This window comes from Phyllobates terribilis, unplaced genomic scaffold (genome assembly GCF_046119375.1).
Source record: "Phyllobates terribilis strain yellow unplaced genomic scaffold, ASM4611937v1 Scaffold_12__6_contigs__length_324123572, whole genome shotgun sequence".
Lineage (NCBI taxonomy): Eukaryota > Metazoa > Chordata > Amphibia > Anura > Dendrobatidae > Phyllobates > Phyllobates terribilis.
The window spans coordinates 32,844,745-32,988,923 of NW_027362772.1; the positions used below are offsets into that span (position 1 = coordinate 32,844,745).

The 144,179-nt window shown below is 44.4% G+C and overlaps 1 protein-coding gene across 1 annotated transcript; it reads right to left on the reverse strand.

The window, feature by feature from the left end:
- Positions 1–1,732: 1,732 nt before the first annotated feature.
- On the reverse strand, positions 1,733–103,853 carry LOC141172994 (Schwann cell myelin protein-like). The gene is made up of 9 exons (XM_073657610.1): positions 103,804–103,853; positions 89,111–89,169; positions 88,663–89,028; positions 65,574–65,816; positions 58,837–58,924; positions 53,969–53,999; positions 49,250–49,312; positions 48,868–48,930; positions 1,733–3,321 (listed from the first exon to the last, which is right to left on the reverse strand). The coding sequence occupies exons 2-9, from the start codon at positions 89,151–89,153 to the stop codon at positions 3,193–3,195; spliced, it is 1,026 nt and encodes a 341-aa protein (XP_073513711.1). The 5' UTR covers positions 89,154–89,169; positions 103,804–103,853; the 3' UTR covers positions 1,733–3,192.
- Between the last annotated feature and the right edge of the window lie 40,326 nt (positions 103,854–144,179).

A 144,179-nucleotide genomic window follows, 5' to 3' on the forward strand; every position in this document is an offset into this window, starting at 1 on the left:
AGATGCTGAGGGAGTACCTTGCCAACCATACCAACGTCCTCCGTGATTCCTCTGTGCCTCATAATTATTGGGTATCCCAGCTGGACACGTGTCAGGAACTGGCTCTCTATGCCTTGGAGGTCATGTCCTGCCCTGCTGGTAGCATTTCGTTAGAGCAGGTGTTTAGTGCCGCGGTGGAATTTGTCATTACTGTGGCCATGTTCTATGTCTCTTTAATTTCTTAGTGGGGTTTTTCCTAAATTTGGTCAGCTGTTGGACTCCCTGCATACCTTATAATTGTACAGCAGACCCTCTCCTTTCTAAATGGAATTTGTCGTTAATGTGGCCCTGCTCTACGTGTCTTTAAATTCTTAGTGTTATTTTTCCTAAAATTGGTCAGCCGTTGGACTCACTGCATACCCTATAACTGTATAGCAGACCTTCTCCTTTCTAATGGGAACATGTCGTACTTGTTACTGTGGCCCTGCTCTATATGTCTTTAAATTCTTAGTGGGGTTCTTCCTAAAATTGGTCAGCCGTTGGACTCACTGCAGACCCTATATCTGTGTAGCAGACCCTCTCATTTCTAATGGGTACTTGTCGTACTTGTTACTGTGGCCCTGCTCTATGTGTCTTTAAATATTTACTGGCGTTTTTCCTAAAATTGGTCAGCCGTTGGACTCAATGCACACCCTATAACTGTACAGCAGACCCTCTCCTTTTTAAATTAAATTTGTCATTACTGTGGCCCTGCTCTACGTGTCTTTAAATTCTTAGTGTGGTTTTTCCTAAAATTGGTCAGCCGTTGGACTCACTGCATACCCTATTACTGTACAGCAGACTCTCTCCTTTCTAATGGGAACATGTTGTACCTTGTTTCTGTGGCTCTGCTCTGTGTGTCTTTAAATTCTTAGTGGGGTTTTTCCTAAAATTGGTCAGCCGTTGAACTCACTGCATACCCTATAACTGTATAGCGGACTCTTTCCTTTCTAATGGGATTTTGACGTTACTGTGGCCCTGCTCTATGTGTCTCTAATTTCTTTTTGGGGTTTATCCTAAATTTGGTCAGCTGTTGGACTCACTGCATACCCTATAACTGTATAGCAGACCCTCTCTTTTCTAATGGGAACATGTCGTACCTTGTTACTGTCGCCCTGCTCTATGTGTATTTAAATTCTTAGTGGGGTTTTTCCTAAAATTGGTCAGCAGTTGGATTCACTGCATACCCTATAACTGTATAGCAGACTCTCTCCTTTCTAATGGGAACATGTCATACCTTGTTACTGTGGCCCTGCTCTATGTGTCTTTAAATTCTTAGTGGGGTTTTCTTAAAATTGGTAAGCCGTTGGACTCACTGCATACCCTATAACTGTATAGCGGACTCTTTCCTTTCTAATGGGATTTTGACGTTACTGTGGCCCTGCTCTATGTGTCTCTAATTTCTTTTTGGGGTTTATCCTAAATTTGGTCAGCTGTTGGACTCACTGCATACCCTATAACTAGTGAGAGACAGAAACTCAGATGCAAACAACACAGTAAAGATAAATCTAATCCCAATGGACCCATGTTATTGCATATAGGACTAATAAAGAGAACGGGCCATCATCTTGTAACAATAAAGATAAGGGGGGATTGTTCCTCTGTGAAGCAGAGAAACAAAAAGATGGCCACACAAGTTCAAAATTGTAAAGAAGTAAGAAAATTCCTTTATTAACACATGTAGTAAACACAAATTACAAAGATAAATGCGGACGACAGAGTAGACACAGAGTGCTGGATCCACATGAATAAAACAATGTTAAAAACTGTGACACAGCGCCCGAAAGGTCAGCCTATATAGCAAGTGGAAATATAAGGGGGGGACAGCGACAGGGTCACATGTATTAATAAATATATATCACCCATCATGAATACCTTTTACAAATAGTACCCCCAAAGCAATAATATCCCATCACAATCAAAATACCCAGAAACAAAAGGGTTAAAACCCTTATACAGATGGAAGTAATGCAACCAATTGGTCATAAATAAGCTAAAATAGCTATGTACCTGGGTAAGGCCACCAGACAGGCTCTGCTACCGTCACCCCGACGCACGTTTCGGTAGGAAAACCTTTTTCAAGGGGTAATACTGCACACCAACTATCCACCTTTTACACCCCCACATCCATATCTGCAGTGTGCACATGTTGCACAGTAAAGCGGAAGTGCCATGTAACTGACTTCCTGTTTCACTCACTGCATGTAACTGACTTCCTGCCTCACTCACAGCGTCTCCATGGAGAGGCGTCAACAGCCCTGTCATGTGGCTCCAGGCTCCACCCCCTCGCTTCACATGATCAAGCCCAAGTAACTGACTTCCTGTCTCACTCACTGCTTGTAACTGACATCCTGCCACATTCACTACGTCTCCATGGCGAGGCATAAACAGCCCTATCATGTGGCTCCAAGTTCCACCCCCTCACTTCACATGATCAAGCCCGAGTAACTGGCTTCCTGTCTCACTCACTGCATGTGACTAACTTCCTGCCACATTCACTGCGTATCCATTGAGAGGCATCAACAGCCCTGTCATGTGGCTCCAAGTTCCGCCCCCTCGCTTCACATGCTCAAGCCCAAGGTGCCACCCCCATGATCATGGGATATAAACACCACTGCTGCCCGGCCAAAAATGACGCGGAAACTCTGCCGCACCACAGGCGCACAGCGGCGTCGGCATCACAAGGACGTCGAGAGCCACTGGGCGCATGCGCGAAGCGGAGGGACCGCGTACCGGCCAGACAGCGATGGCGTACACCGGAGCCACCACCAAGGCACCTGACAGCTGGCAGAAGACAAAGAAAGGGAACGAAAGAAGAAAGATTTAAAGGAGAAGGAGGAGAGGACAAAATTGACTCAGGTGGAACATAGGAGGCAGACAAGAAAGGGAGCAAATAAGAAATGTGTATACAAATAAGTACTGCAATCAAAAGTATTACCATAATAGGTGGAAGACATATGTATATCCAAAACTGTTAACCTATATCCATATCAGTACATACAATATAGAGTACATAAATATCAATCCCATTAGAGCATTGTGCAATACAATCTTCTGCAGATTCATCTCATTAGAAAAAATAATACATTCATGTAACAGCAAAAACCACATATATCTCTCAATATATGCTATATCGATGAATTATGCAATCATCTTCTCATGGTGTCTGCAAGACTACATCATCACCATCCTCCATGGAATCCAGGTAGATAGCTGCATGATGTCAAACAATGGAGAACCGGGAGGTAAGGGCAACTCACTCATCACTGGCAACAGGGCAGACAATATGTCACGGTCAACAATCTAGTGGAAAGTCAATGTGCAGCATTAAAATAATAACAATGATAAAATCTGAAATGCAAAAAAGAATATAAAAACAACTGAGGACTAGAGATGAGCGGTGTTCGACTAGAACTGTTCGCCAATCTCAAATTCGAGCTGTTTTGGGCGGTGTTCGAGTTGTTCGACGAACCCGAACGATTTGCAAAAAATTCGGCTGTTCGAGGTTATGTTCGATAACTGTTCGTGCACCAAAAGCGTGTCCTGCATGTCTGGCGCTATTTAGAGCACCAATCATGCAGGGATTGTCTGCCACTCACTGTAATGCCACAGCCATGGTGGTTGTGGCATTACAGTGATTGCCCAAATCGATGGGAACAGTGCCAACAGTGAAACATGAAAAGCCGGCAATTCAGCAGCGGCATACACCTGTACCCGACAATTTAGAACCGAAAGAATAGAGCTTCACACATAGATTAGATAGATAGAAACATGTCAGCCACATATATACGAAGTACAGTGAAAGTGCTGCTTACTGTACTTGTCATTTAGCGTAAAGGATTTATCAAAAAAAATAATAGTGTTTTCATGCACCGTCTCTTTAAAAAAGCCGGCCGGCAATTCAACAGCGGTACCCGACAATTTATAACAGACAGAATAGAGCTTCACACATAGATTAGATAGATAGAAACATGTCAGTCACATATATATGAAGTACAGTGATAGTGTTGGTTACTGTACTTGTCATTTAGTATTAAAATAAAGGATTTATTATTAAAAAAATTGGCGTGGGGTTCCCCTTAATTTTAGGCTCTAGCGGAGGTTAAGCAGACAGCTGGGGCAGATGTTTGAAGCCTGGGAAGGGGATAATACCCACGGAGCTTCCCAGGCTACTAATATCAGCCCCCAGCTGAATACATAGCCTTTACTAGCTATTAAAATGGGGGACCCCCCCAAAAAAATGACGTGGGGTCCCCCCTAATTTAATAGCTAGCAAAGGCTAGGCAGACAGCTGGGGGCTGATATTAATAGCCCAGGAAGGGAGCCATGAATATTGGCCCCCTCCCAGGCTAGAAACACCAGCCGTCAGCCGCCCCAGAAATGGCGCATTCATAGGATGCGCCAATTCTGGCACTTAGCCTCGCTCTTCCACGCTGCCCTGGTGCGGTGGCAGGGGGTAATAGGGTTGGGGTTGATGTCAGCTTATAATGCCAGCTGACATCAAGCCCAGGTTAGTAATGGAGAGGCGTCTATAAGACACCCCCATTACTAACCCCATAGTCAAAGTTAAAAAAAACACAAACACCCAGAATAAAGTCCTTTAATTGAAATAAAGACACAATCCTTTATTGTTCTAAATTAAACCATACTTACCGTCACGCCCATTCCAGCTGAAGCCAACGATCTCCTGCAATAAAAGAAAAATAATAAAGCAACCTCATCCTTACCTTTCCATGGTTCCCACGACAGCTTCAGCTCTGCTACATCGAGATGACAGGCTGGACCGCAGCAGAACGCTGCCATCCAGCCTCTCATCCCGCAGACACTGAGAAGCGCAGGCTTGCTTGCGCTGCTCAGCGTCTCTCTGTGACGACATCCAGATGAGCCGAGTTCATGTCCAATGAACTCGGCTCACCTCATGCACGTCACTGACAGCGTGGGAACATTCTCAAGCTGAAGCGGTGAGTGCAGGAGGATTCTCCCACGCTGTCAGTGACGTGCATAAGGTGAGCTCATGTCCAATGAACTCAGCTCACCTCCTGCACGTCACTGACAGCGTGGGAGAATTCTCCTGCACTCAGCGCTTCAGCGTGAGAATTCTCCCGCTGAAGCGCTGAGTGCAGGAGAATTTTCCCACGCTGTCAGTGACGTGCATAAGGTGAGCTCATGTCCAATGAACTCAGCTCACCTCCTGCACGTCACTGACAGCGTGGGAGAATTCTCCTGCACTCAGCGCTTCAGTGTGAGAATTCTCCCACGCTGAAGCGCTGAGTGCAGGAGAATTTTCCCACGCTGTCAGTGACGTGCATGAGGTGAGCCGAGTTCATTGGACATTAACTCGGCTCATCTGGATGCCCTCACAGAGAGACACTGTGGAGCGCAAGCAAGCCTGCGCTTCTCAGTGTCTGCGGGATGACAGGCTGGATGGCAGCGTTCTGCTGCGGTCCAGCCTGTCATCTCGATGTAGCAGAGCTGAAGCTGTCATGGGAACCATGGAAAGGTAAGGATGATGTTGCTTTATTATTTTTCTTTTATTTCAGGAGATCGTTGGCTTCAGCTGGAATGGGCGTGATGGTAAGTATGGTTTAATTTAGAACAATAAAGAATTGTGTGTTTATTTCAATTAAAGGACTTTTTTCTGGGTGTTGTGTTTTTTTTAAATACTTTACTAGAAATTCATGGTGGTCATGTCTAATATTGGCGTGACCCCATGAATTTCGGGCTTAGGGCCAGCTGATAATGCCAAGCTGGCCCTAACCCCTTTATTACCCAGTGAGCCACCGCATCAGGGCCCTGGATGAGTTGGGTACAGCGCCAGAAGATGGCGCTTCTATGAACGCGCCATTTTCCGGGGTGGCTGCGGACTGCAATTTGCAGCGGGGGTGGCCCAGAAAGCTTGGGGCTCCCTGCGCTGCGGATTCCAGCCCCCAACTGCCTAGTTGTACCTGGCTGGACACAAAAACAGGGCGAAGCCCCATGTCAATTTTCTTTAAATTATTTCATGAAATAATTAAGAAAAAAAGGGCTTCCCTATATTGTTGTGTCCGGCCAGGTACAAATAGGCAGCTGGTGGTTGGGGGCAGCCCGTTCCTGCCTGCTGTACCTGGCTGGACACAAATATAGTGCGAAGCCCCACGTCAATTTTTTTTAAATTATTTCATGAATTTCCTGAAATAATTTAAAAAAATTGAAGTGGGGCTTCGCACTATATTTGTGTCCAGCCAGGTACAGCAGGCAGGAACGGGCTGCCCCCATCCACCAGCTGCCTATTTGTACCTGGCCGGACACAACAATATAGGGAAGCCCTTTTTTTCTTAATTATTTCATGAATTTCATGAAATAATTAAAAAAAATTGAAGTGGGGCTTCGCACTATATTTGTGTCCAGCCAGGTACAGCAGGCAGGAACGGGCTGCCCCCATCCACCAGCTGCCTATTTGTACCTGGCCGGACACAACAATATAGGGAAGCCCTTTTTTTCTTAATTATTTCATGAATTTCATGAAATAATTAAAAAAAATTGAAGTGGGGCTTCGCACTATATTTGTGTCCAGCCAGGTACAGCAGGCAGGAACGGGCTGCCCCCAACCACCAGCTGCCTATTTGTACCTGGCCGGACACAACAATATAGGGAAGGCCTTTTTTTCTTAATTAGTTCATGAATTTCATGAAATAATTAAAAAAAAAGTACGTGGGGCTTCGCCCTATTTTTGTGTCCAGCCAGGTACAACTAGGCAGCTGGGGGCTGGAATCTGCAGCGCAGGGAGGCCCAAGCTTTCTGGACCCCCCCCCGCTACAAATTGCAGTCCGCAGCCACCCCGGAAAATGGCGCGTTCATAGAAGCGCCATCTTCTGGCGCTGTACCCAACTCATCCAGGGCCCTGGTGCGGTGGCTCACTGGGTAATAAAGGGGTTAGGGCCAGCTTGGTATTATCAGCTGGCCCCAAGCCCAAAATTCATGGGGTCACGCCAGTATTAGACATGACCGCCATGAATTTCTAGTAAAGTATTTAAAAAAAACACAACACCCAGAATAAAGTCCTTTAATTGAAATAAAGACACAATTCTTTATTGTTCTAAATTAAACCATACTTACCATCACACCCATTCCAGCTGAAGCCAACGATCTCCTGCAATAAAAGAAAAATAATAAACCAACCTCATCCTTACCTTTCCATGGTTCCCAGGACGGCTCCAGCTCTGCTACATCGAGATGACTGGCTGGACCGCAGCAGAACGCTGCCATCCAGTCTGTCATCCCGCAGACACTGAGAAGCGCAGGCATGCTTGCGCTCCTCACTGTCTCGCTGTGACGGCATCCAGATGAGCCGAGGTCATGTCCAATGAACTCGGCTCACCTCATGCACGTCACTGACAGCGTGGGAAAATTCTCACGCTGAAGTGCTGAGTGCAGGAGAATTCTCCCACGCTGTCAGTGATGTGCATGAGGTGAGCTCATGTCCAATGAACTCAGCTCACCTCCTGCACGTCACTGACAGCGTGGGAAAATTCTCCTGCAATCAGCGCTTCAGCGTGAGAATTTTCCCACGCTGTCAGTGACGTGCATGAGGTGAGCCGAGTTCATTGGACATGAACTCGCCTCATCTGGATGTCGTCACAGAGAGACGCTGAGCAGCGCAAGCAAGCCTGCGCTTCTCAGTGTCTGCGGGATGACAGGCTGGATGGCAGCGTTCTGCTGCGGTCCAGCCTGTCATCTCGATGTAGCAGAGCTGAAGCTGTCGTGGGAACCATGGAAAGGTAAGGATGAGGTTGCTTTATTATTTTTCTTTTATTGCAGGAGATCGTTGGCTTCAGCTGGAATGGGTGTGATGGTAAGTATGGTTTAATTTAGAACAATAAAGGATTGTGTCTTTATTTCAATTAAAGGACTTTATTCTGGGTGTTTGTGTTTTTTTTAACTTTGACTATGGGGTTAGTAATGGGGGTGTCTTATAGACGCCTCTCCATTACTAACCTGGGCTTGATGTCAGCTGGCATTATAAGCTGACATCAACCCCAACCCTATTACCCCCTGCCACCGCACCAGGGCAGCGTGGAAGAGCGAGGCTAAGTGCCAGAATTGGCGCATCCTATGAATGCGCCATTTCTGGGGCGGCTGACGGCTGGTGTTTCTAGCCTGGGAGGGGGCCAATATTCATGGCTCCCTTCCTGGGCTATTAATATCAGCCCCCAGCTGTCTGCCTAGCCTTTGCTAGCTATTAAATTAGGGGGGACCCCACGTCATTTTTTTTGCGGGGTCCCCCATTTTAATAGCTAGTAAAGGCTATGTATTCAGCTGGGGGCTGATATTAGTAGCCTGGGAAGCTCCGTGGGTATTACCCCCTTCCCAGGCTTCAAACATCTGCCCCAGCCATCTGCTTAATCTCCGCTAGAGCCTAAAATTAAGGGGAACCCCACGCCAATTTTTTTAATAATAAATCCTTTATTTTAATACTAAATGACAAGTACAGTAACCAACACTATCACTGTACTTCATATATATGTGACTGACATGTTTCTATCTATCTAATCTATGTGTGATGCTCTATCTTTCTGTTCTAAATTGTCGGGTACCGCTGCTGAATTGCCGGCCGGCTTTTTTAAAGAGACAGTGCATGAAAACACTATTATTTTTTTTAAATAAATCCTTTACACTAAATGACAAGTACAGTAAGCAACACTATCACTGTACTTATTATATATGTGACTGACATGTTTCTATCTATCTAATCTATGTGTGAAGCTCTATTCTTTCTGTTCTAAATTGTCGGGTACAGATGCTGAATTGCCGGCCGGCTTTTTTAAAGAGACGGTGCATGAAAACACTAATATTTTTTTTAATAAATCCTTTACACTAAATGACAAGTGCAGTAACCAACACTGTCACTGTGCTTCTTATATGTGTGACTGACATGTTTCTATCTATCTAATCTATGTGTGATGCTCTATTCCATCTTGTCTAAATTGTCGGGTACCGGTGTATGCCGCTGCTGAATTTGCCGGCCGGCTTTTTTAAAGAGAGTGTCTTCTGAGCAGTTTGTCAGCTTTTGGACACCTTTGCAGGTGTTTTCTATGTGTTTCTATGTGTTTTTGTTTGCCTGCCATTGGTTTTAACGGTGTTCGACGGTGTTCTAAGGTGTTCGACGAACAGTTCGACGAACAGTTCCTCGAACATCCCGGTGTTCGACGAACCGAACCGAACCCGAACACTACGGGGGTGGCTCAACACTACTGAGGACATCACATACAGACCGGAAATTAAAGAAATGGGACGAAGCTAATACTCTCGTTCAACCCCTTCGGTTGCAGGGTTTTAAGTGCCCATATCCATTTAGACTCCAGCTGGGCCAACCTCTGGGTCACTCGACCACCACGGATACCCACAACTATATTGTCTATACCTCTCACACGCAGCCCAGTGGAGTCACATCCATGGTATAATTTGAAGTGGCGTGGGATGGTCTTGAGGGTGGATGCATCAGTGTGGCCAAGTGCCGCCTCTATGCCCAGTACGTGTTCCCTTACCCGTGTTTTAAACTGACGAGTAGTCATGCCCACATAGATGAGACCACACGGACAGGTTGCATGGTATATCACGTACCGTGTTTGGCAGGTGATGTAACTAGTGATCGGAAGTCTATTACCGTCAGAGTCCCAAAATTCATTACTTCGATCAATGTTGGGACAGGCGACACACCGGCCACACGGACTACATCCACGCCGTGCACCACCCACACCACTCAAAAAAGTCTGTCGCGGTACCCCCTCATAATGACTCCGCACGAGATGATCCCCTAAATTTTTAGCGCGTCTGAAAGTTATGCATGGTTTTTCAGACACATATCTCGTTAGAATCGGGTCATTCATGAGCACCGGCCACGCTTTCTCCAGTGCTCTCCTCATAGCCGGTGCTTGAGTGTGGTACTTAGTGATGAACCTAACGATCTCAGTGTTGGTATCATCTCTTGACCCATATAAGAGATCATCTCGTGCAGAGTATTTAGCCCTATTAAAGGCCTATAACTGTATAGCAGACCCTCTCTTTTCTAATGGGAACATGTCGTACCTTGTTACTGTCGCCCTGCTCTATGTGTATTTAAATTCATAGTGGGGTTTTTCCTAAAATTGGTCAGCAGTTGGACTCACTGCATACCCTATAACTGTATAGCAGACTCTCTCCTTTCTAATGGGAACATGTCGTACCTTGGTACTGTGGCCCTGCTCTATGTGTCTTTAAATTCTTAGTGGGGTTTTCCAAAAATTGGTCAGCCGTTGGACTCACTGCATACCCTATAAATGTATAGCAGACTCTCTCCTTTCTAAATGGAATTTGTCGTTACTGTGGTCCTGCTCTATGTGTCTTTAAATTCTTAATGAGGTTTTTCCCAAATTTTGGCAGCCCTTGCAGTCACAGCATGGGCATTACCACTATAGGAGACCCGCTCCTTTATAAAGGGAGCATTTTTTATACTGAGACCCTCCTCTATGTCTTTTCAAAGGGGTATTGGGTTGCGTCCAAATTTTTGGCAGCCCTTGCAGTCACTGGATACACAAAAACAGTATAGGAGATCCACTTGTTAATAATGGGAACAACAAATCATAGCCGGCTGATGGCTCTCCAACAATAGTGAGGGCCGACTGCTGGCCTTTTAAGAATAGTAAGGGCCGTCTGATAGCCCTATAAAAATAGACTTTATGACTTTCAGAGCTCCTCCATCATAAATAAAGCAGGATGTGTCTGATGATGTGTCACACACCACATTGCCAGATAAGGTTGTAAAATGTTAAAATGACATTTCCCGGTGAATGCATTTGTCTTAAAAAATGACGTAAAAAAACCCAAAACAATAGGATCTTTCTTTAGTATAAAAAACAGCGTCACCAATTTAACCTCAATGTAATCACATTGCTCAGTTCCTGCACCTCCTCCTCCATCTCCTAAATGACCACATCAGTCACAAGCTGACAGCACTGCAGCACTGCCTTGGCCAAGCGGCAACAGGCTTTGCTGAAGATTAGAGATGAGCGTTGTTCTACTCGAACTGTTCGCCAATCTCAAATTCGAGCTGTTTTGGGCGGTGTTCGAGCCGTTCGGCGAACACGAACAATTTGAGAAAAATTCGGCTGTTCGAGGTTATGTTCGATAACTGTTCGTGCACCAAAATCATAACTGGATTTTTTCTCAGTAATGATGAAAATTAATGTTAATACGCAGTTTGAGTGTACAGCGGGGTGGGGGGAGGGGCAGGGGATGGATCTCTGCAGGAACAATGAAGATCTCCATTTTTTTTTCTCTATCCCGCATTTGCAGTGGGGAGGTGCAATCTGTCAGCCTATCAGCAGCGCACACACGGAGCGAAGTGCTTTTTTTCACACAAGCAAGGGCATGTGTCATTGGCAGTGTATGTCACATGTCCTTGCCCTATAAGACCAAGCCATTTTCCCCGTCGCCACCATTTTCTCACTGCTGCAGCTGCGTGTTAGACGGCACCGCTGTTGCTGTGTGCGCTATACCTTGTTAATTTCAAGCCAATTTTCGCACAAATATACAGATAGCTTGGGAGTAGGGAATAGTTGTGATTGCAGTCCTTTTAAGGACTAGGTTACAGCATTTCCTACGACTTTTATCAGGGAGGTCTGTGCTCTTAAATAGATAGGTTGTGGGAGTAAAGACTAATTGTAATTGGAGTCCTTTTCAGGACTAGGTTACATCAGTTCCTATCAGTTTTTGCCAGGCAGGTCTGTGCCAGTGCTGTGCAAGTTTTTTTCACAGCATTTGGCTGAATCTAGCAAAGCTAATCCTTTTTGGCCTATTGCAGAGTGTGTTAGTCAGTGGAGTAGCCTATCTGTGTTGCAAGATATACCACCTGTGTATAGAATACCAATTTTTTTACTGCACCTAGTGAAGTAAAATCTTTTGGGCATAGCATCATTCTATTAGTCCATCTATACTGACCTCCATCAGGTTGCAAATTAAAACTAATTTTTATCTGCATCTACAGTACCTCTGAAAAAATATTTGGGCTTCTAGCTGTGTGTGGGACTTGTTGTATTAGTCCATCTATACTGACCTCCATCAGGTTGCAAACTGAATATATTTTTTTCTGCATCTACCTCTGAAAAAATATTGGGCTTCTAGCTGTGTGTGGGTTTTGTTCTATTAATCCATCTATACTGACCTCCATCAGGTTGCAAACTGAATATAATTTTTTCTGCATCTAGCTCTGAAAAAATATTTGGCCTTCTAGCAGTGTGTCGGACTTTCTCTATTAGTCCATCTATACTGACCTCCATCAGGTTGCAAATTAAAACTAATTTTTATCTGCATCTACAGTACCTCTGAAAAAATATTTGGGCTTCTAGCTGTGTGTCGGACTTGTTGTATTAGTCCATCTATACTGACCTCCATCAGGTTGCAAATTAAAACTAATTTTTATCTGCATCTACAGTACCTCTGAAAAAATATTTGGGCTTCTAGCTGTGTGTGGGACTTGTTGTATTAGTCCATCTATACTGACCTCCATCAGGTTGCAAACTGACTATATTTTTTTCTGCATCTACCTCTGAAAAAATATTTGGGCTTCTAGCTGTGTGTGGGACTTGTTGTATTAGTCCATCTATACTGACCTCCATCAGGTTGCAAACTGAATATATTTTTTTCTGCCTCTACCTCTGAAAAAATATTGGGCTTCTAGCTGTGTGTGGGACTTGTTGTATTAGTCCATCTATACTGACCTCCATCAGGTTGCAAACTGAATATATTTTTTTCTGCATCTACTTCTGAAAAAATATTGGGCTTCTAGCTGTGTGTGAGTCTTGTTCTATTAATCCATCTATACTGACCTCCATCAGGTTGCAAACTGAATATAATTTTTTTCCGCATCTAGCTCTGAAAAAATATTTGGCCTTCTAGCAGTGTGTCGGACTTTCTCTATTAGTCCATCTATACTGACCTCCATCAGGTTGCAAATTAAAACTAATTTTTATCTGCATCTACAGTACCTCTGAAAAAATATTTGGGCTTCTAGCTGTGTGTGGGACTTGTTGTATTAGTCCATCTATACTGACCTCCATCAGGCTGCAAATTAAAAATAATTTTTATCTGCATCTACAGTACCTCTGAAAAAATATTTGGGCTTCTAGCTGTGTGTGGGACTTGTTGTATTAGTCCATCTATACTGACCTCCATCAGGTTGCAAACTGAATATATTTTTTCTGCATCTACCTCTGAAAAAATATTGGGCTTCTAGCTGTGAGTGGGACTTGTTGTATTAGTCCATCTATACTGACCTCCATCAGGTTGCAAATTAAAACTAATTTTTATCTGCATCTACAGTACCTCTGAAAAAATATTTGGGCTTCTAGCTGTGTGTGGGACTTGTTGTATTAGTCCATCTATACTGACCTCCATCAGGTTACAAACTGAATATATATTTTTCTGCATCTACCTCTGAAAAAATATTTGGGCTTCTAGCTGTGTGTGGGACTTGTTGTATTAGTCCATCTATACTGACCTCCATCAGGTTGCAAACTGAATATATTTTTTTCTGCATCTACCTCTGAAAAAATATTGGGCTTCTAGCTGTGTGTGGGACTTGTTGTATTAGTCCATCTATACTGACCTCCATCAGGTTGCAAACTGAATATATTTTTTTCTGCATCTACCTCTGAAAAAATATTGGGCTTCTAGCTGTGTGTGGGTCTTGTTCTATTAATCCATCTATACTGACCTCCATCAGGTTGCAAACTGAATATAATTTTTTTCTGCATCTAGAACTGAAAAAATATTTGGCCTTCTAGCAGTGTGTCAGACTTTCTCTATTAGTCCATCTATACTGACCTCCATCAGGTTGCAAATTAAAACTAATTTTTATCTGCATCTACAGTACCTCTGAAAAAAATATTTGGGCTTCTAGCTGTGTGTGGGACTTGTTGTATTAGTCCATCTATACTGACCTCCATCAGGTTGCAAATTAAAAATAATTTTTATCTGCATCTACAGTACCTCTGAAAAAATATTTGGGCTTCTAGCTGTGTGTGGGACTTGTTGTATTAGTCCATCTATACTGACCTCCATCAGGTTGCAAACTGAATATATTTTTTTCTGCATCTACCTCTGAAAAAATATTTGGGCTTCTAGATGTTTGTGGGACTTGTTGTATTAGTCCATCTATACTGACCTCCATCAGGTTGCAAACTGAATATATTTTTTTCTGCATCTACCTCTGAAAAAATATTGGGCTTCTAGCTGTGTGTGGGACTTGTTGTATTAGTCCATCTATACTGACCTCCATCAGGTTGCAAACTGAATATATTTTTTTCTGCATCTACCTCTGAAAAAATTTGGGCTTCTAGCTGTGTGTGGGTCTTGTTCTATTAATCCATCTATACTGACCTCCATCAGGTTGCAAACTGAATATAATTTTTTTCTGCATCTAGCTCTGAAAAAATATTTGGCCTTCTAGCAGTGTGTTGGACTTTCTCTATTAGTCCATCTATACTGACCTCCATCAGGTTGCAAATTAAAACTAATTTTTATCTGCATCTACAGTACCTCTGAAAAAATATTTGGGCTTCTAGCTGTGTGTGGGACTTGTTGTATTAGTCCATCTATACTGACCTCCATCAGGTTGCAAACTGAATATATTTTTTTCTGCATCTACCTCTGAAAAAATATTTGGGCTTCTAGCTGTGTGTGGGACTTGTTGTATTAGTCCATCTATACTGACCTCCATCAGGTTGCAAACTGAATATATTTTTTTCTGCATCTACCTCTGAAAAAATATTGGGCTTCTAGCTGTGTGTGGGACTTGTTGTATTAGTCCATCTATACTGACCTCCATCAGGTTGCAAACTGAATATATTTTTTTCTGCATCTACCTCTGAAAAAATATTGGGCTTCTAGCTGTGTGTGGGTCTTGTTCTATTAATCCATCTATACTGACCTCCATCAGGTTGCAAACTGAATATAATTTTTTTCTGCATCTAGCTCTGAAAAAATATTTGGCCTTCTAGCAGTGTGTCGGACTTTCTCTATTAGTCCATCTATACTGACCTCCATCAGGTTGCAAATTAAAACTAATTTTTATCTGCATCTACAGTACCTCTGAAAAAATATTTGGGCTTCTAGCTGTGTGTGGGACTTGTTGTATTAATCCATCTATACTGACCTCCATCAGGTTGCAAATTAAAAATAATTTTTATCTGCATCTACAGTACCTCTGAAAAAATATTTGGGCTTCTAGCTGTGTGTGGGACTTGTTGTATTAGTCCATCTATACTGACCTCCATCAGGTTGCAAACTGAATATATTTTTTTCTGCATCTACCTCTGAAAAAATATTGGGCTTCTAGCTGTGTGTGGGACTTGTTGTATTAGTCCATCTATACTGACCTCCATCAGGTTGCAAACTGAATATATTTTTTTCTGCATCTACCTCTGAAAAAATATTGGGCTTCTAGCTGTGTGTGGGTCTTGTTCTATTAATCCATCTATACTGACCTCCATCAGGTTGCAAACTGAATATAGTTTTTTTCTGCATCTAGCTCTGAAAAAATATTTGGCCTTCTAGCAGTGTGTCGGACTTTCTCTATTAGTCCATCTATACTGACCTCAATCAGGTTGCAAATTAAAACTAATTTTTATCTGCATCTACAGTACCTCTGAAAAAATATTTGGGCTTCTAGCTGTGTGTGGGACTTGTTGTATTAGTCCATCTATACTGACCTCCATCAGGTTGCAAATTAAAAATAATTTTTATCTGCATCTACAGTACCTCTGAAAAAATATTTGGGCTTCTAGCTGTGTGTGGGACTTGTTGTATTAGTCCATCTATACTGACCTCCATCAGGTTGCAAACTGAATATATTTTTTTCTGCATCTACCTCTGAAAAAATATTTGGGCTTCTAGCTGTGTGTGGGACTTGTTGTATTAGTCCATCTATACTGACCTCCATCAGGTTGCAAATTAAAAATAATTTTTATCTGCATCTACAGTACCTCTGAAAAAATATTTGGGCTTCTAGCTGTGTGTGGGACTTGTTGTATTAGTCCATCTATACTGACCTCCATCAGGTTGCAAACTGAATATATTTTTTTCTGCATCTACCTCTGAAAAAATATTTGGGCTTCTAGCTGTGTGTGGGACTTGTTGTATTAGTCCATCTATACTGACCTCCATCAGGTTGCAAACTGAATATATTTTTTTCTGCATCTACCTCTGAAAAAATATTGGGCTTCTAGCTGTGTGTGGGACTTGTTGTATTAGTCCATCTATACTGACCTCCATCAGGTTGCAAACTGAATATATTTTTTTCTGCATCTACCTCTGAAAAAATATTGGGCTTCTAGCTGTGTGTGGGTCTTGTTCTATTAATCCATCTATACTGACCTCCATCAGGTTGCAAACTGAATATAATTTTTTTCTGCATCTAGCTCTGAAAAAATATTTGGCCTTCTAGCAGTGTGTCGGACTTTCTCTATTAGTCCATCTATACTGACCTCCATCAGGTTGCAAATTAAAACTAATTTTTATCTGCATCTACAGTACCTCTGAAAAAATATTTGGGCTTCTAGCTGTGTGTGGGACTTGTTGTATTAATCCATCTATACTGACCTCCATCAGGTTGCAAATTAAAAATAATTTTTATCTGCATCTACAGTACCTCTGAAAAAATATTTGGGCTTCTAGCTGTGTGTGGGACTTGTTGTATTAGTCCATCTATACTGACCTCCATCAGGTTGCAAACTGAATATATTTTTTTCTGCATCTACCTCTGAAAAAATATTGGGCTTCTAGCTGTGTGTGGGACTTGTTGTATTAGTCCATCTATACTGACCTCCATCAGGTTGCAAACTGAATATATTTTTTTCTGCATCTACCTCTGAAAAAATATTGGGCTTCTAGCTGTGTGTGGGTCTTGTTCTATTAATCCATCTATACTGACCTCCATCAGGTTGCAAACTGAATATAGTTTTTTTCTGCATCTAGCTCTGAAAAAATATTTGGCCTTCTAGCAGTGTGTCGGACTTTCTCTATTAGTCCATCTATACTGACCTCAATCAGGTTGCAAATTAAAACTAATTTTTATCTGCATCTACAGTACCTCTGAAAAAATATTTGGGCTTATAGCTGTGTGTGGGACTTGTTGTATTAGTCCATCTATACTGACCTCCATCAGGTTGCAAATTAAAAATAATTTTTATCTGCATCTACAGTACCTCTGAAAACATATTTGGGCTTCTAGCTGTGTGTGGGACTTGTTGTATTAGTCCATCTATACTGACCTCCATCAGGTTGCAAACTGAATATATTTTTTTCTGCATCTACCTCTGAAAAAATATTTGGGCTTCTAGCTGTGTGTGGGACTTGTTGTATTAGTCCATCTATACTGACCTCCATCAGGTTGCAAATTAAAAATAATTTTTATCTGCATCTACAGTACCTCTGAAAAAATATTTGGGCTTCTAGCTGTGTGTGGGACTTGTTGTATTAGTCCATCTATACTGACCTCCATCAGGTTGCAAACTGAATATATTTTTTTCTGCATCTACCTCTGAAAAAATATTTGGGCTTCTAGCTGTGTGTGGGACTTGTTGTATTAGTCCATCTATACTGACCTCCATCAGGTTGCAAACTGAATATATTTTTTTCTGCATCTACCTCTGAAAAAATATTGGGCTTCTAGCTGTGTGTGGGACTTGTTGTATTAGTCCATCTATACTGACCTCCATCAGGTTGCAAACTGAATATATTTTTTTCTGCATCTACCTCTGAAAAAATATTGGGCTTCTAGCTGTGTGTGGGTCTTGTTCTATTAATCCATCTATACTGACCTCCATCAGGTTGCAAACTGAATATAGTTTTTTTCTGCATCTAGCTCTGAAAAAATATTTGGCCTTCTAGCAGTGTGTCGGACTTTCTCTATTAGTCCATCTATACTGACCTCAATCAGGTTGCAAATTAAAACTAATTTTTATCTGCATCTACAGTACCTCTGAAAAAATATTTGGGCTTCTAGCTGTGTGTGGGACTTGTTGTATTAGTCCATCTATACTGACCTCCATCAGGTTGCAAATTAAAAATAATTTTTATCTGCATCTACAGTACCTCTGAAAAAATATTTGGGCTTCTAGCTGTGTGTGGGACTTGTTGTATTAGTCCATCTATACTGACCTCCATCAGGTTGCAAACTGAATATATTTTTTTCTGCATCTACCTCTGAAAAAATATTTGGGCTTCTAGCTGTGTGTGGGACTTGTTGTATTAGTCCATCTATACTGACCTCCATCAGGTTGCAAATTAAAAATAATTTTTATCTGCATCTACAGTACCTCTGAAAAAATATTTGGGCTTCTAGCTGTGTGTGGGACTTGTTGTATTAGTCCATCTATACTGACCTCCATCAGGTTGCAAACTGAATATATTTTTTTCTGCATCTACCTCTGAAAAAATATTTGGGCTTCTAGCTGTGTGTGGGACTTGTTGTATTAGTCCATCTATACTGACCTCCATCAGGTTGCAAACTGAATATATTTTTTTCTGCATCTACCTCTGAAAAAATATTGGGCTTCTAGCTGTGTGTGGGACTTGTTGTATTAGTCCATCTATACTGACCTCCATCAGGTTGCAAACTGAATATATTTTTTTCTGCATCTACCTCTGAAAAAATATTGGGCTTCTAGCTGTGTGTGGGTCTTGTTCTATTAATCCATCTATACTGACCTCCATCAGGTTGCAAACTGAATATAATTTTTTTCTGCATCTAGCTCTGAAAAAATATTTGGCCTTCTAGCAGTGTGTCGGACTTTCTCTATTAGTCCATCTATACTGACCTCCATCAGGTTGCAAATTAAAACTAATTTTTATCTGCATCTACAGTACCTCTGAAAAAATATTTGGGCTTCTAGCTGTGTGTGGGACTTGTTGTATTAATCCATCTATACTGACCTCCATCAGGTTGCAAATTAAAAATAATTTTTATCTGCATCTACAGTACCTCTGAAAAAATATTTGGGCTTCTAGCTGTGTGTGGGACTTGTTGTATTAGTCCATCTATACTGACCTCCATCAGGTTGCAAACTGAATATATTTTTTTCTGCATCTACCTCTGAAAAAATATTGGGCTTCTAGCTGTGTGTGGGACTTGTTGTATTAGTCCATCTATACTGACCTCCATCAGGTTGCAAACTGAATATATTTTTTTCTGCATCTACCTCTGAAAAAATATTGGGCTTCTAGCTGTGTGTGGGTCTTGTTCTATTAATCCATCTATACTGACCTCCATCAGGTTGCAAACTGAATATAGTTTTTTTCTGCATCTAGCTCTGAAAAAATATTTGGCCTTCTAGCAGTGTGTCGGACTTTCTCTATTAGTCCATCTATACTGACCTCAATCAGGTTGCAAATTAAAACTAATTTTTATCTGCATCTACAGTACCTCTGAAAAAATATTTGGGCTTATAGCTGTGTGTGGGACTTGTTGTATTAGTCCATCTATACTGACCTCCATCAGGTTGCAAATTAAAAATAATTTTTATCTGCATCTACAGTACCTCTGAAAACATATTTGGGCTTCTAGCTGTGTGTGGGACTTGTTGTATTAGTCCATCTATACTGACCTCCATCAGGTTGCAAACTGAATATATTTTTTTCTGCATCTACCTCTGAAAAAATATTTGGGCTTCTAGCTGTGTGTGGGACTTGTTGTATTAGTCCATCTATACTGACCTCCATCAGGTTGCAAATTAAAAATAATTTTTATCTGCATCTACAGTACCTCTGAAAAAATATTTGGGCTTCTAGCTGTGTGTGGGACTTGTTGTATTAGTCCATCTATACTGACCTCCATCAGGTTGCAAACTGAATATATTTTTTTCTGCATCTACCTCTGAAAAAATATTTGGGCTTCTAGCTGTGTGTGGGACTTGTTGTATTAGTCCATCTATACTGACCTCCATCAGGTTGCAAACTGAATATATTTTTTTCTGCATCTACCTCTGAAAAAATATTGGGCTTCTAGCTGTGTGTGGGACTTGTTGTATTAGTCCATCTATACTGACCTCCATCAGGTTGCAAACTGAATATATTTTTTTCTGCATCTACCTCTGAAAAAATATTTGGGCTTCTAGCTGTGTGTGGGACTTGTTGTATTAGTCCATCTATACTGACCTCCATCAGGTTGCAAACTGAATATATTTTTTTCTGCATCTACCTCTGAAAAAATATTGGGCTTCTAGCTGTGTGTGGGACTTGTTGTATTAGTCCATCTATACTGACCTCCATCAGGTTGCAAACTGAATATATTTTTTTCTGCATCTACCTCTGAAAAAATATTGGGCTTCTAGCAGTGTGTGGGACTTGTTGTATTAGTCCATCTATACTGACCTCCATCAGGTTGCAAACTGAATATATTTTTTTCTGCATCTACCTCTGAAAAAATATTTGGGCTTCTAGCTGTGTGTGGGACTTGTTGTATTAGTCCATCTATACTGACCTCCATCAGGTTGCAAACTGAATATATTTTTTTCTGCATCTACCTCTGAAAAAATATTGGGCTTCTAGCTGTGTGTGGGTCTTGTTCTATTAATCCATCTATACTGACCTCCATCAGGTTGCAAACTGAATATAGTTTTTTTCTGCATCTAGCTCTGAAAAAATATTTGGCCTTCTAGCAGTGTGTCGGACTTTCTCTATTAGTCCATCTATACTGACCTCAATCAGGTTGCAAATTAAAACTAATTTTTATCTGCATCTACAGTACCTCTGAAAAAATATTTGGGCTTCTAGCTGTGTGTGGGACTTGTTGTATTAGTCCATCTATACTGACCTCCATCAGGTTGCAAATTAAAAATAATTTTTATCTGCATCTACAGTACCTCTGAAAAAATATTTGGGCTTCTAGCTGTGTGTGGGACTTGTTGTACTAGTCCATCTATACTGACCTCCATCAGGTTGCAAACTGAATATATTTTTTTCTGCATCTACCTCTGAAAAAATATTTGGGCTTCTAGCTGTGTGTGGGACTTGTTGTATTAGTCCATCTATACTGACCTCCATCAGGTTGCAAATTAAAACTAATTTTTATCTGCATCTACAGTACCTCTGAAAAAATATTTGGGCTTCTAGCTGTGTGTGGGACTTGTTGTATTAATCCATCTATACTGACCTCCATCAGGTTGCAAATTAAAAATAATTTTTATCTGCATCTACAGTACCTCTGAAAAAATATTTGGGCTTCTAGCTGTGTGTGGGACTTGTTGTATTAGTCCATCTATACTGACCTCCATCAGGTTGCAAACTGAATATATTTTTTTCTGCATCTACCTCTGAAAAAATATTGGGCTTCTAGCTGTGTGTGGGACTTGTTGTATTAGTCCATCTATACTGACCTCCATCAGGTTGCAAACTGAATATATTTTTTTCTGCATCTACCTCTGAAAAAATATTGGGCTTCTAGCTGTGTGTGGGTCTTGTTCTATTAATCCATCTATACTGACCTCCATCAGGTTGCAAATTAAAAATAATTTTTATCTGCATCTACAGTACCTCTGAAAAAATATTTGGGCTTCTAGCTGTGTGTGGGACTTGTTGTATTAGTCCATCTATACTGACCTCCATCAGGTTGCAAACTGAATATATTTTTTTCTGCATCTACCTCTGAAAAAATATTTGGGCTTCTAGCTGTGTGTGGGACTTGTTGTATTAGTCCATCTATACTGACCTCCATCAGGTTGCAAATTAAAACTAATTTTTATCTGCATCTACAGTACCTCTGAAAAAATATTTGGGCTTCTAGCTGTGTGTGGGACTTGTTGTATTAATCCATCTATACTGACCTCCATCAGGTTGCAAATTAAAAATAATTTTTATCTGCATCTACAGTACCTCTGAAAAAATATTTGGGCTTCTAGCTGTGTGTGGGACTTGTTGTATTAGTCCATCTATACTGACCTCCATCAGGTTGCAAACTGAATATATTTTTTTCTGCATCTACCTCTGAAAAAATATTGGGCTTCTAGCTGTGTGTGGGACTTGTTGTATTAGTCCATCTATACTGACCTCCATCAGGTTGCAAACTGAATATATTTTTTTCTGCATCTACCTCTGAAAAAATATTGGGCTTCTAGCTGTGTGTGGGTCTTGTTCTATTAATCCATCTATACTGACCTCCATCAGGTTGCAAACTGAATATAGTTTTTTTCTGCATCTAGCTCTGAAAAAATATTTGGCCTTCTAGCAGTGTGTCGGACTTTCTCTATTAGTCCATCTATACTGACCTCAATCAGGTTGCAAATTAAAACTAATTTTTATCTGCATCTACAGTACCTCTGAAAAAATATTTGGGCTTCTAGCTGTGTGTGGGACTTGTTGTATTAGTCCATCTATACTGACCTCCATCAGGTTGCAAATTAAAAATAATTTTTATCTGCATCTACAGTACCTCTGAAAAAATATTTGGGCTTCTAGCTGTGTGTGGGACTTGTTGTATTAGTCCATCTATACTGACCTCCATCAGGTTGCAAACTGAATATATTTTTTTCTGCATCTACCTCTGAAAAAATATTTGGGCTTCTAGCTGTGTGTGGGACTTGTTGTATTAGTCCATCTATACTGACCTCCATCAGGTTGCAAATTAAAAATAATTTTTATCTGCATCTACAGTACCTCTGAAAAAATATTTGGGCTTCTAGCTGTGTGTGGGACTTGTTGTATTAGTCCATCTATACTGACCTCCATCAGGTTGCAAACTGAATATATTTTTTTCTGCATCTACCTCTGAAAAAATATTTGGGCTTCTAGCTGTGTGTGGGACTTGTTGTATTAGTCCATCTATACTGACCTCCATCAGGTTGCAAACTGAATATATTTTTTTCTGCATCTACCTCTGAAAAAATATTGGGCTTCTAGCTGTGTGTGGGACTTGTTGTATTAGTCCATCTATACTGACCTCCATCAGGTTGCAAACTGAATATATTTTTTTCTGCATCTACCTCTGAAAAAATATTTGGGCTTCTAGCTGTGTGTGGGACTTGTTGTATTAGTCCATCTATACTGACCTCCATCAGGTTGCAAACTGAATATATTTTTTTCTGCATCTACCTCTGAAAAAATATTGGGCTTCTAGCTGTGTGTGGGACTTGTTGTATTAGTCCATCTATACTGACCTCCATCAGGTTGCAAACTGAATATATTTTTTTCTGCATCTACCTCTGAAAAAATATTGGGCTTCTAGCTGTGTGTGGGACTTGTTGTATTAGTCCATCTATACTGACCTCCATCAGGTTGCAAACTGAATATATTTTTTTCTGCATCTACCTCTGAAAAAATATTTGGGCTTCTAGCTGTGTGTGGGACTTGTTGTATTAGTCCATCTATACTGACCTCCATCAGGTTGCAAACTGAATATATTTTTTTCTGCATCTACCTCTGAAAAAATATTGGGCTTCTAGCTGTGTGTGGGACTTGTTGTATTAGTCCATCTATACTGACCTCCATCAGGTTGCAAACTGAATATATTTTTTTCTGCATCTACCTCTGAAAAAATATTGGGCTTCTAGCTGTGTGTGGGTCTTGTTCTATTAATCCATCTATACTGACCTCCATCAGGTTGCAAACTGAATATAGTTTTTTTCTGCATCTAGCTCTGAAAAAATATTTGGCCTTCTAGCAGTGTGTCGGACTTTCTCTATTAGTCCATCTATACTGACCTCAATCAGGTTGCAAATTAAAACTAATTTTTATCTGCATCTACAGTACCTCTGAAAAAATATTTGGGCTTCTAGCTGTGTGTGGGACTTGTTGTATTAGTCCATCTATACTGACCTCCATCAGGTTGCAAATTAAAAATAATTTTTATCTGCATCTACAGTACCTCTGAAAACATATTTGGGCTTCTAGCTGTGTGTGGGACTTGTTGTATTAGTCCATCTATACTGACCTCCATCAGGTTGCAAACTGAATATATTTTTTTCTGCATCTACCTCTGAAAAAATATTTGGGCTTCTAGCTGTGTGTGGGACTTGTTGTATTAGTCCATCTATACTGACCTCCATCAGGTTGCAAATTAAAAATAATTTTTATCTGCATCTACAGTACCTCTGAAAAAATATTTGGGCTTCTAGCTGTGTGTGGGACTTGTTGTATTAGTCCATCTATACTGACCTCCATCAGGTTGCAAACTGAATATATTTTTTTCTGCATCTACCTCTGAAAAAATATTTGGGCTTCTAGCTGTGTGTGGGACTTGTTGTATTAGTCCATCTATACTGACCTCCATCAGGTTGCAAACTGAATATATTTTTTTCTGCATCTACCTCTGAAAAAATATTGGGCTTCTAGCTGTGTGTGGGACTTGTTGTATTAGTCCATCTATACTGACCTCCATCAGGTTGCAAACTGAATATATTTTTTTCTGCATCTACCTCTGAAAAAATATTTGGGCTTCTAGCTGTGTGTGGGACTTGTTGTATTAGTCCATCTATACTGACCTCCATCAGGTTGCAAACTGAATATATTTTTTTCTGCATCTACCTCTGAAAAAATATTGGGCTTCTAGCTGTGTGTGGGACTTGTTGTATTAGTCCATCTATACTGACCTCCATCAGGTTGCAAACTGAATATATTTTTTTCTGCATCTACCTCTGAAAAAATATTGGGCTTCTAGCAGTGTGTGGGACTTGTTGTATTAGTCCATCTATACTGACCTCCATCAGGTTGCAAACTGAATATATTTTTTTCTGCATCTACCTCTGAAAAAATATTTGGGCTTCTAGCTGTGTGTGGGACTTGTTGTATTAGTCCATCTATACTGACCTCCATCAGGTTGCAAACTGAATATATTTTTTTCTGCATCTACGTCTGAAAAAATATTGGGCTTCTAGCTGTGTGTGGGACTTGTTGTATTAGTCCATCTATACTGACCTCCATCAGGTTGCAAACTGAATATATTTTTTTCTGCATCTACCTCTGAAAAAATATTGGGCTTCTAGCTGTGTGTGGGTCTTGTTCTATTAATCCATCTATACTGACCTCCATCAGGTTGCAAACTGAATATAGTTTTTTTCTGCATCTAGCTCTGAAAAAATATTTGGCCTTCTAGCAGTGTGTCGGACTTTCTCTATTAGTCCATCTATACTGACCTCAATCAGGTTGCAAATTAAAACTAATTTTTATCTGCATCTACAGTACCTCTGAAAAAATATTTGGGCTTCTAGCTGTGTGTGGGACTTGTTGTATTAGTCCATCTATACTGACCTCCATCAGGTTGCAAATTAAAAATAATTTTTATCTGCATCTACAGTACCTCTGAAAAAATATTTGGGCTTCTAGCTGTGTGTGGGACTTGTTGTATTAGTCCATCTATACTGACCTCCATCAGGTTGCAAACTGAATATATTTTTTTCTGCATCTACCTCTGAAAAAATATTTGGGCTTCTAGCTGTGTGTGGGACTTGTTGTATTAGTCCATCTATACTGACCTCCATCAGGTTGCAAATTAAAACTAATTTTTATCTGCATCTACAGTACCTCTGAAAAAATATTTGGGCTTCTAGCTGTGTGTGGGACTTGTTGTATTAATCCATCTATACTGACCTCCATCAGGTTGCAAATTAAAAATAATTTTTATCTGCATCTACAGTACCTCTGAAAAAATATTTGGGCTTCTAGCTGTGTGTGGGACTTGTTGTATTAGTCCATCTATACTGACCTCCATCAGGTTGCAAACTGAATATATTTTTTTCTGCATCTACCTCTGAAAAAATATTGGGCTTCTAGCTGTGTGTGGGACTTGTTGTATTAGTCCATCTATACTGACCTCCATCAGGTTGCAAACTGAATATATTTTTTTCTGCATCTACCTCTGAAAAAATATTGGGCTTCTAGCTGTGTGTGGGTCTTGTTCTATTAATCCATCTATACTGACCTCCATCAGGTTGCAAACTGAATATAGTTTTTTTCTGCATCTAGCTCTGAAAAAATATTTGGCCTTCTAGCAGTGTGTCGGACTTTCTCTATTAGTCCATCTATACTGACCTCAATCAGGTTGCAAATTAAAACTAATTTTTATCTGCATCTACAGTACCTCTGAAAAAATATTTGGGCTTCTAGCTGTGTGTGGGACTTGTTGTATTAGTCCATCTATACTGACCTCCATCAGGTTGCAAATTAAAAATAATTTTTATCTGCATCTACAGTACCTCTGAAAAAATATTTGGGCTTCTAGCTGTGTGTGGGACTTGTTGTATTAGTCCATCTATAATGACCTCCATCAGGTTGCAAACTGAATATATTTTTTTCTGCATCTACCTCTGAAAAAATATTTGGGCTTCTAGCTGTGTGTGGGACTTGTTGTATTAGTCCATCTATACTGACCTCCATCAGGTTGCAAATTAAAAATAATTTTTATCTGCATCTACAGTACCTCTGAAAAAATATTTGGGCTTCTAGCTGTGTGTGGGACTTGTTGTATTAGTCCATCTATACTGACCTCCATCAGGTTGCAAACTGAATATATTTTTTTCTGCATCTACCTCTGAAAAAATATTTGGGCTTCTAGCTGTGTGTTGGACTTGTTGTATTAGTCCATCTATACTGACCTCCATCAGGTTGCAAACTGAATATATTTTTTTCTGCATCTACCTCTGAAAAAATATTGGGCTTCTAGCTGTGTGTGGGACTTGTTGTATTAGTCCATCTATACTGACCTCCATCAGGTTGCAAACTGAATATATTTTTTTCTGCATCTACCTCTGAAAAAATATTTGGGCTTCTAGCTGTGTGTGGGACTTGTTGTATTAGTCCATCTATACTGACCTCCATCAGGTTGCAAACTGAATATATTTTTTTCTGCAACTACCTCTGAAAAAATATTGGGCTTCTAGCTGTGTGTGGGACTTGTTGTATTAGTCCATCTATACTGACCTCCATCAGGTTGCAAACTGAATATATTTTTTTCTGCATCTACCTCTGAAAAAATATTGGGCTTCTAGCTGTGTGTGGGACTTGTTGTATTAGTCCATCTATACTGACCTCCATCAGGTTGCAAACTGAATATATTTTTTTCTGCATCTACCTCTGAAAAAATATTTGGGCTTCTAGCTGTGTGTGGGACTTGTTGTATTAGTCCATCTATACTGACCTCCATCAGGTTGCAAACTGAATATATTTTTTTCTGCATCTACCTCTGAAAAAATATTGGGCTTCTAGCTGTGTGTGGGACTTGTTGTATTAGTCCATCTATACTGACCTCCATCAGGTTGCAAACTGAATATATTTTTTTCTGCATCTACCTCTGAAAAAATATTGGGCTTCTAGCTGTGTGTGGGTCTTGTTCTATTAATCCATCTATACTGACCTCCATCAGGTTGCAAACTGAATATAGTTTTTTTCTGCATCTAGCTCTGAAAAAATATTTGGCCTTCTAGCAGTGTGTCGGACTTTCTCTATTAGTCCATCTATACTGACCTCAATCAGGTTGCAAATTAAAACTAATTTTTATCTGCATCTACAGTACCTCTGAAAAAATATTTGGGCTTCTAGCTGTGTGTGGGACTTGTTGTATTAGTCCATCTATACTGACCTCCATCAGGTTGCAAATTAAAAATAATTTTTATCTGCATCTACAGTACCTCTGAAAAAATATTTGGGCTTCTAGCTGTGTGTGGGACTTGTTGTATTAGTCCATCTATACTGACCTCCATCAGGTTGCAAACTGAATATATTTTTTTCTGCATCTACCTCTGAAAAAATATTTGGGCTTCTAGCTGTGTGTGGGACTTGTTGTATTAGTCCATCTATACTGACCTCCATCAGGTTGCAAATTAAAAATAATTTTTATCTGCATCTACAGTACCTCTGAAAAAATATTTGGGCTTCTAGCTGTGTGTGGGACTTGTTGTATTAGTCCATCTATACTGACCTCCATCAGGTTGCAAACTGAATATATTTTTTTCTGCATCTACCTCTGAAAAAATATTTGGGCTTCTAGCTGTGTGTGGGACTTGTTGTATTAGTCCATCTATACTGACCTCCATCAGGTTGCAAACTGAATATATTTTTTTCTGCATCTACCTCTGAAAAAATATTGGGCTTCTATCTGTGTGTGGGACTTGTTGTATTAGTCCATCTATACTGACCTCCATCAGGTTGCAAACTGAATATATTTTTTTCTGCATCTACCTCTGAAAAAATATTTGGGCTTCTAGCTGTGTGTGGGACTTGTTGTATTAGTCCATCTATACTGACCTCCATCAGGTTGCAAACTGAATATATTTTTTTCTGCATCTACCTCTGAAAAAATATTGGGCTTCTAGCTGTGTGTGGGACTTGTTGTATTAGTCCATCTATACTGACCTCCATCAGGTTGCAAACTGAATATATTTTTTTCTGCATCTACCTCTGAAAAAATATTGGGCTTCTAGCTGTGTGTGGGACTTGTTGTATTAGTCCATCTATACTGACCTCCATCAGGTTGCAAACTGAATATATTTTTTTCTGCATCTACCTCTGAAAAAATTTGGGCTTCTAGCTGTGTGTGGGTCTTGTTCTATTAATCCATCTATACTGACCTCCATCAGGTTGCAAACTGAATATAATTTTTTTCTGCATCTAGCTCTGAAAAAATATTTGGCCTTCTAGCAGTGTGTCGGACTTTCTCTATTAGTCCATCTATACTGACCTCCATCAGGTTGCAAATTAAAACTAATTTTTATCTGCATCTACAGTACATCTGAAAAAATATTTGGGCTTCTAGCTGTGTGTGGGACTTGTTGTATTAGTCCATCTATACTGACCTCCATCAGGTTGCAAACTGAATATATTTTTTTCTGCATCTACCTCTGAAAAAATATTGGGCTTCTAGCTGTGTGTGGGACTTGTTGTATTAGTCCATCTATACTGACCTCCATCAGGTTGCAAACTGAATATATTTTTTTCTGCATCTACCTCTGAAAAAATATTGGGCTTCTAGCTGTGTGTGGGACTTGTTGTATTAGTCCATCTATACTGACCTCCATCAGGTTGCAAACTGAATATATTTTTTTCTGCATCTACCTCTGAAAAAATGTTTGGGCTTCTAGCTGTGTGTGGGACTTGTTGTATTAGTCCATCTATACTGACCTCCATCAGGTTGCAAACTGAATATATTTTTTTCTGCATCTACCTCTGAAAAAATATTGGGCTTCTAGCTGTGTGTGGGACTTGTTGTATTAGTCCATCTATACTGACCTCCATCAGGTTGCAAACTGAATATATTTTTTTCTGCATCTACCTCTGAAAAAATATTGGGCTTCTAGCTGTGTGTGGGTCTTGTTCTATTAATCCATCTATACTGACCTCCATCAGGTTGCAAACTGAATATAATTTTTTTCTGCATCTAGCTCTGAAAAAATATTTGGCCTTCTAGCAGTGTGTCGGACTTTCTCTATTAGTCCATCTATACTGACCTCCATCAGGTTGCAAATTAAAACTAATTTTTATCTGCATCTACAGTACCTCTGAAAAAATATTTGGGCTTCTAGCTGTGTGTGGGACTTGTTGTATTAGTCCATCTATACTGACCTCCATCAGGTTGCAAACTGAATATATTTTTTTCTGCATCTACCTCTGAAAAAATATTTGGGCTTCAAGCTGTGTGCGGGACTTGTTGTATTAGTCCATCTATACTGACCTCCATCAGGTTGCAAACTGAATATATTTTTTTCTGCATCTACCTCTGAAAAAATATTGGGCTTCTAGCTGTGTGTGGGACTTGTTGTATTAGTCCATCTATACTGACCTCCATCAGGTTGCAAACTGAATATATTTTTTTCTGCATCTACCTCTGAAAAAATATTGGGCTTCTAGCTGTGTGTGGGTCTTGTTCTATTAATCCATCTATACTGACCTCCATCAGGTTGCAAACTGAATATATTTTTTTCTGCATCTACCTCTGAAAAAATATTGGGCTTCTAGCTGTGTGTGGGTCTTGTTCTATTAATCCATCTATACTGACCTCCATCAGGTTGCAAACTGAATATATTTTTTTCTGCATCTACCTCTGAAAAAATATTGGGCTTCTAGCTGTGTGTGGGACTTGTTGTATTAGTCCATCTATACTGACCTCCATCAGGTTGCAAACTGAATATATTTTTTTCTGCATCTACCTCTGAAAAAATATTTGGGCTTCTAGCTGTGTGTGGGACTTGTTGTATTAGTCCATCTATACTGACCTCCATCAGGTTGCAAACTGAATATATTTTTTTCTGCATCTACCTCTGAAAAAATATTGGGCTTCTAGCTGTGTGTGGGACTTGTTGTATTAGTCCATCTATACTGACCTCCATCAGGTTGCAAACTGAATATATTTTTTTCTGCATCTACCTCTGAAAAAATATTGGGCTTCTAGCTGTGTGTGGGTCTTGTTCTATTAATCCATCTATACTGACCTCCATCAGGTTGCAAACTGAATATAGTTTTTTTCTGCATCTAGCTCTGAAAAAATATTTGGCCTTCTAGCAGTGTGTCGGACTTTCTCTATTAGTCCATCTATACTGACCTCAATCAGGTTGCAAATTAAAACTAATTTTTATCTGCATCTACAGTACCTCTGAAAAAATATTTGGGCTTCTAGCTGTGTGTGGGACTTGTTGTATTAGTCCATCTATACTGACCTCCATCAGGTTGCAAATTAAAAATAATTTTTATCTGCATCTACAGTACCTCTGAAAAAATATTTGGGCTTCTAGCTGTGTGTGGGACTTGTTGTATTAGTCCATCTATACTGACCTCCATCAGGTTGCAAACTGAATATATTTTTTTCTGCATCTACCTCTGAAAAAATATTTGGGCTTCTAGCTGTGTGTGGGACTTGTTGTATTAGTCCATCTATACTGACCTCCATCAGGTTGCAAATTAAAAATAATTTTTATCTGCATCTACAGTACCTCTGAAAAAATATTTGGGCTTCTAGCTGTGTGTGGGACTTGTTGTATTAGTCCATCTATACTGACCTCCATCAGGTTGCAAACTGAATATATTTTTTTCTGCATCTACCTCTGAAAAAATATTTGGGCTTCTAGCTGTGTGTGGGACTTGTTGTATTAGTCCATCTATACTGACCTCCATCAGGTTGCAAACTGAATATATTTTTTTCTGCATCTACCTCTGAAAAATATTGGGCTTCTATCTGTGTGTGGGACTTGTTGTATTAGTCCATCTATACTGACCTCCATCAGGTTGCAAACTGAATATATTTTTTTCTGCATCTACCTCTGAAAAAATATTTGGGCTTCTAGCTGTGTGTGGGACTTGTTGTATTAGTCCATCTATACTGACCTCCATCAGGTTGCAAACTGAATATATTTTTTTCTGCATCTACCTCTGAAAAAATATTGGGCTTCTAGCTGTGTGTGGGACTTGTTGTATTAGTCCATCTATACTGACCTCCATCAGGTTGCAAACTGAATATATTTTTTTCTGCATCTACCTCTGAAAAAATATTGGGCTTCTAGCTGTGTGTGGGACTTGTTGTATTAGTCCATCTATACTGACCTCCATCAGGTTGCAAACTGAATATATTTTTTTCTGCATCTACCTCTGAAAAAATTTGGGCTTCTAGCTGTGTGTGGGTCTTGTTCTATTAATCCATCTATACTGACCTCCATCAGGTTGCAAACTGAATATAATTTTTTTCTGCATCTAGCTCTGAAAAAATATTTGGCCTTCTAGCAGTGTGTCGGACTTTCTCTATTAGTCCATCTATACTGACCTCCATCAGGTTGCAAATTAAAACTAATTTTTATCTGCATCTACAGTACATCTGAAAAAATATTTGGGCTTCTAGCTGTGTGTGGGACTTGTTGTATTAGTCCATCTATACTGACCTCCATCAGGTTGCAAACTGAATATATTTTTTTCTGCATCTACCTCTGAAAAAATGTTTGGGCTTCTAGCTGTGTGTGGGACTTGTTGTATTAGTCCATCTATACTGACCTCCATCAGGTTGCAAACTGAATATATTTTTTTCTGCATCTACCTCTGAAAAAATATTGGGCTTCTAGCTGTGTGTGGGACTTGTTGTATTAGTCCATCTATACTGACCTCCATCAGGTTGCAAACTGAATATATTTTTTTCTGCATCTACCTCTGAAAAAATATTGGGCTTCTAGCTGTGTGTGGGTCTTGTTCTATTAATCCATCTATACTGACCTCCATCAGGTTGCAAACTGAATATAATTTTTTTCTGCATCTAGAACTGAAAAAATATTTGGCCTTCTAGCAGTGTGTCGGACTTTCTCTATTAGTCCATCTATACTGACCTCCATCAGGTTGCAAATTAAAACTAATTTTTATCTGCATCTACAGTACCTCTGAAAAAAATATTTGGGCTTCTAGCTGTGTGTGGGACTTGTTGTATTAGTCCATCTATACTGACCTCCATCAGGTTGCAAATTAAAAATAATTTTTATCTGCATCTACAGTACCTCTGAAAAAATATTTGGGCTTCTAGCTGTGTGTGGGACTTGTTGTATTAGTCCATCTATACTGACCTCCATCAGGTTGCAAACTGAATATATTTTTTTCTGCATCGACCTCTGAAAAAATATTTGGGCTTCTAGCTGTTTGTGGGACTTGTTGTATTAGTCCATCTATACTGACCTCCATCAGGTTGCAAACTGAATATATTTTTTTCTGCATCTACCTCTGAAAAAATATTGGGCTTCTAGCTGTGTGTGGGACTTGTTGTATTAGTCCATCTATACTGACCTCCATCAGGTTGCAAACTGAATATATTTTTTTCTGCATCTACCTCTGAAAAAATTTGGGCTTCTAGCTGTGTGTGGGTCTTGTTCTATTAATCCATCTATACTGACCTCCATCAGGTTGCAAACTGAATATAATTTTTTTCTGCATCTAGCTCTGAAAAAATATTTGGCCTTCTAGCAGTGTGTCGGACTTTCTCTATTAGTCCATCTATACTGACCTCCATCAGGTTGCAAATTAAAACTAATTTTTATCTGCATCTACAGTACCTCTGAAAAAATATTTGGGCTTCTAGCTGTGTGTGGGACTTGTTGTATTAGTCCATCTATACTGACCTCCATCAGGTTGCAAACTGAATATATTTTTTTCTGCATCTACCTCTGAAAAAATATTTGGGCTTCAAGCTGTGTGTGGGACTTGTTGTATTAGTCCATCTATACTGACCTCCATCAGGTTGCAAACTGAATATATTTTTTTCTGCATCTACCTCTGAAAAAATATTGGGCTTCTAGCTGTGTGTGGGACTTGTTGTATTAGTCCATCTATACTGACCTCCATCAGGTTGCAAACTGAATATATTTTTTTCTGCATCTACCTCTGAAAAAATATTGTGCTTCTAGCTGTGTGTGGGTCTTGTTCTATTAATCCATCAATACTGACCTCCATCAGGTTGCAAACTGAATATAATTTTTTTCTGCATCTAGCTATGAAAAAATATTTGGCCTTCTAGCAGTGTGTCGGACTTTCTCTATTAGTCCATCTATACTGACCTCCATCAGGTTGCAAATTAAAACTAATTTTTATCTGCATCTACAGTACCTCTGAAAAAATATTTGGGCTTCTAGCTGTGTGTGGGACTTGTTGTATTAGTCCATCTATGCTGACCTCCATCAGGTTGCAAACTGAATATATTTTTTTCTGCATCTACCTCTGAAAAAATATTGGGCTTCTAGCTGTGTGTGGTTCTTGTTCTATTAATCCATCTATACTGACCTCCATCAGGTTGCAAACTGAATATAATTTTTTTCTGCATCTAGCTCTGAAAAAATATTTGGCCTTCTAGCAGTGTGTCGGACTTTCTCTATTAGTCCATCTATACTGACCTCAATCAGGTTGCAAATTAAAACTAATTTTTATCTGCATCTACAGTACCTCTGAAAAAATATTTGGGCTTCTAGCTGTGTGTGGAACTTGTTGTATTAGTCCATCTATACTGACCTCCATCAGGTTGCAAATTAAAAATAATTTTTATCTGCATCTACAGTACCTCTGAAAAAATATTTGGGCTTCTAGCTGTGTGTGGGACTTGTTGTATTAGTCCATCTATACTGACCTCCATCAGGTTGCAAACTGAATATATTTTTTTCTGCATCTACCTCTGAAAAAATATTTGGGTTTCTAGCTGTGTGTGGGACTTGTTGTATTAGTCCATCTATACTGACCTCCATCAGGTTGCAAACTGAATATATTTTTTTCTGCATCTACCTCTGAAAAAATATTGGGCTTCTAGCTGTGTGTGGGACTTGTTGTATTAGTCAATCTATACTGACCTCCATCAGGTTGCAAACTGAATATATTTTTTTCTGCATCTACCTCTGAAAAAATATTTGGGCTTCTAGCTGTGTGTGGGACTTGTTGCATTAGTCCATCTATACTGACCTCCATCAGGTTGCAAACTGAATATATTTTTTTCTGCATCTACCTCTGAAAAAATATTGGGCTTCTAGCTGTGTGTGGGACTTGTTGTATTAGTCCATCTATACTGACCTCCATCATGTTGCAAACTGAATATATTTTTTTCTGCATCTACCTCTGAAAAAATATTGGGCTTCTAGCTGTGTGTGGGTCTTGTTCTATTAATCCATCTATACTGACCTCCATCAGGTTGCAAACTGAATATAATTTTTTTCTGCATCTAGCACTGAAAAAATATTTGGCCTTCTAGCAGTGTGTCGGACTTTCTCTATTAGTCCATCTATACTGACCTCCATCAGGTTGCAAATTAAAACTAATTTTTATCTGCATCTACAGTACCTCTGAAAAAAATATTTGGGCTTCTAGCTGTGTGTGGGACTTGTTGTATTAGTCCATCTATACTGACCTCCATCAGGTTGCAAATTAAAAATAATTTTTATCTGCATCTACAGTACCTCTGAAAAAATATTTGGGCTTCTAGCTGTGTGTGGGACTTGTTGTATTAGTCCATCTATACTGACCTCCATCAGGTTGCAAACTGAATATATTTTTTTCTGCATCTACCTCTGAAAAAATATTTGGGCTTCTAGCTGTTTGTGGGACTTGTTGTATTAGTCCATCTATACTGACCTCCATCAGGTTGCAAACTGAATATATTTTTTTCTGCATCTACCTCTGAAAAAATATTGGGCTTCTAGCTGTGTGTGGGACTTGTTGTATTAGTCCATCTATACTGACCTCCATCAGGTTGCAAACTGAATATATTTTTTTCTGCATCTACCTCTGAAAAAATTTGGGCTTCTAGCTGTGTGTGGGTCTTGTTCTATTAATCCATCTATACTGACCTCCATCAGGTTGCAAACTGAATATAATTTTTTTCTGCATCTAGCTCTGAAAAAATATTTGGCCTTCTAGCAGTGTGTCGGACTTTCTCTATTAGTCCATCTATACTGACCTCCATCAGGTTGCAAATTAAAACTAATTTTTATCTGCATCTACAGTACATCTGAAAAAATATTTGGGCTTCTAGCTGTGTGTGGGACTTGTTGTATTAGTCCATCTATACTGACCTCCATCAGGTTGCAAACTGAATATATTTTTTTCTGCATATACCTCTGAAAAAATATTTGGGCTTCTAGCTGTGTGTGGGACTTGTTGTATTAGTCCATCTATACTGACCTCCATCAGGTTGCAAACTGAATATATTTTTTTCTGCATCTACCTCTGAAAAAATATTGGGCTTCTAGCTGTGTGTGGGACTTGTTGTATTAGTCCATCTATACTGACCTCCATCAGGTTGCAAACTGAATATATTTTTTTCTGCATCTACCTCTGAAAAAATATTCGGCTTCTAGCTGTGTGTGGGTCTTGTTCTATTAATCCATCTATACTGACCTCCATCAGGTTGCAAACTGAATATAATTTTTTTCTGCATCTAGCTCTGAAAAAATATTTGGCCTTCTAGCAGTGTGTCGGACTTTCTCTATTAGTCCATCTATACTGACCTCCATCAGGTTGCAAATTAAAACTAATTTTTATCTGCATCTACAGTACCTCTGAAAAAATATTTGGGCTTCTAGCTGTGTGTGGGACTTGTTGTATTAATCCATCTATACTGACCTCCATCAGGTTGCAAATTAAAAATAATTTTTATCTGCATCTACAGTACCTCTGAAAAAATATTTGGGCTTCTAGCTGTGTGTGGGACTTGTTGTATTAGTCCATCTATACTGACCTCCATCAGGTTGCAAATTGAATATATTTTTCTCTGCATCTACCTCTGAAAAAATATTTGGGCATCTAGCTGTGTGTGGGACTTGTTGTATTAGTCCATCTATACTGACCTCCATCAGGTTGCAAACTGAATATATTTTTTTCTGCATCTACCTCTGAAAAAATATTGGGCTTCTAGCTGTGTGTGGGACTTGTTGTATTAGTCCATCTATACTGACCTCCATCAGGTTGCAAACTGAATATATTTTTTTCTGCATCTACCTCTGAAAAAAATTTGGGCTTCTAGCTGTGTGTGGGTCTTGTTCTATTAATCCATCTATACTGACCTCCATCAGGTTGCAAACTGAATATAATTTTTTTCTGCATCTAGCTCTGAAAAAATATTTGGCCTTCTAGCAGTGTGTCGGACTTTCTCTATTAGTCCATCTATACTGACCTCAATCAGGTTGCAAATTAAAACTAATTTTTATCTGCATCTACAGTACCTCTGAAAAAATATTTGGGCTTCTAGCTGTGTGTGGGACTTGTTGTATTAGTCCATCTATACTGACCTCCATCAGGTTGCAAATTAAAAATAATTTTTATCTGCATCTACAGTACCTCTGAAAAAATATTTGGGCTTCTAGCTGTGTGTGGGACTTGTTGTATTAGTCCATCTATACTGACCTCCATCAGGTTGCAAACTGAATATATTTTTTTCTGCATCTACCTCTGAAAAAATATTTGGGCTTCTAGCTGTGTGTGGGACTTGTTGTATTAGTCCATCTATACTGACCTCCATCAGGTAGCAAACTGAATATATTTTTTTCTGCATCTACCTCTGAAAAAATATTGGGCTTCTAGCTGTGTGTGGGACTTGTTGTATTAGTCCATCTATACTGACCTCCATCAGGTTGCAAACTGAGTATATTTTTTTCTGCATCTACCTCTGAAAAAATATTGGGCTTCTAGCTGTTTGTGGGTGTTGTTCTATTAATCCATCTATACTGACCTCCATCAGGTTGCAAACTGAATATAATTTTTTTCTGCATCTAGCTCTGAAAAAATATTTGGACTTCTAGCAGTGTGTCGGACTTTCTCTATTAGTCCATCTATATTGACCTCCATCAGGTTGCAAATTAAAACTAATTTTTATCTGCATCTACAGTACCTCTGAAAAAATATTTGGGCTTCTAGCTGTGTGTGGGACTTGTTGTATTAGTCCATCTATACTGACCTCCATCAGGTTGCAAACTGAATATATTTTTTTCTGCATCTACCTCTGAAAAAATATTTGGGCTTCTAGCTGTGTGTGGGACTTGTTGTATTAGTCCATCTATACTGACCTCCATCAGGTTGCAAACTGAATATATTTTTTTCTGCATCTACCTCTGAAAAAATATTGGGCTTCTAGCTGTGTGTGGGACTTGTTGTATTAGTCCATCTATACTGACCTCCATCAGGTTGCAAACTGAATATATTTTTTTCTGCATCTAACCCAGCCAATAGTTTTGGCCTAATACCACAGTTTGGCCACTCAGCTCTCCTCGGTTACCATCCATTGTTTTTTTGTGCAAACAACTCCAGAGTTGTGAATTAGTTAACCACCAAAATGAGTGGAAAAAGGCCTGCTGCTGGTGGAAAGGGGAATAGGCGTGTTGGGAAGGGGAAAAAAGGTTGTGTCCGTGGGGTAGGTGTTAAAGCATCAGTAACATCTGCAGAAGAAAGACCATCTTCCAGCCAAACTAAAATGTCTACTTCTTTTAGCGGACAATGTGATAAGATCCCTTTCTTACGGCCACGCCAATCGCTACAAATTCCAGATGAGGCACAAAAACAGCAGGTGCTTCAACGGATATCAAGTGCTCCTTTAAGTGTCCTCTCCTCCACATCAACTTCAACATCACAAATACTCCAGTCCTCAAAGGTGTCACCCAAATCGCACTTGCTTCCTCACAGCTCCCAAATCTCCAGCTGCCCGTCTGAGTATGAGGTAGAACAGATGGTTGAGTCTGCAGAGCTGTTTACTCATACTATAGCCTGGGAATCAGAGGTTGACTCCAGCGCTTCTGTGAATCCAGACGAGGAAATGATCTGCACTGATGCCCAGAATCTTTATGAGTCGGATCCAGGACCAGACGCAGAAGGTTCTGACCATAATGTAGACCCTCATTCCCAAACTGTAACTCCTGTTGGTGGAGACAATGAGGAAGACGATGATAAGACTCAAATACCTGATTGGAGCGACAACTTTAGTTTTTTGTCAGGGCAGGAACAGGTTGGCTCTGAGGACGACGGGTGTGATAACACACAGGGTGATGATGATGAGGTCGGAGATCCCACTTACTGTCAACCCACAGTCAGCCAAGAGATGAGGTCAGCAGAGGAGGTGGAGGAAGATGCTAGTGACGACGAGGTCAGGTTGCGCCTTCCTGGACAGAGACGTAGTACTGGAAGCACGTCAACAACTGCATCCTCAAACACAACTCTGCCTCTCACCACAAGTCGTGGTGGCTCTTCAGGTCGCATGGGTGCTAAGCCTTGCATAGCCTGGGCATTTTTTCAGATCGATAAAGATGACCCAACTCGTGTTATCTGTAACATTTGTCAGCAAAAGCTAAGTAGAGGCCAAAAAATACATAGTTTGAGTACTTCATGCATGAACCGGCACATGGACATGAAGCATAAGTTGCAGTGGGAAGCTCAGTGTGCTACAATGCGGCCTAGCCGGCCGGGCCAACCACCGTCTGCCATATCTTGTGCATCCGCGGCCTCTTCATCCTCTGTGACTGGGGGGACAGCAGTCACACCTGTTTTGGGGCGTACACCTGCCACCTCTTTACCCGCAACAGCCAGCGTGATTGGCAGGTCATCATTTTCTTTGGAGGTGGTAACAGCAGCTGGTGTTGAGCGCTGTCCGACATCGATAGCACCACCTTTGGATCAAGGCAACCTAACATGTCCGCCTGCATCTTCCTCACAGACCGGCAGTTTGCCGGGGACACCCTTATCAACCCCGTCTAAGCACAATAGCCAGCCCTCGGTCCCTCAGATGTGGACAAGTAAAAGACCATTTCCTCCTAGCCATGAGAAAGCTAAGAGGTTGAATTTCACCATCTGCAAGCTCTTGGCTACAGAAATGCTGCCTTTCCGCCTGGTGGACACAGAGGATTTTCGAGACCTTATGTCCGTCGCAGTGCCCCAGTACCAGATGCCCAGTCGGCACTACTTCTCAAGAAAGGTGTGCCTGCGCTCCACCAGCATGTCGCACACAACATCACCGCTTCTTTGAGAAACTCTGTGTGTGACAGGGTGCATTTCACCACAGACACTTGGACGAGTAGGCATGGACAGGGGCGTTACATGTCGCTGACTGGGCACTGGGTAACTATGGTGACAGCAGGACAAGGGGCTGCTGTCCAAGTCTTGCCGTCCCCACGAGTTGTGCGTCAATCCTCTTTATGTCAAAGTTCCTCCACTGCTTCTGCCTCCTCAACCTCCTCTCGGTCTTCCACCTGCACCCAAAGCCTGTCTGGTCATGCCACAAGCTTTCTAACTGCGCAGAAGGGATCCTGCACACCTCCTTACTATGCTGGCAGTAGGGCTCAACGTCATCAGGCGGTTTTTACATTGAAATGTCTGGGAAATGTGAGTCACACAGCTGAGGAGTTGTGGTCAGCTCTGGAGAACCAATTTCATGAATGGTTGTCTCCACTGGACCTGAAACCAGGGAAGGCCGTGTGCGACAATGCTGCAAACCTGGGTGCGGCCCTTCGCCGGGGCAATGTCACACACGTGCCTTGTATGGCTCACGTGTTGAACCTGGTTGTCCAGCAATTTTTAGCCCACTATCCCAGACTAGATGGCCTTCTGCAGAGGGCACGGTCGCTGTGTGCTCACTTCCGCCGTTCGCATCCCGCAGCTCAGCGACTTACATCTCTACAGAAGTCGTTGGGCCTGCCACTTCACCGGCTAAAATGCGATGTGCCTACCCGGTGGAATTCAACTCTGCACATGTTGCAGCGACTGTGGCAGCACCGACAAGCCCTGGTGCAATACGTTCTGACGTATAGCCTGGGCCAACGAGATTCAGAGGTGGGGCAAATCACGCTGGAGGAGTGGTCTCAGATCAGGGACCTATGCACCCTTCTGCACAGTTTTGAAATGGCGACGAAGATGTTTAGTGCTGACGATGCCATTATCAGCATGACTATTCCGGTGATTTACATGCTGGAGCACATGTTAAACAGAATTCGGAGTCAGGTGGTGGCACAAGAGGAGGTGGAGGAGGTAGAGGAGGAGGAGTTGTATGCGGAAGGGCTAACATCTGCAAGGTCCAGACGGTCGGCAGCACCAAGGCGGCAGGCATGTGAGGGTGGGGGAGATGGTTTTACCAGGGTGCATGGTAGCAGCCAAACTAGTGAGGAAGGTGCAGGAGCCCAGGAAGAAGTGGAGGACGAACTGATGGAAGACTCATCAGATGAGGGAGACCTTGATCACATTTCTGTTGTGCGAGGTTGGGGGGAGAGGACAGAGGAAGGAAGCATGATTGTTACCTCGCCACCAACACAACAGGGACTTGGTGCTCCTGGATGCGCAACACACATGAGTGCCTTCTTGCTGCACTACCTGCAACATGACCCTCGAATTGTGAGAATTAGAAATAATCCTGACTACTGGGTTGCCACACTGTTAGATCCCCGGTACAAAAGTAAATTTGCAGAAATTATTCCTGCCATAGAAAGGGATGCACGCATGCAGGAGTATCAGCAGAGACTGTTGCAGAATCTTACATGTGCTTTTCCACAAAATACCAGTGGTGCACGTAGTGAATCTCACAGTTCCAACTTGCCAACCGTGGGACCGTCAAGTGTTCAGCACTCAAACCGTAACAGAACCACAGTATCTGCTGGTAACATCAATTTTGCGGAATCATTTCACCACTTTTTTAGCCCATCCTTTGCAAGGCCACAGGAGACAAGAAGTCTGACACATAGTCAACGCCTAGAGACGATGGTACAGGAGTATCTCCAAGTAAACATTGAAGCCACGACTGTGTCACTGGACCCTTGCTCTTTTTGGGCTTCCAATCTGGATAAATGGCCGGAGCTAGCCACTTACGCCTTGGAGATCTTGTCATGCCCCGCAGCCAGCGTTCTGTCTGAACGTGTGTTCAGTGCTGCTGGTGGTGTGCTGACAGATAAGCGCACGCGGCTCTCCACTGATAATGTAGACAGACTCACGTTCATAAAGATGAACAAATCATGGATCCGAAACGACTTTTCTACCCCTGTGTCATCCTGGGGAGAGTAAAAGCTTGATGATTGTTTAAAATCACCCTACCAACCGTTTTAAGCTTTCAAATTACTAATCATGTTTATCTGTATCTTGACTGGAAAATAATTTGGGCTTTGTAGCAGTGTGCAGCACTGATCCTATTAGGCCATCTATAATAAGCTCCACCAGATTTAAAATTAAAAATAATTTTTAGCTGCATCTAGCCCGGAAAATAATTTTGGGGCTCCGAGATGCGCAAGACACATAAGTGCCTTCTTGCTGCACTACCTGCAGCATGACCCTCATATTGTCAGAATTCGAAGTAATCATGACTACTGGGTTGCCACACTCTTAGATCCCCCAAACTTTTCGATCAACTTTTTCATTTTAATAAAGACCAAAAAAATGGTCATTTTTGAAATTATAAGCATTAGCAGGTTGTTAGAAACTGAAATCAAACAGTTTTCAACTCAAAACTTTATTCTAGGTGATGTTACATTTTCACATAGGACCCCTTGTTCGAAAAGAGCTTCTGAACTCTCTCGTCCATTGAATTTGTCAGGTTTTGGATGGTTTCTGCTTCAATTGTTTTGCATGAGGACAGAATACCCTCCCAGAGCTGTTGCTTAGATGTGAACTGCCTCCCGCCATCATAGACACTCCTTTTAATGATGCTCCAAAGGTTCTGAATGGGGTAGAGGTCAGGGGAGCATGGGGGTCACACCATAAGTTTGTCCCCTTTTATGCCCATATCAGCCAGAGATGCAGATGTTTTATGTGCAGCATGAGATGGTGCATTATCATGCAGAAAAATGATCTTGCTGTGAAATACACGGTTCTTCTTCTTGAACCATGGCAGGAAGTGCTGTTTGAGAAAATCCACATACATTATGGAGTTCATCTTTAGCGCCTTCAGGGATCCTAAAGGGGCCGACAATCTCTCTCCCCATGATTCCAGCCCAAAGCATTACTCCACCTCCTCCTTGTTGGCGCTGTAGCCGTGTGTGCGTGGGGTGTCCATCAACCAGCCATCCTCCACTCCATCCATCTGGACCATCGAGCGCTGCACGGCACTCATCCGTGAACAAAACAGTTTTGAAATCAGTCTTCATGTAATGTTTGGCCCACTGGAGCCGTTTCTGCTTGTGTGAAGTGGATAGAGGAGGTCGACAGGATGGCGTATGCACAGCTGCAAACCTGTGAAGGACCCTGCATCTTGTTGTTCGGGGGACGTTGGAGGCACAAGCAGCTTCAAAAACTTGTCTGCTGCTATGACAAGGCTTTTTTGCCGCTGCTCTTTCAACCTGACGTAATTGCCGGTAGGAAAGAGTCCTCAATTTGCCCTTATCAGCACGCACACGTGTGTACTGTTAATCAGCTACATACTTCTTGATTGCCAAGACACTTCATCCTGATCATCGCACAATGTTGATTGTAGTCATGCCTTGACCTAAACACTCCACAATTTGTTGCTTCTCAGCAGCCGACACATCCTTTTTCTTTCCCATTTTGGCAGAAAATGTAGGCTGCTGAATAATGTGAGAGAGCCTGCTTAAGTAGTCTTGCCTTTCATTGGACACACCTGCCAAACTAATTAGCACTGGTGTCTGCAATTGCTTACTGTGATATAAAGAGCCCTGACACACATCACCATCAATGAGTTTAACTGACAAACAAACAAATTCTTCCCTTATCACTCCTAAACACTTTTTGCATAATAATTTGGAACACAGTGTACATGTGCTTTTCCACAAAACACCAGTGGTTCACGTAGTGAATCTTACAGTTCTAACTTGCCAACCGTGGTCTGTATGGAGTTGTTCAATAAAGGGCCCAAAATTAAGATAACATAGATGGGAGAGGTCTCTATGAGTAGGAATTCCTAAGTATTTGATACCCTGTGAGGGCCAGGCAAAGGGAAAGTTGGACTGGATGGAATCCTATATGGATTTGGGGAGGGAGACATCGAGGGCCTCAGACTTCGCTGCATTGATTTTAAAATTTGACCATGTAACAAAGTGATCTATTTCAGCCATAACAGCAGGGATGGATATATGTGATTGAGTGATATATACTAGGACATCATCAGCAAATAGAGAGCACTTGTACTCGGTGCCTCCCACCTCAATCCACCTAATATTGGGGTTATGGCGAATTGATGAGAGCAGGTGCTCCGTCACTAGGATGTATAAGAGAGGGGACAGAGAACATCCCTGCCTTGTCCCATTGGTGATTGTGAAAGGTGATGAAAATGTTCTGACGCGCCCCCTGGGCCTTGGGACACCCGGAGCCGGACCCTTTTTGGTGGATGCTGGTGGTTGTAGTCTCCGTGGCGGCAACCCGGTTCCGTGGCTCAGGGCGGTCAAACCAGTGGCGGAACTATTTATGTGGTTTTGATGTTTAAATGTCCGACTACGCCACCCGTGGATTGCGGTCAGAGTGAACCGCCGCTCCAGGGCAGACCGCTGAGGCTGGTGTTGTGGGTGCAGCAGAGCGTAGCATAACTCCCCACGGGAGGAGTATAGCCTCAGGGCAGTGTATGCGGAGGATGGCGGTGATGGTGCAGGGCAGCAGCAGTAATGACACGGAGTCAGTGATGCAGTCCAGGGCCTTTACTCACAGTTCTTATTATCCAGACCACGTCTGCAGGTAACGGCTGCCCATGTCGTACTGTGCTCACCAGGTGAGGGGCTCAGACAACTCCCAGATAACTTTGGAGTGCTTCACAGGACCCCCTTTGTGTGTCCTTTGTCTGGCCTTTCTTACCAACCCTTCTGTCCGGCTGCCTCGGGCCTCCTCTTGGTAAACTTGGCGCCAGTTTCCCTGACCCTATGTGGTGCCTTCCTAGCGGGTGTAGCGAGGGGCTGCGCCACATAAAATGTCACAGCCTCCTGTTTCTAGCTGAGGGTCGTTTCCTGCCTCCACTAGTTTCGGGGACCGGTCTCCCCCTTTGGCCTGACCCCTCCACGCAGGTGGATTCTGGCGTGCGGTGGCGACTCGCCCGTCCGCACCCCTGAGATCCCTTCGTTCCTCGTTCCTGGAGCCTTCTCCGCTCCTCTTCCTTCCTTCTCCCTCTTCCAGGCCTGGGCCTCTGTTACTAGGCCCGCCTCCGGAGCAGAGCTCATGCAGAGCCCCTGCTCCCTGCCACTTCTGCTCAGACTTCTCTGCACTGAACTAAGATGGTGCCCACCTTTTATACTCCCTTCTCAATGCACCCAGGAACTGCTTCCTCCCTGCTCCTGCACTACAGGGTTCCCCTTCCTCAGTGTTCCCTCCCCCCACTCCAGCCAGGGACAGGGACTGTCGTGCCCATCTCAGGGGCATATTGGTCGCCCTGCCCCACGGCAATGTGGTGTAATGCATGCAGGTGTCGGGTCCTGATCCACACTACATCCTTACCTGAGAGTGAGATATCACACCTCTGGGTGAGGTGCAATACCTCTGTAGCAACTGAGCCCTCAGGGTGCTACAGTTCCATTTATCTTCAGCCTAGGTGACGTATTGCGATACAGGGCCGTGATTTTGGCTATAAAAGGGTCCCCTAGACCCCTACCCCAAGCTTTTTAAGAGAATCATATATGGCGTGCCAGGAGACTCTATGGAATGCTTTCTCAGCATCCAACGAGAGTATCTAATTACAAATTTTTAACTGCATCTAGCCCAGGAAATACTTTGTGCCTAGTAGCAGTGTCTGCTAGTCAGCGGATTATCCCGGCTGTTAAGCAAGCTACACCACCTGTAGTTTGGACACTTCATTTTTTCAAAGGAAATGCTTCAGGACCACGGGATACTCAGTGAAGAGCATCAGGAGGCACCCCAAGGCATAGGGGCTGGGACTGGCAGTAGGATGCCTTGCGGTGGACAGCCGAGCTCGATCCTTATAAAAGCTTTTTAACTGCAGCAGCTTTAGTGGACGCTACTGGAGCTGGAATTACGCGGCTGCTGGCATGAGACTTGCCCTCCAATAGATCCTTGTAAATGGATTTAAAGTGTATTCATTCAAATTAGAGAGACAATTTAAATTAAAAAGCTTAGAGCTGCCTCCACCACAGGGGGGCTCGCTCGACCCACCAGCGGACAGGCACCAGTATTGGAAGAGGGGGGCTGGCCATCAGGGTTCACCGCGGCTCTGGCACAAACCCGGCGACACGGAGGTGGCACGGGCAGGAGCGGACTGGCCGTGTCGGCTTCTCACTTTTTGGATTTTAGAAGGGCATGACATGCCTATATCTGTGTCTCCCCCTCCTTTTACTCCTCCACCTCTTTTATTTTCGCATGACTATATGTACTTGTCACTTTTCCATGTGTTAGTTATGTCTTCTGAGCAGTTTGTCAGCTTTTGGACACCTTTGAAGGTGTTTTCTATGTGTTTCTATGTGTTTTTGTTTGCCTGCCATTGGTTTTAATGGTGTTCGAAGGTGTTCGACGAACAGTTCGACGAACAGTTCGGCGAACACACGGGTGTTCGACGAACCGAACCGAACTCGAACACTACGGGGGTGGCTCAACACTACTGAAGATAACATGCTCAATGCTTAATTGACAAACTGCCCAGCGCTGCAGAGTTGTTGAAAGCTGTAACACAGCAGCCTAATCTGTGGCTCTCACTGCTGAACATACAGCCAGGCATGGTCGTGTGTGACAATGGGCGGAACCTGGTGATGGAGAAATGACAGCCAGAGTAGATACGGTTTCCCTCTATGCCAGTCTTTCATTGAGCTAAATTCAGCTCACAGCAAAAAAAGCAGTGGACTGGCTCCGTACGGTCCCTGGCCACATTCACCTGTCCATGTGTTTGTGGGTAGGCGGTCCTTCCCAGTAAGTACACTGGGGAGGGCACGGGTAATGTTGTGGGACCCGTGCTTGTGGAAGGGGGAGATGATACCTGGAAAAATAACCGAGTATGTATACCTGGTCGCCGCCACCATAAGATTGCTGAAGCTTCCGCCTCCACGAGCCTAAAAGGTCACATTTCAAGTGCAAAGAGCTGCCCAGAAATCTGGCAGTTTAGTGTTGCGGCCTGTGGGTGGGTGGCTGGCTGCATACTTGCGCTTGCATTCCAAGTAACAGAAAACTATGCAGATGGTGGCCTCTATTATCATCATGGCCTCACCTAGGCACTATGAACTCTCCTGAAGGAGAAGGATGGCCCACCCGAGGAGTCTCCGGTTCCCTGGTGTGGGGTCCGTCCAGCACTGCCGAGAAGCAGCCCTGACTAAGAAAAGTGTGGGGGAAGGTTTCCGGACACTCCATGGCTGCTTTTTTAATGTGGATCGGACATGCTTATGCATGTTATTTCTTAAACCGCATTGCAGATGAGGCCATTGTTCAACTCTGTATTCATGAAATTAAATAGGCAAAGAAAGATGTTTGTGTCAAAGCACCACCGACAAGTGCGAGTTGATGTTGGACGGGCTGCCATTGCTTCTGCAACAAGCTGCATTAGAAGACTTCCTGGGAGAAATGACACCCAGGGTAGATGCGGTTTCCCTCTATGCCAGTCTTTTCACCGAGCTAAATACAACTCTCAGCAAAAAAAGCTGTGGACTGGCTTCGTACCGTCACTGGCCACATTCACCTGTCCATGTGTTTGTGGTTAGGCGCTCCTTCCCAGTAAGTGCACTGGGGAGGGCACGGGTAATGTTGTGGGCCCATGCTTGTGGAAGGCGGAGACGACACCGGGAGAAACAGTGGCGGCTGGGGACTGAGTATGGACACCCGGCCGCCGCCGGCATGAGGTTATGAAAAGCTTCCGCCTCCACGAGCCTAAAAGACCACATTTCAAGTGCAAGCAGCTGTCAAAAATTTGGCAGTATAGTATTGCAGCCTATGGGTGGGTGGCTGGCTGCTTACTTGCGCTTGCATTCCAAGGAATGGGGTAGGGACAACTGAACGCTGCACTGGGACAAGGACGTGGACGGTGATTGTTGCAAGTCTGCAGCGACAGGTGCATGGCGGGAGGCATCTTCGCATGCGCCAAGGATCACTTATGATGGGCACACTTTTAGGCAGTGACCTGGGAGTCAGAAATGCTTCCAGAGGTCTTCCCCATGCTGTTCCCATGTCTTTTGAGCACTGTATGCATGTTTCTGAGGATGTGTCACACACCACATGGCCAGATAAAGTTGTAAAATGTTAAAATGACATTTCCCAGTGAATACATTTTTCTTTGTTGAAAGCAATGGTAAAGTGCAAAAACGCATAAAAAATGCTACATGCGAACGTAGCCCAAGGTGTGGAGGAGTATTTTTGTTTTGGTTATTTATTTTGCCTTAAATACAAATCATTACCCTGGAAACGATATTCCTTAATTTATTTCCCAGGAAAATCCATTTTGGTTTTGTTTTTGTATGTTTTATTGTGAATCCGTAAAAGTGGCGTAATACTCTGACAACGTTGTTGTCAGCAGTGACGTGGGGGTCAGAAATGCTTCCAGGGTTCTTCCCCATGCTATTTCCATGTCATTTGAGCACTGTTCCCATCGATTTGGGCAATTTTTAGGCCCTCTGCAGACCGCCGGGGGGAGCCACCTGAAAAATGCTCTAGTTTCCCATAGACTTACATTGGGCTCGTTGCTCGGGTCAAGCACCCGAGTATTCCAATGTGCTCGACCCGAGCAACAAGTACCCGTGCATTTTAGTGCTCGTTCATCACTAAAAATGACCAGAAAATATTATAATTAGCCATACAGATAAGAGGTTCCTATTACTAATATCGATATATTCATCAGGCTTTGTGAACCTAGTGTGAAACTATCGACCAGCTGAGTGGGAAAAGCAATTACTGAGCCTAGCTTTAGGCTTTAGTTAATCATTACCCCCTCATCTTCTCTCTGTCCAATTCTTCCTGAAGATCTGAGACTAATTCTTGAGGAAACCACATAAGACAACCTTGTATAAAGTCTATGTCTCTGGTCCATCAGTATTCACCAACTATTTGAAATTGTTCAAAATTTTTGTGAAGCTCCAAAAATTTGTCACTTTTGACATTTTTACGCCAAGACTGAAAAGCTCAGCCAACTTTTTAAAAAGTTGGTGGAGCTTCAAAGGGAGATGGTATGACCAAGCACAGCCAGAAAATTACTAATAATTAACACCACAAAGGTAGTGTTAATTATGACAATAATATATTCCAGTCTCTAACTGGTGCACATGTCATGGAGTGGCGCACGACACATGAAAGATGTACCAAATTCATTACAAGGTGCACACCTCTTTATGAATTTAGAGCATCTTACGCCAATGAACTGTTCATCATGACAGTCTTAGTGAATTGAGGCCAATGTCAGTGATTTCCAAGCAACCAGACTGTCAGACAAGACTGAACCAAAAAGTTGTACAGACCAGAAATTACCATGTAACAATGTTGAAAATTCTAGAGTCAGAAATACTTTATCCGGTGTCGTTATATCAACGTTGTTACCTTCAATTCATCGTATGTTTCTGTAATCTCTGATCTAATCAGGTCGGTATATGAGGATTCATTCTGCAGGAACAAAAAATTGCTATTACTTTTTCTCCAGTTAAGAGAAAAAGTTAAATAATTTGAGAACTTTAGAAACAGAAAAGTTTACAGTATTAGATAGAAGAACATAGCCAATGCCAACGCACTCTTCATCAATAATGACTTGAAAAAAGGCAGTCTTGGTGAATTGGGGACAATGTCAGAGATTTCCAAATACCCAGACTATCAGACAGGACTGAGCCAATCAGTTGTGCTGACAGAAATTACCATGTACCAAAGTAGAAAATGCTAGATATAGGCAGAAATACTTTATCAGGTGTTGCTACATCAATGTTGTTACCTTCAATTGATCGTATGTTTCTGTAATCTCTGATGTAATCAGGTCAGTATATGTGGCTTCAGTCTGCAGGAACAACAGTTGCGATTATTTTTTCTTCAGTTCAGAGAAATACTGAAATAATTTGAGAACTTTAGAAACAGAAAAATCTACAGTGTTAGAAGAATTTATAGAGGAACTCTTGTAGCTCCAACTCGAAGTATTCAGTATTGACACACTGATAGCAACACCGCAGAAGAAATGCTAGCACAGGCTTCCCGTATCCGTTGCTTCAGATGCTGCACATCTCGTATCTTGATGGTATGGTGTGGTATATGGCGTACAAAGATAGTGAGACGCAAGAAAACTGTCACTAATGAAGAAATATCAGTGACTATCCTAGCTTCATTCAGCAAGAGCCCACAGCGTAGCACTCGCCGCATGTCACTGGAGAGTGGCATCAGTCTAACATCCCTTCGGCGGATATTAGCTACTCACAAATGGCACCCTTACAAAATCCAGCTGCTGCAGCATCTCAACGAGGATGACCCAGATTGGTGCACTGAATTTGCAGAACGGGCAAAACAAAAATTGGAACAGGACCCTCAGTTTACACAGAACATTATGTTCAGTGATGAGGTAAACTTTTTTGTGAATGATGAAGTTAACAAACAAAACCACCGCTATTGGTCTGACACTAACCCACAGTGGATAGATCCCTCCAAGACTGTTGGAACACAAAAATTGATGGCATGGTGTGGTATATGGGGTACAAAGATATTGGGGCCATTCTTCATCAATGGAAACCTCAATGCCACTGGATATCTGAAATTGCTACATGATGATGTGTTTCCCTCTTTATGCACTGAAGATGGCACGTTCCCTGAGTTTTTCCAACAAGATGGTGCACCAACATATTATGGGTGTCAGGTCCGAGCATTTCTACATGAACAGTTTCCTGGAAGGTGGATTGGTCATCGTGGGCCAGTTCAAAGGCAACCAAGGTTTCCTGATCTGACCCCCTTAGACTTTTATCTTTGGGGTCAAGTGAAGGCAATTGTCTAAGCTGTGAAGATACGAGATGTGCAGCATCTGAAACAATGGATACCTGAAGCCTGTGCTAGCATTTCTTCTGCGGTGTTGCTATCAGTGTGTCAAGAGTATGAAAAAAGGGTTGCATTGACAATCCAACACAATGGGCAGCACTTTGAACACATTTTATAAGTGGTCATAAACTTGTAAATAACTCATGAAAGAATAAAGTTACGTTAAAGCCAAGCACATCATTGTTTTTCTTATGAAATTCTCAATAAGTTTGATGTGTCACATGACATAAAGTTGGATCCAAAATGGCCGACTTCAAAATGGCCACCATGGTCACCACCCATCTGGAAAAGTTGTCCCCCTCCCATCTACTAATGTGCCACAAATAGGAAGTTGATATCACCAACCATTCCCTTTTAATTTAGGTGTAATCATATAAACGGCCCACCCTGCCATCAATTTTTTATACCACCAAATAATGTACATCCTGAACATCTTCTTTGAGAGGACCAACCTCTGAATGACCATTTCGTATCTATTTTTTGGGTGTTTTTTTTCCTTTCCGAAACATTGAGCTTTACTTACCTTGACACTTTGATCCAATGTATCTAATCTGCCGCATGTAAATAATTGGCCCACCATGTAATACACAGCATTGCACACAATATCAAGAGTTATTCTTTACCACTGGTCTTTGTTACTTATTATAAATGAGAAACCTGGGCTTTCTACAGTACACTATTTCTATGAGAAAATAATCCAGCTCACTGTTGCACATGTACAATGCGATCCGGAGCAGGGACTACGTGTCCACCTACACACCATAGTCAGGAGAAAAGAGGGTAGTCCAGCTTCACAGAAAATCAATATACAACCCCTGGCAAAAATTATAGCATCACCGGGTTCGGAGGATGCTCATTCAGTTGTTTAATGTTGTTAAAAAAAAGCAGATCACAGACATGGCACAAAACTAAAGTCATTTCAAATGGCAACTTAAGGGCTTTAAGAAACACTGAAAGAAATCAAGATTAAAAATGTGGTACTCAGTATGGGTAATTTTTTTCAGACCAAGCAGAGGGAAAAAATAAGGAATCACACAAATGTGAGTAAAAAATTATGGAATCACCATGCAAATTTTCATTTCCAAAACTAACACCTGCATCAAATTAATTATGCTCATTAGTCTGCATCTAAAAAGGAGTGATCACACCTTGGAGAGCCTTTGCACCAACTGGACTGACATGAATCATGGCTCCAACACGAGAGATGTCAATTGAAACAAAGGAGAGGCTTATCAAACTCTTAAAAGAAGGTAAATCATCACGCTATGTTGCAAAAGATGTTGATTGTTCACAGTCAGCTGTGTCTAAAATCTGGACCAAATTCAAACAACATGGGAAGGTTGTTAAAGGCAAACATAATGGTAGACCAAGGAAGACATCAAAGCGTCAAGAAAGGAAACTTAAAGCAATATGTCTCCAAAACAGGAAATGCACAACAAAACAAATGAGGAACGAATGGGAGGAAACTGGAGTCAATGTCTGTGACCAAACTGTAAGAAACCGCCTAAAGAAAATGGGATTTACATACAGAAAAGCTAAACATAAACCATCATTAACACCTAAACAGAAAAAACAAGGTTACAATGGGCTAAGGAAAAGCAATTGTGGACTGTGGATGACTGGATGAAAGTCATTTTCAGTGATGAATCGCGAATCTGCATTGGGCAAGGTGATGATGCTGGAACTTTTGTTTGGTGCCATTCCAATGAGATTTATAAAGATGACAGCATGAAGAGAACATGCAAATTTCCACAGTCATTGATGATATGAGGCTGCATGTCAGATAAAGGCACAAGGGAGATGGCTGTCATAACATCTTCAATAAATGCCCAAGTTTACATTGATATTTTGGACAGTTTTCTTATCCCATCAATTGAAAGGATGTTTTGGGATGATGACATCATTTTCAAGATGATAATGCATCCTGCCATAGAGCAAAAACTGTGAAAACATTCCTTGAAAGAAGACACATAAGGTCAATGTCATGGCCTGCAAATAGTCCGGATCTCAATCCAATTGAAAATCTTTGGTGGAAGTTGAAGAAAATGGTTCATGACAAGGGTCCAACCTGCAAAGCTGATCTAGCAACAGCAATCAGAGAACGTTGGAGCCAGATTGATGAAGAGTACTGTTTGTCACTCATTAAGTCCATGCCTCAGAGACTGCAAGCTGTTATTAAAGCCAGAGGTGGTGCAACAAAATACTAGTGATGTATTGGAGTGTTCTTTTGTGTGTATGTTTTTCACGATTCCATAATTTTTTCCTCAGAATTGAGTGATTCCATAATTTTTTCCCTATGCTTGGTCTGAAAAAAATTACCGTTACTGAGTACCACATTTTTTATTTTGATTTCTTTTAGTGCTTCTTAAAGCCCTAAAGTTGTCATTTGAAATGACTTTAGTTTGGTGTCATGTCTGTGATCTGTTTTTTTTCAAACAACATTAAACAACTGAATGAACATCCTCCAAGCCTGGTGATTCCATAATTTTTGCCAGGGGTTATACTGTTCATAAGTGTGCAATACAAACTGGTGACAGGTTATAACTTCAACATCTAAACATTTCAAGTGCTTAGCGCTCCCCTCATCATGATCATGTTCATGACTAAGACTGCACTTTGCAACTGAAAAGCATAGGTTTTCAAGTTTTAACTTGGGAGCCAGTTTGTATTGAGTAATGTGCTCCTCAGACCTGTGGGGTCATCACAACCCTGGACCAGACCTCAATCGCAGGACAATAAAACTTTCACACTCCTTCACGCTCTTTCTCCCCATCACATACTCATAGTTCTGCTTCACATCACTTGTCTCATCTACTGCATTATTCTTTTGCCCTGTTGTGTAGAAATATGTGATTCTTCAGATTTTGTGTTATTCTATTCCTGATGAAGAGGCCAGACTAGACTCGAAAGCTTGCAATTTGTTTCTATCTTTTCAGTTAGCCATTAAAAGGTATCAATCACTGAGGACTCTCCAATATTAATATTTTTCTATCTACTAGCTAACAAGGTACAAAGATATATTTTTTCATGTATCAGTTTGTATTGCACCCTTGATAAAAGAAGATTGCTTTTCCGTAAAGCTGAGCTTCCTTCTTTTCTCCATACTATCTCTATGACTATACTGTGCCAAAGGAAAGGAACTGTGTTTATAGTTCTAGCGTTTTACTTTAGTGGAGAGATCCCGGTACCTGGACTGTGCTTGTGGAAATGAAAAATCCTCGATGGTATAAAATGAAGGATTTTAATTAACCATGTTTATGGCACTGAACTGGGTTCTTTTTCAAGATAATGACATTTGTTTTTCATTACATTAAAAATGGCGCCAGTCCAGTGCTGAAACATGTTGGTTAATTAAAAAACTCAATTTTATACCATTGATGATCCTTATTTTCTGCAAGCGCAGCCCAGGTACCGAGATCTCTCCACTAAAGTGAATTGTTATCTGGAAGAATTTTTCATCCCGACTCTGGGCTGAAGCCACAGATTCTAAGGCTCTTATTGGTGTAGTGTCCATACAAACACTACAGGAGAGCACCAGCCCATCACCCTCATACACTCTCATTTCTCTTCTGGTATTAACCTATTGTGGGCTCCTGTCCTAACCAGACCTCAGCTATCGTTTTAGCATGTCACTTACCTCTATTGGCTCCAGTTTCTTGTGTTTATTTCTTTGAAAACAGAAAATATAAATTATTTTAGTGTTGGTTACAGTATTTTAAATAAATGAGTAAATAAAAATATATAAAGTTATATAATTTATGTATTTTAGTCACTTATAAAGCACCATAAATTCCACAACGCTTTGCAGACCTCACCATCACTATCACCATTGTTCCTCGCAATCTTATATACCTATCACTATGTTTTTCGATTGTGGGTGGAAACCCACACAAACTCTTGCAGATATACACACGTCGTCAAAATTGTTGGTACCCCTCGTTAAATGAAAGAAAATCCCACAATGGTCACAGAAATAACTTGAATCTGACCAAAGTAATAATAAATAAAAAATCTATGAAAAGGAACAAATGAAAGTCAGACATTGCTTTTCAGCTTCCACAGAATTTTAAAAAAAATTAAACTGATGAAGTAAGCCTGGACAGAAATGATGGTTCTTCTTAACTTAATATTTTGTCGAACAACCTTTTGGGGTAATCACTGCAATCAAACAATTCCTGTAACTGTCAATGAGACTTCTGCACCTCTTGATGGGTATTTTGGCCACTCCTCATGAGCAAACTGCTCCAGTTGTCTTGTGTTTGAAGGTTGCCTTTTCCAGACAGCATGTTTCAGCTCTTTCCAACGATGCTCAATTGGATTTATGTGAGGGCTCATAGAAGCCACTTCAGAATAGTCCAATGTTTTCCTCTTAGCAATTTCATTGTACCCTGCACAGATTCAAGACACCCTGTGCCAGATGCAGCAAAGCAGCTCCAGAACATAACAGAACCTCCTCTATGTTTCACAGTATGAACAGTGTTCTTTTCTTGATATGCTTAATTTTTCCGTCTGTGACCATAGAGCTGATGTGCCTTGCCAAAAACTTCCATTTTTGTCGCATCTGTCCATAGAACATTCTCCCAGAAGCTTTGTGGCTTGTCAACATGTAGTTTGGCAAATTCTAGTCTGGCTTTTTTATGTTTTTTTTTCAACAATGGTGTTGTCCTTGGTCATCTCCCATGAAGTCCACTTTGGATCAAACAACGACGGATGGTGCGATCTGACACTGATGTTCCTTGAGCTCGAAGTTCACCTTTAATCTCTTTAGAAGTTATCCTGGGCTCTTTTGTTATCATTCATATTATCAGTCTCTTTGATTTGTCATCAATTTTCCTCCTGCAGCCACATCCAGGGAGGTTGGCTACAGTCCCATGGATCTTAAATTTGTGAATAATATGTGCAACTGTAGTCACAAGAACATCAATCTGCTTGGAGATGGTCTTGTAACCTTTATCTTTAACATGTTTGTCTATAATTTCCTTTCTAATCTCCTGAGACAACCAACTCTTTCTTTTGCTTCCTCTGGTCCATGTTGAGTGTGGTACACACCATGTCACCAAACAGCACAGTGAGTATCTTTAGCCCTATATACATGCCCAATGACTGATTACAAGACTGTGAACACCTGTGATGCTAATTAGTGGACACAACTTGATTTAACATGTCCCTTTTGTCACATTTTTTCAGGGGTACCATCATTTCTGTCCAGGCCTTTTTCATGAGCTTATTTTTTTTTTAAATTTCTGTGGAAGCAGGGTTGAAAAGCAATGACTGACTTTCATTTGTTCATCTTGATAGATTTTTAAATTATTTTTACTTTTGTCAGATTCAAGTTATTTCTATGACCATTGTGGTTTATTTTTTCATTAAACGATGGGTACCAACAATTTTGACCACGTGTGCAGTCCATTTTGGGATTTAAATCAAGGAAACCAGCTCTGCAAAGCTACAGTGCTAACCACTGAGCCATTATATTGCCCATCTGTCATGGCTAAGCTTCCTATAGGACCCTAAGGGTTAAAAAATAAAAATAATGTAAGGTTCTCTACATTCGTCACATGTCCCACTGCATCATCACTATCATGTCCTCTTCAGGCTCCCTCTAGTATTCTTCTCTTCAGTTGTCACTCTTCGCTACCTAATGCAAAGACTATGGTTCACACAACATCATGACATTTGATGTTCCATGCATCATTACATTGCATGAAACCTGGTCGGCCATGAAGGAGTCAAAGAATAAAGACTCTTCTCCTCTGGTCTAATACTCATCAGGTTTCGGTCTTTGGTCCCTCTAGTGCTGACTAGGCCTCACACGACATAAGGGTGTTCTTGGGCGACTGACATCATGACTTGGCCTAATGACATTGTATGAAGCCTTGTCAACACTAAAGGCACCAAAAAGTGAAACTAGAGATGAACAAATATATTAGAGTGGAATTGAATTTGTCTCAAATCTTACAAAAATCTGCATTCACCAATATGCAAATTTTTTTGCAATCCTTCTACGCAAATTCAGTCAGTGGTTGCCATTTTTTTTTACAGTAGAGGGTCATCAAATGGATAAAAAGTACGAAAAATTCCTATACTCACCTCACCGTTCACCTCTCTAGCCCCTCCACTCCTAATTGTGTCCCGTCAGGTCCTCTTCACATCTACTGATCACCACTGCTTGCACTAAGGCAGCAATTTCAGGTTACAATGAGGATCATTCAGTGCATGCTGCACAATGTCATGAAAAAAGTCGTGACCTTATGTCATAGTGACCATCCCTTTGCTGTTGCAGAACTATCCTGGGCTTCACCAAAGTTGGATTTCTTGGCCTAACGTGAGAGGCCTATGGATTTCAACATAAGTGGTGGGACCAGTAGATGCTTTGAGGACTGGAAGAGTGACAGTGAGAAGTAGAGAGGCCAGAGAAGAGACCTGTAAGATAAGTATGATGATTTTTTTTATTTTTTAAATCCTATTTTTATTATATTTTGGGGTCTAGATAGACATACATACAGTTGTGCTCAAAAGTTTACATACCCCAGCAGAATTTTTCCTGTCTTGATTTTGTTTCACAGAATATGAATGATAACAAAAAACTTTGTCTCCACTCATGGCTATTGGTTGGGTGAAGCCATTTATTGTCAAACTACTGTGTTTTCTCTTTTTAAATCTTAATGACAACCAAAAACATCCAAATGACCCTGATCAAAAGTTAACATATCCCAGTTCTTAATACCGTGTATTGCCCCCTTTAACATCAATGACAGCTTGAAGTCTTTTGTGGTAGTTGTGGATGAGGTTCTTTAATTTCTCAGATGGTAAAGCTGCCCATTCTTATTGGCAAAAAGGCTCCAGTTCCTGTAAATTCCTGGGCTGTCTAGCATGAACTGCGCGCTTGAGATCTCCCCAGAGTGGCTCAATAATATTGAGGTCAAGAGACTGAGATGGCCACACCAGAACCTTCACTTTGTTTTGCTGTAGCCAATGAAAGGTCGACTTGGCCTTGGATCATTGTCATGTTGAAATGTCTAAGTATATCCCATGCACAGCTTCCGGGCCAATGAATGCAAATTTGCCTCCAGTATTTCCTGATAACGTACTGCATTCATCTTTCCTTCAACTTTTACCAAGTTTCCTGTGTCTTTGTAGCTCACACATCCCCAAAACATCAGCAATCCACCTCTGTGCTTTACTGTAGGAATGGTTTTCCTTTCATCATAGGCCTTGTTGACCTCTCTCAAATGTAACGTTTATGGTTGTGGCCAAAAAGTTCAATTTTGATCTCATCACTCCAAATTACCTTTGGAGTATTGTAGGCGAAATACTTTGTGGCATTTGAGCAGTAACGGTTTTCTTCTGGTGACTCGACCATGCAGCCCATTTTTCTTCAAGTGCCTCCTTATTGTGCATCTTGAAATGGCCATACCGCTAGTTTTCATAGAGTTTTGAATTTCAGCTGATGTTATTTGTGGGTTTTTCTTTGCATCCCAAACAATTTTCCTGGCAGTTGTGGCTGAAATTTTTGTTGGCCTACCTGACCGTGGTTTGGTTTTAACAGAGCCCCTGCTTTTCCATTTGTTACTCACAGTTTGAATACTGCTGACTGGCATTATCAATTCCTTGGATATTTTTTTTGTATCCCTTTCCTGTGTTATACGAGTTCAACTACCTTTTCCTGTAGATCCGTTGACAATTCTTTTGCTTTCCCCATGACTCACAATCCAGAAACATCAGTGGCTGGATGAAAGATGCAAGAGTCTGCCTGGATCCCAGAAACTCACTCAGCTTTTATGCACACACACTGATTACAAGCAAACAGGTCACATGTGAGGATGTTACCTTTAGTAGCCATTCAAATCCATTTGTGTCAAATTCTGTGCATGTTATCAGGCCAAAATCACCAGTGAATGTGAACTTTGATTCAGGGTCATTTGGATGTTTTTGGTTGTCATTAAGATTTAAAAAGAGAAAACACAGTAGTTTGACAATAAATGGCTTCGCCCAACCAGTAACCATGAGTGGAGAAAAAGTTTTTTTTGTCATCATTCATATTCTCTGAAACAAGGACAAGAAAGGAACAATTCTGCTCGGGTATGTAAACTATTGAGCACAATTGTATTTATTTATTGTATACCAATAGTACTTCAATTGGTTTGAATATACCGTATATATATATATATGGATATATATATATATATATATATATATATATATATATATGTGTATATATATATATATATATATATATATATATATTCAAACCAATTGCAGTACAAAGAAATTGGATTCTGTTGAATCCAAAATTTGGTGAAATTTATAGCAAATTTAATTTGCTTTGAATAGATTTGCTCATCTATGGTGCCAAGTCCTCCAGAAGAAGCGATTCTCATTGTGATTGGTCTTGGCTTTATCTCAGAGTGCGCTAAAAGACAGAGAATTTATAGGAGTAGGATGATGTAAAATGATTTAAAAATTTGCAGCCATAAATAAATATTTTTCAATAATATACATTACCTCCAACAAGCGTATAAAAGCAGTGCTAGGCAAATTGTCACAATTGTTGCTGGAATGATAATGTGTCGGTAACGGTTTGGAAATGAACCTGAATAATTATATAAATAGATACAGAAACAATAGATTAAAATTTGAACTATAACAGAAAACAATTTACCCAAACTCAGTATTAGTGATTATAAATACGGGTTTCTCAGTGCTGTAATTGTTATTAATTTTATGTTTTGTAAAAAAGCTGCAACTTTCACTTTCTATCAATCAAACATAAAGCCAATTTTTTCATCTCCATATAAAGAATTATTTGCAAAATGTTTTAGGTAGGAAATGATGAGATGAGCTGATGTTGTTTTACCAAGTTCATGGACAAATGTTTGATTTAAAGATGAGCAAATTGATGTGAGATGATTTGACCTCTCTCCATAAAGTATGATGCCAACAAAAGTGCCCCCAAACAAAGTATAATACCCTCAAAGTGAATTCCTACACTATACCCTCCACATGCACAGTGTTACGGGTCCGGGTGGCGGAACCTCTGTGCCGCGGTGCAAGGAGGGACCCAGAGGGGCGTAGCTAAGTATCAACCCGAACCTACCCTGGTCGGACGGCGGCTAACGACTCCGTGACCAGGGAGGATCCGGGCAGAGGGACCAGGTGCTACTCTGGGGACGACCTTGTAAGAGAGCAGGTGGCTCCCACGGGTCAGATGGCTGGGACTTACCGGTATGACGGATGGACACAGCAAGCAGGCAGAAGTCTCTGGTTAACTGACAGATGATCACGGTACGTGACAGCAGAGCAAGTAGTAGTCTCTAGGTTTACCAGGCAGGTGGTCACAGCAAGTGACGGCAGAGCCTCCAGGTAGGCTAGCAGGAAACAGACGGGTGCTCCCAGGTGAGCGGGCTGACAGACAAGGCAGGCAACAGGCAGGTAACAGGTGGGCGCACCCAGGTGAGCAGGCTGACAGACACAGCAGGTAACAGGCGGGTGCTCCCAGGTGAGCGGACTGACAGCCAAGGCAGGTAACAGGCAGGTAACAGGCTCGGCAGGGACCTTAGAGCTGAAACAGAGGTGAGTAACTGTGCAACAACTTTTTGCTCGGGCACCTCCATTTTGGAGGAGGTGCCTTAAATATGGGAGGTCCTCCGGCTATTGGCCGGGGACTCCTTAGGACGGCGCGCGTGGCCCCTTTAAGAGAGAGGGAGAGCGCTCGCGCCGTAAGCACAGTGCCCGGGAAAGAACGCGCGCCGGCCGTTGCAGGAAGAGGAGCGCAGGAGGAAGCCGCGTGGGGAGCGGGGAGGTGAGAGGGACGGACTCTCTGCCTGGCAGGAGGCAGAGACGCCGATGCTACAGTACCCCCCCCCTTTACGCCCCCTCTTTTTTAGGCTGGCAAGAAATTTTTCAAGGAGAAGCGGGACGTGGATGTTCTCCCTGGGTTCCCAAGTTCTCTCCTCTGGGCCAAATCCCATCCAATCCACCAGAAAAAAAAGGTTCTCCCTCTTACCCTCTTCATGGCCAGAATATTCTCCACCTCAAAAACGTCCTCAGCAACAACCGGAGCAGGAGGAGTACCTGAATTATTGGAGAAAGAGTTAAAGACAGCAGGTTTGAGGAGAGATACGTGGAAGGAGTTGGGAATGTGTAGGGTGGGTGGAAGCTTCAACTTGTAGGCCACTGGATTGATCTGTTTAAGGACCTCAAATGGACCGATGAACCGAGGACCCAGCTTGTAGGAGGGTATTTTGAGCCGCACATGTTTGGAGGAGGGCCAAACCTTGTCTCCCTGATGGAATTGAGGCGGATCCAGACGTCTTTTGTCAGCAAATCTCTTCATCCGCTCGGAAGACTGAAGAAGTGCGGACCTAGTATTCTCCCAAATAGTGGAAAAATCACTGACCAGGGACTCCGCAGCAGAGTTGTCCACAGAAGCGGAGACGGGAAACGGAATCCGGGGTTGTTGGCCATAGACAATAAAGAACGGGGACTTGGAAGTGGATTCGCTCTCATGATTGTTATAAGAGAATTCGGCCCATGGTAGGAGGTCCACCCAATCAGTATGGTGGTCATTGACAAAGTACCGGAGGTGGCTGATAAGGATCTGGTTGATCCGCTCTACTTGACCATTGGACTGAGGGTGGTAAGCGGAGGAGAAATCCAGGGTGACATCCAGCAGCTTACAGGTAGCTCTCCAAAAGCATGAGGTGAACTGAACCCCTCGATCCGACATGATGTGGAGGGGTAGGCCATGGAGACGAAAGATATGGTGAAAGAAGTCCTTAGCAAGCTCAGATGCAGAAGGGAGGCCAGGCAGAGGAATGAAGTGGGCCATTTTAGAAAAGCGGTCCACGACCACCCAAATGACTGTACAACCGGCAGAAACAGGGAGATCAGTAATAAAGTCCATAGCAATATGTTGCCACGGGGCAGCAGGTACGGGAAGAGGCAGGAGCTGACCGGCTGGTAAATGTCTGGGAACTTTGTTGCGGGCACAAGATGAATAGGCTGAGACGAAGTCTACCACATCCTTACGCAGGATAGGCCACCAGTAATGCCGGGTAATGAGCTGGAAGGTCTTCTTTTGGCCAGCATGGCCAGCTAGTTTAGAAGAATGGCCCCAGCAAAGAACCTTCTCACGGCCGGTAACCGTAACTAACGTCTTACCGGGTGGAAGACGAGTTACATCCAAGGGGGCCACATTCATCACTTTGGAGGCGTCGATGATGTGCATAGGCTCCTCCTCTTGATTGGAGGACAGAAAGGATCGGGACAAGGCATCGGCTTTGACATTCTTGTCCGCCGGGCGGAAATGTAGGATGAAGTCGAAGCGGGCAAAGAACAAAGACCACCGGGCCTGACGCGGATTGAGTCTTTGGGCATTCTGGAGATATGCCAGATTTTTGTGATCCGTATAGATGATCACCGGGTATAGAGCCCCCTCAAGCAAGTAGCGCCACTCCTCCAGCGCCAATTTGACCGCTAGCAATTATCGGTCTCCTATGGAGTAGTTGCGCTCAGATGAGGAGAAGATTTTGGAGAAGAAGCCGCTGGTTACCATTCTCCCGGAAGAAGATTTTTGGGTGAGCACTGCTCCGCCTCCGGAGGAGGAAGCATCAACCTCCAGGTAGAATTGTTTATTACAGTCTGGACGGTGCAGAACTGGGCAGAGGAGAAGGCTTGCTTTAAGGAAAGGAAGGCCTCCTCGTCTTTGGTCGACCAGACCTTGGGATTTGCCCCCTTACGGGTGAGCGCAGATATGGGAGCCGTCCGGGACGAGAAGTGTGGAATGAAGAGATGATAGTAATTGGCGAAGCCCAGAAATCGCTGAGTCGCCTTCAACCCCTCCAGACGGGGCCACTTTAGGACAGCCGAGAGTTTCTCGGGATCCATTCACAAGCCTGTCTGGGAGATAACATAGCCCAGGAATGGAAGAGAGATCCGTTCGAAGAGGCACTTCTCGTACTTAGCATAGAGGTGGTTCTGCCTGAGCCTAAGCAGGACTTGACGAACATCCCTCCGGTGTGTGGGAAGATCCGGAGAGAAGACCAAGATGTCGTCCAGGTATACCACCATGCAGGAGTAAAGAAGATCACGGAAAATGTCGTTGACAGGTTCTTGGAAGACGGCGGGAGCATTGCAGAGACCGAAGGGCATCACACGGTACTCATAGTGACCGTCCCGGGTATTGAATGCCGTCTTCCACTCGTCTCCTTGCCGGATACGGACCAGGTTATATGCTCCACGCACTGTAGATCCAGCTTGGAAAAGATCCTGGCACATCTAAGGCGGTCAAACAACTCGGAGATGAGTGGCAGGGGGTATTTATTCTTTACCGTGATCTGATTGAGTCCTCTATAGTCAATACAGGGGCATAGCGAGCCATCCTTTTTTTTGAAAAAGAAGAATCCAGCTCCAGCCGGGGAGGTAGACTTCCGGATGAATCCCCTAGCCAGATTCTCTTCAATGTACTCAGACATGGCCCGGGTTTCGGCCGCAGACAACGGGTAAATACGGCCACGGGGTGGAGTGGCGCCAGGTACCAGGTCGATCGGGCAATCATATGGCCTATGAGGTGGCAATGTCTCTGCTTCTTTTTTACCAAAGACGTCAGCATATAGCCAGTAAAGAGCAGGAAGACTGGGTAAATTAGCTGGGGTAGGTGGTGGACGAACCGGTCGAACCAGAACCAGGCAGGTCTTATGGCAGTCTGGCCCCCACCGGAGTACTTCACCGGATTGCCAGTTCAACACGGGTTCATATGTCTGGAGCCAAGGTAGGCCTAGCAATAGGGAGTGAGAAAGTCCGGGAAGCACATGGAAGGATATTTTCTCAGAGTGCAGCATTCCCACCTGCAGGGTTATGGGTTCTGTGACGAGCAGGATGGTCACCGGAAGGAGTCTTCCATCCACGGAGGCGACTGACAATGGTTCAGCCAGAGACTTGGTGGGAATACGGTATTTCTCAACCAGGGACTGGGAAATGAGGTTTCCATTTGCTCCAGAATCCAGGTGGGTGAGTTCAAAGTGACGGTTCTCTCCCCAGGAGATAGAGACAGACAAAGTCAGGGATGGAGAGGGCTTACTTTTGCCTAGGACGACCTCTCCGAGCGGTCCTAGAAACTGGCGTTTCCCGGCTTCTCCGGGCAGGAATGGATGAAGTGCTCCTTACAGCCACAATAGAAACAGCCTCCCCCGGCTCGGCGTGACTCTTGGCGAGATTTGATCATCTTGGTCTGGTCGATCTGCATAGGTTCGGGCGAGTATGCCCGCGGAATGACTGGTGAGAGGCAGGTCATTGGAAAGCAGGAGCAAGGCGGGAAAACTCTGTCCGAGTAGTCTCTTTGGTACGTTCTTGGAACCGGATGTCAATCCGGGTTGTCGAACCTCTGTGCCGCGGTGCAAGGAGGGACACAGAGGGGTGTAACTAAGTATCAACCCGAACCGACCCTGGTCAGACGGCAGCTAGCGACTCCATGACCAGGGAGGATCCGGGCAGAGGGACCAGGTGCTACTCTGGGGACGACCTTGTAAGAGAGCAGGTGGCTCCCACGGGTCAGATGGCTGGGACTGACCGGTATGACGGATGGACACAGCAAGCAGGCAGAAGTCTCTGGTTAACTGACAGGTGATCACGGTACGTGACAGCAGAGCAAGTAGTAGTCTCTAGGTTTACCAGGCAGGTGGTCACAGCATGTGACGGCAGAGCCTCCAGGTAGGCTCGCAGGAAACAGACGGGTGCTCCCAGGTGAGCGGGCTGACAGACAAGGCAGGCAACAGGCAGGTAACAGGTGGGCGCTCCCAGGTGAGCAGGCTGACAGACACAGCAGGTAACAGGCGGGTGCTCCCAGGTGAGCGGGCTGACAGACACAGCAGGTAACAGGCGGGTGCTCCCAGGTGAGCGGACTGACAGCCAAGGCAGGTAACAGGCAGTTAACAGGTGAGCGCTCCAGGTGAGCAGGCTGGCAGTCTCGGCAGGTAACAGGCAGATAACAGGCTGGCAGGCAGGACGAGGAGTCAGGCTAGCAGCGGGACCTGAGGGCTGAAGCAGAGATGAGGAACTGTGCAACAACTTTTGCTCGGGCACCTCCATTTTGGAGGAGGTGCCTTAAATATGGGAGGTCCTCCGGCTATTGGCCGGGGACTCCTTAGGACGGCGCGCGCGGCCCCTCTAAGAGAGAGGGAGCGCGCGTGCCCTAAGCACAGTGCCCGGGAAAGAACGCACGCCGGCCGCTGCAGGAAGAGGAGCGCAGGAGGACGCCGCGCGGGGAGCGGGGAGGTGAGAGGGACGGCGTCTCTGCCTGGCAGGAGGCAAAGATGCCAATGCTACACATAGTATGATGACCCTACAGTATCCCCTGCAAAGTATAATACCCTCACAGTCACCCCATCACAGTATGATGGCCTCCGTAGTCCCACACACACAGTATGATGCTTCCGACATAGCCCTCCATACAATATGATGGCCCTCCATACAGTTTGCTGGCCCTCCATATAGTATAATAGCCCTCCAAACAGTATATGACCTTCAACACAGTATGTTGGCCCGCACACAACTATCCACACAATGTGATGGACCCCAATTGTGGTCTGCTCCTATTAGCAGTATGTCATTGTTCATGGCTTGATTCACTGTAAGGCCAGGGTTCCACTAGCGCATGGCATTCGATGCGATAGCTGCTCACTGCTGCGAGTGGGAGCCGAGTGTAAGTGGGTGGCTGTACTCCGATTCTATCACACAGAGAGGATCACAACACAGCTGTGGAGGGGATGGAGAAAGTAATTTCTCCATCTCATGTGTTGCTGGTGTTGGCAGGAATCGCACTGCACTAAGGTGATATTGTAGTGCAGTGCGATGTTTCACATGCACCCATAGGCTTATATGGTTGCACGCGATTCAAATCCAGCATGCAATCGCAGCATGCTGCGATTTTTTTTCAGCCCAATCGCAATCCGATCAGAGCTGGAAAAAAAATGCCACTGAGCACACCATCATAGGGTTAAATTGGTACTAACGCAATCATATTTTTTATCGGATTACATTCGTCCGATTTAATCGCAAGTGAGAGCGAGCCCTAAAGAAGAAGGCCCACAGGTAAAACTATTAATCTCACAGATTTTTATTTATTTCTCTTTAATATGAAATTAATAAAGGAAAAAAATGTTAATTGATTTTGTTAAAGGAAATGTTTGACAACATTTGTGCAGCAATTGATTTTACATCATTTCTGGATGCAGAACATTTACCCTTATGGTAGATCTCATCAGAGGTTGATTCCCCAACACTGTTGTGAGCGATACATGAATATCGACCATAACTCTTTCCATTGTTATCTATGGTCAGAGTCTTCCCTATCTCACTCTGTAATATAGATCCTTCCTTCATCCAGGTGTAGTGAGTTACATCCGGTCGGCTCCTTAGGAAATCACAGATCAATTCAGTAAATTCACTTTCATTCTTCAAGGTGATGAGGACTTCAGTTGGTGCATCTACAGAAAGAAGAAAAATGAAATATTCCCAGCGATTAAGAATAACATATATGATATATTTACTAAGTAATAAAAAATACAAAACTATAATATTTGTGAATGATCCATCATCCATCATAGAGTGAATACGAAAAAAGGATTAAACTAAATAATTTCAAATAATCATTTATTGCGTCTGTTAATCCTTGAAAAAAAAAACTTTTTAATTTTACATTTCATTTTTTCCCTTTTTTTAATTTTACACTTTTTATAGTTACAATAAAAAATTCAAAGAGATAAGTTGCTAATATTATTACTTTTGTCTCAATTTACCAGGTTAATGCAAATGGTCCAAATAACAGATGAGCAACGAAATTTGAAAGGAATTGAATTCTACTCAAATTTTACAAAAATCCACATTCGCCAAAATGCAGATTTTTCGATACTTTGCTTCCACGAGGATTCAGTAAAATGGTGGCCGCTTTCTGAACTATAAGAGGCCATCTTCGGGTTTGTGAGGCCCAGGAGGGTTCAGCCCATGCAGCCTCAAAGGTTGCAGTCTGTGACTTCATGGAGTGATCCATTAACTTTGTGGGGATTTCAGCTCTGCTGATGCTGATCCAAAGATGCAATGAGAACCAGACGGGTGGAGGTGAGGAGCTGATTGGCCAAAGTAGGGAGCAGTAAGTTGTATATAAGGATTTTTTTTATCTTTAACATATTACCTGTATTATGCTCTTGGGTATGGAGAGACCCCAGACCATAAAAAGGGACATTCATTTAGCTGAGAATAATTTCTCCGTGAATCAAATTACCCGGGAAAAAAACATTCAAAAAAACTAATTCTAATTTTGCCTGACTCATCTTTAGTCCCAATTCAACATTTGTTGTTTATTAATATCTTTTCTTTTTGGATACAATTTATAAAGAAGTTTCACCAGAATTCTGCAGTAAATCTGCTGGATAATTTGTAAATTTTTACCCCAACATGAAGTTTTAAAATTTGCAAATTTTGGCTTTAAAGGCTGCATTCCCACATTGAGCTTTTGTTCCAATTTTTTCATGTTGCAGAATTTCTGCACCAATTATTTAAATTAATTTATCTCCGTTTTCTCTTACTGTTTTTGTGTGCTCTTCTTTCACATGGTAAAGCCTGTCTTCACCGAATACAGATTTTATCTCAGAATTGAGAATTCGATAATTTTGGCAGAGAAAGGGCTGATTCTCATCTTCCATCCTCATTAAGACTAGTTCATATTAATTTCTAGTGGTTACATGTGACGCGCCCCTGGGCCTGCTGTGTCGTGCGGCATCGCGCGCACGGAGGCTTACCCGGAGCCGGATCAGATGGGGGTAGTAGTCTCGTGGCGGTGACCCGGTCCGTGCCCAGGGAGTCAAACTGGACGGCAGTATATTTAACAGTAGATGTTGTACGACTATGCCACCCGTTGAATGCAGCTATGAGGCTGCTGCTGCAGGACAGTCCGCTGAGGCCGGTGACATGATTGTGCAGTGTAGATGGTATAACCCCCAACGGGAGGGGTATGGCCTCAGGGCAGCAGATGTGGATGATGGAGGTAGTGATAGTGCAGCAAGGAGACTCAGACACGTATGATGCAGTTTCAGGGTGTTTACTCACTGATGTTGCTTTAGTCACTTCGGCCGGGAGTGACCACCCGAGCCGTACTGCGTTCACCAGGTGCGGGACTCGGCGAACCCCCAGGCAGTTCCGGAGCGTGGTCCTGAGCTCCCTTCTCTCTCTCTCTCTGCTGGCCGTTCCCACCAGGGATCCACCTTTGTCCGGCTCCCTCGGGCCTCTTGATGGTAAAACCTTCTCTGGCTTTCCTGACCCTATTCGTGGTGTGCCTTTCTGGTGGATGTGGTGAGGATCGCGGCAAAACTTGACCACGACCTCCGGTTCCTGGCTGAGGATCATTAGCCTCCACCAGTTTGGGTTCCGGTACCCGTTTCCGCCAACCCTTCACCCTTCTGGCTTAATTCTGGGATCTCAGGGTTCCCTCTTTGTCTTGTGTCTCCGGGCCTCTCTTCCTCCTCTCCACTACAAGCCTGGCCCTGGAGCTGGGCCCAGCCGGAGCCACAGCTCCCTGTCAGCCCTCCTGGCTGAGCTCCTCTGCTCTGCTCCTCCTCAGACTGACTGACCCTGTCCTAAGATGGTGCCCACCATATATACTCCCTCTATGTGTGAGCCCAGGTGGCTAGCACCCAATGGGCTCCTACCTCTATGCCCAGAGTCCCCCCCCTATCTGCCCCTACACTACTGGGATGTTCCTCCCCCCCTCCCACTCCAGCCAGGGACAGACGCTGTCGTACCTGCACATCTAACTGGTGGGAGTACCGTAGTTCTGTCCCCCGGAAATGGGATGTGTGTAGTGCATGCAGCTAGCTGAGCTCAGTCCCACACTCCATCCTTACCCGGGAGTGGAATACCACACCTCTGGTTTGAGGTGCAATACCCCTGTAGCAGCCGAGTCCTCGGGGTGCTACACATGCATCACATTTTCTGTCTCCATGCATTAGGCATTATTGGAGAGAAACATATACAGTAGTATAATATGGGCTTTGCAAGCAGTATTTTTCATGTGCCATGAAGAACATCCAAGACAGCAAAATAATTGAATATCGCTCACAATAATGATATTTACAAATATACAGCAGTAAATGTGAGAATATGTAAAACATAACTTTTACTAAATATATTGAAATATGGCCACAAAATATTCAATATTTTAAAGAAGATTGTCCATTTGCCATGAAGGACAGTAGGTGTCTCTGTTGCATTTAAACATGACTGTATATTTTTTGACGGACTGCAATGTATTTCCTTTGCTTTGTTTGCTTATTTATCTATTTTCTTTTCTGTAGTACGCCGATGAAGGTCTCTTTTGACTGAAAAGTCTGTTGTTTTGTACCACGTTTTTCATTAAAAAATCTTAAAAAATTTTTTTGAGTCATACGAGTGCCAAGTTTATATATTATATATTAGCATACTCAGTTTAGGCACATTTGGGTTATGCCCCTGGCCCCTTACTTGATAAATTACTAATGATGTTGTATGGGTCTAGGTGTGGCATTCTTCATCTTGTTGGGTGGTGCTCTACCCTTATTGCATAGCGTATTGCATTGTCACCACAATGTTAAGACTATGGCTGATACCATTTAATTGCAGTGGTCAGTCTGCTATCAACAAAATGCAATAGGACCACCAAGATGAGATCTGTGACATCAATATGTGAGGATCCCGTCCTGAATAGATGCAGCGTAGACACTCACTAAATTGTCCTTTGGCGGAACAATCAAACTCTGGAATCATCGCTCAAGGACAAGTCTTGTATTAGAGCAGCTTTATTTCATGATATGATGAACAGGATAAACTGATAAAAAATGGCTTTTCTTTAATCTGACCTTATTGGCATGTTTATCATCATGTTTATCATCATATGATGCAATCCGATATTATGGCATGGCTGCTGATTTATTGAATATTTTTGGATGACCTTTTCTTGAGATGTATAAGTACAGAGATATATAGAGGGATAGTGTAACAGGTCTGGGAGGCGGAACCTCTGAGCTACTATACAAGGGGGCGGTCCTTGTAAGGGAGCGGGTGGCGACCAGGCAGGCAGTCACAGCAGGTGACCGGAACAGTCTCTGGATGAACGGGCAGGAGATCACGGCAAGTGACAGGGGCAGTCTCTGGATGAACGGGCAGGAGGTCACGGCAAGTGACCGGGGCAGTCTCTGGATGAACGGGCAGAAGGTCACGGCAAGCGACTGGGGCAGTCTCTGGGTAAAGGGTTGGTACGACCTGTGGCGGCTGATGGTAGACGTGAGCTCCCAGGTGAGTAGGCGAGAGTCTCAGGATAAACGGATGGTCACAGCATGTGACGGCGGAGCCTCCAGGAAGATCAACAAACAGGCAGCAGATGAGCACTCCCAGGTGAGCGGGCAGAAGTCTCTGGACAGGCGGGTGGTCACAGCATGTGACGGCGGAGCCTCCAGGTAGGCTAGCAGACAGGCAGCAGATGAGCGCTCCCAGGTGAGTGGGCAGGAGTCTCTGGACAGGCAGGTGGTCGCAGCACGTGACGGCGGAGCCTCCAGGTAGGCTAGCAGGCAGGTAGCAGATGTGCGCTCCCAGGTGAGCGGGCAAGCTGGTCCATAGACAGACTGACAGGAGTTGGAAGGCAGACCGTCGGACCTCAGGCAAGCAGGCAGGAAGCTGATGTGCGCTCCCAGGTGAGCGGGCAAGCTGGTCCTTAGACAGACTGACAGGAGTTGGAAGGCAGACCGTCGGACCTCAGGCTAGCAGGCAAGTAGCAGAATATCAGGCAGGAATAAGACAGCAAGCTGGCAGGAATCTGGCAGGTAACTGGCAGGTAACTGGCAACGGGACCTGAGGGCTGAAGCAGAGTAGTGAACAGTGCAACAACATTGCTCGGGCACCTCCATTTTGGAGGAGGTGCCTTATATATGGTGAAGTCCTCCGGCCATTGGCCGGGGACTCCTTAGGACGGTGCGCGCGGCCCCTTTAAGAGGGAGGGAGCGCGCGCGCGCGCCCTAAGCACAGTGGCCGGGAAGGAGCGCGCGCTGCCAGCAGAGCAGGAGGAGGACGCCGGGCTCGGAGCAGAGAGGTGAGGGGAACAGCGTCCCTGCCTAGCAGAGGGCAGGGACGCCGGCGCTACAGTACCCCCCCTTTAGGCCCCCCCTTTTTTAGGCCAGACAGAAATTTAGCAAGGATAAGAGGGGCATGGATGTTCTCCCGGGGCTCCCACGTTCTCTCCTCAGGACCAAACCCCTTCCAATCTACTAGAAAAAAGGTGTTTCCTCTTACCCTTTTGGTGGCAAGAATGTTCTCTACCTCAAACTCGTCTTCAGCAGAAACCGGAGCAGGAGGCGTACCTGTAGACTTGGAAAAAGAGTTAAGTACCACAGGTTTGAGGAGAGATACATGGAAGGAGTTAGGGATCCGTAAGTTGGCCGGGAGTTTCAATTTATAGGCCACCGGGTTGATCTGACTGATGACCTCCAGGGGGCCGATGAACCGAGGCCCTAACTTGTAAGAAGGTATCTTGAGTCGGACATATTTAGATGAGAGCCAGACTTTATCTCCGGGACGAAATTGTGGAGGATCCAGGCAATTTTTGTCAGCATGTCTTTTCATCCGCTCGGACGACTGAAGGAGTGCGGATCGGGTACTCTCCCAAATGGAGGAAAATTTGCTAACGAGAGATTCCGCAGCCGGGTTGTCCACAGAGGTGGAGACAGGAAAAGGAATCCGAGGATGCTGACCGAAGACTACAAAAAACGGGGATTTGGAGGAGGATTCGCTCTCGTGATTGTTGTAAGAGAACTCGGCCCATGGTAGGAGATCCACCCAGTCAGAATGGTGGGTATTAACGAAGTGCCGGAGGTAACTGGTCAGATTCTGATTGATCCGCTCCACTTGACCATTGGACTGTGGGTGGTTAGCAGAAGAGAAGTCCAGGGTGACGTCCAGCAGTTTACAAGTGGCTCTGCAGAAGCGTGAGGTGAACTGTACCCCACGATCCGACACGATGTGGAGGGGCAGGCCATGGAGACGAAAGATGTGACGAATAAAGTCTTTAGCTAGCTCGGGTGCAGACGGGAGGCCTGGCAGGGGAACAAAATGAGCCATCTTGGAGAAGCGGTCAGCGACCACCCAAATGACCGTACAACCGGCAGAGACTGGGAGGTCAGTTATAAAGTCCATTGCTATATGCTGCCAGGGGGCAGCAGGTACAGAAAGCGGAAGGAGGCGACCGGCTGGCAGATGTCTTGGAACCTTGTTGCGGGCGCAGGACACACAGGCAGAAACAAAGTCTATTATGTCCTTGTGCAGGGTAGGCCACCAGTAGTGCCGGGTAATAAGCTGGAGGGTCTTTTTCTGACAGGCGTGGCCAGCTAGTTTAGACGAATGACCCCAGTGAAGGATCTTCTCCCGATCAGGTACCGACACGAACGTCTTTCCGGGAGGGAGACGATTTAGACTCACGGGAGCCACCTGCATTACTCTGGCGGGATCGATGATGTGTTTCGGATCTTCCTCAAGATCAGACACCAGAAAGGATCGAGACAAGGCGTCCGCCTTGACGTTCTTGTCAGCCGGGCGAAAATGAAGAACAAAATCAAAGCGAGCAAAAAACAAGGACCACCGGGCTTGGCGCGGGTTAAGTCTCTGGGCATGCTGGAGGTAAGCCAAGTTCTTGTGGTCTGTGTAAATTATTACCGGGTGAAGAGCCCCCTCGAGCAGGTAACGCCACTCCTCCAATGCCAGTTTGATGGCCAATAACTCTCGGTCTCCTATGGAATAATTGCGCTCTGAGGAGGAGAAGAGTTTAGAGAAGAAGCCGCAAGTTACCATCCTCCCGGAAGATGATTTTTGAGTAAGTACCGCTCCGGCTCCAGAGGAGGAGGCGTCAACTTCCAGGAAGAACTGCTTGTTGCCGTCCGGGCGATGCAGCACCGGGGCGGAAGAGAAGGCCTGTTTTAAGGAAAGAAAGGCCTCCTCTGCTTCGGGCGGCCAGTCTTTGGGATTAGTACCCTTACGGGTGAGCACGGAAATTGGAGCAGTCCGGGAAGAGAAGTGTGGTATGAAGAGGCGGTAGTAGTTGGCGAAGCCCAGGAACCTCTGAATGGCCTTCAACCCCTCCGGTCGAGGCCATTTCTCGATGGCAGACAGTTTCTCTGGATCCATTCGTAGGCCGGTCTGAGAAATAATGTAGCCCAAAAACGGAAGCGAGGTCTGCTCAAAGAGACACTTCTCGTATTTAGCGAAGAGGTGATTCTGCCTGAGCCTGAGCAGAACCTGACGAACGTCCCTCCGGTGAGTCTGGAGATCCGGAGAGAAGACCAAGATGTCGTCCAGGTACACCACTACGCAGGAGTAGAGAAGGTCCCGGAAGATGTCATTGACCAACTCTTGAAAGACGGCAGGAGCGTTACAGAGACCAAAGGGCATTACCAGATATTCATAGTGGCCGTCCCGGGTGTTGAATGCCGTCTTCCATTCATCCCCCTGACGGATACGGACCAGGTTGTACGCCCCACGGAGGTCCAGTTTGGTGAAGATTCTAGCCCCCCTCAGACGATCAAATAACTCCGGAATGAGCGGAAGGGGGTACTTATTCTTTACCGTGATCTGGTTAAGGCCTCTATAGTCTATACAGGGACGGAGAGAGCCGTCCTTCTTTTTGACGAAAAAGAAGCCTGCTCCCGCCGGAGAGGTAGATTTCCGGATGAATCCCCTGGCCAGATTCTCCTCAATATATTCGGACATCGACCGGGTCTTAGCAGCGGATAATGGATAAATACGCCCACGGGGAGGAGTAGTACCGGGTAACAGGTCGATAGGGCAGTCGTATGGTCTATGAGGGGGTAGTGTATCTGCCTCCTTTTTATTAAAGACATCAGCATAAGACCAATAAGGAATCGGAAGTCCAGGTAGATTAGCTGGGGTAGGAGAAGGACGGACGGGATGGACGGGAACCAGACAGGTCTTATGGCAGTCCTGTCCCCAGCGAAGGTCTTCTCCGATCTGCCAGTCAAGCACGGGTGCATGTCTCTGGAGACAAGGTAGGCCTAGCAAGAGGGCGTGAGAGAGTCCAGGCAGAACATGAAAGGAGATACTCTCAGAATGCAGCATTCCCACCTGCAGAGTAATGGATTCGGTGATGAGTTGGATGGGGCGTGGTAAGAGGCCCACATCCACGGCAGCAACAGACAAGGGTACAGCCAGAGGTTTGGTGGGGATGCGATTTTTCTCTACCAGGGACTGTGAAATAAGATTCCCGACTGCTCCAGAGTCAAGTTGGGCTAGTTCGAAATAACTTTTCTCCCCGCAGACGATTGAGACTGACAACAGCAGAGATAGAGAGGATTTATTCTTGTCTAGGTCGACCTCTCTGAGCGAACCTAGACACAGGCGTTTCCCGACTTCTCCGGGCAGGCACGGATCCGGTGCTCCTTACTGCCACAGTAGAAGCAGCTCCCCTCGGCACGGCGTAAGTCCTGACGGGTTTTGACCATCTTGGTCTGGTCGACCTGCATAGGCTCAGGAGAGTGTACCTGGGAAGAGACGGAGGGAGTGACGGGTTTCTGAAAAGTAGGAGCTAGACGTGGAAACCTCCTCTCACGGGTGACCTCTTTGGCACGCTCCTGGAACCGTAGGTCAATCCGGGTGGCAAGAGTTATTAGGTCATCGAGAGTGGTAGGAATGTCCCGACCGGCAAGTTCATCTTTAATACGGCCGGACAGACCCTCCCAGAAGACGGATACCAGAGCGTCGTTATCCCAGGCCAGCTCCGAGGCAAGGGTACGGAACCGTATGGCATATTGGCCCACGGTGAGACTTCCCTGACGGAGGCGTAGCAGTGATGATGCGGATGAGGTCTTCCGTCCGGGTTCGTCGAAGACTTTCCGGAAAGCCGTGAGAAAGGCAGGCAAGTCGGACACCAGGGGGTCTCCTCTCTCCCATAGAGGATTTAGCCAGGCCAGGGCCTCCCCGGTGAGATGGGACATGATGAAGGCAATTTTGGCCCGGTCGGAGTTAAACTGGTGGGACAGAAGTTCAAAGTGCAGGGTGCACTGATTTATGAAGCCCCGAGCCTGGGCGGAGTCGCCTCCGAAGCGAGGAGGTGCAGAAAGCCGGGGTCCGGGGTAGGATACCATGGTATTAGTGGGCAGCGGAGCTGCCGGATTGCGAGTCATGGCACTGGTGGTGGTTGCTGGCGGAGCAGTCAGAGTGTCCAGGCGAGAATTGACATTCCGCAGGTGACCCAGGATGGACTCCTGTTGGGACCTCTGACGGGACAGTTCATGACACAGGTCCGAGAGCGAGGGAGCTTGGGTGCCACCGGGTTCCATGGCCCGAGCAAACTGTAACGGGTCTGGGAGGCGGAACCTCTGAGCTACTATACAAGGGGGCGGTCCTTGTAAGGGAGCGGGTGGCGACCAGGCAGGCAGTCACAGCAGGTGACCGGAACAGTCTCTGGATGAACGGGCAGGAGATCACGGCAAGTGACCGGGGCAGTCTCTGGATGAACGGGCAGGAGGTCACGGCAAGTGACCGGGGCAGTCTCTGGATGAACGGGCAGAAGGTCACGGCAAGTGACCGGGGCAGTCTCTGGGTAAAGGGTTGGTACGACCTGTGGCGGCTGATGGTAGACGTGAGCTCCCAGGTGAGTAGGCGAGAGTCTCAGGATAAACGGGTGGTCACAGCATGTGACGGCGGAGCCTCCAGGAAGACCAACAAACAGGCAGCAGATGAGCGCTCCCAGGTGAGCGGGCAGAAGTCTCTGGACAGGCGGGTGGTCACAGCATGTGACGGCGGAGCCTCCAGGTAGGCTAGCAGACAGGCAGCAGATGAGCGCTCCCAGGTGAGCGGGCAGGAGTCTCTGGACAGGCAGGTGGTCACAGCACGTGACGGCGGAGCCTCCAGGTAGGCTAGCAGGCAGGTAGCAGATGTGCGCTCCCAGGTGAGCGGGCTAGCTGGTCCATAGACAGACTGACAGGAGTTGGAAGGCAGACCGTCGGACCTCAGGCAAGCAGGCAGGTAGCTGAATATCAGGCAGGAATAAGACAGCAAGCTGGCAGGAATCTGGCAGGTAACTGGCAGGTAACTGGCAATGGGACCTGAGGGCTGAAGCAGAGTAGTGAACAGTGCCACAACTTTGCTCGGGCACCTCCATTTTGGAGGAGGTGCCTTATATATGGTGAAGTCCTCCGGCCATTGGCCGGGGACTCCTTAGGACGGTGCGCGCGGCCCCTTTAAGAGGGAGGGAGCGCGCGCGCGTGCGCCCTAAGCACAGTGGCCGGGAAGGAGCGCGCGCTGCCAGCAGAGCGGGAGGAGGACGCCGGGCTCGGAGCAGAGAGGTGAGGGGAACAGCGTCCCTGCCTAGCAGAGGGCAGGGACGCCGGCGCTACAGATAGAAAATAAAAGAAATCACATATTGTACACAGTCATCTAAAATACATACAGGACATGTTCAGGGTTATTGATTTTTGAAAACTTTGTCCCCTAGGATATGCACCGTACTGGAGTCCCATCATCCACATATGAAGGAATATAACTAAGATTGGATTCTTCTCTCCAGGATCTATCAGAAATCTCCACAAACTGATAAAGAACTTGACCAGGTTTGTTCCATTGTAGAGAAGGAGGACTGGAGCGGCACGTGTGCTCTATACTACATCGTATAGTGGTGGCTTCTCCTTCAGTCAGATCATTAGGCACATTGAGCTGAAAGTTCACTTGATCTATGGAAATTAATTGTAGAAGGAAGCCATTATCACTACTTATCACTCTGTTGGAAAATGTGCACCAACAGAGAATGTGATTAGAAAGACTGTACAGAAACTTTTTAGTAATGTTCTTAAGCCTGAAGAGCATAAACAATCCTGAGGTCTTCAATGACTTCTTAGATTGGCTTGGTCTGCCTTTGTGGTAGAGACTAGAGATAAGCAGTTCTGGTGAGATTTTATTTCACAAAATGCACAGGTTTTACTAGGAAATTTGATTTGCAACAAATTTATTCTCAGTGAGTTGAATGTCCCTTATTATGCTTGGGTTATCGGGTATGAAAAGACCCCAGAGCATAGTAAATGTAAGATGTAGAAAAAGAACAATGAATCCTCATCTCACCACTCACCTCCGCAGCTCATTGTCCTCTTTCTGGTTTGTGGCGCCTCTTCTTACCACCGCTGCTCACTGAAACTACTGGCATCTCAACACTAGGCTGGGACTTTCAGTCGCTACTAAGCCCTGGACTTCCCCACAACCTTGCAAGAACATGTGAAGTGACTTCCCAGGCCTAATCTAAGCCAGAAGATCCAGCCTAACATGGAGATGCCTCAGTGCACTGCAGCGGTAAGAACAGGCTCCAAGTACCATACAGGAGAGAGAGAGCAGCAGAGAAACCTGGAGAGGTGTGTGATGAAGTGAGCATTTTTTAACCTTTTTCTCATCCTCCATGGTGTAGAAAAAAGGAGGCAGCCAGTCGCCATTTTGCTGAGTTTGGGCATAGTGAATTACAAAACATCTGAGATTTGAGCAATAAGGATTTATGTACAATTCAATTAGAATTCAATTCCACATAAATTCCTTCATCTCTAGAAAGAAAAATCTCTAGAGATGTAGACTGTATTGTTTTTATTAAAATGTCCAAAAAAGACCTGTAATACACTTTCCATCTATTGACCTTTCAGTATCCATTAAGGGGAAATTAACAATCTGCAAATTGTTATAAAGACTGGAGATGTGTAATTGATGACATTACATATAAAGGAAATATTAGACTTACATGGCTGCTGTGAGTGTGTTTTTAAGTTAAATGGGATCTTTGGCCATATGATACCTATCTATGTAGTTATCTATCTATCCATTACCAATATATATAGTATCTATCTATTACATATTTATCTATCTTTTATCAATATATTATCTATCATCTATTATCTATCATCTATTATCTATCTATTATCTATCATCTATCTATTATCTATCTATTATCTATCATCTATCTATTATCTATCATCTAATATCTATTATCTAACATCTATTATCTATTATCTATCTATTATCTATCATTTATCTATCTATTATCTATTATCTATCTATTATCTATCATCTATTATCTATTATCTATCATCTATTATCTATCTATTAGCTATTATCTATCTATTATCTACTATCTATTATCTATCTATTATCTATCTATTTATCTATTATTTATATATATATTATAAATCATCTATCTATTATCTATTTATTATCTATTATCTATCTATTAGTGTTAAACGAGCACTAAAATGCTCGGGTGCTCGAAGCTCAGACCGAGCTCACCGTGATACTCGAGTGCTCGACCCGAGCAACGAGCCCAATGTTAGTCTATGGGAGACCCAAGCATTTTTGTGGCGGCACCCCGGCAGTCTGTAGAAACCCTAAAAAGTGCCCAAAACGATAGTGACAGTGCTCAAATGACATGGGGACAGCATGGGCATCGCCCCAGGAAGCATTTCTGACCCCCAGGTCACTGCTGTCAACAACGTGGTCAGAGGTATTAAGCCACTTTTACGGGCTCAGAATAAAACGTTCAAAAACGAAACTCAAAGTACTTTTCTGTGAAATATGTTAAGGAACATCCTTTCCAGGGTAAAGAATTGTATATAAGGTAAAATACATAACCAAAAACAAAAATACTCCTCCACACCTTGGGCTATGTTCACAAGTAGCATTTTTTATGCGTTTTTGCACTTTTGTATTGCTTTCAACCATGACAAATGCATTCACTGGGAAATGTGCCCATCAGAAGTGATTCTTGCCGCATCAGACTTGCAAGTCATTGTCCCGGGGTAGTGTTCAATTGTACCTCCCCCATTCCTTGCAATGCAAGCGCAAGAATGCAGCCTGCCACCCACCCACCCCCATGCTGCAATACCATACTGCTTGCATGCACTTGAAATTGGGCCTTTTAGGCATGTGGAGGCGGAATCTGGCCACCACGTCATGGCAGCGTTGGTGACCTGGTATCCATACTCAGTCCCCAGCCGTCCGGCGGCCGGGTGTCCAGGCTTGGTCCCCAGCTGCCAAGGGGCGGACGGGTGTCCATAAGCGGTCCCCAGCCGTCCCTATTTGAAGGACAGCCTAACCACAAACTCATGGACAAGTGAATGTGGCCAGGGATTGTCCATCTCACTGACGGCTTCACACTGGGCTAATATTGTGGAAGCCAGGAAACAGTTGGACACTGGGATACAACACGTCCTCCAGACATAGAGGATTGCAGGTCCTGGGTCAATCAGGCTTCAACACAAAGTTCAAAAGGTAGACAGCAGCAGTGGTCAGCCTCCTACACAATGAGTAAATTATTCATGATCATGAGACCATCCATCTCCTTAGCTTTCTGTTCCTAGTAATCCAAGCCCATGTATGTAGTAGCGGCTAGGCCTGAGGTGGTCAGCGTTTTGGCGCATATCCTACCTCCTCCGAGGATTGCTAGATGTTTTCCTGCTACTTTCCAATTCTATGACTCCCGTTAAAACAAAGCTTCAGGCGATGAATGATGGATGAGGTGGTGGCAAAGGAGAAAGAGCAGAAGGAACAGGGACCATTCACATCAATATCAGGCCAGTCAACCACACATGTCTTGTAGGATATGTTTCCGTACCAAAAGGAGCGGTTCGGCTACACAGTTATAGGGCAATGCCTACCAAAAATTTCGAGGCACTCCAATGCCCCTTGGAAGTGACATGTAGGTCAGAGGGCCTTAACTAAACCGTTTTTTCCATTTATAGCAACTGGGTCTCCTCTACACTCTTGGCCTAGCAACTGGGTCTCCTGTACACTGTTGGCCTAAGCAGTGAATGGAAGGCTTTCCAAAAATTATGAGGAACTGCAATGCCCCTTGAAACATACGTGGATTACAGCGTACTAAAAACCTTCTACCCATTATTGGGGAGTGGGTCTCCCTTAGTGTTCGCCTATGCATTAAAAAGCAAAACCTGACTAAAATTAGGAGGAAATGCAATGCCTGTTGGAAGAGTCATGGAGGTTAAAGGTAATTAAAAACAACATTTCAATACCCCTTGGAAGAGCTGTGGAGTTCAGAGTGGTTTAACAAGACTGTTTTAATGCCCCTTGGAAGAGACGTGGAGGTCATAGTAGATAAACAAGATGGTTTTAATGCCCCTTGGAAAAGATGTGGAGTTCAGAGTGGTTTAACAAGACGGTTTTAATGCCACATGGAAGAGTGGTGGAGGTCGCAGTAGCTTAACAAAATGGTTTTAATGCCCCTTGGAAGAGTGGTGGAGGTCGCAGTAGCTTAACAAGACGATTTTAATGCGCCTTGGAAGAGTAGTGGAGGTCGCAGTGGAATAAAAAGACAATATCAATGCCCCTTGAAAGAGTGGTGGAGGTCACAGTAGCTTAACAAGACGGTTTTAATGCCCCTTGGAAAAGTGGTGGAGGTCACAGTAGCTTAACAAGATGGCTTTAATGCCCTTTGGAAAAGCGGTGGAGGTCGCAGTAGCTTAACAAGACGGTTTTAATGCCCCTTGGAAAAGTGTTGGAGGTCGTAGTAGGTTAACATGATGATTTTAATGCCCCTAGGAAGAGCGGTGGAGGTCGCAGTAGCTTAACAAGATGGTTTTAATGCCCCTTGTTAGAGCGGTGGAGGTTGCAGTAGCTTAACAAGACGGTTTTAATGCCCCTTGGAAAAGTAGTGGAGGTCGCAGTAGCTTAACAAGATGGTTTTAATGCCCCCTGGAAAAGTGGTGGAGGTCGCAATAGCTTAACAAGACGATTTTAATGCCCCTTGGAAGAGTGGTGGAGGTCGCAGTAGGTTAACAAGTCAATTTTAATGCCCCTTTGAAGAGCGGTGGAGGTCGCAGTAGCTTAACAAGATGGTTTTAATGCCCCTTGGAAGAGAAGGAGGTCGCAGTAGCTTAACAAGACTGTTTTAATGCCCCTTGGATAAGTGGTGAATGTCGCAGTAGCTTAACAAGATGATTTTAATGCCCCTTGGAAGAGTGGTGGAGGTTGCAGTAGCTTAACAAGATGGTTTTAATGAACCTTGGAAGAGTGGTGGATGTCGCAGTAGCTTAACAAGACCATTTTAATGCCCCTTACAAGAGTTATGCAGTACAGCATATTAAAAACATTAATCCCATTATTGGTGAGTGGGTCTCCCATAGTCTTTGCCTACGCCTTCGAAGCAAAAGCTGCCAAAAATTAGGAAGTAGGAACTTGCAATGCCCCTTACAAGAGCCATGCAGTACAGCATATTAAAAAGATTATTCCCATTATTGGGGAGTGGGTCTCCCATAGTCTTTTCCTATGCCTTCCAATCAAAAGCTGCAAAAAATTAGGAAGGAGTAACTTGCAATGCCCCTTACAAGAGCCATGCAGTACAGCATATTAAAAAGATTATTCCCATTATTGGGGAGTGGGTCTCCCATAGTCTTTTCCTATGCCTTCATAGCGAAAGCTGCCAAAAATTAGAAGTAGGAACTTGCAATGCCCCTTACAAGAGCCATGCAGTACAGCGTATTAAAAACATTATTCCCATTATAGGGCAGTGGGTCTCTCATAGTCGTTGCCTATGCCTTCCAAGCTAAAGCTGCCAAAAATTAGGATGGAGGAACTTGCAATGCTGGCAACACGGACCACGGTCACCCTGGTGGTATAGTGGTGGTGGAGGCTGAGGATAAGAAGAGCAAAAAACAGCCGAAATGAGGAAGCGTATACCCATGTGTGGGTGTGAAGCGGTGCATGGGAATACACCTCCCGAAATAACACAGCGGATTTGACTTTTTGATACTCTGCTGTCATTTGGTGGTGATGAGAAGTCTGGCCTAATCCAGCCCTTGTTCGTTTTGATAAGGGTCAGCTTGTCAGCATTCAGTGAATATGAATAGCGGTACGAGAGCGCCAATAACAGGGCTGATGAAGGTGGCTGTGTCCACCGAAACGCGTTGTGTGTATTAATATATCAGTCCTTTTAATATTTTTGCCCTGTTATTGGCGCTCTGGTACCGCTATTCATATTCACTGATTGTCCCTTTCCCCCTGTTGGGGTGCGGTAGAGCTGCCTTTAATTTATTGTTCTTTCACCTGTGGGAGCAATTTAATTAGAATTACTACCCTGGTTTTCCAAGCTGCGCTGCCCTAACCCCTCCAAAGCGCTGACGGGGGTGTTGTTGAAGCTTGGCGTCCATCTCGGCGTTACATGCAACTAACCTGACCACGTGATCCACCACAGAGAGATCAGGATCTGTGAACGCCGCTGGAAATAGATGACAGCCACCAACAGAGCGGAGCTTGTGGAGCTTAACACTGGGGTTGTGCTGAGGTGCACAACTTCATAAGGTTAGTAGCCATCCCCACACCCCTCCTACAATTGCAATACTGAGTCACCCATTGCGCCTTGTTCTCTCCTCTATTTACATATAGCTTGTCAGCATTGTCATTTGACAGGCGAGTGCGCTTTTCAGTTATAATTCCCCCAGCGGCATTAAAAGCACGCTCCGATAACACGCTAGCGGCAGGGCAGGCCTGGACCTCCAAGGCGTACAGAGCGAGTTCATTCCAAGTGTCCAGCTTGGATACCCAATAATTAAATGGCACAGAGGAATCACAGAGGATGCTGGTACGGTTGGCAAGGTACTCCCTCACAATCTTTTGAAACTTTCCACTCCTTGTGAGAGTACCCCGCGCCTCAGGGCCTGTAAGCTGGGCGGGTCTCAGAAAACTGTCCCAGATAGGTGACAGTGTTCCCCTGCCTTTGCTGGTTTTGATTTGCGTCTCTCTCGCCTGTACGCCTTGGTTGGTCAACGAACTGTGACCTCTGCCGCTAGCGTGTTCTGATGGGAATTTTTTTAACAGTTCTGCAGCAAGGGCCTTCTGTTACTGCCCCATTTATGTAGACCTATCCACCTCAGGAATGAGAGAGTGAAAGTTCTCCTTGTAGCGGGGGTCTAAAAGTGTCACCAACCAGTAATGACTGTCACTCAACATTTTGACAACGCGAGTGTCACGGTTAAGGAAGCGTAACATAAAGTCAGCCATGCGTGCTAGACTGGTAACGGGCAAGACTTCCGTGTCCTCACCAAGATGACCACTGACCATGCTCTCCTCCTCCTCCTCCCCCCTGTCCTCAGGCCACCCATGCTGAACCGACGGTATGACAGTTGTACAGGTACTACCGTCTACAGCGCTTGATACTAGCTCCTGTTTTTCCTTCTTCTCCGCCTTCTCTCCCTCATTGTCCCTAAATGCATGTTGGGATGATATGAGGCTGGGCTGTGTGTAATCCCCCACTACAGCTTCTTGATCCATCTCATCATACTCTGCCTGCAATGACTCCTCTTTAATTCTCTGCAGAAAGCGTTGCAAAAGACACACAAGTGGGATGCTGACACTAATGATGGCATCAACGCCATTGACCATCTTGGTGGACTCCTCAAAGTTTGTCAGGATGGTACATATGTCAGATATCCAGGTCCACTCCTGAGGTCTTATGTGTGGAGTCTGATCTGAATATCGACGGCCTTGTTGCAGCTGATACTCCACAACTGCTCTCTTCTGCTCACAAATCCTTTGCAAAATGTGGAGGGTAGCGTTCCAACGTGTGGGTACATCACACACAAGTCGGTGTGCCGAAAGATGAAAACGCTGCTGCAACACAGCAAGGGCGGCGGAAGCTGTAGCCAACTTCTGAAAATTAGCTGACAGGCGGCGTACTTTGACGAGCAGATCTGGCAATTCGGGGTACGATTTAAGAAACCACTGAACCACGAAGTTAAGCACATGAGCCAGGCATGGTACGTGTGTGATCTCGCCTCGCATCAGAGCCACCACCAGGATATGGCCATTGTCACACACGACCATGCCTGGATGTAGGTTCAGCGGTCTCAGCCACAGATCTGCCTGCTCTTTCACAGCTGTCCACAACTCACAAGCAGTGTGAGGTTTATCACCTAAGCTTATGAGTTTCAGCATAGCCTGTTGCCACTTGGCTGAGGCAGTACTGCAGTGCTTCCAGCTTGTAACTGATGTGGTGATATCTGAGATGGAGGCTGAACATGAGGAGGAGTAGGAGGATGATGCGCAGGAAGCTGTACACTGTGGGGGCAGTGTGGGGAGGATGTGTTCCGTCCCAAGGTCCGACTGGGTCCCAGCTTCCACTATGTTTACCCAGCATTTCCAACTCAAGCAGTCATGAATTGTGCGAATTTAGGACTGTGACCTGTGGGGCATTGGCTTCGAATTTGCGCTTTCATTCAAAGGTCTGGGATATGGACAATTGAACGCTGCGGTGGGACGTGGACGTTGATGCTGTTTCTTGAGAAACTGCCATAACAAGTGAAGACTGAGAGGAGGGGGCACCTTTGCATGCAGTATAGACAGGGGATTGCCTTGCACACACAACAGGGGGTTCTCTTACATGTACAACAGTGGAAGAAGCAATGGTGACACCCGCTGACACTGGTCGTGGACCCTGGGTTTCGCCCCACAAAGTCGGGTGCTTTGCTGACATGTGTCTGATCATGCTGGTGGTGGTCAGGCTGGTAGTTTTGTCACCCCTGCTGATGCTGGCATGGCAGGTGGCACAAATGGCCCTTTTGGGGTTATTAGCAGAGTCTTTAAAAAAATTCCAGACTCTGGAAGACCTACTGTTTGTATTGGCAACGTCCCTTGTGTTGGTGTTACGGGGAACTGTTGCCCGCCTTCTGTGTGCGACCACCACAATGCTTCTTCCTGCTTGTTGGGGTACTCTTCCTCCCTCCCCCTGTGTGATGCTGGCCTCCCTCTGCATGTCCTCCTGCCACGTTGGGTCAGTTACTAGATCATCCACCACCTCCTTTTCCACTTGTGCACCACGATCCTCCTCCTCACTTTGTGGCAATTGTGTCTCGTCATCATCCACCTCTTGTGACAAATTGCCAGCGTCGACTTCCTCTTGCCGTGGCTGTTCAAATATATGGGCATCGCTACATGGGATCTCCGCTTTCACCACTTCAAGCGGAGCAGGCGAGGGGCACAAATATGGAAATGGACCAGTGAACAGCTCTTCAGAGTGTCCAACTGTGGGATCAGTTGCTGTCTGACGACACTCGGCAATGGTGGGAGGAAGGAGCATCAGTGTGAGGAGAAGTATGCGGTTGATACTCACGGCTACTAAAACTTGACCGTGTGGAAGACAGACCGGAGGTGGTGGTGCCCAGGTAACTGGAAGTATTATCTGCTATCCAATTAATAACCTGTTCACACTGATCAGTTCGCAATACTGGTGTTGTAGTGTGCTTCCCTAGTAATTTGGTCAAGAAGTGGGAGCGAGAATATGTGGCTGTTGGTTGTCGCACATTTTCACCTTGGCCACGGCCCCGTCCTCTGCAAGCACCATCACCAGAATGTCCTGTTCCACGTCCCTTGCCACACGCCTTGCCCATTGTAAATTAAGTAAAATAGCTTACACTCGCACTATCAATGGAAAAAGGGAAATAAAAAGAGGATTAGAACCGTGGAAGAGGAAAACCACAGTTCTATTTCTCTGGCCTACACCAGAATCTTTTAAACAGATATATTTTTGTCTGAACACTGAGCGAGACACTCAAACTGTTTTTTTTTTATGTAAAAAAGGCCAAAAGCTGGATAATACACACATTTGAACCATGGAACTGCAAAACCAAACTTCTAGTTATCTGGCCTACACCAGAATATTTTAAGCAGAAATATTTGTGTCTGAACAGTCACGGAGACACTATTACTTTTTTTATGTCAAAAAGGCCAAAAGCTGGATAATACTGAGATTTGAACCATGGAACTGCAAAACCAAAATTCTAGTTATCTGGCCTACACACGAATATTTTAAACAGATATTTTTGTGTCTGAACAGTCAGGGAGACACTATTACTGTTTTATTTATGTAAAAAAGGCCAAAAACTGGATAATACAGAGATTTGAACTGTGGAACTGCAAAACCAAACTTCTAGTTATCTGGCCTACACCAGAATATTTTAAACAGATATATTTGTGTCTGAACAGTCAAGGAGACACTATTACTGTTTTTTTATGCAAAAAAGGCCAAAAGCTGGATAATACGGAGATTTTAACCGTGGAACTGCAAAACCAAACTTATAGTTATCTGGCCTACACCAGAATATTTTAAACGGATATATTTGTGTCTGAACAGTCAGGGAGACACTATTACTGTTTTATTTATGTAAAAAAGGCCAAAAACTGGATAATACAGAGATTTGAACTGTGGAACTGCAAAACCAAACTTCTAGTTATCTGGCCTACACCAGAATATTTTAAACAGATATATTTGTGTCTGAACAGTCAAGGAGACACTATTACTGTTTTTTTATGCAAAAAAGGCCAAAAGCTGGATAATACGGAGATTTTAACCGTGGAACTGCAAAACCAAACTTATAGTTATCTGGCCTACACCAGAATATTTTAAACGGATATATTTGTGTCTGAACAGTCAGGGAGACACTATTACTGTTTTTTATGTAAAAAAGGCCAAAAGCTGGATAATACAGAGATTTGAACCATGGGACTGCAAAACAACAGTTATAGTCATGTGGCCTTCCCCAGAATATTTTAAACAGATATATTGGTGTCTGAACAGTCACAGGCGCACTCAATACGAATACGAAAAGGTCAATAAGACGTGTATTTGTACACTCTGACTGAGGAAAAAAAATACAGGCTTTAGATGAAAAAAAAAGGAATTTTCCTGGCCCCTGAGACCGGGGGATAAGTCTAGCAATTTGACAAACAGGAGCACACAGGACTGTAATGGACTGTTTGTTGGTATAACCACTGCGTCTCCTATACAGCCTGCCTGCCTGGTATCTGGGATGGATATTAGTCCTGAGAAGGACTGTTTGTTTGATTTGGCAGCCTTTAGAGCCCCTACACTAACTATTTCACACTATATATCTCTCCCTAACTCAGCAGCACTCGCCCTACACTGTCTGATCCCTGGCGACTGTGTCGAAGATGGCGGCGCCCGGTTTTAAATACTCAAGATGACGCTGTGCAGCCAGCCAACCACTGTAAAACCCAGAAGCAACATGGCTGCAGCATTACAGTGACTGGCTGGCAATCCCTTCCTGTTCATTGGCTCTGTAAAGAGCGCCAAACGTGCAGGGCGGAGACGCGAGCTCCCGCCCAAGTAACCTGGAAATGCTCGGTGCTCGCTGAACAACCCGAGTAGCGAGATGCTCGGGCTGTGTCGAGCATGCTCACTCAACACTACTATCTATCTATCATCTATCTATTATCCATCTATCTATTAACTATCTATCTATTATCTATCATCTATCTATTATCTATCTATCATTTATTATCTATCTATTATCTATCTATTATCTATCATCTATCTATTATCTATCTATTATCCATCTATCATCTATCTATCATCTATCTATTATCTATCTATCTATTATCCACCTATCTATTATGTATCTATCTATCTATTATCCACCTATTATCTATCTATTATCCACCTATTATCTATCATCTATTATCTATCTGTCATCTGTCATCTATCTATTATCTATTTATTATCTATTATCTATTATCTTTCTATTATCTATTTATTATCCACCTAGAATCTATCTATTATCTTTCTATTATCTATTCTCTTTCAATTATCTATCTATTATCTATTATCTATCTGTCATCTATCTATTATCGATCTATTATCTGTCTATTATCTATTATCTCGGCAAAAACTCTTATTGTAGCTCTTATTCATTCTTGTCTGGACTATTGCAACTCTCTACTAATCGGTCTCCCTCTTACTAAACCCTCCCCTCTCCAATCCGTCCTTAATGCAGCAGCCAGGATCATATTCCTTGCCAACCGCTACACCGATGCCTTTTCCCTGTGCCAGTCATTGCACTGGTTGCCCATCCAATATAGAGTTCAATTTAAACTTATCACGCTTACCCACAAAGTGCTCCATGCTTCACTACTCCCCTACATCTCCTCCCTCTTCTCAGTCTACCACCCTACACGTGCCCTCCGTTCTGCAAATGACTTAAAACTAAAATCCTCCATAATCCGAGCTTCCCACTCCCGTCTCCAAGATTTCTCGCGTGCTGCGCCAATACTTTGGAATGCACTACCCAGGACAGTTCGATTAATTCCCAATACCCACAGTTTCAAGCAGACCCTAAAATCCAATTTCTTTAGACTGGCGTATCACCTCCGCACACTCTCTGTCCGTCCCAGTTTTCCCCCATATTAAAATCTTCAATTTCAGGTTCATACCAACCATGCACATAATATCCTCGGTCAGGACTGCACACATACTGGCTGGTGACCAGTCCATGTATTATTATTTATTCTATTTAGTATATCAAGGCTGCATTATACAATAAATGTATATTCTACCTTTTGTGTCTCCCCCATTTCCTCATAGACTGTAAGCTTGCGAGCAGGGCCCTCACTCCTTTCGATATGAGATATGCTTATTATGTATTGTCTGTATAAGTCCCCGCTAAAATTTGTAAAGTGCTGTGGAATATGTTGGCGCTATAAAAATAAAAATTATTATTAATATTATTATTATTATTATTATTATTATTATTATTATTATATGTTTAATATCTATCTATTATGTATCTATTATCTATTTATTATCTATCTATTATCTATTATTTATCTATTATCTATCTATTATATATTATCTATTATCCACCTATATTATCTATTATCTATCTATCTACCTATCCTATCCAGTGCTGATTTTTTAAGACTGTATTCTCAAGATTTCATGACAAGAAGTCTTGGGGCCTGTACTCAGTTTCCACAGGGCCCTGTGCTGATTTCAATTTTTATATTTGTTTCTTTTTTAAAATATGAAAAATGAAGTATCACCAGTAGAATGTTGCCAGGTTTACAACTTCAGATGATTACCAAAAACCCCATATATAACTAAAGAAAAGCAGGGGAGCGCTCTAAAATAGTTACATTGGTTAAAAGACGGACTCTATTAGCCCAGTGTAACATTTCAGCTCACTTACACTGAGCTTTTCTCTGTACCCGGCATCCATATAGGTTCCAGTGCTTCATTCAATTTTTATCTAAATTTCTATCTATCGTCTATGCGATCCCCTATGTCCAGCCTATCTACATTCATGTGCTATTTCCGCCCATCCATCTCATACTTGAAAACAACATAACACACACTAGTAAAACTCATTATATACATTATATTTCATAGGAAAAAATGTGAAATTAGTGAATATAATGATAAAAGACAAGTGTGAAGATTTCCACTGGTTCCTACAAGCAGTCATTTTATATATTTACCTGTGATAGAGAAAATAAGAAATCTAGCCTGTTTATCAAATGCATTGATTGTTCCATCTTCTGCGATCCCTGGATAATAATATTCACCACCATTTTCTCTCCTCACAGGATCTATCCGCAGGGAGCAGCTGTTATTTCCAGGTACCAGGGAGGTCCGATACTTATAATTTATCCTTACAGAAGATGAATCCTTGGTATTTAGGATCTCTACATTGCCTTTGATAGAATACGTGTACCATACAGGGCTGGACACTCCTGAGCTCTCGGCAGGATGATAAGTACAAGGAATCTCCACACAGGAACCAATCAGAGCAGTAATCTTAGAAGGGAACGTCCACCGCTGACATACAGAACCAAGATAGAAGCCTGGAAACAATGAGCAGAACATGAGGCCGGAGTCACAGAATCTCATTATATCGGATTATTCTGTAATTGTGAGAATATTTACCATGACAGATGAGGAGAAGATAAATCTGCTTCATAGCGTCCATTCTGGATTTGGTTTGTCTGGAAACATAGACACATAGAAGAGGTAAAATAGATACAATAATGTGTTACTGTCATTATTTGTATGTATTTACCAAACCGTGCTGTTATGCATTTATTCTGCTACATCAGTGGATCATTATCACCTACAGTCCAGCTCATCGTTATTGGCACCCATGAAGGTTAAGTACATAATGTGGAATATCTCCTGAAAAACATTAATCAAGTGAAACAGTTTTTTTGTATAGAGACTCGTGTTAAATACAAAAGGGAAAATGAAAAACCATAATTTAAAACCAAAAACAATGGGAGGGAAAAATAGCAAAACCTAAAGCTTGCTGTGTCACTGGTATTGGCACCTTTACATTAATTTAGTATGGCGCACATTTTGACCCACCTATGGTAAATCACAAAGATTCACCTGTGATTAATTGTCAGTGCCCATATGACATGAATTAGCCAATGAATGATGAATCCAGTGTTTTAAAAAGCCACATGGTAGGCCCTGTTCCTTTGTCACAGTGGTGAGGACAAAAGATGGAATCTGAGGACATCCTAACTGCTATTATTAGTAAACACAAGACTTCAAAAGAGTATAAGGCCATCTCCAAAGACCTTGGTATCCCAGTTTCAAAAGTGCGCAATGTTATTAAGACGTTTTCCAAGCATGGAATGGTCAAGAATCTCCCTGGACTTGGGGGAGAAAGGAAAATTGACAAGAAATGTCTTCGAAGGTTGGTGCGAATGGTTGAAAAAAAACACCACGTCAAACATCCAAAGACCGGAAGGCCAGCCTGGAAAAGTCTGGGGTCATGGTTTCAACAAGTGGCATATGCCGCACACTAAAGCAAGCAGAGCCCTATGGGCGAATGCCAAGGCAGAAACAATTGCTGAAGAAAATGCTTAAAAAGGAACAACTGGTCTTTGCAAAAGAATACCTTGACAAACCACAATCCTTCTGGAAAATTTTCTGTGGACAGATGGAACAAAAATAGAGTTTTCGTCAACGCAAAGCAATGGTTTGCTTACAGATGGTGCAATGAAGCTTATAAGGAATTGAACACCTTATCAACAGTTAAGCATGGTGGAGGATCATAATGCTGTGGGGTTGATTTGCTGCGTCTGGTACTGTAGGCCTTGACCGTATCACAGGAATAATGAATTCAGAGAATAATCAAGAGATTTTAGAGCAAAATTTCCTACCCAGTGTAAGAAAACTTGGTTTCATTCAAAGATCATGGGTCCTCCAGCAAGACAATGACCCAAAGAAAACATTCAAAAGTACCTACGAGTGGTTGAAAAAGAAAAAAAGGACTGTTTTAAAATGGCCAGCAATGAGTCCTGACCTCAATTCCATTGAAAATATTTTGGGTGAACTGAAATCTGCCATTGGGAAAAAGACCTCCTCAAACATTCAAGTGCTTGATCAAACTGCAAAGGAAGAATCGGAGAAAATTCCAGCTGAGAAGTGCAAGAAGCTTCTTATAGATAGCTACAAGAAACATTTGGAGGTTTGGTACATTTCCATTTATTTCTGAAGATATTGTACAGTCTATGAAAAAAATGAAGGGCTGCCAATAATGGTGAGTGACTCTGTATGTGCTATATATGGCTGCTTATGATCCTTCCCTGCTCAAACCGTGTATATAGAATTTTGCAGCGCATCCTTCATAAATGCTGATTACTCTTTCATGTGGCCCCCCATATATTCGGATAAATAAGACAAATTATAGGTAAAGCTCTTACCTTACAAGTTCATAAGATTGTTGTAAAGCTTTTTACAATGTTTCAAAAGTCAGAGGGAGGAAAACTGGCACCATAGATCTGTAAAGTTCCACATGCGTAGTGTATGGGTCAAATCGCCACACTGAAAGGATCACGGGTGCCCACCTGGAATTAGTCCACAATATAAAAGTAGAGAAGAGAATGTGGCACTCACATTTAAAAAAACTCCTACATTTTATTGAATCATCACCATAAAAAACTGTTTGAAGAAGTAAATGTGATAATGTGATATACTAATGGATGAACGATGGCCGTCCCGCACCTCTCTGTGCTTTCTAGGACCCATTAAATGGAAACAGGAGCTACTGGACCGTAGGAGACCCAGTTAGCCTTTGCTATGCAGGAAGGAGGCTGATGTTCCCACATGGGAAATTCACAGTTACAGGGGAAATCAGCAAACAAAATAATTGATTATTTTTGTTAAAATGCCCCCCAATGGTCTTTTAAGACGTCATGGGCAGTACACTTGTGAAAAAAGTAAAAAAAAAAGAAATAATAAAATAGATAAAAAGCATAAAGTAATATAAATAAAGGAAAAATAAGACACAATGCCAAACTGAATCGCTGTTTTTAGCCATTAAAATTGGCCCCATTAAAAAAAGTCCAATATATACAAATAATTATTATAGAAAGGGGAGCACAATTTAACATTTCTTAACAGTCCTTAATGGCCGTCAATAAAAAATAACTAAAAATTGAAAAATAGACAGTGGGAAAAATTATTTAAATTTCTGAAACAATAATTTTAACGCTTTTACATTGAAACCTGACTATGTGCCTTATACCGTGGGGTTAAAAAGTATTTAGTCAGCCACCAATTGTGCAAGTTCTCCCACTTAAAAAGATGAGAGAGGCCTGTAATTGACATCATAGGTAGACCTCAACTGTGAGAGACAAAATGAGAAAACAATTCCTGAAAATCACATTGTCTAATTTGGGAAGAAATTTTGGCGGAAAATAAATATTTGGTCAATTAGAAAAGTTCATTTCAATACTTTGTTATATATCCTTTGTTGGCGATGACACAGGTCAAACGTTTTCTTTAAGCCTTCACAAGGTTAGCATACACTATTGCTTTTATGTTGGCCTATTCCTCCATGCAGACCTCCTCTATAGCAGTGATGTTTTGGGGCTGTCGCTGGGCAACACAGACTTTCATCTCCCTCCAAAGGTTTTCTATAGGGTTTAGATCTGGAGACTGGCTAGGCCACTCCAGGACTTTGAAATGCTTCTTACAAAGCCACTCCTTCATTGCCCTGGTGGTGTGCATGGGATCATTGTCATGCTGAAAGACCCAGCCACATTTCATCTTCAATGCACTTGCTGATGGAAGGAGGTTTGCACTCAAAATCTCACGATACATGGCCCCATTCATTCTTTCATGTACATGGATCAGTCGTCCTGGTCCCTTGCCAGAGAAACAGCCCCAAAGCATGATGTTTGTTGCCACCCCCATGCTTCACAGTAGGTATGGTGTTCTTTGGATGCAAGTAAGCATTCTTTCTCCTCAAAACACGACGAGTTGTGTTTCTACCAAACAGTTCTACTTTGGTTTCATCTGACCATATGACATTCTCCCAATACTCTTCCGGATCATCTAAATGCTCTCTAGCAAAGTTCAGACGGGCCCGGACATATAATGGCTTAATCAGGGAGACATGGGGATCTGAGTCATTGGCGGCGTAGTGTGTTACTGATGGTAGCTGTAGCACCGGCGTCCCTGCCCTCTGCTAGGCAGGGACGCTGTTCCCCTCACCTCTCTGCTCCATGCCCGGCGTCCTCCTCCCGCTCTGCTGGCAGCTCCTTCCCGGCCACTGTGCTTAGGGCGCGCGCGCTCTCCCTCCCTCTTAAAGGGGCCGCGCGCGCCGTCCTAAGGAGTCTCCGGCCAATGGCCGGAGGACTTCACCATATATAAGGCACCTCCTCCAAAATGGAGGTGCCCGAGCAATGTTGTTGCACTGTTCACTACTCTGCTTCAGCCCTCAGGTCCCGTTGCCAGTTACCTGCCAGATACCTGCCAGATTCCTGCCAGCTTGCTGTCTTATTCCTGCCTGATTATCTGCTACCTGCCTGCTAGTCTGAGGTCCGACGGTCTGCCTTACTACTCCTGTCAGTCTGTCTGAGGACCAGCCTGTCCGCTCACCTGGGAGCGCACTTCAGCCACCTGCCTGCTTGCCTGAGGTCCGACGGTCTGCCTTCCAACTCCTGTCAGTCTGTCTATGGACCAGCTTGCCTGCTCACCTGGGAGCACACATCTGCTACCTGCCTGCTAGCCTACCTGGAGGCTCCGCCGTCACGTGCTGTGACCACCTGCCTGTCCAGTGACTCCTGCCCGCTCACCTGGGAGCGCTCATCTGCTGCCTGTCTGCTAGCCTACCTGGAGGCTCTGCCGTCACGTGCTGTGACCACCCGCCTGTCCAGAGACTTCTGCCCGCTCACCTGGGAGCGCTCATCTGCCGCCTGTCTGTTGGTCTTCCTGGAGGCTCCGCCGTCACATGCTGTGACCACCCGTTCATCCAGAGACTCTCGCCTGCTCACCTGGGAGCTCATGTCTATCATCAGCCGCCACAGGTCGTACCAACCCTTTACCCAGAGACTGCCCCGGTCACTTGCCGTGACCATCTGCCCGTTCATCCAGAGACTGCCCCGGTCACTTGCCGTGACCATCTGCCCGTTCATTCAGAGACTGCCCCGGTCACTTGCCGTGACCATCTGCCCGTTCATTCAGAGACTGCCCCGGTCACTTGCCGTGACCATCTGCCCGTTCATCCAGAGACTGCCCCGGTCACTTGCCGTGATCTCCAGCCCGTTCACTCAGAGACTGCCCCGGTCACCTGCTGTGACTTCCTGCCCATCTTCCCTGGTCGCCACCCGCTCCCTTACAAGGACCGCCCCCTTGTATAGTAGCTCAGAGGTTCCGCCTCCCAGACCCGTTACAGTTTGCTCGGGCCATGGAACCCGGTGGCACCCAAGCTCCCTCGCTCTCGGACCTGTGTCATGAACTGTCCGGTCAAAGGTCCCAACAGGAGTCCATCCTGGGTCACCTGCGGAATGTCAATACTCGCCTGGACACTCTGACTGCTCCACAAGCAACCTCCGCCAGTGCCATGTCTCGCAATCCGGCAGCTCCGCTGCCCACTAATACCATGGTATCCTACCCCGGACCCCGGCTTTCTGCACCTCCTCGCTTCGGAGGCGACTCCGCCCAGGCTCGGGGCTTCATAAATCAGTGCACCCTGCACTTTGAACTATTGTCCCACCAGTTTAACTCCGACCGAGCCAAAATTGCATTCATCATGTCCCATCTCACCGGGGAGGCCCTGGCCTGGCTAAATCTTCTATGGGAGAGAGGAGACCCCCTGGTGTCCAACTTGCCTGCTTTTCTCACGGCTTTCCGGAAAGTCTTCGACGAACCCGGACGGAAGACCTCATCCGCATCATCACTGCTACGCCTCCATCAGGGAAGTCTCACCGTGGGTCAATATGCCATACGGTTCCGTACCCTTGCCTCGGAGCTGGCCTGGGATAACGACGCTCTGGTATCCATCTTCTGGGAGGGTCTGTCCGGCCGTATTAAAGATGAACTTGCCGGTCGGGACATCCCTACCACTCTCGATGACCTAATAACTCTTGCCACCCGGATTGACCTACGGTTCCAGGAGCGTGCCAAAGAGGTCACCCGTGAGAGGAGGTTACCACGTCTAGCTCCTACTTTTCAGAAACCCGTCAGTCCCTCCGTCTCTACCCAGGTACACTCTCCTGAGCCTATGCAGGTCGACCAGACCAAGATGGTCAAAACCCGTCAGGACTTACGCCGTGCCGAGGGGAGCTGCTTCTACTGTGGCAGTAAGGAGCACCGGATCCGTACCTGCCCGGAGAGGTCAGGAAACGCCTGTGTCTAGGTTCGCTCAGAGAGGTCGACCTAGACAAGAATAAATCCTCTCCATCTCTGCTGTTGTCAGTCTCAATCGTCTGCGGGGAGAACCGTTATTTCGAACTAGCCCAACTTGACTCTGGAGCAGCCGGGAATCTTATTTCACAGTCCCTGGTAGAGAAATACCGCATCCCCACCAAACCTCTGGCTGTACCCTTGTCTGTTGCTGCCGTGGATGGGGGTCTCTTACCACGCCCCATCCAACTCATCACTGAATCCATTACTCTGCAGGTGGGAATGCTGCATTCTGAGAGTATCTCCTTTCATGTTCTGCCTGGACTCTCCCACGCCCTCTTGCTAGGCCTACCTTGGCTCCAGAGACATGCACCCGTGCTTGACTGGCAGACCGGAGAAGTCCTTCGCTGGGGACAGGACTGCCATAAGACCTGTCTGGTTCCCGTCCATCCCGTCCGTCCTTCTCCTACCCCAGCTAATCTACCTGGACTTCCGATTCCTTATTGGTCTTATGCCGATGTCTTTAATAAAAAGGAAGCAGAGACACTACCCCCTCATAGACCATACGACTGCCCTATCGACCTGTTACCTGGTACTACTCCTCCCCGTGGGCGTATTTATCCATTATCCGCTGCTGAGACCCGGTCGATGTCCGAATATATTGAGGAGAACCTGGCCAGGGAATTCATCCGGAAATCTACCTCCCCGGCGGGAGCAGGCTTCTTTTTCGTCAAAAAGAAGGACGGCTCTCTCCGTCCCTGTATAGACTATAGAGGCCTTAACCAGATCACAGTGAAGAATAAGTACCCCCTTCCGCTCATTCCGGAGTTATTTGATCGTCTGAGGGGGGCTAGAATCTTCACCAAACTGGACCTCCGTGGGGCGTAAAACCTGGTTCGTATCCGTCAGGGGGATGAATGGAAGACGGCATTCAACACCCGGGACGGCCACTATGAATATCTGGTAATGCCCTTTGGCCTCTGTAACGCTCCTGCCGTCTTTCAAGAGTTGGTCAATGACATCTTCCGGGACCTTCTCTACTCCTGCGTAGTGGTGTACCTGGACGACATCTTGGTCCTCTCTCCGGATCTCCAGACTCACCGGAGGGACGTTCGTCAGGTCCTGCTCAGGCTCAGGCAGAATCACCTCTTCGCTAAATACGAGAAGTGCCTCTTTGAGCAGACCTCGCTTCCGTTTTTGGGCTACATTATTTCTCAGACCGGCCTACGAATGGATCCAGAGAAACTGTCTGCCATCGAGAAATGGCCTCGACCGGAGGGGTTGAAGGCCATTCAGCGATTCCTGGGCTTCGCTAACTACTACCGCCTCTTCATACCACACTTCTCTTCCCGGACTGCCCCAATTTCCGCGCTCACCCGTAAGGGTACTAATCCCAAAGAGTGGCCGCCCGAAGCAGAGGAGGCCTTTCTTTCCCTAAAACAGGCCTTCTCTTCCGCCCCGGTGCTGCATCGCCCGGACGGCAACAAGCAGTTCTTCCTGGAAGTTGACGCCTCCTCCTCTGGAGCCGGAGCGGTACTTACTCAAAAATCATCTTCCGGGAGAATGGTAACTTGTGGCTTCTTCTCCAAACTCTTCTCCTCTTCTGAGCGCAACTATTCCATAGGAGACCGAGAGTTATTGGCCATCAAGCTGGCGTTGGAGGAGTGGCGTTACCTACTCGAGGGGGCTCTTCACCCGGTAATAATTTACACTGATCACAAGAACTTGGCTTACCTCCAGCATGCCCAGAGACTTAACCCGCGCCAAGCCCGGTGGTCCTTGTTTTTTGCTCGCTTTGATTTTGTTCTTCATTTTCGCCCGGCTGACAAAAACGTCAAAGCAGACGCCTTGTCCCGATCCTTTCTGGTGTCCGATCTCGAGGAAGAACCTAAACATATCATTGATCCCGCCAGAGTAATGCAGGTGGCTCCCGTGAGTCTAAATCGTCTCCCTCCCGGTAAGACGTTTGTTTCAGTACCTGATCGGAAGAAGATCCTACACTGGGGCCATTCGTCTAAACTAGCTGGCCACGCCGGTCAGAAAAAGACCCTCCAGCTTATTGCCCGGCACTACTGGTGGCCTACCCTGCACAAGGACGTAATAGACTTTGTTTCTGCCTGTGTGTCCTGCGCCCGCAACAAAGTCCCGAGACACCTGCCAGCCGGTCGCCTCCTTCCGCTTCCTGCGCCTGCTGCCCCCTGGCAGCATATTGCTATGGACTTCATAACTGATCTCCCCGTCTCCGCCGGTTGTACGGTCATTTGGGTGGTCGCTGATCGCTTTTCCAAGATGGCTCACTTTATTCCCCTGCCAGCCCTCCCATCTGCACCCGAGCTAGCTAAAGACTTTATTCGTCACATCTTTCGTCTTCATGGCCTGCCCCTCCACATCGTGTCGGATCGTGGGGTACAGTTCACCTCACGCTTCTGGAGAGCCACTTGTAAACTGCTAGACGTCACCCTGGACTTCTCTTCCGCTTACCACCCACAGTCCAATGGTCAAGTGGAGCGGATCAATCAGAACCTGACCAGTTACCTCCGGCACTTCGTTAATGCCCATCATTCAGACTGGGTGGATCTCCTACCATGGGCCGAGTTCTCTTATAACAATCACGAGAGCAAATCCTCCTCCAAATCCCCGTTTTTTGTAGTCTTCGGTCAGCATCCTCGGATTCCTTTTCCTGTCTCCACCTCTGTGGACAACCCGGCTGCGGAATCTCTCGTTAGCAAATTTTCCTCCATTTGGGAGAGTACCCGATCCGCACTCCTTCAGTCGTCCGAACGGATGAAAAGACACGCTGACAAAAAACGCCTGGATCCTCCACAATTTCATCCTGGAGATAAAGTCTGGCTCTCATCTAAATATGTCCGACTCAAGATACCTTCTTACAAGTTAGGGCCTCGGTTCATCGGTCCTCTGGAGGTCATCAGTCAGATCAACCCGGTGGCCTATAAATTGAAACTCCCGGCCAACTTACGGATCCCTAACTCCCTCCATGTATCTCTCCTCAAACCTGTGGTACTTAACTCTTTTTCCAAGTCTACAGGTACGCCTCCTGCTCCGGTTTCTGCTGAGGACAAGTTTGAGGTAGAGAACATTCTTGCCACCAAAAGGGTAAGAGGAAAGACCTTTTTTCTAGTAGATTGGAAAGGGTTTGGTCCTGAGGAGAGAACGTGGGAGCCCCGGGAGAACATCCATGCCCCTCTTATCCTAGCTAAATTTCTGTCTGGCCTAAAAAAGGGGGGGCCTAAAGGGGGGGTACTGCAGCGCCGGCGTCCCTGCCCTCTGCTAGGCAGGGACGCTGTTCCCCTCACCTCTCTGCTCCATGCCCGGCGTCCTCCTCCCGCTCTGCTGGCAGCGCGCGCTCCTTCCCGGCCACTGTGCTTAGGGCGCGCGCGCTCTCCCTCCCTCTTAAAGTGGCCGAGCGCGCCGTCCTAAGGAGTCCCCGGCCAATGGCCGGAGGACTTCACCATATATAAGGCACCTCCTCCAAAATGGAGGTGCCCGAGCAATGTTGTTGCACTGTTCACTACTCTGCTTCAGCCCTCAGGTCCCGTTGCCAGTTACCTGCCAGATACCTGCCAGATTCCTGCCAGCTTGCTGTCTTATTCCTGCCTGATTATCTGCTACCTGCCTGCTAGTCTGAGGTCCGACGGTCTGCCTTACTACTCCTGTCAGTCTGTCTAAGGACCAGCCTGTCCGCTCACCTGGGAGCGCACTTCAGCCACCTGCCTGCTTGCCTGAGGTCCGACGGTCTGCCTTCCAACTCCTGTCAGTCTGTCTATGGACCAGCTTGCCTGCTCACCTGGGAGCACACATCTGCTACCTGCCTGCTAGCCTACCTGGAGGCTCCGCCGTCACGTGCTGTGACCACCTGCCTGTCCAGTGACTCCTGCCCGCTCACCTGGGAGCGCTCATCTGCTGCCTGTCTGCTAGCCTACCTGGAGGCTCTGCCGTCACGTGCTGTGACCACCCGCCTGTCCAGAGACTTCTGCCCGCTCACCTGGGAGCGCTCATCTGCCGCCTGTCTGTTGGTCTTCCTGGAGGCTCCGCCGTCACATGCTGTGACCACCCGTTCATCCAGAGACTCTCGCCTGCTCACCTGGGAGCTCACGTCTATCATCAGCCGCCACAGGTCGTACCAACCCTTTACCCAGAGACTGCCCCGGTCACTTGCCGTGACCATCTGCCCGTTCATCCAGAGACTGCCCCGGTCACTTGCCGTGACCATCTGCCCGTTCATTCAGAGACTGCCCCGGTCACTTGCCGTGACCATCTGCCCGTTCATTCAGAGACTGCCCCGGTTACTTGCCGTGACCATCTGCCCGTTCATCCAGAGACTGCCCCGGTCACTTGCCGTGATCTCCAGCCCGTTCACTCAGAGACTGTCCCGGTCACCTGCTGTGACTTCCTGCCCGTCTTCCCTGGTCGCCACCCGCTCCCTTACAAGGACCGCCCCCTTGTATAATAGCTCAGAGGTTCCGCCTCCCAGACCCGTTACAGTAGCCTGTGTATCGGTGGTCCCAGCTTTCTGCAGGTCATTCACTAGGTCCCCCTGTGTGGTTTTGGGATTCTCACCGTACTTGAGATCACTTTGACCCCATAAGATGAGATCTTGTGTGGAGCCCCAGATCAAGGGAGATTATCAGTGGTCTTGTATGTATTTCATTTTCTAATTATTGCTCCCACAGTTGATTTCTTCACACCAAGCTGCTTGCCTATTGGAGATTCAGTCTTCCCAGCCTGGTGCAGGGCTACAATTTTGTTTCTGGTGTCCTTCGACAGCTTTTTGGTCTTCACCATAGTGGAGTTTGGAGTGTGACTGTTTGAGGTTGCGGACAGGTGTCTTTTATACTGATAACAATTTTAAACAGGTTCCAGTACTACAGGTAATGAGTGGAGGATGGAGGAGCCTCTTAAGGAAGAAGTTACAGGTCTGTGAGAGCCAGAAATCTTGCTTGCTTGTAATTGACCAAATACTTATTTTCCACCAAAATTTGAAAAAAAAAATCTTTCCAAATCAGACAATGTGATTTTCAGCATTTGTTTTCTCATTTTGTCTCTCATAGTTGAGGTCTACCTATGATGTAAATTACAGGCCTCTCTCATCTTTTTAAGTGGGAGAACTTGCATAATTGGTGGCTGACTAAATAGTTTTTTTCCCCACTGTAAGCTAGGAGAGAAAATGGCCCGGCCCTGAACTAGTTAGTCGAAGCTGCAGCAACCAGTAAAGAGAGTGATCTTTTACATTGCTGAAATCACGGTCTCTGCCCCAAATATCATGCTGCTCTCAGATGTGGTTGCAAAAACCGAGTGATAGATTTCCTTTAACAAAGCCATTTGGTTATTCCTGAACTTTCTCTATCACAAGTCCCAAAACAATCCACTCAATTCTACCTCTCGCCATTCAGATTCACCATAAAATGGCTGCTACATTCATTTATTTTGGTTTTGCACAGGCTGTGAGAGTCTGATTGGCTATGCTATGCTATGTGATATCATAGATGCAAGACATTATGGAGAAGCTCAAATTAGGTAATAAGATTTTTTTCTGGCGAATGCAATCTTTTGCGAAAATTAAAATCTTGATCACCATTTTAGTAGATTCGAAAAAAGTGAATCTCAGATTGTTTAAATTTGGTGAATTCCTAAAAGTTTTACACAAATTAAGTTTGCATTGAACTGATTCACTCATTTCTATTGATAATAACTCAAGTTAAATTGTTGTATTTTAATATTTCTGTGGTCAAATGTCTGGTATGTAGTTCCAGAATCCAGAAAGTGTCTTTATTGATTACTTTATTGTGGCCATCACTCTTTCTCTCTCTCTATCTCTTTCTCAATCTCTAGCTCTCTTTCTATCTATTTCTCTCTCTCTCTCTTTATCTCTATCTCCCTCTCTCTATCTCTATCTATCTCTATCAACTCAAATCGGCTTTATTGGCATGTCAAAGTACTTGTTAACATTGCCAAAGCAAATGGTAAAATAATGGTGGGATAGGTATAGGGACACATCCAGGGTGGAATATCTGGGTGCATGACATATCAGGCTCCTCTTAGTCTATGGCAGACACTGACATATTGTGCTGCTATGGCCGCTGCACTTTACTCTTCCCCAGTAGTATAGGCAGTTTCTCTTCCTCCTCCATGGAGGTGAAGTCTGGGAGGAGATCGGACAGTCTCATGAAGTGAGTGTCCCTCACTGCAGAGTATTTGGGGCACCTCAGCAAGAAGTGGGCCTCATCCTCCATGACCTCCTGGGGACACTGCTGGCAGAGTCTGCACTCTCGGAGCTTGTAGTTCTGTTGGTGCCACTCGGATTTGATGAGTAGCCTGTGGGCGCTCAGTCTGTACTGGCTCAGGATCTGTGGCTCTTTGGGGTTTGTGAATTTCTCTAGATATGGGGTCAGTTTGTATTCCCTCTGTAGGTTCTGGTATATCATTAGTTTCTGTGATTTGTTAATGTAGTTCCTCTAGACGCTGAGATATTCCTCTTTGTCTTTGTGTAAGATGTTCCGGATTTCACCTTTTGTCAGGCCATGCAGGTTGGTGGCTTGATCAGGCTGGTTTGGCGTGATTTGCCTTGGGGGGCTCATTCTCCTAGGGCTTCCTGGTGCAGCAAGACTTTGTGATGGTAGGAGCTGGGACTACTACTTTGTAGATAAGCCTTGAATGATAGCACCTTCTTCTGGATCGCAGGGTGTAGAGGGAATCTGCCCAGCTCTGTTCGGCAGGCGCTGTTTGATGTGCTTCGATGGACTTGGAGGAGGTGTTTGCAGAACTCTAGGTGGAATATTTCTCTTGGTCCAGCGTCCCACTTTGACCAGTTTGGGTATGAGACTGAACCTCAGACTTCGTTGCCGTGCAGAATGATTGGGGCAATGATGGTACCAAAGATTTTTAGCCGGACTGTTACAGGTGCCTTGTAACAGTCTTCTAATGGCATAGAAGGCTTTGCATGCCTTGTCTTTCAGCAACTGTATGGCTTACTTAAAGCTCCCTAATTGGCTGAGTTCTTGGTCCTGGTAGGTGTACTTGTTGGTTTCTGTAAGTGGACAGCTGTCTATTATGAAGGGGGGATGGCCTGATGGTTTCTGCTTTCTTTTCTGGAACACCATGATATTAGTATTCTTCCGTTTGATTGGCAGTGCCCATGTGGTGCTGAAGGTCTCCAGGATTTTCAGATGATCCTAAAGGCCTTTCTCAGTTGGTGATTACAGCACGAGGTCATTAGCAAAACGCCGAACACAGACTTTCCCCGGAAGTCTGTTGCAATGTTTAGAGTTCCTTGTTAAGTCCGTTGCAGAGAGAGAGGGACAATTTTTCTTGTTACTAGTTCAGGTCTCCATTATTTTGAATGGGGTTCGGGTTCTGGTTGAAGTTCGGAAACTGTTCTGGTACCCAAACCGAACTTTGTCAAAACCCGAATTTCCACCGGTCCGTTCATACTTAGAATCATTACCATGAGGAGTGAATCAGCTTTGGGAAATATTTCTATAATTTTGATTTGAGGCAAATAAATTTGGCTCAACTTTCAAAAACTCAAATCGCCCTGAAAAGACAATTATATCAATCTGAGGTCTCCTAGGACTGAACTCAACACTTTTTAAGTTCTTTGGCACAAACACAGCCTTCGACCCCATTCACATACCGGTGTTTCAGGTACATTTCACATCCGGTTTTACATGTACCCGAGACACATACACAGGCACACCCATTATGACTTATGGGACTGCGCACATGTCCTTGTTTTTACACGGACCGTGTGTCCATGTGACCCACACGTAGACATGTCCATTTTTTTCCGCCGCATGGATTACAATATTTACCGCACAGTTGCACATGAATGACATGAGTTTGACATTTATGTGACACATGTCGGAATAGGATGCAAAAGAGAAATGAAAGATTTTTATGTGTTAAAGATGTGCAAAGATAGAGATAGATAGATATGAGGTTAACAGATGATAATTAGATAACAGATAGATAAATAGATACTGTATTTTTGAGGTATAGATTTTGTCTGTTAATGGCCCCAGTGTGAATGTGCACCTACACAACACACTTATCCCAACAGATGTGCCAATCCATTTTTCAGGTTTCGGTTTAGTTCCCTGCACTTTGTACATATGGGGTCGTGCCCTTTGCCCTTCTTTTGGGCTCTGTATCCTATCTATTTAGCTTTCCTCTGGAAGATGTAAAACAGTCATGTTCAGGTCCTGCTCTTCCCCAATCTATTTTGGGTCTTGCTGCCTAGAAATGAGTGAACCTGAACTTGCAAGTTCATACCGAATAGTAGCTGTCTGGCGCTAAATGCTGAACACTGACATTCCTCAGAAGTCTGTTGCAATTGTTCTGAATATCGGGGTAAGTCTGTTGCAGAGAGAGAGAGAATTTTTTCAGCTCCAGAGTTCAGGTTCCCATTGTTTTCAATATGGTTCGGGCTCTAGCTGAAGTTTGGGTACTGTTCTGGTACCGAAACAAAAGTTTGGATAAAGTTTTGGTTGAGAACCAGAACCCGAACTTCCACCAGTCCGTTCATCCCTACTGCTGCACTTAGCGAGGTTAAATACTAGAGTTAGTGACTATTCAGATCGGGTAGGATGGCTTAGATCAAATTAGTCTCAAGTATTTATGTTATATAAATGCACTTCTACTATTTATTTACTTAGTGCAGAGTACTTGCTCAATGTTTTTAACCTACTTATTAAATAAAGTTGATAAGACAAATAAAAAATCTAAATTTGCACAATTAATCTGAATTTAAACTTAATTTCAAAAAAGAATATACCAATTTAACAGTATAGTTAATTCTCCTTTCTCTACTCTGATTTACACAATCTGCACTGTAGTCACGTGTATTGAATAAACAAGAATCGGTAGTTACAGATATAACAGATACCACAAAAAACTCTAAGTATATCCTGTTGTTAGTATGAAACCAATAGATTTATGGAAACATTTAATAAATCAATACTTACATGCAGACTTCCTGGGAGCGATGGGACACAGCTCGGTTGTCTTCAGCTTTCATTTGAGGGAGGAGGGGAATTAGTTGTTTTGTAAAATGTACAACTTCCTCTATTGAAAATGATTTCATAATTGATTCTTGTTTAACACAGAATCCGATGTGTTTCCAAAGAAAAGTGACGCAACAAGAAAAATTTCTGCATTTTGCTGCTTTCTAGTCATTTTTGACCACCTAAAATAAAAACATAACCTAATAAGTAAGTCACAACAAAACTCAGGTGATCAATCATTATGCAATACAACATCCACACAAGTTCACTTTCACACATCTGACATTCATGGTCACTGTTTCTACTGCAATATCTGGACCTGCTTTGAAACTGGCCTTAAACTAAGCTACAAAATCAGGTTCCAAATTTGGAGAACTTTATTCAGGGTAAAATTGTTTAAACATATGGGCAACACCATCTTCAACCAATTTGCTTAATGAGAGACAGGTGGGCTCTTTTTAGTCTCCAGTTAAGCAGGATAGACCTCCGGGTGTTGAATATCATCTACAGAAAATTTTGAAAAAATTGAATAGAATTTTTAGAATTTATTCGAAATTGGAAATTTTTAGAATTTAGCAGAATATTTAGAATGTACTAGAATTTTAGTAAAATATTTATATCAATGACCACCATGTATTTGCTTAATGAGAGACAGATGGGCTCTTGGGGGTCTCCAGTTAAGCAGCATAGATTTCCTGATGTTGAATACCATCTATAGAAAATGTTGCCAAATTTAATAGAATTTTTAGAATTTAGACGGTTAGACATTTTTAGAATTTAGCAGAATGTTTAAAATTTACTAGAATTTTAGTAAAATCTTTAGATCAATTACCAATTTTAGTAGGTTGTTTATTGGGGCGGACTCTACACCTCTGTGAATCCCAAAATTTTATTTAGCTATGAGCATCAGACCAGTAATTCCACATAATAGAGCATTAACAGATCATATGTATTACAGCACCGTGCCCTCCATTACTTCTACAACATAAGTCACTGGAGAGTAATTTACCCATCGGCATCAACTTCACCAGTGTCAGATACACTCTGTGACCATTTCATTTATACAATCTGATCTCCACCATTAAAAACCGAAAACTTCCAGACAAAGGCAAGTTCTTAGTCATAGCATGGACTGTGCTATGGCTAATGATACCAGAGGCGTCAGAAACATGGCAATGTAAACTGAATGCACTTTATCAATATGAATGTAATAAGGAGCATACAGGAGTTGGTGAAGGTTCAAGTGCCTGATAACCAGTAATAATACCGCACAAGGGAAACTGGTCTGTTTTTGTCTCCCACCCTGTATTTGCTTTCATCAATCCATTTATAGGATCTACCTTTTTCACTTCATGGTTAATTATAGAAGCATAGAAAAGAAAAGTATTCAGTATAAAATTTAATTAACAGAACAAATTTTTAGAAGGTGTAATGTTTAAATGTTTAAAATTGATTCTTAACGGTGTTAAAGTCTCAAATAAGTGGTCATATGACTACCAGACTGAAGTTTGATGGTGATCACAAGGAAAAAGTCTTATGGCCCAAATTCATCAATGACTTTAAGCCTTTTTTCTGGGGTAAAATTGGTTTTAATAATACATTTTAAGTTTACACCTTATTCATTATTTAATTTTCACCTTTTTTAACTTTACTTGGTTTTGTGAGTTTATTTATCTATTTTTTTGCGCAATTTTTCATATCCAGATATTTTAGCCTAATTAGTCGTTTGCATCAGTTTAATGTAGGTTAATTCTTACTCAGTTGTACTCTTCTGGAGTACAAAATGTATCTTGTTTTTTTTCGCACAATTGAAGACGAGCATGTAAAATTTTAAAGACCATATCATATTTTAAAGAAGGTGAAAAAAAAAATCAAGAAAAAATTGAGTTTTGAACAATTTGTCAGAAAAACATCAACTAATGTCTCAAAATAAATGTGAGTGACATACAGTCATTTCTATCCATTTTGAACTTAAAATTAATAAAATTTGTTTTACGAGCGCTCGGGAAAACAGTACAGTACAGCTTTGAATGGTGTACTCAGGACTTCTCCATTATTAGCACATGTAGGCTCTTTAAATAGGGTCACATATAAAGGAAAAGTTCCCTTCGAACTATGAGTCAATAGATACTTAGTGGATGTGAGTAGAAATGTGAAACTTTCCTGACAATCTACTGATTTGTCACAAAAGAGGGTAATGTGAGAGAACAGGATCCATTTTGTGACTGTTGTATCCATCTCCTATTGTAACCCCTGAGTCCTATTGATCAAATAATACTTATCGTTCTGGTGATGGTGCGTGTAGAGGACGGGGCCGTGGCCAAGGTGAAAATGTGCCACCAACAGCCACATCTTCTCGCTCCCACTTGACCAAATTACTAGGGAAGCACAGAACAACACCAGTATTGCGAGCTGATCAGTGTGAACAGGTTATTAATTGGATAGCAGATAATACTTCCAGTTACCTGGGCAGCACTACCTCCGGTCTGTCTTCCTCATGGTCAAGTTTTAGTAGCAGTGAGTCTCGACCGCTTACTCCTCCTCACCCTGATGCTCCTTCCTCCCACCATGCCGAGTGTCGTCAGACAGCAACTGATCCCACACTTGGACACTCTGAAGAGCTGTTCACTGGTCCATTTCCATATTTGTGCACCCCGCCTGCTCCGCTTGAAGTGGTGGAAGAGGAGATCCCATGTAGCGATGCCCAAATATTTGAACATCCACGGCCACAGGAAGTCGACGCTGGCATTTTGTCACAAGAGGTGGACGATGACGAGACACAATTGCCACGAAGTGAGGAGGAGGATCGTGGTGCGCAAGTGGAAGAGGAGGAGGTGGTGGATGATCTAGTAACTGACCCAACATGGCAGGAGGACATGCAGAGCGAGGCCATCAGCACACAGGGGGAGGGAGGCAGAGTACCGCAACAGGCAGGAAGAAGAAGTGTGGTGGCCGCACACAGAAGGCGGGCAACAGTTTCCCGTAACACCAACACGAGGGATATTGCCCGTACAACCTGTAGGTCTTCCAGAGTCTGGAATTTTTTTTAAGACTCTGCTGATAATCCCAAAAAGGCCATTTGTACAAACTGCCATGCCAGCATCAGCAGGGGTGACAAAACTACCAGCCTGACAACCACCAGCATGATCAGGCACATGGCAGAAAAGTCACCACTGCTTCTTCCGCTGTTGTGCATGTAATAGAACCCCCTGTTGTGCATGTAAGGCAATCCCCTGTCCATACTGCATGCAGAGATGCCTCCTCCTCTCAGTCTTCACTTGTTATGGCAGTTTCTCAAGAAACAGCATCAGCGTCCACGTCCATGTCCCACTGCAGAGTTCAATTGTCCATATCCCAGAGCTTTGAACGAAAGCGCAAATTCACAGCCAACGCCCCAGAGGCCACAGTCCTAAATTCGCACATTTTACGACTGCTTTCGTTGGAAATGCTGCCTTTTAGGCTGGTGGAGACGGAATCCTTCCGCAACCTTATGGCGGTGGCCGTCCCTCGGTACTCGGTCCCCAGCTGACACTATTTTGCCCGGTGTGCCATCCCCACACTACACAAGCACGTGTCCCAAAACATCTGCCGTACCCTCAACAACGCAGTTACTGGGAGAGTCCACCTGACAACAGACACGTGGACAAGTGCTTGTGGCCAGGGATGGTACATCTCCCTGATGGCACACTGGGTAAACATAGTGGAAGCTGGGACCCAGTCGGACCTTGGGACGGAACACATCCTCCCCACACCGAGGATTGCGGGCCCTATGTCAGTCAGAGTTGCCCCCACAGTGTACAGCTCCTGTGCATCATCCTCCTCCTCCTCCTCATATTCAGCCTCCATCTCAGATATCACTACATCAGTTACAAGCTGGAAGCACTGCAGTACTGCCTCAGCCAGGGGGCAGCAGCCTGTGCTGAAACTCATTAGCTTAGGTGATAAACCTCACACTGCTTGTGAGTTGTGGACAGCTGTGAAAGAGCAGGCAGATCTGTGGCTGAGACCGCTGAACCTACATCCAGGCATGGTCGTGTGTGACAATGGCCGTAACCTGGTGGCGGCTCTGAGGCGAGGTGAGATTACACATGTACCATGCCTGGCTCATGTGCTTAACCTCGTGGTTCAGCAGTTTCTTAAATCATACCCCGAGTTGCCAGATCTGCGCGTGAAAGTACGCCGCCTGTCAGCTCATTTTCGCAAGTCGGCTACAGCTTTCGCCGCCCTTGCTGTGTTGCAGCAGCGTTTGCAGCTTCCGGCTCACCGACTGGTGTGTGAGGTCCCCACACATTGGAACTCTACCCTCCACATGTTGCAAAGTATTTGTGAGCAGAAGAGAGTAGTTGTGGAGTACCAGCTGAAACAAGGCCATCGATATTCAGGTCAGACTCCACACATAAGACCTCAGGAGTGGACCTGGATGTCTGACATATGTACCGTCCTGACAAACTTTGAGGAGTCCACCAAGATGGTGAGTGGCGATGACGCCATCATTAGCATCAGCATGCCACTTGGCTGTATTTTGCAACGTTTTCTGCAGAGAATTAAAAAGGAGGCATTGCAGCCAGAGTATGATGAGATGGATAAAGAAGCCGTAGCGGGTGATTACACACAGCCCAGCCTCATCTCATCCCAATATGCATTGGGGGACAATGAGAGAGAGGAGGAGGAGGAGGAGGAAGAACAGGAGCTGGTATCATGCGATGAAGACGGTAGTACCTGTACAACTGTCATACCATCGGTTTAGCGTGAGTGGCCTGAGGGTAGGAGGGAGGAGGAGGAGGAGAGCATGGTCAGTTTTCATCTTGGTGAAGACACGGTAGTTTTGCCCGTTACCAGTCTGGCACGCATGGCTGACTTTATGTTATGCTGCCTTAACCGTGACCCTTGCATTGTAAAAATGTTGGGTGACAGTCATTACTGGTTGGTGACACTTTTACACCCCCGCTACAAGGAGAACTTTCACTCTCTTATTCCTGAGGTGAAGAGGTCTACAAAAATGGGGCAGTACCAGAAGGCCCTTGCTGCAGAACTGTTAAAAAAATTCCCATCTGAACACGCTAGCAGCAGAGTTCACAGTTCATTGACCAACCAAGGTGTACATGCGAGAGAGACGCAACTCCAATCCAGCAGAGGCAGGGGAACACTGTCAACATTCTGGGACAGTTTTCTGAGACCTGCCCAGCTTGCAGGCCCTGAGGTGCGGGGTACTCTCACAAAGAGTGGAAAGTTTCAAAAGATGGTGAGGGAGTACCTTGCCGACCGTACCAGCATCCTTCGTGATTCTTCTGTGCCTTTTAATTATTGGGTATCCAAGCCGGACACTTGAAATGAACTCGCTCTGTACGCCTTGGAGGTCCTGCCTTCCCTGCCGCTAGCTTGTTATCAGAGCGTGTTTTTAGTGCCGCTGGGGGAATTATAACTGAAAAGCGCACTCGCCTGTCAACTGACAATGCTGACAAGCTGACCCTTATCAAAATGAACAAGGGCTGGATTGGGCCAGACTTCTCATCACCACCAAATGACAGCAGAGTAACATAAAGTCAAATCCACTGTGTTATTTTGGGAGGTGTATTCCCATGAACCGCTTCACACCTACACATGGGTATACGCTTCCTCATTTCGGCTGTATTTTGCTCTTCTCCTTATCTTCAGCCTCCACCACCACTATACCACCAGTGTGACCTTGGTCGGTTTTGCCAGCATTGTAAGTTCCTCTCTCCTAATTTTTGCTTGGAAGACATAGGGAAAGACTATGGGAGACTCACTCTCCAATAATAGGAATAATGTTTTTAAGATGCTGTACTGCATGGCTCTTCCAAGGGGCATTAAAACCATCTTGTTAAGCTACTGCGACCTCCACCACTCTTCCAAGGGGCAATAAAACTGTCTTGTTAAGCTACTGTTTCCTATACCACTCCTCCAAGGTGCTTTAAAACCATCTTATTAAGCTACTGCGACCTCCAACACTTCTCCAAGGGGCATTAAAACCATCTTGTTGAGCTACTGCAACCTCCACCACTTCTCCAAGGGGCATTAAAACCGTCTTGTTAAGCTACTGTGACCTCCACCAATCTTCCAAGGGGCATTAAAGCCGTCGTGTTAAGCTACTGCATCCTCCACTACTTCTCCAAGAGGCATTAAAACCGTCTTGTTAAGCTACTGCGACATCCACCACTTCTCCAAGGGGCATTAAAATTGTCTTGTTAAACTACTGCGACCTCCACCATTCTTACAAGGGGCATTAAACCCGTCTTGTTAATCTACTGCGACCTCCACCGCTCTTCCAAGGGGCATTAAAACCCTCTTTTTAAGCCACTCCGACCTCCACCATTCTTCCAAGGTGCATTAAAACCGTCTTGTTAAGCTATTGCGACCTCCACCACATTTTCAAGGGGCATTGATAGTCTTTTTATTCGACTGCGACCTCTACGTCTCTACCAAGGGGCATTTAAACCATATTTTTAAGCTACTGCGACCTCCACCGCTCTTCCAAGGGGCATTAAAACTGTCTTGTTAAGCTACTGCGACCTCCACCGTTCTTCCAAGGGGCATTAAAAATGTCTTGTTAAGCTATTGCGACCCCCACCACATTTTCTAGGGGCATTGATATTTTCTTTTTTTTCCAATGCGACCTCCACGTCTCTTCCAAGGGGAATTTAAACAGTCTTTTTAAGGCACTTCCACCTCCACCGCTCTTCCAAGGGGCATTAAAACTGTCTTGTTAAGCAACTGTGACCTCCACCACTCTTCCAAGGGGCATTAAATCCGTCTTGTTAAGCTACTGCGACCTCCACCACTTCCCCAAGGGGCATTAAAACCATCTTGTTAAGCTACTGATAACTCCACCAGTTCTCCAAGGGGCATTAAAATCATCTTTTTAAGCTACTGCGACCTCCACCATTCTTCCAAGGGGCATTAAACCATCTTGCTAAGCTACTGCGACCTCCACCGCTCTTCCAAGGGGCATTAAACCGTCTTGTTAACCCTAGAACGCATGACCATAAAAATCTACACTTTCACATACCTGGGGCCCTTTAGGCCCATGTGCAAATAATAAATAAATGACCAACTGGAAATGACAAACCACTATATACCTGAGGAATACCTAGAGTTTCAAAATTCTAACTAAAGAAATCTTACAGAAAATAGAGCACAATTAACAGGGCGGGCCTGCGAGGCCCCAGGTATGCGTTCCAGGGTTAAGCTACTGCGACCTCCACCACATTTTCAAGGGGCATTGATATTGTCTTTTTATTCCACTGCGACCTCCACATCTCTTCCAAGGGGCATTTAAAACATCTTTTTAAGCTACTGCGACCTCCACCGCTCTTCCAAGGGGCATTAAAACCATCTTGTTAAGCTACTGCGACCTCCACCATTCTTCCAAGGGGTATTAAAACCGTCTTGTTAAGCTACTGCGACCTCCACCACATTTTCAAGGGGCATTGATATTGTCTTTTTATTCCACTGCGACCTCCATGTCTCTTCGAAGGGGCATTTAAACCATTTTTTTCAGGTACTGCGACCTCCACCGCTCTTCCAAGGGGCATTAAAACCGTCTTGTTAAGCTACTGTGACCTCCACCATTCTTCCAAGGGGCACTAAATCCATCTTGTTAAGCTACTGCAACCTCCACCACATTTTCAAGGGGCATTAAAACCGCCTTGTTAAGCTACTGCGACCTCCACCACATTTTCAAGGGGCATTGATATTGTCTTTTTATTCCACTGCGACCTCCACATCTCTTCCAAGGGGCATTTAAAACATCTTTTTAAGCTACTGCGACCTCCACCGCTCTTCCAAGGGGCATTAAAACCATCTTGTTAAGCTGCTGCGACCTCCACCATTCTTCCAAGGGGCATTAAAACCGTCTTGTTAAGCTACTGCGACCTCCACCACATTTTCAAGGGGCATTGATATTGTCTTTTTATTCCACTGCGACCTCCACGTCTCTTCGAAGGGGCATTTAAACCGTTTTTTTCAGGTACTGCGACCTCCACCGCTCTTCCAAGGGGCATTAAAACCGTCTTCTTAAGCTACTGCGACCTCCACCATTCTTCCAAGGGGCATTAAATCCATCTTGTTAAGCTACTGCAACCTCCACCACATTTTCAAGGGGCATTAAAACCGCCTTGTTAAGCTACTGCGACCTCCACCACATTTTCAAGGGGTCATTGATATTGTCTTTTTATTCCACTGTGACCTCCACGTCTCTTCCAAGGTGCATTTAACCATCTTTTTAAGCTACTGCAACCTCCACCGGTATTCCAAGCGGCATTAAAACCGTCTTGCTAAGCTACTGCGACCTCCACCATTCTTCCAAGGGGCAATAAAACCATCTTGCTACGCTACTGCAACCTCCACCATTTTTCCCAGGGGCATTAAAACCGTCTTGTTAAGCTACTGCAACCTCCACCACTTCTCCAAGGAGCATTAAAACTGTCTTGTTAAGCTACTGCGACCTCCACCATTCTTCCAAGGGGCATTAAAACTGTCTTGTTAAGCTACTGCGACCTCCACCACTTTTCCCAGGAGCATTAAAACCGTCTTGATAAGCTACTGTGACCTCCACCACATTTTCAAGGGGCATTGAAATTGTCTTTTTATTCCACTGCGACCTCCACATCTCTTCCAAGGGGCATTTAAAACATCTTTTTAAGCTACTGCGACCTCCACCGCTCTTCCAAGGGGCATTAAAACCATCTTGTTAAGCTACTGCAACCTCCACCATTCTTCCAAGGGTCATTAAAACCGTCTTGTTAAGCTACTGCGACCTCCACCACATTTTCAAGGGGCATTGATATTGTCTTTTTATTCCACTGCGACCTCCACGTCTCTTCGAAGGGGCATTTAAACCATTTTTTTCAGGTACTGTGACCTCCACCGCTCTTCCAAGGGGCATTAAAACCGTCTTCTTAAGCTACTGCGACCTCCACCATTCTTCCAAGGGGCACTAAATCCATCTTGTTAAGCTACTGCAACCTCCACCACATTTTCAAGGGGCATTAAAACCGCCTTGTTAAGCTACTGCGACCTCCACCACATTTTCAAGGAGTCATTGATATTGTCTTTTTATTCCACTGTGACCTCCACGTCTCTTCCAAGGTGCATTTAACCATCTTTTTAAGCTACTGCAACCTCCACCGGTATTCCAAGCGGCATTAAAACCGTCTTGCTATGCTACTGCGACCTCCACCATTCTTCCAAGGGGCAATAAAACCATCTTGCTACGCTACTGCAACCTCCACCACTTCTCCAAGGAGCATTAAAACTGTCTTGTTAAGCTACTGCGACCTCCACCATTCTTCCAAGGGGCATTAAAACTGTCTTGTTAAGCTACTGCGACCTCCACCACTTTTCCCAGGGGCATTAAAACCGTCTTGATAAGCTACTGCGACCTCCACCACATTTTCAAGGGGCATTGAAATTGTCTTTTTATTCCACTGTGACCTCCACGTATCTTCCAATGGGCATTTAAACCGTCTTTTTAAGCTACTACCACCTCCACCGCTCTTCCTAATTTTAGTCAGCTTTTGCTTTTCAATGCACAGGCGAACACTAAGGGAGACCCATTCCCCAATAATGGGTAAAAGGTTTTTAGTATGCTGTAATCCACGTCTGTTTCAAGGGGCATTGCAGTTCCTCATAATTTTTGGAAAGCCTTCCATTCACTGCTTAGGCCAACTGTGCACAGGAGACCCAGTTGCTACAAATGGAAAAAATGGTTTAGTTAAGGCCCTCTGACCTCCATGTCACTTCCAATGGGCATTGGAGTGCCTCAAAATTTTTGGTAGGCATTGCACTCACTGCATGCCCTTTAACTGTGTAGCCGAACTGCTCCTTTTGGTACAGAAACATATCCTACAAGACATGTGTGGTTGACTGGCCTGATATTGATGTGAACGGTCCCTGTTCCTCCTGCTCTTTCTCCTTTCCGCCACCTCATCCATCATTCATCACCTGAAGCTTTGTTTTAACGGGAGTCATAGAACTGGGATAGTAGCAGGAAAACATCCAGCAATCCTCGGAGAAGGTAGGATATGCGCCAAAACGCTGACCACCTCAACCCTATCCGCTACTACATACATGTGCTTGCATTCCAAGAAAACAAAGCAGATGCTAACTTCTATCATCATCATAATGCTCCTCATCTTGGCACTCTCAACTCCCCTGATGGAGAAGCCAGGGCCTACCGGAGGAGTCTGGTTCTCTGGTAGGCTCATCCAATGCTGCCCTAAAGCAGGCCAGGCTAAGAAAAGTGTGTGGGGGCAAGTTTACAGGAGAAATGGGGGTGGCTGGGGACCGTTTATGGACACCCAGCTGCCCCCAGGTGGCTGGGGAGCGTGTGTGGACACCCGGCCGCGGAGCGTCTGGGGACCGAGTATGGACACCCGGCGCCCCTGGCGGCTGGGGACCGAGCGTGGACACCTAGCCACCGGGCGGCTGGTGACTGATTATGGATACCTCGCTGCTGAAGCAACCTCCAAACTAAAAAGCCCCATTTCAAGTGCTAGCTAGCAGTATGGTATTTCAGCCTGGGGGTGGGTGGGTGTTTCGTTGCACAGTTACGCTTGCATTCCAACAATACAAAGCAGATGCTAATTTCTATCATCATCATCATGCTCCTCACCTTGGCACTCTCAACTCCCCTGATGGAGAAGCCAGGGCCCATCGGAGTCGTCTGGTTCTCTGGTGGGCTCGTCCAATGCAGCCCTAAAGCTGGCCGGGCAAAGAAAAGAGTGTGGGGGGATGTTCCAAGGAGAAATGGGGGCAGCTGGGGACCGTTCATGGACACCCGGCCGCCCCCTGGCGGCTGGGGACCGAGCGTGGACACCCGGCCGCCGGGCGGCTGGGACTGAGTATGGACATTCCAACAATACAAAGCAGATGCTAATTTCTATCATCATCATCATGCTCCTCACCTTGGCACTCTCAACTCCCCTGATGGAGAAGCCAGGGCCCATCGGAGTCGTCTGGTTCTCTGGTGGGCTCGTCCAATACAGCCCTAAAGCTGGCCGGGCAAAGAAAAGAGTGTGGGGGGATGTTCCAAGGAGAAATGGGGGCAGCTGGGGACCGTTCATGGACACCAGGCCGCCCCCTGGCGGCTGGGGACCAAGCGTGGACACCTGGCCGCCAGGCGGCTGGGGACTGAGTATGGATACCTCGCTGCCGAAGCAGCCATGAGGTAGTGGCCAGCTTCGGCCTCCTCCAAACTAAAAGGCCCCATTTCAAGTGCAAGCAAGCTAGCAGTATGGTATTGCAGCCTGGGGGTGGGTGGGTGGCAGGCTGCATACTTGCGCTTGCATTGCAAGGAATGGGGGAGGTACAACTGAACACTGCTCTGGGACAAGGACTTGCACGGGGATAGTTGCAAGTCTGCATCTTCTGATGCGGAAAGGTTCACTTCTGATGGGCACACTTTTAGGCAGTAACCTGGGTGTCCGAGATGCTTCCAGGGGTCTTACCCATGCTGTTCCCATGTCTTTTCAGCACTGTATGCATGTGTCACACAGCACATGGCCAGATAAGATTGTAAAATGTTAAAATGACATTTCCCGGTGAATGCATTTGTCACAGTTGAAAGCAATACAAAAGTGCAAAAACGCATAAAAAATGCAACTTGTGAGCATAGCCCAAGGTGTGGAGGAGTATCTTTGTTTTTGGTTATTTATTTTACCTTATGCATAAGTCTTTACCCTGGAAAGGAAGTTCCTTAACATATTTCACAGGAAAATCATTTCAGTTTCATTTTTGAACGTTTTATTGTGAGCCCGTAAAAGTGGCTTAATACCTCTGACCACGTTGTTGACAGCAGTGACCTGGGGGTCATAAATGCTTCCTGGGGCGATGCCCATGCGGTCTCCATGTCTTTTGAGCACTGTCGCTATCGTTTTGGGCACTTTTTAGGCTTTCTACAGAATGCCAAGCTACTCAGGTGTGGCTCTAGGCACTTAACCCATTGAAACTTATATCAGTGCTAGCACATATTCTTCATTTGTACGTAGGCACCAACGACAATTAAAATCCTGAAATTATATGTAGGCTGTCACCAAGGCAACTCAAAACTCAATAAAAACCCAGTAAACGGACAAAAACATACCCTTCTTTTGAGTCGATCATTCTCAACAGCTAAAAAAGACACATCAACACTAGCAATCCTCCAAGTACAATTATCACTACATGTCTCACTCATAAATTGATCCCACTGATACGCTCAGGAAATCAATAAAGCACAATCTTGTACGGTGTACTATGGGATTCTCCTTTATTTGCTCATGTAGGTACTTTAAATAGAGTTACAGACAAAGAAAAACTTTACTTTGAGCCAATAGGAACTTAAGGGGCATGAATATGAATGGGAAACTTCCCTGTACATCAGTGGTATTTGACAACCATGACACAGGGCTCACAATACAAGATGGAAACCACAGTCATAAAATGGAATTTGTTCTCTCACACAAAAAATAAAAGTTACTCCACTGATTATAAGAGATTGCACTCTATAGGAGATATAGAAGACCTCACTGATAGTGATGAGCGAGCACTAAAATGCTCAGGTGCTCATTGTTCGAGTCAAGCAAATTGGAATGCTCGAGTGCTCGGTCTGAGTAACGAGCCCAATGTAAGTCTATGGGAAACTCGAGCATTTTTCAGGCGTCTTCCCCCAGCGGTCTGCAGAGGGTCTAAAAATTGCCCAAATCGATGGGAACAGTGCTCAAATGACATGGGAACAGCATGGGGTAGACCCCTGGAAGCATTTTTGACTTCCAAGTCACTACTGTCGACAATGTTGTCAGAGGTATTACGCCACTTTTACGGACTCACAATAAAACATGCAAAAACGAAACCAAAATGGATTTTACTGGGAAATATGTTAAAGAACATCATTTCCAGGGTAATGACTTTTATACAAGGCAAAATAAATAACCAAAAACAAAAATGCTCCTCCACACCTTGGGCTATGTTCACACATCATCAGACACATGCATACAGTGGTGAAAAGACATGGGAACAGCATAGGGAAGACCCCTGGAAGCATTTCTGACTCACAGGTCAGTGCCTAAAAGTGTGCCCATCATAATTGGTCCTTGGTGCATACGAATATGCCTCCGCCATGCACCTGTCATTACAGACTTGCAACAATCACCGTCCATGTCCTTGTCCCAGTGAAATGTTCAGATGTCTCTACCCCATTCCTTGGAATGCAAGCGCAAGTATGCAGCCAGCCATCCATCCACCCACAGGCCACAGTAGTGTAGCATCGGCATCTCTGCCTCCTACCGGGCAGAGACGCCGTTCCCCTCACCGCCGTGGTCCTGTTACGGAATCTTCCTGCTCGCCTGCTGCTGTGGTGCGCACCGCATGCAGCTTCCCGGGCGCTGTGCTAAGGGCGCGCTCCCTCCTCTTAAAGGGGACATGCGCGCTGTCTTAAAAAGTCCCCGGCCAATTGCTGGAGGACTACTCCTAAATAAGGCACCTCCACCAAAATTGGGGTGCCTGTGCAAGGTTGTTGTACCGTGTGCAAACACTAGCTCCAGCCCTCAGGTCCCGTTGCCAGTCAGTCCTGTCTGCCAGTCTGTCTGTGAGTCCAGCCCGCCAGCCTGTCTAACTGTTCTGTCCACCAGTCTGTCTACAGTCGTGCCCCGCCAGCCTGCTTACCTGGAGCACCTGTCTGTTACCTGTTGTGCCCTCCAGCTATCCTACCTTGAGCATCTGCCTGTAACCTGTCATGCTCGCCAGCCAGTCTTTCTGGAGTACCTGCCAGTTATCTGCCATGCCCGCCCGCTTGCCTACCCGGAGCACCAGTCTGGCTATCTGCCATACCAGCCTGCTTATCTACCCAGACCACCCATCAGCCTTCCTGCCATGCTCATCCGCTGTACTGGTCAGCTCCAGTCATCTGACCCGTGGGAGTCACCTGCTCTCACACAAGGTCGGTCCCAGAGTGGCACCTGGTCCACCTGCCTGGTCCCTCCCTGGTTCACGGAGTCGAATGAGCTGCCGTGTGACCTGGGTCGGTCCGATTAGGCACTTAGTTACGCCCTTCTGATCCCTCCATCCACCACCCGGACCCGTAACAAATAGTAAATTGCCAAATTTCTGGGCAGCTGCTTGCACTTGAATTGTGGCATTTTAGGCTTGTGGAGGCGGAAGCTGTTCACAACCTCATGGCGACGGAGGCCAGGTGTCCATACTCGGTCCCCAGTCGCCACTATTTCTCCCTGTGTCATCTCCGCCTTCCACAAGCATGGGTCCCACAACATTACCCATGCCCACCCCAGTCTACTTAGGTGGGAAGTACTGCCTAACCACAAACAAGTGAAAAGGTGAATGTGGCAAGGATGGTACAGAGCCAGTCAACATTAAAAATGCAGCCATAGAGTGTCCGGGAACCTTCCCAAACATATTTCTTAGCTAGGGCTGCTTCTCCACAGGGTTGGATGGGCCCAGCAGAGAATCCTCGGGTGAGCCCTTGTAAAGGACATATTAGTATTCAGGTTATCCAAGTGTAAAAGACATACTGATACTCATGCTAGAGCAACTCCATTTTGTCTGCTTGCTCTAAAATCATGTTATTATCACTCCTTGCATAACATACATTCTTTCCTTCTTTTCTCATGGAACTTTCTCACACTAACTTTTTATCTCAAGAACATTTTGTCAGACACCCCGCTCCTGTTATCTAACTAGTCTAGGCCAGGATTGACTTTGCACATTTCCACCATGCACCGAACTAACGATAATATGACCATATGTGTATTTCCGTAATAATTGTACCAACATTGGTTCAAGCCTGTAGTATGGGTGTAGATGATTGGACATTAATTAACTCAAAACAATAAAAAATGCTAAGCAAAATAAATGGGATCAGAGATTCTTTGAATCCTCACAATACAGAGCATGCATTGCCAGACATCTCACAGAAGAAAGGAAGATGGCCATCTACCTGCTACCATTCCCAAAATATCCCACAGAACTGCAACGGTTCCTCGGACTTTGTACATATTGCAGACAATGAATCCCAGACACTTCACGTCTGATGCAGCCCCTATATGATGCATTAAAAGAAGACACTCTGGCTGATGTAAACAACAAGGACCACCAAGAACTGCTGAACAAGCCTTTGAGCAACTAAAGTCAAGGATAATGACAGACCCTGCCCTTGGAAATCCAGACTATGCTCAACCTTTCCATTTATATAACTCAGAGACAGGAGGACATGCAGCCGGAGTACTCAAGCGGAGACACTGTACAAAGCAGCGCCCAGTCGGTTATTACTCAGTGCATCGCATCTGCACCCGGGAGCCAGGGCCTCCACCAGCTGTCAACGAGAGGTTCACGCCACACAGCAACCTAAACATCTGTCTACACAGAGACACCTTGCGGCTGCAGTGTTCGTTGATTTTGCCAGAAAATGTGAAATTACACCGGTGCACCACCATCAACCCAGCCATATTGCTACCAGCACCTGAAGGAGAGGGGAAAGAGGCTCCACCGCATGATTGTCCGGAACACATTACTGCGGAGTCAACTCCACTTGTTCTAGTGGGGGAAGTAACCTTGGATGACCCAGAACTTACATTATTTACTGATGGATCAAGATATGCTGACACCTCTGGCAGGTTCCATACTGGATATGCTGTCACAACTGAATATACATTGGTAGAGGCTGGGGCCTTACCCCCCAGTATGTCAGCACAGGAAGCAGAGCTCAAAGCCCTGATTGCTGCTTTTAAATAGGCCGAAGGAAAACGTGTGAATATATTTACTGACTCGAGATATGCCTTCGGGATTGCACATGATTTTGGGGAGATCTGGGCAAGGAGAGGCTTTGTCACGACTGCAGGTTCTCCTGTGAGACTACCGCCAAGAAGCTGGTCTCTGAAGTTGTTCGCTGGTATGGAGTTCCAGAAGTTATTGAAAGTGATCAAGGACCAGCCTTTTCCTCATGTGTATATCAAGAAATACTTACCATGATTGGATCAACAGTGACGTTGCATACTCCTTACCATCCTCAGTCAAGTGGCAAGGTGGAGAGATTGAATGGCACACTGAAAGGCAATTAACCCAAATGATGCAGGAGACTATGGCGCAGTGGCCTGAGCTCCTTCCCATTGCACTATATCACATACGCACCACACCCATAGGGAAACACAAACTGTCACCCTATGAGATACTATTTGGGTCACAACCAGCTATAGCTAGATTTACCCCACAACAGTTATCAGAAGAAACAGATTATGATGTGCAATATGTGATTGAGCTTGCCAAAGCCTTAACTAACACCCATGCGTTAGTGTCATCTTCTATTCCAGATCCAGCTGATGCAGAAGGTTGTCATACCCCCAAGCCTGGAGATTATGTGTATGTAAAGAGGCATGTTTGGAAACACGGACTAGAATCACTGTATGATGGACCATACCAAGTGCTCCTGACAACCCCAACAACAGTAAAACATGAATTTTCTGAATATAAGTCTAGTGATCCAACATGTGGCAATCCGGATGTTGGATATTGTAGCCCCCTGGGACAAATGTCTTCTTGGTGTATGCTATCAAATAACACCATTTTTATCGATTTGGTACATAAATTAGTATTACAGCACTCTGTTTTATGGGACCTGCCATCAGCCACATATTGGGTCTGTGGGAATAATGCGTATAAATGGCTCCCAGTCGGAGTAGGGGGGACTTGTACATTGGCCCGGCTAACTCCAGCCACTTATCTTATCCCCCATAGTAAAGTAGATATGAGAGCCATCCCTCTTCATACCATCTATAAACGTGCTAAGGACTACACCCCACACCCATCAGGAAGACCTCATTTAGTACAAATGAGTATACCCAATAAGATAGCCAGTACTGTCTTCCTCTACCCTATGGTTACACAAATGTGGGACAAATTAGTGGAAGTCACTGATTACTCAGATGACCAGATTTAGAGTGTATTGGAAGTAATTAATACTACTGTTGCAGTGCAGAATCATCTTATTATAGTGGCTAATCAACATATTTTAGTGCTGGACTATTTGACAGCAGCTCAAGGAGGGATGTGTCAAGTTATAGGCCCAGCCTGTTGTCACTATATTGACCCCGACTCTACCATACGATTAAAGACTAAAATGGAAGACATTAGGAAACTCAGGGAAGAGTATAACAAACATAATGAATTGACCAAAGACAATTGGTGGTCTGATACGTTCTCCTTTTTAAATCCTGCTAATTGGTTTAAAGGGATTGGTGGATGGATTGCTGGAATATTACAAGGAGTGTTGCATATTGCTGCTTGCATCTTGTTAATATATGTTTACTAAAACTAGTCTTTTATTGTATCCCATTTTGCATGAGGAAAACCTGCCAGTCATCAGAGAGCAAGGAGGACGCTGTTAATCGACATCCAGTGCTACTATACACGGACCTCCCAGATGTAACCAGCATTGAGGACCTGGACGACAAGGGAATGATGACCTTTACCCGCTTGCCCCAACCAACCTCACGTCTGAAGATCTGATCTTTATGATTATGTCAACAAACAAGGGGGATGGACATGCCGCGACAGCCTCGATTGGTAACAAGGGCACTAATTGAGTGAAGATCAATGTCCCTCAGGCTCAAAGCATGACCCTGGGAAAGCACCTCTATTGTTGATGATAACATAATTTTTAGGGAGGAATGTAAAGGACATATTAATATTCAGGTTATCCAAGTGTAAAAGACATATTGATACTCATGCTAGAGCAACTCCATTTTGTCTGCTTGCTTTAAAATCATGTTATTATCACTCCTTGCATAACATACATTCTTTCCTTCTTTTCTCATGGAACTTTCTCACACTAACTTTTTATCTCAAGAACATTTTGTCAGACACCCCGCTCCTGTTATCTAACTAGTCTAGGCCAGGATTGACCTTGTACATTTCCACCATGCACCGAACTAACGATAATGTGACCATATGTGTATTTCCGTAATAATTGTATTAACATTGGTTCAAGCCTGTAGTATGGGTGTAGATGATTGGACATTAATAAACTCAAAACAATATAAAATGCTAAGCAAAATAAACGGGATCAGAGATTCTTTGAATCCTCCCAATACAGAGCATGCATTGCCTCCGTTTGGTTTTCTGTGGATTGCGCAATTAACATAATAATTTGACACTCACTTGGTCAACCGTGAAGGGTTATTGCCCTCCCTCAACACCCTGGCTTCTCCATAAGGAGAGTTCATGATAGGCGCAAACTTTGTAGCTGCTATGGGACTCTTGACCGGGGGAGAAAGATGGGCCCTCAAAATCAATTCCTCTTGTGGGCCCAATGTTTTTCAGTTTGCTTCTCAGTGGGAGTTGTATTTTACCACAGCCATATTATTTAGCTTGTTTAAAGGACTAGCATAGAGGGAAACCGTATCTACTCCGGCTGTCATTTCTCTATCACCACCAGGTTCCGCCCATTGTCACACAAGACCATACCTGGCTGTATGTTCAGAGGTGAGAGCCACAGATCAGGCTGCTGTGTTGCATCTTTCAACAACTCTGCAGAGGTGGGCAGTTTGTCACCAAGCATTAAGCATGTTATCTTCAGCACAGCCTGTTGCCACTTGGCCAAAGCAGTGGTGCAGTGCTTTCAGCTTGTGACTGATGTGGTCATTTCGGAGATGGAGGCTGAACTGGAGGAGGGAGTTCAGGAGCTGAACAATGTGATTACATTGAGGTTACATTGGCGAGTCTGGTTTTTATAATAAACAAAGATCCTACTGTGTTTTTACTATTTTTTCATTTTTTTTTACGTTATTTTTTAAGACTAATTCATTCACCGGGAAATGTCATTTTAATATTTTACAACCTTATCTGGCCATGTGGTGTGTGACACATCATCAGAGACATCCTGTTTCATTTATGATGGAGGGATGCTGAAAGGCACAAAGCCTATTTTTATAGGGTCATCAGGCGGCCCTTACTATTCTTAAAGGGACAGCAGTCGGCCCTCGCTATTGTTAGAGAGCCATCAGCCGGTTATGCTTTGTTGTTCCCATTATTAACGAGTGTGTCTCCTATACTGTTATTGCATATGCAGTGACTGCAAGGGCTGCTAAAAATTTGTACGCAACCCAATACCCCTTTGAAGAGACATAGAGGAGGGTCTCAGTGAAAAAAAATGTTCCCATAATAATGGAGTGGGTCTCCTATAGTGATAATGCCCATGCTATGACTGCAAAGGCTGCCGAAATTTGGGAAAAACGCCACTAACAATTTAAAAAATCATTTTGCTGGGCCACAGTAACATGTTCCCATTAGAAAGGAAAGGGTCTGCTATACAGTTAAAGGACATGAAGTGAATGCAACGGTTGCCTAAAATTTGGAAGGACTCCAATGCCCCTTTCAAGAAACATAGAGGTCGGAGGGCCTCCTGCAAAAAATGCTCCCATTATTAGGAACTGTTTTTTCCATATTGTGTGCCTATGCAGTGAAGCAATGGCTTCCAAAAATTTGGAGGAATTCCAATGCCCCTTGCAAGACACTTAGATATATTAATATGGTTCATATGGAGATGATATGGTGTTGGAGGATGATGATGCGGAGAAGGAGGAGGACAAGAGCAATTTGCAAAATCAGGTAGTGTATACCCATGTCTGGGTGGGAATACAGAGGTGCATAGGAATAGAGTTAGACCTCCCCCAAAAAAACACTGTATTTTATTTTATGTTATGCTGCTCTCATTCGGTGGTGTTGAGAAGTCTGGCCCAGTCCAGCCCTTGTTCATTTTTGTAAGAGTCAGCCTGTCAGCATTTTCAGTTGACAGGTGGATGCGCCTATCGGTTGTAATTCCACTGGCGGCAGTAAACACCTGCTCTGACGAAATGCTGGCGGGAGGGCAGGACATGACCTCCAAGGCATAGAGAGCCAGTTCCTGCCACGTGTCCAGCTTGGATACCCAATGATTATAAGGCACATAGGAATCACGGAGAACGTTGGTTCAGTCGGCAATGTACTCCCTCACCATCTTCCGAAACTTTGCACTCCTTGTGAGAGTACACCGCGCCTCAAGGCCTGTGCTATGGAAGGGTCTGAGAAAACTGTCCCAGAACTTGGACATTGTTCCCCTGCCTCTGCTGTATTGCATTTGTATCTCTCTCGCCTGTACTCCTTGGTTGTCCAATGAACTGTGACCTCTACCGCCAGCGTTTTCAGATGGGAATTTTTAAAATAATTCCGCAACAGGGGCCTTCTCATACTGCACCATTTTATTAGGCCTGTCCTGAAAGGAAATAAGAGACGGAAAGTTCTCCCTGAAGCATGGATCTAGAAGCGTCACCAGCCAGTAATTACTGTCACCCAAAATTTGGACAAAGCGAGGGTCAAGGGAAAGGCAGCGTAACATAAACTCAGCCATGTGTGCCAGACTGCAAAGAGGCAAGACTTCTGTGTTCTCACCAAGAGGATGACTGACCATGCTCTCCTCCTCCTCCTCCTCCTCTTCCTCCTCCTACCTGTCTTCAGGCCATTGACGCTGAAAAGACGGTATTAAAGTTGTGCAGGTAGTACCATATATAGCACAGGAAACTAGCTCCTGTTCTTCCTCCTCCTCCTCCTCTTCCTCCTTGTCACCCAATCCTCATTGTGATGAGATGAGGCTAGGCTGAGTGCAATCACCCTGTATGGATCCTTGCTCCATCTCATCGTGCTCCGCCTGAAATGCATCCTCTTTAATTGTGAGCGGTGACCGTTTCAGAAAACAGAGTAGCGAGATGGTAATGCTAATTATGGCATCATCTCCGTTCACCATCTTGGTGGAGTCCTCAAAGTTTTGGAGGATGGAACAGATGTCTGACATCTATGTCCAATCCTGAGGTCTTATGTGTGGAGTCTGACCTGAACAACGACTGCCTTGCTGATGCTCGTAGTCAACAACCGCTATCCTCTGCTTACAAATCCTTCCCAACATCTGCAATGTAGAGTTCCTATGCGTGGAGACATCGCAGATCAGTCGATGAGCTGGAAGCTGCAAATGCTGTTGAAGCACGGCAAGAGCGGCGGAAGCTGTAGCTGACTTTCTAAAATGGGCATACAGGCGGTGTACTTTGACAAGCAGATGCGGCAGACCCGGGTAGGTTTTGAGAAATCGTTGAACCACGAGGTTAAGCACATGGGCCAGGCATGGTACGTGTGTGAGCTCACCTCGCCTCGGAGCTGCCACCAGATTCCGGCCATTGTCACACAAAACCATGCCTGGCTGTAGGGTCAGCGGTGTCAGCTACAGATCTGCCAGCTCCTTCTGAGCTGTACACAACTTTTCAGCATTGTGTGGTTTGTCACCTAAGCATATTAGCTTCAGCACAGCCTGATTCCACTTTACCGAGGCAGTGCTTCAGTGCTTTCAGCTTGCGACTCATATGGTCATTTCGGAGATGGATGCTGAAGAGGAGGAGGAGGAGGTGCAGCATCTGTAGAATGTAGAAGCAACCTTGATTGACCCAGGACCCACAATCCTCGGCATCGGGAGGACGTTTTCCGTCCCAAGATCCGACTAGGTCCCGGTTTCCACTATATTAACCCAGTGTGCCATCAGCGAGATGTGCCGTCCTTGCCTACAAGCACTTGTCCACATGTCCATGGTTACATGGACTTTCCCAGTAACAGCATTGTTGAGGGGACGTCTAATATTGTGGGACACGTGCTCGTGTAATGCGGGACCAGCTCACTGGGAGAAATAGTGGCTGCTGGGGACCGAGTACCGAGGGACTGCCGCCATCATCAGGTTGTGGAAAACTAGCATCTCCACGAGCCTAAAAGGAACATTTCGAGTGCAAGCATTCGCGAAATGTGTGAATTTAGTATTATGGCCTGTGGGGCGTTGGCTGCGTATTTATGCTTGTATTCTGAGGACTGGGGTAGGAACAACTGAACGCTGCGCTGAGACAAGGATGTGGATGTGCTTGCTGATGGTGCTAGTTGAGAGTGTTCAACGACAGGTACAGGAAGGGAAGCATTTTGGCATGCGCCATGGACAGAGGATTGGCATGTGCGCACAACAGTGGAACAAGCAGTGGTGTCACCCACAGGCACTATTGTTTGACTCTGGGGTTCAACCCACTTAGTCAGGGGCTTTGCTGCCAGATGCCTGATCATGCTGGTGGTGGTCAGGCTGCTAGTTTTGCTACCCCTGCTGATGCTGGCCCGCAGGTGGTGCAAATGGCCTTTTTGGGGTTATCCGCTGACTCTTTAAAAATTAACCAGACTCTGGAAGACCTAACAGTTGTACTGGCAACTTCCATCATGTTGGCATTATGAAGAACGCTTTCCCGCCTTGTGTCGGTTGCCACTACACTGCTTCTTCCTGCCTGTTGTGGTGCTATGCCTTCCTCCCCCTCTGTGCTGCTGTCCTTGCTCTGTGTGTCCCAGGTTGGATCAGTGACTATATCATCCACCAACTCGTCTTCCTCTTCCACACCCTGGTCCTCCTCCTGAATTTCTGGCAATTGTGTCTCATCATCATCATCCACCTCTTGCGACAGTAATTGTACTTTACCACCACTGCCTTTGTGTGACAGTGGCTGCTCCAATATTTGGGCATCGCTACACGCGTTCTTCTCTTAACTCGCTTGAAACTGGCCAGGCGAGAGGTCCCAATCTACAAATTAAAAAATGATCAGCTCTTCTAAGTGTCCAAATGAGGGATTAGTTGTTTCCGGGCACTCACCATGGTGAGAGGAAGGAGGATCAGGGTGAGGAATATGCGGTCTAGACTCACAGCTACTGAGACTTGACCATGTGGAAGACAGGGTGAAGGTGGTGGTGGCCAAGTGACTGGAAGCATTATCTGCTATCCAACCAATAACTTTTTCACACTGCTTTGAGTTAAATTGTGGTGCTCTGCGGTCCCCTAGTAATTGGGACAGGAAGGTCAACTGCCAAATGTGGGTGTTGTGGGCTGCCATCACGTCCACTTCCCCGTCCTTTGCCACGCACTTTGCCCATTTTAAATAGAGGACAATATTTTCCACTTTCACGAGAAATGGCTAATTTTGGAATGCAGTTATATGTGATAAGCCTGATAGAGAACCGCGATTTTAAATTGCAGTCTTGTAATTTATTAGTATTATTCTACACGGAGAAGTAGTGTGCATAGCTTCATCGACACACTACAATGGAATTAAAATGTAAGAAATGTATGATTTTTGAACAGTCTTTTAGGTGATATGTCTGACAGAGAACCACGGCTTTAAATTGTAGGCCTGTAATTTACAAATATTATTCTACACGGAGACCTAGTGTGAATAGTTTCACAAACACCCTGCACCGGAACGAAAATGCATGAAATGTATGATTTTTGAAAAGACTTTTCGGAGATATGTCTGACAGAGAACCTAAGCTTTAAATTGTAGGCTTGTAATTTCCTAATATTATTCTACACGGAGACGTAGTGTGAATAGCTTCACCGACACAATGCAACGGAATGAAAATGGAAGAATATATGATTTTTGAACAGTCTTTTAGGTGATATTTCTGACAGAGAACCACGCCTTTTAATTGTAGACCTGTAATTTACTAATATTATTTTACATGGAGACCTAGTGTGAATAGCTTCAACGACACAATGCAACGGAGTGAAAATGGAAGAAATATATGTTTTTTGAAGTCTTTTTGGCGATATGTCTGACAACCATGGCTTTAAATTATTGGCCTGTAATTTACTAATATTATTCTAGATGGAGACCTTGTGGGAAAAGCTTCACCGACACACTGCAACAGAATGGAAAAGGAGGCCAATAATTTCCACGTTCAGTTCAAATTTCTGGATTTTTTTCTCTGAAATATGCAACACATCTTGCTTGATTCTGCAGTGATCAGAAAAATGGTGTACTCTGGATTGCTTTTTAAGCAAATAACAAGGATTAAGATAAAAAAAATTGTCTTTCTAAGTCTTGAAATATCTGTAATTATTACAGCAGCAGACAGGATGTTCAATGGACCTGCTTGTGCTGTATCATACATTGCAGTCTGCCACATACACTGCCTGTCTGCCTAGCACTGATTATATGCAGCTGGATTAGTCCTCAGAAGGACTGTTAGTTCAGATGGATATAGATAAATGTTGTGGCACACCTATACAAACCATACACAAGCAAATCTCTCCCTGACGCAGCAGCACCTCTCCCTACTCTGGCTGATTCCAGGGTACACTGTGACGAGCATGGCGTCGCCCAGTCTTATATACACCTGATGATGCTGTGCGGCCAGCCAATCACTGTAATGCCACAACCAACATGCCTGCGGCATTACAGTGTGTCGCAGAAAATCCCTGCATGTTTATTGGCTCTCTAAAGAGCATCAAACATGCAGGGCAGGGACCCGAGATCCCCCCTGAACAATCCAGAAATACTCCCCGAGCTAGTCAAGCACATGATGCTCAGGCGAGTACCGAGCAGTGGCGAGCAAGTTCGCTCATCACTACTCACTGACCATAAGAGTCTACACTCTATAGGAGAGAGACTTTTCTAATAACTCTGGAAATGGAAAATAACTCAGCCTTACAAGTTGTACTCTACTGAGTGTCACTGACCTGTGATAGTCCAGGTACTAACCATCACTACAAGGTATGATAGCAAAATGATGTTACCCTACTCTCTCATGCTTAAGCAGTGGAGTGAAAACGCAAATTTCAGAAATCAACTCAACCTCAATCACCTCATCTTTCCTCTCCCCTTCAAAATGTTTTTAAAAACCATTTAAAGATGACCTTTTATAATGTTTGTTACTAGTGTTGAGCGAGCACTAAAATGCTCGGGTGCTCGAAGCTCGGGCCAAGCTTACCGTGATACTCGGGTGCTCGACCCGAGCAACGAGCCCAATGTTAGTCTATGAGAGACCGGAGCATTTTTGCGGCAGCACCCCCGGCAGTCTGTAGAAAGCCTAAAAAGTGCCCAAAACGATAGTGACAGTGCTCAAAAGACATGGGGGCAGCATGGGGATCGCCCCTGGAAGCATTTCTGACCCCCAGGTCACTGCTGTCAACAACGTGGTCAGAGGTATTAAGCCACTTTTGCGGGCTCACAATAAAACGTTCAAAAACGAAACTGAAACGGTTTTCCTATGAAATATGTTAAGGAATTTCCTTTCCAGGGTAAAAAATTGTGTATGAGGTAAAATAAATAACCAAAAACAAAAATACTCCTCCACACCTTGGGCTATGTTCACAAGTAGCATTTTTCATGCGTTTTTGCACTTTTGTATTGCTTTCAACCGTGACAAATGCGTTCACCGGGAAATGTCATTTTAACATTTTACAACCTTATCTGGCCATGTGCTGTGTGACACATGCATACAGTGCTGAAAAGACAAGGGATCAGCATGGGGAAGACCCCTGGAAGCATCTCTGACCCCCAGGTCACTGTCTAAAAGTGTGCCCATCAAAAGTGATCCTTGCCGCATCAGAAGATGCAGACTTGCAACTATCCCCGTGCAAGTCCTTGTCCCAGGGCAGTGTTAAATTGTACCTCCCCCATTCCTGGCAATGCAAGCGAAAATATGCAGCCAACCACCCACCCACCCGCAGGCTGCAATACCATACTGCTAGCTTTCACTTGAAATGGGGCCTTTTAGTTTGGAAGAGGCCGAAGCTGGCCACTACCTCATGGCCGCTTTGGCAGCGAGGTATCCATACTCTGTCCCCTGCCGCCCGGCGGCCGGGTGTCCACGCTCGGTCCCCAGCCGACAGGTGGCGGCCAGGTGTCCATACTCGGTCCTCTGCCACCCTGATTTCTCCTGTCACCTTCCCCCACACTTTTCTTAGCCTGGCCTGCTTTAGGGCAGCATTGGACGAGCCCACCAGAGAACCAGACTCCTCCGGTGGGCCCTGGCTTCTCCATCAGGGGAGTTGAGAGTGCTTAGGTGAGGAGCATGATGATGATGATAGAAGTTAGCATCTGCTTTGTTTTCTTGGAATGCAAGCGCATGTATGTAGTAGCGGCAAGGCCTGAGGTGGTCCGCGTTTTCGCACATATCCTACCTCCTCCGAGGATTGCTGGATGTTTTCCTGCTACTATCCCAGTTCTATGACTCCCGTTAAAACAAAGCTTCAGGTGATAAATGATGGATGAGGTGGTGGCAAAGGAGAAAGAGCAGGAGGAACAGGGACCATTCACATCAATATCAGGCCAGTCAACCAGATATGTCTTGTAGGATATGTTTCTATAACAAAAGGAGCGGTTCTGCTACACAGTTATAGGGCATACAGTGAGTGCAATGCCTACCAAAAATTTTGAGCCACTCCAATGTCCCTTGGAAATGACATGGAGGTCATAGGGCGTTAACTAAACCTTTTTTTGATTTATAGCAACTGGGTCTCCCGTGCACTGTTGGCCTAAGCAGTGAATGGAAGGCTTTCCAAAAATTATGAGGAACTGCAATGCCCCTTACAAGAGCCATGTGTGGCACCCCAGGGGTCTGGTCACCACAGTAATAGAGATATTACGTTGGAGAGCAAGTGGGAGGTTTCCTGGTCAGGATCCCTTAAACATGCAACATCCTCCTGCCCCAGTCCTGGGAGGGGAGAATTCTGCCCTTATAAACTGGATCTGGGGCGGGGTTGAGTGAGTCAGAGAACAGTCAGAGTCAGAGTGAGAGCAAGGGAAAGTAACAGCAAGGAGCTCTGTAGGAGCTAGGAGCTATAGACCAGGGGCTGGAAGCTGAGCAGAGCTCGCCCTGGCAGAAGACAATAGGAACCGGACACAGGAGTCCGAAGCTGTGAGGACTTATATATCCAGCAGCAGAAACCAGCCGGCAGGGGATTTCAGGTCCTCTGGCCATAGTATCCCGGAGGCTCATTCACAAGCAAGGGACCAGCACCGCCGTCGTGGAGCGGAGGCTAACAGAAGGCCCCAAGTCACCAGCCATACCGATGAGCACTACACGGTACACTCAGGGATGTGGGCTACTTCTACCCGCTTACAGCAAGGTAGCCAGGAAGAGTGCAGACAGACGGGGAGGCCTACAACTCCACCTGGCCAGGGGAACTCCTGCTTGCTCACAGACTGACCAGGCCTCTTATGCTAGCCAGTACTCCCGGGAGGGTCTACCTTACAATCATCTTTAAAGACCCTGATCTGCACTGCAAAGACTCTGAGTCATTCCTGCTGCGCTCGTGCACCATCACCCCCATCATCCACACTCACTGCCCTGAGGCTATACTCCTCCCGAGGGGAGTTATCCCATTCTAAGCTGCGCACACAACACCAGCCTCAGCGGTCTGCCTCGTAGCGGTGGTACTCCCTGACCGCAATCCACGGGTGGCGCAGTCGGACAATTAACCTCAAAACCTAAGAAAGACTGCCACTGGTTTGACCAGCCTGAGCCACGGGACCGGGTCACCGCCACGGAGACTACAGACCCCAGAGACCCGGCACCGTGTATCCCACACACGTGTACACACGGCCCAGGGGGCGCGTCACATGCAGTACAGCATATTACAAACATAAGTCCCATTATTGGGGAGTGGGTGTCCCATAGTATTTGCTTATGCCTTGCAAGCAAAAGCTGCCAAAAATTAGGACGGAGCAACTTGCAATGCCCCTTACAAGAGCCATTCAGTACAGCATATTACAAACATAAGTCCCATTATTGAGGAGTGGGTCTCCCATAGTATTTGCTTATGCTTTCCCAGCAAAAGCTGCCAAAAATTAGGACGGAGGAACTTGCAATGCTGGCACCCTGGTGATATAGTGGTGGTGGAGGCTGAGGATAAGGAGAAGATTAAACAGCCGAAACGAGGAAGCGTATACCCATGTGTGGGTGTGAAGCGGTGCATGTGAATACACCTCCCGAAATAACACAGTGGATTTGACTTTATGTTACTCTGCTGTCATTTGGTGGTGATGAGAAGTCTGGCCCAATCCAGCCCTTGTTCATTTTGATAAGGGTCAGCTTGTCAGCATTGTCAGTTGACAGGCGAGTGCGCTTATCAGTTATAATTCCCCCAGCGGCACTAAAAACACGCTCTGATCGCACGCTAGCGGGAGGGCAGGCCAGAACCTCCAAGGAGTACAGAGCGAGTTCATTCCAAGTGTCCAGCTTGGATACCCAATAATTAAAAGGCAAAGAGGAATCACGGAGGACGCTGGTACGATCGGCAAGGTACACCCACACCATCTTTTGAAACTTTCCTCTCCTTGTGAGAGTACCCCGCGCCTCAGGGCCTGTAAGCTGGGCGGGTGTCAGAAAACTGTCCCAGAACGTTGACAGTGTTCCCCTGCCTCTGCTGGATTGGAGTTGCATCTCTCTCGCCTGTACGCCTTGGTTGGGCAACGAACTGTGACCTCTGCCGCTAGCGTGTTCCGATGGGAATTTTTTTTAAGAGTTCTACAGCAAGGGCCTTCTGGTATTGCCCCATTTTTGTAGACCTCTCCACCTCAGGAATAAGAGAGTGAAAGTTCTCCTTGTAGCGGGGGTCTACAAGTGTCACCAACCAGTAATGACTGTCACCCAACATTTTGACAACGCGAGGATAACGGTTAAGGCAGCGTAACATAAAGTCAGCCATGCGTACCAGACTGGTAACGGGCAAGATTTCCGTGTCCTCACCAAGATGACGACTGACCATGCTCTCCTCCTCCTCCTCTTCCTCCTCCCCCCTGTCCTCAGGCCACCCACGCTGAACCGACGGTATGACACTTGTACAGGTTCTACCGTCTACAACGCATGATAGCAGCTCCTGTTCTTCCTCCTCCTCCTACTCCTCCTCCTCTCTCTCATTGTCCCCCAATGCACGTTGGGATGAGATGAGGCTGGGCTGTGTGTAATCGCCCGCTATGGCTTCTTGATCCATCTCATCATACTCTGGCTGCAATGCCTCCTCTTTAATTCTCTGCAGAGAGCGTTGCAAAAGACAGACTAGTGGGATGCTGACACTAATGATGGCGTCATCGCCACTCACCATCTTGGTGGCCTCCTCAAAGTTTGTCAGGATGGTACATATGTCAGACATCCAGGTCCACTCCTGAGGTCTTATGTGTGGAGTCTGACCTGAATATCGACGGCCTTGATGCAGCTGGTACTCCACAACTGCTCTCTTCTGCTCACAAATCCTTTGCAACATGTGGAGGGTAGAGTTCCAACGTGTGGGGACATCACACACCAGTCGGTGTGCCAGAAGCTGCAAACGCTGCTGCAACACAGCAAGGGCGGCGGAAGCTGAAGCCGACTTGCAAAAATGAGCTGACAGGCGGCATACTTTAATGAGCAGATCTGGCAACTCGGGGTATGATTTAAGAAACCGCTGAACCACGAGGTTAAGCACATGAGCCAGGCATGCTACGTGTGTGATCTCACCTCGCCTCAGAGCCGCCACCAGGTTACGGCCATTGTCACACACGACCATGCCGGGATGTAGGTTCAGCGGTCTCAGCCACAGATCTGCCTGCTCTTTCACAGCTGTCCACAACTCACAAGCAGTGTGAGGTTTATCACCTAAGCTTATGAGTTTCAGCACAGCCTGTTGCCGCTTGGCGGAGGCAGTACTGCAATGCTTCCAGCTTGTAACTGATGTGGTGATATCTGAGATGGAGGCTGAACATGAGGAGGAGGAGGATGCTCAGGAGCTGTACACTGTGGGGGCAACTCTGACTGACATAGGGCCCGCAATCCTCGGTGCGGGGAGGACGTGTTCCGTCCCAAGGTCCGACTGGGTCCCGGCTTCCACTATGTTTACCCAGTGTGCCGTCAGAGAGATGTACCGTCCCTGGCCACAAGCACTTGTCCACGTGTCCGTTGTCAGGTGGACTCTCCCAGTAACTGCGTTGTTGAGGGCACGGCAGATGCTTTGGGACACGTGCTTGTGTAGTGCGGGGATGGCACACCGGGCAAATAGTGTCGGCTGGGGACCGAGTACCGAGGGACGGCCACCGCCATAAGATTGCGGAAGGATTCCGTCTCCACCAGCCTAAAAGGCAGCATTTCCAATGCAAGCAGTCGTGAAATGTGCGAATTTAGGACTGTGGCCTGTGGGGCGTTAGCTGTGAATTTCCGCTTTCGTTCAAAGGTCTGGGATATGGAGAATTGAACGCTGCGGTGGGACGTGGACGTGGACGTTGATGCTGTTTCTTGAGAAACTGCCATAACAAGTGAAGACTGAGAGGAGGGGGCATCTTTACATGCAGTATGGACAGGGGATTGCCTTGCACATACAACAGGGGGTTCTATTGCACGCACAACAGTGGAAGAAGCAGTGGTGACACCCGCTGATACTGGTCGTGGACCCTGGGTTTCGCCCCACAAAGTCTGGTGCTTTGCTGCCATGTGCCTGATCATGCTGGTGGTGGTCAGGCTGGTTGTTTTGTCACCCCTGCTGATGCTGGCATGGCAGGTGGAACATATGGCCTTTTTGAGGTTATCAGCAGAGTCTTTAAAAAAATTCCAGACTCTGGAAGACCTACCGCTTGTACTGGCAACGTCCCTCGTGTTGGTGTTATGGGAAACGGTTGCCTGCCTTCTGTCTGTGGCCACCACACTGCTTCTTCCTGCCTGTTGGGGTACTCTGCCTCCCTCCCCCTGTGTGCTGCTGGCCTCACTCTGCATGTCTTCCTTCCACGTTGGGTCAGTTACTAGATCATCCACCACCTCCTCCTCTTCCACTTGCGCACCACGATCCTCCTCCTCACTTCCTGGCAATTGTGTCTCGTCATCGTCCACCTCTTGTGACAGATTGCCAACGTCGACTTCCTGTGGCCGTGGCTGTTCAAATATTTGGGCATTGCAACATGGGATCTCCTCTTCCACCACTTCAAGCGGAGCAGGCGAGGTGCCCAAATATGGAAATGGACCAGTGAACAGCTCTTCAGAGTTTCCAAGTGTGGGATCACTTGCTGTCTGACGACACTCGGCATGGTGGGAGGAAGGAGCATCAGGGTGAGGAGGAGTATGCGGTCGAGACTCACGGCTACTAAGAGTTGACCGTGTGGAAGACAGACCGGAGGTGGTGGTGCCCAGGTAACTGGAAGTATTGTCTGCTATCCAATTAATAACCTGTTCACACTGATCAGTTCTCAATACTGGTGTTGTTCTGTGCTTCCCTAGTAATTCGGTCAAGAAGTGGGAGCGAGAAGATGTGGCTGTTGGTTGTGGCACATTTTCACCTTGGCCACGGCCCCGTCCTCTGCACGAACCATCACCAGAACGTCCACTTCCACGTCCCTTGCCACGCGCCTTGCCCATTGTAAATGAAGTAAAATAGCTTACACTTGCACTATCAATGGAAAAAGGCTAATAAAGAGTAGATTAGAACCGTGGAAGAGGAAAACCACAGTTATTGTTTACTGGGGTATACCACACTTTTTTAAATAGAGATATTTGCGGCTGAACAGTGAGCGACACACTCAAACTGCTTTTTTTTTTAGATACCAAAGGCCCAAAACTGGATAGTACAGCGATTTGACCCGTGGAACTGCGAAACCACACTGAGATGTCGGGCCTACACAAGACTATTTTCAACAGATATATTTTTGTATCACAACAGTCAGGAGACACTACTGTTTTTCTTTACGGAAAAAACTACCAAAACCTGAATAATAGAGATTTTTTACCGTGGAACAGCAAAACCACAGTTATAATTTACTGGTGTATACCAGGCTTTTTAAAATATATATATATTTGCGGCTGAACAGTGAGCGACACACTCAAACTGTTTTTTTTAGATACAAATGGCCCAAAAGTGGATAATACAGAGGTTTGTACCGTGGAACTGCAAAACCACACTTGTATTTCTTGGGCCTACACCAGACTATTTTCAACAGATATATTTGTGTCTGAAAAATCAGGGAGACACTTTTTTTTTACAGCAAAAAATGCAAAAAGCCGGACAATAGAGATTTTTTACCGTAGAACAGCAAAAGCACACTTCTGTCTCTCTGGCCTACACCAGACTATTTTCAACAGATATATTTGTGTCTGAAAAATCAGGGAGACACTATTATTATTTTTATACAGCAAAAAATGCCAAAAACAGGATAATAGAGATGTTTTACCGTGGAACATCAAAACCACAGTAATAATTTACTGGTGTATACCAGGCTTTTTAAAATATATATATATTTGCGGCTGAACAGTGAGCGACACACTCAAACTGTTTTTTTTACATACAAATGGCCCAAAAGTGGATAATACAGAGGTTTGTACCGTGGAACTGCAAAACCACACTTGTATTTCTCGGGCCTACACCAGACTATTTTCAACAGATATATTTGTGTCTGAAAAATCAGGGAGACACAATTTTTTTTTTTTTTTACAGCAAAAAATGCAAAAAGCAGGATAATAGAGATTTTTTACCGTGGAACAGCAAAAGCACACTTCTGTCTCTCTGGCCTACACCAGACTATTTTCAACAGATATATTTGTGTCTGAAAAATCAGGGAGACACTATTTTTTTTTTTTTACAGCAAAAAATGCAAAAAGCAGGATAATAGAGATTTTTTACCGTGGAACAGCAAAAGCACACTTCTGTCTCTCTGGCCTACACCAGACTATTTTCAACAGATATATTTGTGTCTGAAAAATCAGCGGCACACTTTTTTTTTTGGGGGGGGGGGGCACCAAAAGGTTAATAAGATGGGTATTTGTAAATTGTGAAGGAGGAGAAAAAAAAGAGGATTTAGATAAAGAAAAAGGATTTTTCCTGGCCCCCGGGACCTGGAGCTAAGTCCAGCAATTTCAGCAACAGGAGCAGCACACAGGACTGTAATGCAGCGTTTGCTAATATAACCACTGTGTCTCCGAAACAGCCTGAATGCCTGCCTGCCTGATATACCTGGGATGGATATTAGTCCTGAGAAGGACTGTTTGTTTGATCTGGCAGCCTTTACAGACCCTACACTAACTATTTTGCAGGATATATCTCTCCCTAAATCAGCAGCGCTGTCCCTACACTGTCTAATCCGGAGCGACTGTGTCCAAGATGGTGGCGCCCGGTTTTAAATACTCGAGGTGACGCTGTGCGGCCAGCCAATCACTGTAATGCCCACAAACAACATGGCTGCGGCATTACAGTGACTGGCTGGCAATCCCTGCATGTTCATTGGCTCTGTAAAGAGCGCCAAACATGCAGGGCGGAGACCCGAGCTCCCGCCCGAGTAACCCGGAAATGCTCGGTGCTCGCCGAACATCCCGAGTAGCGTGATGCTGGGGCGAGTACCGAGCAGTGTCGAGCATGTTCGCTCAACACTATTTGTTACTCATTGATTCCTGAGAAAATCACCTGTATTCAGAGCACAAAAGTTCAGGAGAGCATAAAAGTTCAGGGGACATTGATCACTTAGTTTCAAAGAAAACTAAACTGCTGCTCTCTGTACATTCTGGAAAAGGTATGTTAGAACTCATATTCAGGAACACTAAGATGGCATATTTCATTAGGTGGAAATCGATGGTGTTAGGAGGGCGGTTGCAGACAACTTTATTAAAATGGAACGCAACCGACCCCAGTGTCCGCGATGCAGCCTGGAGGGCTGCTGCCGAACACTTTCCGGGTGAAAAGTAAACTAACCAACTTAAATGTTAAACCCTTCCGTGTTTCAGCACACAGGAATGGGTATAGCGGTTCGCTCTATCTTCTTTAACTGCACGGGTGAAGAGTGACACCTACTTAACTGAAGAACCACTCCGAGTTAATGTACACGGAGCGGGTTTCAGTGGTTCACACAATCTTCAAGAACCGCAGGGAGGCGTGCGACTGGAGGGAAAGCAGTAGCCCTGTCTTCGATACAGGCGCTACACTGTAGGGATTGGTGCTAAGATACGTGTGTGACTACGCGACGGGTACACATGCCTCCAGCCGGCGTGCCACCGGACTGAAGGGTACTACTCCACGTGGCTGACAGGCGATAGCCGTGGACAGGGTGTCTGCAGGCTGCTCGAGGTGTTAGGCGACCCCTTTGGCTGAGCCAGTCTGCACGACGTAGCTACCTGCCTAAGCAAATCTAAGCCTGCCTGAGTGACCTGTGCTAATCAGCCGAGCTAACTCTGGCATCGGCAGGTCACGGAGAGAGCAGCTAAAGAGCACGTGGAATACACTCGTCCACACAACAGCAACACTTGCAAAATGATCTGAGCACGTCGCCATGTTTGTGGGCGGGCCTTTTAACGACTAAGCCCTGCCCACCGACGCGCCATTGGTGACGTTACCCATGGACCAATCAGGCAGTGCCAGGTCACCGGGTCAGGTGGGTGCCAACCCACCAATCATGATCCGCCAGGTCACGGACATGCTCAAGTTCGGCAAATCCTGGACTTAGATTCCACAAGCCCTGTCTCCTTATGAAACCCAGGCTTAACATTGCTAGGCACAACTACCTGGGAGATAAACAGTGCTCACGGACCAGCTAGGTGTTGAGGCTGATGGCAATGTTGAGAAGCATCAGCCCCAGCTGGAATGAAATGGGAGACCACAGAAGGTCTTGGACCCATTTCAAATCCAGCACCAGACCGACGCCTAACAGGTGGCCTCTATATTCAATTGCACTACGAAGACACAACAAGGGTTTGTTACAATTCTCTGTTTCTTCCAAAGCAGATAATGAAGTCACAATCAGTTTGCAGAACAAAGAAGAATGAGAAGAAGTAACCTAACTTGGTTTTGAAATTTCTGCTGCTGCCAAGCTTCATCCACAAAGCTTAACGACACTATCCTACTAAGTGTTTTTTAAATGTATTTATATTCTTCACTGCCTTTTTCTATTTATTAATAATTGAATCACCATTGTTCAAAGTACATCAGTTTATAGTTGCATTTATATCCAGGGGACACCGTGTATTTACTTATAAGGAGAATTAAATAGGTATTTACACTCAGGAGGAAGTATAATGGTACTTGTATTCAAGGGGTACTATGATATCACAAGATTTTAGGAGAAAACATGATGGTACCTACAGAATATTCAAGCAACACTACAATTATATTTATATTCAGGTTGCACTACGTTTAGATGGTACTGTATGTGGCAGTATTCAAGGGCAGCAAAATGCAAAGCACTACTTTCAGTGAGTTGCACTTTGAGAATTGCAGTGCGTGGCAGATTTATAGTCAGCGGTCACAGTGCGTGACACTATAACATTCAAGGGCACTTTCTGTTACTATGAGGAATTTGTATTAGCATATAGGGTGAGGATGTGGAAGAGTGGGGAATTAATTAGATATGTGGAGCAATCTATTCACTTTGTGTTATACTGTGAGGAATTTGTATTAGCATATAGGGTGAGGATGTGGAAGAGTGGGTAATTAATTAGATATGTGGAGCAATCTATTCACTTTGTGTTATATTATGAGGAATTTGTATTAGCATATAGGGTGAGGATGTGGAAGAGTGGGGAATTAAATAGATATGTGGAGCAATCTATTCACCTTGTGTTATACTATGAGGAATTTGTATTAGCATATAGGGTGAGGATGTGGAAGAGTGGGGAATTAATTCGATACACTGAGAGATTTTATTTTTCATCTGTACAATTCTTTCTTTTTTATGTATAATAAAACTTTATATGAATTTTGATTTTACATGACTATGAAGTATTGCCACTTTTGTCACACAATATCCTTTCAGTCGGAGGAAGAAGCATGGAGACGAACACGGGACCTGGACAGTGTTGGCACAGGAGAAGCTGGAGATTGTTCAGGTGAATATATTACAGCAGTCAGAGGCGGATAATCACTTAATACATTGAGGTAAAATAGACTCTCCTACTTTAAAGAGCACCTATCGCCAATCTGATCTTTGATGCACACCAAATGTCTTCTGATGCTGACCAAATCTCCTAACTAACATGTGTCTCTCCTTCTATTCTGATTTCACATTGCGCTCTCCAGCTTTGCAACCACTGATAGGGAATCATCCAACTTGGTGGCGCTGTGACAGTAGACCAACTCTCCTACACTACAGCGTCCTCTTGACTCTTTTCTATTCTTATTGCAACTCTGGGACAGTGGATCTTGCTTTGCTCTCAGCATTGCTCAGTTTGGACCAGCAACCATAGAGCTGGAAAGAACTGTCATTCTTCAGGAGAAGACGTCCCCTGGCAACCGACGGGAGGCAGAGGAGCAGTGTCCTCCTGAAGAAAGAAGATTAGAACACCTTTGACATGATCACAGGAAGCTGATGTATTATTAAGGCAGCTGGTGGTCTAACGAAAGCCATGATGGCTGTCATCTGAGCTCTTGGTGGGCTTCATATGAAAACATCAATTGCACTAAATTCAGTTGTATTGCAGAATATAATATAAGCAATCATATGATCACAGGTTCAAGTCCACCTGGTAAGTAAAAGATTAACTAAATATAAAAAATATGTTTTTAAAAATATAAAAGATAAAAAATAAATAACAGTTTAAATTAGTCCCTTATTCCCTATTCCAAACTAAAAAATATAAAAAAGTAGACATCCAATCTATCAAAAAATAAAATTATTTAAGCAACGAAAAAGAATAAAAAACTGCAACGCCCGAACATTTGTGTTTCAGTCACTGCACTTCTCCAGAAATGCAGTAAAAAACAATCAAAATGTCATATGTCACTCAAAATGGTATGAATAAAAACTATAGCTTGTCATTCCAAAATACAAATCAGCATACAGCTCCATTCATGGAAAAGCTAAAAAAAAAAAACAGAAAATGGCGACACAAAGAAATTTTTATTTACAAGTTTGTCATTTTTTTTTACTATTAATAAATGACAAACTCTTTTAAGCTTGGTATGACCATAATCACATTGAGCAGAAGAATCAAGCTAGCAGGAAACGTTTCCACATAAGTTGCTTTCATGATGACTTGACTACATTTCGACTTTTTGAGTTCGACCCCATGGTCTCCAATCACTTGTCCCATAGTTTTCCCTTGACTGACTCTCCAAAGTCACAATGAGAAAACCAACAAAGATACATTTATGTAATGAAAAGTCAATGCAATTACATTTTCTATCTTAGAAAAATAATCCAGGTGTCCTCCATGGTTATAACTGATGGTTTTATTGTCATTTTATTAATTTTGCATATGGATGTTTTCATATTCATTTTGATCAGATCCTCCAGGAGCCGAGGCTGCAGGGATCCCAGGCTGTAAGATAAAAAAATACAGTCAATTATATGATATAAGCAAAATCACATAAAAAAATCCAAAAGAATGATAATGATGACCAGAAAACATTATAATTATCTACACAAAAAAGAGATTATTATTACTAATATCAATATATTAATCTTCAGGCTTTATAAACCTAGCGTGAATCTATCGACCAGCTGAGCGGGAAAAGCAATTATTGAGTCTAGCCTTAGGTTTAGGTTAATCTTCACCTCCACATCTTCTCTCTGTCCAATTCTTCCTGAAGCCCTGAGTCTAATTCCTGAGGAGACCACATAAGACAACCTTGTATAAAGTCTATGTCTCTGATCTATCAGTATTCACCAACTATTTGAAATGGTTCAAAATTTTTGTGCGGCTCCAAAAATTTGTCACTTTTGACATTTTTACACCAAGACTGACAAGCTCAGCCAACTTTTTTAAAAGTGGGTGGAGCGTCAAAGGGAGGAGGTATGACCAAGCACAGCCAGAAAATTACTAATAATTAACACCACAGAGGTAGCGTTAATTGTGAAAATAATATATTCCAGTCTCTAACTGGTGCACATGTCATGGAGTGGCGCACAGCACCTGAAAGATGTATCAAATTTATAACAAGGAGCACACCTCTTCATATATTTACCACATTTTAGACCAATGAACTCTTCATCATGACAGTCTTAGTGAATTAGGGCCAATGTCTGTGATTTCCAAATAACCAGACTGTCAGACAAGACTGAACTGATCAGTTGTGCTGACAGAAATGACCATGTACCAAAGTAGAAAATACTAGATATAAGCAGAAATACTTTATCAGGTTTCCTTTTATCAACGTTGTTACCTTTAGTTGATCGTATATATCTGTAATCTGTGATCTAATCAGGTCGGTATATGTGGCTTCAGTCTGAAGGAACAAAAAGTTGCGATTATTTTTTTTCCAGTTAAGAGAAATATGAAAATATATATTTTTGTACCGTGTTAGCCAGTAGATAGAAAAATAATTAGATTTCAGAGTCCTCAGTGGTTGATACCTTTTAATGGCTAACTGAAAAGATGGTAACAAGCTGTAAGATTTTGAGACTACTCAGACCTCTTCATCAGGCATAGCATAACAAAAAATCTGAAGAGTCACATATTTATACAAAACAGGACACAGAAATAATGCAATAGATAAGACAAGTGACGTAAATCATAGCTATTACTATGGGAAAGGGATAAATAGTTGTTGCTGTAAATATTGGATTAGTTCATAGATAAGGAGTGACAAAGTTATATTGTTCTTTGATTGAAGTCTGTTCTGCGGCTGTGATGCCCCCACAGTTCCGAGCAGGACATTCCTTAGTTGATGTAGAATGACATAAATTCATGCAACACATTCATTCCTGCTCTGAAAGTGTCAAAGGTCTTCATGAGTTTACATTCCCAAACTTTTCTGTCTCTCTGAGATTTTGAAATTACCTTTTAATACCAGTAATTTAATGTCTGTGATGCTGTGGTCAGGGAAACAAAGCTGCTTGGCCACAGGTAGATCTATTCTTTTTCTTTTTATTGTGCAGCGATGATAATTCATCCTTGTCCTAAGTTTTTGTCCTGTCTCCCCTACATACAGACCCCCAGCTGGACATTTGGTACATATAATTAAGTACATTACATTAGATGTGATACAGCTGAAAGTACCTGGGATCTTGTTGTCCTGATGTGAATTGGGGATCTTTATCTTATCAGTGGTCATTATGAATGGACAGGTTTTACATTTTTTCTAGTTGCAGGGAAAGGTTCCTGTAGCTGGTGGAGATGACAGAGAGCTTCTGACAATGATGCTTCTTAAATTTGGGGGCTGCCTGAAATACAGAAGTGGGGGGTCTGGAAATATGGATTGTAATCGGGCATCTTTTTGTAGTAAAGGTTGTAGTTTCTGTGCAGCTCTCCTTAGTGCCTCCAGATTTCTGAGGCCACCAAGGTGTTTGTCTCTATACATAGGGTTGGAACATATCCGATTGTATCTGATGGCTTGGCTGTAGACAATAGTTTTTTGTGTGTTTTGGAAGGAAACTGTCCCATCTAAGGTATGGTATGTTGGACAGTCAATTGGCTGCCGGTATATGGATGTCTCTATTTTATTGTTATGTATGATGGTGTACAAAAAGTTAATTTTGGTACTGGAGTAGCTGAGTATTAGGTTGATGGTAGGATGAAATTGGTTAAAGTGTTCATGGATCATCTTCAGCTGTTGCTCAGACTCCGTCCAGATGATTAAAATATCATCAATGTAACAATAATAGGCCAGGGGCCTGATAAGACATGCGGACAAAAGGTCTCTTTCAAGCTTGGCCATGAAAAGATTTGCGTACTGTGGAGTCATTTTGCTTCCCATCACTGTACCAGTTTCCTGTAGATACATGTTGTTATAAAATTCAAAGTAATTGAGGGTGAGGATGAATTTTGTTTCACCACAGAATCAGCACCAATTCTTGTATTTTCTATGAAGATTTTGCAAGCATTTAATCCATCCTTGTGTGGGATATTAGAATACAAAGATTCCACATCCATGGTGGCCAGGATGGTTCCTTCTGGTAGAGGACCTATTGCTGCTAGTTTATTCAGTAGGTTTGTCATGTCCTGAATGTAGCTGGGTGTATTCTTTACCAGTGGTTTAAGAACACACTCTACCCATCCAGAAACTTGGTCAGTAAGGGTGCCCACACATGAAATAATTGGTCTTCCTGGATATCTAGATTTGTGGTTTTTGAGAAACATGCCCCTGTTCTTGGACTCTCTGGTATCAGATCATCGGCCCTTATGGATTCATCAGGCAGAATAGATACCAACTAGTTTAGTTCCTTGTAACAGACCTGTGTAGTGTCAGTCTCCAATTTTTTGTAGTAGCGTGTGTCCATCAGTTGTCTGTTTGCTTCCTTCATGTAGTCTGATGTGTTCATCATTAGTGCTGAGCGAATTTGTTCAGCGAATTTTCTAAAGTTTCAAATTCGGCACGAATATGGCACATTCGGATTCGTGATCGCAAAGGCAAGCAAATTTTCTTAAAATTAGAAAAGTTTGACGAATTTGCACGGGACTGCGAATACAGGACAACCACGGCATTTTGAACTGTTTTGTTAGCATAGTGCAAGTGTATGATGAGCGGTGACATGTGTCAGGTGAGTGTGGGGGCTGTGGAGAGCTTAGAACAGGTCAGATCAGCGGTGCACTGTTTTCTTATTTCCTGTGGGTGATAACTTTAACTGAGGAAA

Bases quoted from the DNA above. Each gene is read 5' to 3' on its own strand.
- LOC141172994 (XM_073657610.1), bottom strand. From the start codon at position 89,153: ATGGACGCTATGAAGCAGATTTATCTTCTCCTCATCTGTCATG. The intron at 58,925-65,573 runs GTAAATGTTCTG...ATAATTATTCAG, and splicing joins TGATGAGATCTACCATAAGG to GTTCATTTCCAAACCGTTAC. The intron at 48,931-49,249 runs GTAACAACATTG...TTGTTCCTGCAG, and splicing joins AAACATACGATCAATTGAAG to AATGAATCCTCATATACCGA.